This window comes from Plectropomus leopardus, chromosome 17 (genome assembly GCF_008729295.1).
Source record: "Plectropomus leopardus isolate mb chromosome 17, YSFRI_Pleo_2.0, whole genome shotgun sequence".
NCBI classification, from domain to species: Eukaryota; Metazoa; Chordata; class Actinopteri; order Perciformes; family Serranidae; genus Plectropomus; species Plectropomus leopardus.
This window is the reverse complement of record NC_056479.1, coordinates 8,106,169-8,228,064: the sequence shown is the minus strand read 5'-3', so window position 1 is coordinate 8,228,064 and position 121,896 is coordinate 8,106,169. Positions and strand designations below refer to the sequence as shown.

Here is a 121,896-nt window from a genome sequence, read left to right as displayed (position 1 = left end):
ATATCATACATACTTTATTTTAGAATGATTGTCATTATCATGACAGTTTATTATGACTTCGTGATCGATTTTTAGATCAGATCATCCAGTTTGCATGTATCTGCCATGTCAATAAGGAAGAGGCTGTGTGGGTTTCATACCAAGGAGTGTTTGCATATTGATGTCATGTAGTGGAATGTAAGGGGAATAAAAACCTTTACTCTTAGGAAGAGCAACTGAGGAGGAATTCCTCTACCTGGATGGCCAGACATTCAATAGATGTTTACACAGAAGAGACCAACGGTATAGACAATCGGGATGACGACATATATGAAGAATGTGGATCAGGGAGGAAGTCGAGCGGCTTCCAGGTGTCACCAAACAGATAAGACCTGGACCACGCAACCTTTTTTCCACCATGGAGACTAACACACAAACACACAAGAGACAAAGCTGAAGCAAACCGTTCACATGGTTAGCAGAAATGAAATACAAAAAAAGAGAGAGAAGAGGAGAGGCTGAATTTCCTGGTGGATGAAGATCGTGATCCAAACATCTGGAATGAGGCACAGATGAAGCTCATCACGGTATTCTCATTAACAGGATGAACATGGACCGTAAGAATGAGGCCAGAGAGATTCAGTGGGACTGAACAGGTACGCGGGCTGAAGAAATGAAAAAATAAGCAACTAACTGAGGTGAAAAGATGAGTTTTAAGTTTGGATTTTAAGACTTCACGGAGTCAGACTGTCAGATGTCTGCATAGTCACGTCATTTTACAACACTGTATTTGACAGCTGAGAGGCTGCACCCATAAATCAATCCTGGTCCGCTCATAAAGTCCCAGTCCTAGGCCCACATTCCCCTGCAGCAGCACCATGTGTCTCCGGTATGACAAACCTGAAACTCCTCGACTTCTACCATGGTTTATTTCGGATTCTGTGTATTGATAAAGTGTCATGGTTCATGGAAAAGAGCTTGAACCTTGTATGTACAGTATGTAGCAGCTCCACCCACGGGCCTCCGTGCACTTTGAGGCCTCACTGAGTGACACTGATATCTGTCAAAGGATCCCTCGGAGGGAGGCTACTGTGTAGAGATCTCCTCTCAGTGCAGAGTCATAGCGCCCTCCTGTGGAAGGGAGGGTAATCCTGACCCCTCCATCACCACCATCATCGTATCTGCTAGCAGGTTGGATTTCCCAAACTCCCTCCCTGTTGAGAGGATAGTCTCTGCAAACAAATGCAAAATAATGTGAGACTAGTTTTCTTATTTGTCTCCTGTCACTGCCAACAAACAGTTTAAATGAGGCAATCCTGTGATGGAAAGGAAGTGAGTGAATGTGGGAGAGAGAAGGGAGGGAGGGGACAGGAGGAGAGCGAGGGTGAGATGGGGTTGGGGGGGCTCTGAGCACCAAGCTGTTGTATTAATCTGCAAATTTTCTCAGATGACGCAGACTGTGACTTCACCTCCCGTCCCCTCTCCCTCTTCATCTCCACATCCCTCCTCTCTTCCGAGCCTCTCCCGATGCCTCGCTCTTGTCGGATGGGAGACAGCGACACACAGCAGGTAAGCTCGGTCCCCTCCTGGATGTCAGCACGCTCCCATTCATTCACAGCTGACTCGTGGCGTGTTGACAGCATGGCTTTGATTTGTTTGGTGTCGGTTTGGTTGTTTGGGGATCAGTCATTTGTGATTATTGCCTTGGAGACATGTTTGTTTGCAGCCGTTTTGAATGAGTGTTTAGTTAGTGTTGCTGATTTTGTCAAGTTGTTTTTTAGTTTTTAAATCTGCTGTTTGAGCATGTGGGGACCTGTGTTATCTTATCAGTTATCAGCATTGTTTCGGCACGCTGTCTACTTTAAGGAGTTTCCAAAGCGTCTGTTGGCCAAATGAGAGGATGGATTTGCAGTGCGGAGGGAGTTAGCTGTGTGAAATTCAGTCCTGCTGGAGAGAGAGAGGCACGATGGGAGAAATTGCGCTGGCAGATCAAAAAGGAAAGAAGCGGAGAAAAGAAAGGGAGGCAAGAGAAAGAGAAAATGTATAAATAGCAGAGCTTTGCCAGGGTGAAGAGAGCAGATGTGATAGACAGTCTGTGCTTAAGGAGTTCAAACAACAGATTAATACACTCAGATTATCGTCCAAGAGAGAGAGAGAGACAAGAGAGGATGGAGGGAGGAGGGCGTGTGCCTGACATGTGGACACACACAGATGCAGAGTAAATCACACACATACAAGCTCAAGTGTTTTCTCTCACTCACACTCTGTCGTGTCCACCCAATCTCAAATACTGATAATCACACACACACACACACACACACACACACACACACACACACACACTCCCAAATGTTTTCCCTGACTGTTTCTGGCTGTGTCTTCCTCTCTATTTCTTGCCAGACATCTTTTAGTGCTTAAACATTTTAGTCAGTTTATCGATTAGTTCATTTATGAAGTAAAAGTGCCCGAAATTTGACTTATAGCTTGTCACATGTGATGATTTTTTTTTACTTTTACCTCTTTCATATCGTTGTAAATTGAATATCTTTGGGTTTTGGACTTTAGGGCTCAACCACTGACACAAATCTTTCCCGCAAAGGTCTCTGGCTGCATCTTCCTCTCCATTTCTATTCAGATATTTAGTGCTAAATTGAAAGTTGATTAATTAATTTGAATCCCTTCCTGGCACAACACAATAATGCAACCTATTATTTCCCATGGCTTTTACTGCGCCATGACAGCTCTTTGCTGCATCGAGCACACAGCTTGGATTCAACTAGCTTGAACTTGGGCATGAAGTTCATCTGTTGGAAGAAAATGTGGGCATTATAAATGGCAAAGATTCTCATTCATCTAGGTCGTGGTGCTATATATCGTAGGTAACTGGACTTGCTTGAGTTTCTTGAAGACGTTTCACCTCTCATTCGGGAAGCTTCCTCAGTACAGAACTGAGTCTCTCGGATGAGAGGTGAAACGTCCTCAAGAAACCCAAGCAAGTCCAGTTGCTTATGATATATAGCACTTAGAGTTGGCATTGTACATTTCTGCAAACTAATATTTGTCTGTGACTTAATATATGAGCTGACTTTGTCATCAGGAGGTGGAGAGGATGGTGTCCTAGCCTGTCATCTTAGCAAGACAGCTGCCAAGCTGCAGACCGCTGTATGAAACCAACAAACAACAATACTAGTTGTGTTTTAGCGAGTCTTTTCTGTTTCCATCAGCTTTTAAGGCTCCAGTCGTGGGTATTTTGTAGCGATTGCCTGTGTTTTCCCATCAGCTTTTTAGGTGCCAATTGTGGGTGTTTTGCAGCGACCTGTTTGTTGGGTAGTGGCACGAAAAGTAATTGTTTTTCACCAAGACATTGCTGCTTCTCCAGTGCCCTCAATATGGGTGTTTTTTTTTAAGCCAAAACATGGTCTTTTCCTATAACCAAGTGGTTTCTGTTCCCTAAACCTTACCACACGTCCACCACAGGGTTGTTGAAATGTAGTGTCCATGTATCTGCTTCATAATAACATGCAAATGTAACATATCTTTGGTTTGCAGAAACGCTCAATGCCAACATTTTTTTCTGGTAATTGGCCAATAGAAACGAGGCAGCGAGCCAGGCACAGAACTCAAAGTGGAGGAAAAAATAATATTGTGTGTCTGAATTAACTGAACTGAACAACACAAGTTTTCTCTTGTATTCATACCTCGGGAGGGGAGCCCTGTCTTGGAAACATGTTTCCAGCTAAGCGGGCATATTAGGTGTGTTTTAACAGGGAACTTGTAGGTAGGCAGAGTTTGTTGCCAACATGATAAACACAGCATAGGTTTGTTATATGGTTGACAAAGTGCTCCTTGTTGATAGCTCTAAAGTTTCCTCTCTGACATGAGGAGGTATCATTTTCTCAAAATATTATTTGCTGACAACAACAAAATGGCGTAGATAGAAGTTTTGAAAAGTCTGCCTATTTTGCACTGTGCTCTGCGACTTTCTTGAGCATCTAGTCAGATTTGAGCTGAACTCAGCAGCAAGTGCAGCTCAAAATGTGTTGTGTCTCAAAGTGCCCATAGTTAAACAACATAAAATTAACCAAAAAGGTCCTGATAATTAATTGTTTAAGTCATTGATCTGCTTCTCAAATGTCAGGGTTTTCTTTTTGACATTATTATATCATTTTAAAATGAATCTCTTTGGGTTTTGAACTGTTGATCAGACAAAATAGGATCTTGTATAGAATATGATAAATATCAAAAATAGTAAACGTTTTATTAATCATGAAAATAGGGCTCTGCAATATTTTGATATATCGACACCCAAGGACAGATGCCTCAGAAACATAAAACACTTGCTAGTCAAACTAATAAAATCAGTATTCCAAGAACAAACAGGAAACCATTATAGTTACACTACAAGTTATGTGATCTGTTTTTTACTGTTTTTAGTCAAAAGTCAGAAGGAAATACCTCATAAGGCATTAAAACATGCCAAGTGAGGACACATATTGACTCATGTTGTCGCGTCCAACCACTAATGGACTGAGTGGAGTCCTCATCTGATTGAGTCTGACCTTCACAGAGAGGGTTAATACGCATCACAGACCGTCCTGCTGCAGAGATCTGTTAAAGCCATGCATTAGACACGTGTTTGATGGAAGCTGTGCATATGTCGAAGGAATTAGGTGTGTGTGTGTGTGTGTGTGTGTGTGTGTGTGTATGTGTGTGTGTGAGAGAGAGAGAGAGAGAGAGAGAGAGAGAGAGAGCGTACCATTATTGATAATAATTACATAGAATATGTGTGTCTGTAAGAAGAGATTATTCATGTGTAATAGTGATATGAAGGGTTGGAATCCAACCAATTCAACTTGTATCAGTATTAGTACTGTTAGCTGTTTGCATGCTGTATACTCTAGCCAAACCCACAACCAATCAAAGTAGCACCTTCCTGCAACACAAGGTTTGGCATTTGACAGCATTTAGATAGAATCTGAAATTCCAATTATTAAATCTGAATCTTTCAAATGCCTTATCAAACAGTGCTTTAGCTGTTATCACTTTTTAAGAACTTTGTAGAAGAATTTACTTAAAATGCAATATTTAAACAACTATGCCAATTTTGCTGAACAACTATTAAAGATATAGTGGAGTATTGGCTTTCTGAGCAGAGAATGAAGTCATGCTCCCTCTTTGTGTGTTGAAGTCTGAGCTTCTGTTTGTTGTTGTTCGCGTGTGCATGTTACAGCATGTGAGTCCTTTCACTTCCACTATGCGCCAACGCTCTGCACTGCGCTTTGTAGTTGTAGTCACCACTGATAATGCAATCCTGATCTGTGGTGGGTAGTCATTGTCATTGTGTCTTTACACACACACGCACACAGTCACCTCCATGTTGACAGCCATGCGCAGACAATCCTATCTCACACTCTGCATCATCGATATGCATGCAGTTTATAAAATAACTTCTGACACACTTAAAGTACCCAAACTCAGCTTCGGTTATAGGTTCCATGTTTCCTCTTTAGCTTAAGGATTACCTAATTGCTTGTTGCAAGAGAACAGATTTGCCAAAAGATTTTTTTGTCTCCAAGGAAGATTTTACCGACGTGGAACCTGATCTGTAAGGAACTTGTTAGAGGAACCCAACCCTATTCACACCACACAGTGAAGTGGAGACAGCAGCATGTTGGTAAATAATCATGGCAAAGGTTAAAAGTAAAAGACTATTTCATGCATGCTGAAATTGTAATAAGACACACTTCCAGAAGAGAAAATGTAAAACATTTTTTGTGAATTGTTCATTTCTAAAATAGAATTCGAATTTCCAAAGTTTGTGTCTATCAGTGCGTACCTCAGTTCATATTGGTGCAGAATGGGAAACTGCATTAATTTCACCATATTGCATTCTGATACGGTTTTTGTCAAGAGAACCACATACCTAAATTCTCATGGATTAACGCCTAAAGCTATATGTATGTTTGACATGTGGGTGTGCTGTAATGCAACGTTGTACTGCTGTAGTGACCGTCCTCATCTCCCTGTGCGGAACAAGGAGAGGAGGGAGGGGGGGGGGGGTGGGGGGATTATATCTCGATCCCTTTGCAAAGCTCACACCAAACAATCAACCATTGGAAATAATCCTCTGAGACACACAGACATCCATCCACACACAGTTACAAGCAAGTACACACACACACACACACACACACACACACACACACACACACACACACGGATACCTTTTAAACAATACATTTCAATCCACTGTGTTTACAGAATGCACATGTGTGCACGCACACACACACATCATATCATATATAGTAACCTCGATGAAATCAATAAAGTCAAGATTTGTATGCCATTTAGATGTTTAAGTTCTACTAATGCCATGCTCTCTAATAGTGGCTAAGCTGCATTTTTTAATGTGAAAAAACAATAATTTTCATCAATAAATCGCTTACTCTGTAAAATGAAAAAAGTGAAAAATGTTCAACAAAACTCCCACGAGCCCAATGACTTCTTTGAAATGTCTTGTTTTGTTCAACCAAACATCCAAAACCCAACGATATTCAGTTTACGATGATATATACGACAAAGACGAGCAGTTAATCATCTGACATGAAAAGCTGGAAACAGAGGATGTTTGGCATGCTTTCCCTTTTTTTCCTTCAAAATGACTGAAACTGTCATTAAAAATAATTGCATGCCGTTGTTTAAAAGTAGATATATTATCCTGATGCATGACATAAGTAAGGACTAGATCAAACACTGAAGGAAACAACAGACCAAATATATATATATTAATTGTTGTAGCTATATATAGACAAAGCAACAGAGTACATACAGTCATTCAAACCTCATTCATGTTCTTATGTTGATTTCCAGCATTCCTGCTTTTGAAACTTGCTGTAATGTCTACGTTGAGATCAGAGGCAGGCAGACAGATTTAGAGGGAGGGGAGGAGGTATAACTTTATGTATAGCCAACGTGCATCTGTTTGATCCCTTGACTCAACATCAGCGATTGGCTGGTGACCCTGCTGGATCATTAATGTGGATTTAAGTAGACTGGAGTTAACACTGACAAGCCGGAGACAGCCGGACTGAAGCGAGTGCTGAGGTAGTTACCGTGTGCTGCTCTGATGGTATGTGCACCTTCGTCTTCAACAGCCTGGGCTCATTTTCAGTAATCAAAGCCTGCCCCTTCGGGAGATTTATTCATTCTGTCATTGGAGGCCCGTTGTACTGGAAACCATGACGATTAAGAAGATGTGTCGTAAGTACATGACTGTATGTGGAGACTGATTGTGATGGTTATCACGCACTGCATAGGTCACCATCTCACATCTGATGGATCATGAGAGTATTTACATTGAAGACCCTGATGTTTATCCAGTCTGCTTCACTTAGACAGTCACTGTGAGAGACTCTCTGTCTGTATCTGGCCCATGAGGGCATGTAAACAGCCATCACCACCAAACCAGCAGGAGTTACTTCCTCGTGTCTTTGCTCTTAGCTCGACTCACTTTGAAGTCTCTTCATCGCTCATCACCAACAGCTGTCTCTTAAAGACTAGGCTTCCCTTCAAAGGGGAATGCCTCCTGGTCTACAGCCTACCTGGCAGAGTTGTAATACCTGTGTCATGTTGCTACGAAATCCAGGATTTACTGTAAACTGCCTGACCAAAGAGACTGAACCCGCTGACTTGAATTGCTGTGTTTTATTAGGGATGCTAAGCTGTAATGTGATGTAACAGGCGTGTCTACGGCCAGTCATTTCTCTCCTGGCTGTTGCCTTGATACTCTGATCAGCGTCTGTTTCCTGTGTTCCTATAAAATGTACTTTGTTAAGTATTTTTCAGGACAAGACATTAAAAACTTAGGAGTCAAATTCAACTCTACAAGGCTGTAAATAGTTTCTGTTTTCTCAGTCAAACAGAACCACCAGGACAGCCCAGTAAGAGCTGGTTCCTAGAAGCCAGCTCAGTTTCATCTCGAGGTTGCTCTGACATTTCCTGGAGCAGGAAAATAATCTGTCTGTTGGGGAAGGAAGACAGATTTGCAGAGCAGCTTCAGGTCCTTGAGTATGTCCTTGCAGCTTATACTCAGCGCCGCCCTCCTTGCAAGACACATGCTGTTGCTTCATTACTTCAGGGCCTCCATTTGACCTGCTCAGGAAGCGAAGCTTTAATATCCAGCTTTCACTGCCACAGAGGATGACAATCATCCTTATTCTTACTTTCTTTTTGTATTCAAGGGAAAAACTAAAAGGTTTGTCCAAAACAAAGCAAACCAGCCTTTGTCACAGTTTGACGACCTCTTAATTTTTGTTGAGTCAGGACGTCATTTACCCAACAAGGTTATAGAACCTTATAAACCTATAGAAAAAAGGTCTAATCCCTTCAGTGATTTAAAAAAAACAACAAACCTGGAAATCTGATGATTAAGGCAAACTCTTGCGACCTTGCCCATGAGTTCATTGTTCAATAAAAAGGCTGGGAGGATGAGTTCCCCACCCCACCCCACCCCCTATTAGGCAGCTATAAAACTGAAGCGTATGTGATTGACCAAACAATGTTCATACTAAGAATGACATAAGGATTGAAAAGAGGATTTGTGAAGACTACAACAGTGGAACAAGTGGAACACCCTCCCCCCTCCTCTCCTCCGTACTCTGTTGACCGAGGATTATATCTTTGCAATTGAAACTTAGCAGGACATTCTCCGCCCCCAAAATATACAATTTCAGATCACACTGGCAATCCGACTTTATGCCTGGACTGGCGACTCTTGCAGGGACTAGAAAAGGGGCAGAGATATGGCCAGAGAGTGGAGGTGAAAGCGTGAGAGCAAACCAACTAGTAGGTAACATTTTTTTGTGCTCCCTCTTGTTAACTGTACTTCAGTCTGCAACTGTATCCCTACTGCTGCGGAAAAATGCCATAGGCTTAGCTGATGGATTATAATCATGTCTGATTGCAATTGTCTCACTGAGTCAGACTGTTTGTAAATGTGACATTCATACTTCTGACAAGGATTTGGCATGGGTGTGCTGCTCTCAAGATGTGTTTATATAGGATTAATGTTGAGAGATGGTGGTCTCTGTTGAGTAGAAATGTGTAGTGTTATTGGACAGTAGACTCATTCTTTCTGGTTGAGTCTTTCTTTGGTGTTGGAGGTGATGACTCTGCCCTGGAGGAAAATTTGATAGCTTCATAATAATCCTGTGTTGACTCACAGGAGCTAAAATAGACTTTGACGGATCATAATTAACAGTTGTCAGGTATTCATTTGAAAGCTGTGAAGTTTCTTTAGGGGGACTGTTTGAAATAATAGATGTGAACTTCCATAAGTACAATAGTGTTGATGTTACATATGTTTTTTTCTTCATGCAGCTGCATTCTTTCTGATTACTCATACTGCTGAAATACATATGGACGGACATCATACTTGAATTTTATCATTGCTTGATTATCCTTTTAAGGAATGCTAGTGCTGTAGCTTTAAGCATGGCAGTGCTAGTTGGTCGGTCCACCACTTTGGTCCAGACCAAAATGTCTCACCTTTTACTGGATGTATTGTCGTGACCTTTTTTTCAAAACATTTATGATCCCCAGAGGAGAAATCTTAATGACTCTGGTGATCCTCTGACTTTTCATCCAGCACAACGCAATCCCATCCCAACTCTTTATATTTTGACGCTTTGGAAGACATCCCCAGCGTCACTATAATTACACCCTGGGAAGCCTTTTGCATAGCATCTTGACGCAGAAGGGTTTTTTGATTAGATTTAGGCATCAAGATGGATTTGTTTGATTAGGAAAAGACTGTGCTTGACGTTTGTCATGTGACGTCAGTTGTTCTGACCATCTAATGACATAGATGGGTTTACCTTGGAGTTGGTTGAAAGTCCAGTTTGTCTCATGCAGATGCTAAAGGGTGTATTGTGCAGCCGTATCAGACAAAGAGGGCCACTGACCAGGCTGGCGTTTTTTGATGGCTTGGGAATGAGACCAGGCTGTCTTGTGCTATGATGTTGGTATTTGGGGTTTTTAGTGAAATGTCTCAACAACTATTGGATTGGATTGCTGTGAAATTGGAACAGTTATTCATGTTGCCCAGAGGATGTCCTAAGGTCAAATTTTTCGCATATTTAGTGAAATATCTCAACATCTACAAATTAGGTGTGTAAAATATACAGATTTTTCCCACACGATGAATTCTCATTTGTAGTTCTGGCTGAAATGCCGGAGCAACTAATGGATGAATGAAAATTTGGTGCATGGCCTTAATATATAGTACAAACCCCTCAGCATGAATTGTAATAACTTTGGTTATCCTCTGACTTTTCTGTAGCGCCACTTTGAGTTTATGAGTAGTTTATAAAGCAAACGTTATATTACACGATTTTTATTGGTCAATTATGGCTAATGTAGTTTGTTTTTGGAGAAAGCTCTGATCATATATGCTCAGCAGAAGCAATAAAATCATTTTTAAATTAATATTTTATGTCAAATTATGGATTTATTTTTTTAAGTGGCAGTGTAATAAGTGGGATAATGTACAGTGGGTAGGTCATTATTGCGAAATACCCTCCCCCCCAACAATCTGCTCGCTGTACGTTATCGTCAAAACTAAGAACACATTAGACATACCTTAGCATTTAATTTAAGGCACTTGCTGGCTCCAAGCACACCGTTCCCACAGCTTCTAGCAAGGCTGTAGACTATTGTTCTTTCCTGAACTCTTCCATTATGGACTACCTCAATAAGTAACTTCCACTCAGACCTGTCAGTCACAGATGGTTAGACAACCAGGGGCCACATCTCACGGCTCCTGACTGACTCATTCTTTACCGCACTCATCAGCTTTATCTCTTCTTTTATCTGCAACTGTGTCGTATTTAGATTCTGGCAGTTTCCATTTACAGGATGATTACAGATTACATCTCTTGAGTTGTTTCTTCATGTCCTGTTTAGCCATTGCCTGCTGTGTTTGGGTTGCCTGCACTCATTACTTCCCTTAGGGACCCAAACCAAATACTCAGAAGACATTCCTGTTGTGAGAGTAAATGAGTAGCAGGTAGCCCTGGTTATTCTTAACTTCCCTCTAAGAACAAGAATCAGCCAGCCGGGAGGGCCTCAATTTGAATCCTCATGAGCCATTGGAGAAGAATGATCTGTTAAGATAGTCTATAAACAGTACACAGTTTTCACATCTGATGAATCAGTTAAAGAGCCAAGGGTGCATCATTAACCAACACTGAGCACTGTGCAGGCCAGCGTGTGCTGAATGATGCTGTATTTTCCCAGCAGTAAACCCATGTCTCCCACTGTCTCCACAGGCAGGATGACAAACCAGTCAACAGCAAACCAGTCCAACACAAACAAGAAGGAGAAAGAAGAAAGCCAGCGAGATGACAACACAGAAGTTGGGTATAAAGATGCAGGCCACTGCAGCCGCAACACCCACAACCTGCTGCTTGGACTCACTGTTATGGGTATGCATGGGCCAAGAAAACTGTAAATAAATACATATTTTTATAGTTTCCTTGGTGGCATGGAAACTGTCTATCTTTTATTATATTATTCTGTGTTAAACCCTTTAAAAAGCCATCAGTTTTCTTGCACAGTGTTCAGATGCCCTTCACAAGTATTTATACCTTTAAAATGGGATTTCTTTAAAAAACTTAAAAAAAGAAAAACAAAAACAGAAATCGGCCAAAAAAACCCAAAATTATTAAAAGGTGACAAGAAAATGACCTAAAAGTTATCTTAAAAAATACAAAATTATCAAATGACTAGAGAAAAATAGCAAGTAAAACTGTATTCATAATTATTATAATTATATATTTGAAATTAGATTAGTGAAAAAATATCATTATTATCTAGATGTATTATTTTTATTTTATTTTAGCACTTTTTTGAGGTCATTTTATGTTTTTCTTTTCTTTTCTTTTCTTTTCTTTTATTTTATTTTCTTTCCCTTTGCTTTTGCACTAATCCTTTTGTACCTTTTTACAATATTCTTGCTCATTGCCTGTTTTTGAAAGAAATCAAGCCAATAGAGTTAAACTCCAAAGCATCTCCATCAGCTTGTGAAAGCTGAAATGCAGTTGTTAAAAACGTAATAAAAGTTAGGAAACATTTGAAAAAAAAAACAAGCCTAATTTCAGCTTTTGGTTCACATGATTTAACGTTCCAAATGTAATTAAATTTTAGGTCAGTTTTATTGTTCCAAACAGCCATTTGTGCAACAGCAAATGACACATGCACAAGATATACAGACTCAACATTTTCCCATGAGACAACTTTGGCTTGGTGTTGTCTACAGTCCGCCTCTGTAAATACTTTGGTATGTTTCTACATAGTTGTGTTCTTTGTCCAAAAAAAGCTCCTGCAATGTCGAGATGTGTTTTTTTAGTCGGTCATTTGTCACCCAGAATTAAACCCCAATTTCAACCCGTTTACATTTCAGTAGACGGTTCTCATTAGTCAGCGGTCTCAAAAATGTGAGAGCCCTTTTTGAGGGAAAAAGAAGTAGGCCAGTGAGTCCAAATAAAAACCTAGAAAGACCAAGAGGGTCTATCAACATGTGGTTTCTGAAGGCCAGTGCAAGGTCAGAGTTTCAGATATTTCTCACATTTGGATGATAATTTGGATCCATTTTCCAGTTAACCAAGTACACACTGTTGGAATTGTTTTAATTTTAAAACAACTATTTGATCATTTTAATTATTGAGTTATTTTTGTCCAAATACATCAATTTCAACTAATTATGTGACAGAATTATTATGGTATTTGTTATATTATACTTATGCACTTTTCCCAGGTCATTTCCTTAAGGTTTTTTTTTCTTTTTCCGATATTTGTCTTTCTTTTTCCATGTTTTTTAAACATATTTTTACTGATTTTTAGGTAATTTTCTTGTACTTTTTTTTTACACATTTTTTGCTAATTTCTTATTTTGTTGTTCATTGCCTTCTCCCCCGTGTATGCACTTTACCCAGGTAATTTCTGTGTTTTTCTTTTTTTTCACAGATTTTTAGGTAATTTTCTTGTAATTTTTTTTTATTTACTCATTTCGTGCTAATTTGGGGGGTCAGTTCTTTTGTTGCTCGTTGCCCTCTTCCCATGTTTTTGAGGGAAATCACGCAAATTTGCTCAGGTTTCAAAGGTTCAAACTTTAAATTAACAGTATTTGCCTTCTCTCCTCTCCTCTCCTCTCCTCAGGTGTTGTCATGGGAGCGGTGTTTGGGATGCTGCTGCGGTACATGATGGTGAAGGATAACGCCGCTCTCACTATGGTTTCCTTCCCTGGAGAAATCCTCATGAGGATGCTAAAGATGCTCATCCTGCCTCTCATCATCTCCAGCCTCATCACAGGTGTGCCACTAAACACACATCCAAACACAGACACTCGCTGGTTGGACTTTTTCTTTTAGAGTGTAAATATGTTTACAAATATTAGACATTCATGGTCCCCAGAGGATGAATCCTGATGACCTTTCATAGCACCAATAACCAGTCAAGTGTTCCATCTTTTTATGAAGAAATACCTTTAAAACGTTTAACTTTCAGCCTGTTCTTTAAGAATAATGCCACAATTGCATGTGAAGTGCTAACATACTGTAAATATGTTTTACTATCTTTCTTAACATTTGCGTTTTACCACACTAACTGTACATGAGATCAAACTGAGACACTAAATGTCAGCATGTTAGCATGTTAGAAGTTAGTACATTCAAAAATTATCAGTTTATTTAGAACATTGCTTCTTCATTTAGACAGTAATTTAGTGTTTTTCCCACAGTTGTGGTTAAAAGATACCTCTAAAATGAAATGTTTCTGTCAGTTTCAGATGTGCTTTGAGGAAATGCTAACATGCTGTAATGACATTCCGCTAACCTGCTAAACATTACAAATGTTGCAGATATCAGCAGGTTAACTGTTCGCTAGTTAAAAGTTCTGTATGTGACATTCAGAGCATTAATGTAGCAGAACAACACTATTTGCCATCTAAAGATATAGTGCAATAATGGTGTGAATGACCGAGATCATGCTCCTGTTGTGTGTGTTGTAATCCGAGCTTCTCTGTTCTTTGTCTTGGTAGACGTTGTGGCCACATGTGCATGTTAGTGCACATGAGTCCCTGTGTAACCCACTGGCTAGCTAATCGGCGCCGCTCTGCACTATGCCCATGTGGTGGTTATCTATGATAACATAAGCTTATCACCCCTACTTCGGTTCCCCCCACATTAACACTGTTAGCTCTGTCAGCACTGTTGTTGTTGTTAGCACTGTTAGCTGCTAGCCACCAGCTCAGCTGCCTCCATGTTGAGAGCCATGTGCAGACAATCCCAGCTCAATCACTGAATCATAGATATGCTCTAAATGTCACAAACTGCTCCTTTAACATGCTGAAGAGAGCTAATCAAGAACATTTTGTGACACCATTAACATTTTTTTTAGATACATGGTTCTCACAGGACAGCCATGTTACAATATGATGATTATGGAATATGATTCATTGCTGTACATTAAACTACCCAACAAAATATAAAGGAGTGCAATAAGCAAACTTAAACATCTACAGCAGTAAAATGCAGCAGTAATATTTGATCCAAAAGCACCATTTAAATTAGAAAAACACTGATAGGAACATTTTACTGCACTATAACCTTTACTTTTGATAATCCTTACACATTACTACTTAAGTAGGGTTTCAATGCAGGTATTACTCTTACAGAGTATTCTAACAGAGTTTACTTAAGTTAGTTATCTGAATACTTCTACAGCCACTGGTTTGGCGAACACGGTGAGCCCAAACACTGATGCTCATCTGTCTCTTTCAGGGCTGGCTGGTCTAGACGCTCGCTCCAGTGGCAGGATGGGAAGTAGGGCCATGGTATACTACATGTCCACCACTGTTATCGCTGCCATCCTCGGGGTCATCCTGGTATTGGGGATCCATCCGGGCAACCCCAAACTGAGGGGAGGTTCGGGCACGAGCTCAGCCCCGAAGAACCAGGAAGTCAGCAGTCTGGACGCCTTCCTCGACCTGCTCAGAAACCTCTTCCCTGAGAACCTGGTGCAGGCCTGCTTCCAACAGGTAGGCTCTGCCTCTGAAATGTGTCTGTTGTGCATGAAATGTTACAGATGTGGGTCAAAGGTCAGAAAGGACAAGTTTTGTTGCCAACGCTGGTCTTAGAATTAAGTTAGTTATCTGTCAGTCATTGCTTTCTACTTCCAGCAACGTTAGTTCTTGGTGTACCAGGTTATAAATACTGTGATAAAATATGCATCATTCAGTCTTAAAGTAATGCTAATTAAATACACTGAAAAATGTCTTATTAGACAGGCATTCAACTTTTATTTTAAGTTTCCAGTAATGCTAAATCCATAACATGACACAATAAGTATCATCCATTATTTTTAGTCAAAATACAACGCTCAGAATTTGAGTGCATGCTGCCAACTGATGGAGTCTATCTGGATGTTGAAATAGCTCTTTGTGAGCCCTCCTACCCTTGATGGTGTTGCAGTCAGATATGTCCCAACGGCTTTGCTGACCCGTGTCCTGAAATATGCCAGAAGAAGGCAAGAAGATGCAGAGCAGCAGGATGAATGTTATATTCTATTTGCTTTTGTAGGATATATACAGATTAAGCTCCTTTGTAATCACTAACAAATTCATTTGTAACTGTAATTTAATTACAGATTTTTTTCTCACTAACTATAATGGATAACATTTATTTTGTATTTATTTATGTAACACAATAACATCCAAGTAGTTACTCCCCAACACTCTGATAGGAAATGAAGAAATCTAAATACTGCTACATGGACTTTTTTTTCTGCAATCTTTGCTGTTTTCTTGTGAAATATCATAGACTGTTTTATTTCCTCAGCTGTCAACACAGTCATGAAAAGAAACACTCTGTTTAGAGAAAATCCCTCTTCTATCCAACTGTTCACATCTCAAAGGTATTCAACTTGTGATGGAGAGTTGCAAGTGGTAATTCACATGCAGATGAGTTGGAAACCACTGATCTAAAGCCCCATAACAGCTGCTAAATGTACCTCGAGGTGAGGTTGGCTTTATTAATCAAATTTTAATATTTTAAAGTTGCAGTAAATATTGGAAAAACCTCTTTGTGTGTTGTGACCTCGCTCACCAGGTATTACTGCGTTATCATTAAAGGCATAAAAGCCTAAAAACTAAATTTAAAAAAGACCCCTTTTTGTTGTGAACCCGAAAAGGTCAAAGTGTACCAGATATTAACTGTGGGGTCTGACAGAATACAAAGAGCTGTTAATGGCTGGTTATTCTCTGGGGAATCTGGTTGTCCTTCAAACTCCGTCCACAATGTTTTCTACACGTGTGAGTGAAAGCCTGATTTGACTCAAAGGGTTTGAAGTACAAAAAGACCAAAAGGTTAAGGCTGCCCTCTGGCCATGTACTGTCCCAGAAGTATAACGTTTGAAGTGTAACTATTTATGGTTAAAGAATGATGGTTACAGTTTGTAAACAGCATCTTTTGTTGCTGTGTCCGTAATTTTGGTAGCCTCCTCTTGGATGCGTGCTGCTTACGGTCTAGCACCTGGTTGCTGTCTTTTTATAAAGCCCCAAACTCAGCTGCACGTTGTTCTGAACATCCCAAACACAGCAAAATAAGAAGAAAATGCAGTCAGAGGGCAGAGTCTCTGCAGAAATATACACTACCGCTCACTTCTGAAGGATCGTAAGCGATGACTGAGAGGGACTACTTACGTTTGAGTCTATACATTGTTTTTTTGTTGGGATTTTTTGGTTATTTTATTAAAAAAAGATAACATTTTACTTAAGTTTTAATTTTACTTAAAAAACACAAGAGAATATTTTCCATTTAACAACATTGCAATTTCATTGTTTTTTTTTAAACTTGTTTAGACAAAAGAAACCAAATTAAATAAAATATCACTTTTTGGCTCAGTTAGGAACTTTTTTGGGCCATTTTATATGGACAAACTTCTAACCAATTCATTAAATAATTTCTAGATTATTGAATAACTAAGTTAATCAGTGCTTGAAGTCTGTGTTGAGTGAAACGGATATTTGAAAAAAAGGGACATAAAAGTGAGATATCAGAAATGGTCCACTTTGTTTTGAATCCCAACTGAAAAAATAAGATCATAATTTCCCTCTGAAAACTGAAGTTACAGTAATGGCCAGTTGGCTGATGTTGGACAGGATTTGTCATTTGTGATAAGGGGCTATATAAATAAAACTATCTTGACACAACTGTTTATCCAAACAGATCATTTTTAAATGATGATCCAGGTCTCAATCCTGATGCAACTTCTGTTCAAATCCTGTTTTTTCCCCTCTTCTCTGCGCTCTGCGTGTGTGTCTGAATGATTAGAAGTAGTTGTCTGTGTTGCACTGGGTGAGGGTCAGCCCTTCTGCTACTGCTAATCTCTTTACATCTGTAATGCTACATCCTTATTTACCACAGTAAGGCATCTGCTGGTGAGCAGGGAGCACTGCTGAGCACCAGCTTATAGACTCTTTCTTATTTTCCCTGCGGTATTCTCTGTTTTTTCCCTCTTTTTCTTTATCCTCCAAATCTCTCTCTTTTCTGTCTTCATCTCTGTTTTACTGCTTCTTTTGTTTGTACTCATCGGGGATTCATTGAAGTCATAAAAGACATAATTGCTTTTGCAGGAAGGAGTTGTCCTTCCCCTTTCAATCTTCTTGTCTCTTTTCTTCCCCTTTGTTGTCTTTATGTGAGAATCTCTTGTTCCCTGTTTTTCCTTTTCTTTAAACAAAAACCCGAGTGTGTTGTGCTGCAGCTGCCAAGCTTTTGTTTGCTCACACACAACATGAGTTACAAAATCAGGGCTTTGCTGTGTGAATAGGGTTCAAGTCAGTTCGATTACAGCCTGAACCCCTGATTAATGTGAATGTGGTTCTTCCCCTACCTCCAGGTTCAGACGGTGCTGAAAAAGGTGCCGGTTGCAGCAACAAACCAGACTGAGCCCGTCTTAGTGAACAGGAAGAAACTGGAGTACAAATGGGGCATGAATGTCCTCGGTGAGTCGGTGACAGAGCTGATATTATTTTCCTCTTTGAAAGGTTTGGGGCTCATTGCATTTAAAAGGTAGCTGTGGTGATTTTCAATGTGGGGCCTTGTTTTCTTGTGTTTTTGTGTCTAAGTGACTAATGGGAACCACAAGTTCTAATATTGGTCCAGTGTTGAGTGAGAGCGCTGCAGCCGATAATTGAAAAACAGGCTGCAATGTAACCACTTGAGGCTTGTTCACATCTTCACTGTTCATCCATTGAAACTGCCTGTTTGTGCCACTGACGAGCTTAGATGGGTATTCTAAGTACTTTTTAAAGAGGGGGATCCTGTTGTACACAGTAATTCAAAGTCAACAGAAACAAAGAAAAACTCACAAAAACCATCTTGGTTTGTCTTTCGAACCATCACTCTGGTTTGGTTGAATTAAACCCTAATTCATCCACTTAGATGTGAAAGTATGCTTTCTCTGTACATGCTAAAAAATTAATCTTTGTTTTAAATGGAGTCTGGTGGGTTTGGCAACGGCAACATTTGAGTTGTTGCTAGTTAAACATAAAAGGATAATCATTTTTTTTTAACACATTTTAATTGAATTTTCTCACAATGGAAAAAATGCCATTATGTGAACAGATGTTAGCTAGAGTCAAAGACACAGGCAAAAACTTTAAGAGGTCATGGGACTTTTTTGCTCACAGTGTTGCTGGGACACTGATGATCCCATGGTTTGGCTATAATTGTTAAATATTTATTTCAGATGTTATTAATATGTACGTTTGCCACAGGCCTTTGGATTTTGTTTAACTGAAGGTGATAAAACTGTTTTTCATTTATTCAAATAAATAAAAACCTTACCCGCAAAAAAGGAGAAAACACAGAATTCTTATTTTCCAACATTCAATAAAATACAGTAATAATTCCACAAGAACAGTCTCTCATATATTTCCCATGTAACTCCTGAAAGCAGACCAGCAGTTATCAAACAGATGGTTTTCCTTTAAGATTGAACATAATCTTTCTCTGATGCCATGCACCACAAGATTTCTTAAAGCCACATAGAGACAAGGGGAGGATCGGCACTTTTCCACAATAAAACAATGCATTTATGACCAGCAATCGTGGTCAGTTTGATGAGTCGCACCTTGTTTCTTTTATCAGGAGGGATGTCAGCTGTGTCGCCTAGTAAGGCTAGCTAAGGTGAACAAGGGATCTCAAAACCAATAATCCCTTTACAATGTCAAATATTTCTTTCCGGAACATGTTGTCTGTAAGGTTTCCTCTCTCTGTTTCACCTCGAGGACAAACATATTACATTTATTCATTTATCTTTCTTGAGTAAAATAGTTGTGGATAATGTTAAACTGCCCAAATTTTATGGCAGCTGTTATATGAGAAGGATCTTACTCTTTAACAGAGAGGTCCATCAGTGCAGATGTTCATTTCATAATGTTTTCAGAAACTCAAAATAACAATCTGAGATGGTAGGTGGCAAAAACAAGCACTTTTAGTGGATGTAAAGTGATGATACAAACATGCCCTCAGTGTTTGCATTGCAGCAGCTGCCAGATGCAGCAGTCTCACTAATACTGGACCAGTTTCCAAAAATGTTGTTTCCTGTGATCGAAAGGGCAAAAAAAAAACATAGAAAAATAGAGTAAAGGTTGAAAAATACCAAATGTACCCTTTATTTTAATTAGAAAAACGCTGCTAGGAACATTTCACTGGACTTTAACCTTTACTTTTGATAATCCTTACACATTTTTACTTACAGTAAGTAGGGTTTTAATGCAGGTATTGTTCTTGCAGAGTATTCAAACAGAGTTTACTTAAGTTAGTTATCTGAATACTTCTACAGCCACTGGTTTGGCGAACACAGTGAGCCCAAACACTGATGCTTGCTGCTTTGCATTTTGATCTGTGGTCCTTTCCTCCAGTTTGCGCTGACATGCAGCTTTGTGTCTTCCTCCAGGCTTGATCGGCTTCTTCATCACCTTTGGGATATGCATGGGCCGGATGGGCGAGCGAGGGAAGATCATGTGCGAGTTCTTCAACATCCTCAACGAGATTATAATGACGATGGTGTCCATGATCATGTGGTTAGTGTCTTGTTTTCCCTCCTGTGTTTGTTTTTGTGTGTGCCCATCTGCAGTCATGCACAACATGTGTCTCTGGTTTTGTTCGGCCTGCACTGCTTTGACATTCTGGAAAAACCACACACGAGGTCAGTGACAGTGATGGATAAGGCGAAGATTGCGTACATGAGGCGTATTGTGGGAAAGGGTAACAGTGCTGGACATCCAAGACTGAGGAGGAGAGAAAGGAAAAAGGTTGTCAGTGAAGGACACAGACAGATGGAAAGAGAGAGGGTTTCCCTGGCACATGCTGGAGTCCGTGGTATGCTGGGGAGTAGCAGGAGCCGGGGCCCGGAACAATGTTGTGGGCTCCCAGGGGAGCCGGGTGGAAGATCTCCAAAATGTAATGGATCCACCGACGGCAGAGGAGCCACTTGGCAGCAGAGCAGAAAGCAGATGCGGGTGGGAGGGACAGCAGGACGTAGAAAGATGCATGTGAGAGCATGTCTTTGGAGAGCAGTGCACGCCTTGAGGCTTCGCAGGACCCCGGCTAGTCGCACAGAGAAAGAGTGTAGTGGCACTCAGAGTGGGGACGGGGAGGGGGGGGCAGGGGAGGCGGTTGGAAGAGAAACAGCAGGATGCTTGTGCTGCAGCTCTCCTAGGCCATCTACATGCGCAGCTGGACACCAAAGGAATCATGTCCTTGTTCGTATCACTCACACAGTATAAACAGATTACTCACGGGCCGATGGAGCTCGCCAAACACAGAGTCCAGTGTATACAAAAACACGTATCATACAAGGAACAAATCCATCAAATCATATACACGGCATACTCCACCAAACAACTGTCACTGAATGCCAGGCTCGGGGTTCAGCACGCAGCTGACCTGGGAGAGAGCGGGCCGCTGTCGTGATGGGACCTGCTTTGACTCGGACCAGGAAAGGCGCTTAAAGGGGAACACCGCTTTAATTCATCCGCCCCACAGCGGCCTGTATTCACGAAGAGGAACAACTGCGCTCCAAAGCTGGAAACCAGAGATCCAAGAATGTGTCATGTCCTCCCGAAGTGAAAAGTGCTCCTTTGACAGTGAATGAAGATGGATGAGGTGATAAATGCATCCATGTGCCGGGTCATTTGCTTTCAAGAGCTGGAATTAACGATTATTGGCATCATCGTTTAATGTTGTTGTTCTACAAAAAGCCATAAAATGGTGAAAACATGCTCTGTTTCCTGAGGTGACATCTTCAAATATCTTAAAAATATTGGGCTTTTTTCTCGCCCCAAAAAATGAAGTAAAATAAAATAACTCAAGGTTTTCATAAGAGTTGCTGATTAATTTTCTGGAAGATGAAAAAAATCACATTATCTATTAAAAGTTTCAACTCTAATCCTTTCATCTCTAAACTCAGCTTTAATACAAATATAAATAATAATGTTGCCTTTAAGCATTAAAGATGAAAATTATGAGATGCGACCTTAACTTTTATTTTCAGGTTTGAGCATGAAAGTCAACCATTTAGGACTGAAGGTTTGATTTATTTACATAATATATGTTAGAGCTTCAACAATTTGTCAATTAATTGATCATCGATCTATTTTAATAATCGATTCATTTAAAAAATATATATCTAATGGTTCCAGTTTCTTTATTGTGAACATTTGCGGCTTTTTATCATCTTATATTATAAAATACTGACTATATTTTAAAGTGAATATTGGTTTGATGTTCTTTTTTTAAATGTTTTTTAGACCAAACAATCAGTTTGTGAATCAAGAGGAAAAAAGTGTACATTAATTGATTATGAAAGTAAGCACTTTTTTTTGCATCCTGAAAATACCTTTTTTCCTTAACAAATATTTTTTTTGGAAATAAATAAGGTTATTTATATACCACATAAATAGGCTACATCACATCAGCAGCATCAAAGTTTTTTGCATACAAGAAATCTTTACAAATCACAGAAAACACAAACAAACTGAGCAGTAAGCGATTTAAAGGAATAGTTTGCCTCAAAAGCAAAAATAGATAAATTTTGGTCTTACCTGTAGTGCTATTTATTGATCTACACTGTTTTGGTGTGAGTTGCAGAGTGTTGGAGATATTGGCCATAGAGATGTCTTCCTTCTCTCCAGTAAAATGGAACTAGATAAAGCGACAAAAAATACTTCATGACACGGTTACTTAGTCAGTGTGAGCAGTTTCATGTAGGAACTATTTTCCTACTATCAAACTACACCCACCAACAGCATCACTGCTTAAAAGGAAGCATGCATTTGGTTCCATTATTTTGGAGAGAAGGCAGACTTCTCTATGGCTGATATCACTCAGCAAATCACACCACAACAATCTTGATTGATAAATAGCACTACAAACTGTCCGTTTTAAGTATAAAACCATAAGTAAAATGTAAAGTTGTCATTAGTAATAATTCCAGCTTTGACGTGTCTTCTTAACTCTGTGCTCAGGTACTCTCCTGTTGGCATCGCCTCCCTGATCGCGGGGAAGATAGCGGCCATTGGGGACTTGGAGGTGGTAGCCAGGCAGCTTGGCATGTACATGGTGACCGTCATGGTGGGCCTGGTGATCCATGGCGGCTTGATTCTACCTGCTATATTCTTCGCTATCACCAGAAAAAGCCCTTTCACTTTCTACTCTGGGATCTTCCAGGCTTGGATCACAGCTCTGGGCACTGCTAGCAGGTAGGACCGCCTGCAGTAAATGTCTGTGTGTGTGTGTGTGTGTGCGTGTGTGTGTGTGTGTGTGTGTGTGTGTGTATATGTGTGTGTGTGTGTGTGTGTGTGTGTGTGTAAATTCTGTTTGGGCATGTGTTAACACATGTGGGTCACATGTTTCTTTTTACAACATCTATTCCTCGAGCAGCTGCTGTAGTTACTATGATTGATCGGCATGGCCTGCTGCTTGCTTTCAGTTATTTGGGTTAAATCTGAGCGGCTAAAGGCAAAAATTTTGTATTTCCGCGGACAAATTAGGACAGCAGAGCCAAATGTGTGTAAGCGCAGGCTATCATAGTCGAGTCCATGTCAGACAGATTCTGTGTTGTAAATGTCTAAGCCTCGGGATTAGTCGTCACTGGCCCCGATGTATCCTGCCCGGCTCGGCTTGGCTCGGCCCGCCCGGGAGTCTGCATTGCGCTGAAACCAACTGTCATTTTGGCACATTACTGAGGCTTTAGTGAATATGGGTAATCCTATCAACATTTTCTCTAATTATATTATGACCCGAGCTTAGCAGGGCCAGGAATCAAATTCCTTTAATTCACATGTTGGAGGATTGCAACAGTGGCCTGCGCCAGCTGTTACGAGGAGGCTGTCGGCCGACTCAAATTTCCACTTTTTTTTGTCTCTACGCTGACTTCACCCCCTCACCTCCCTCCTCACCTCTTCACTTCTGTCTTTCACCACCTGTCTACCTATTTTATGTCCTTCAGCAGACACTTTGCTCCTCTTCTTTGTACATTGTGCACCTTTTTTCTAACTCAACACCTTGTGTGGCCTCTTTCTCTCAGCGCAGGGACATTACCCGTCACCTTTCGCTGCCTGGAGGAAAATCTGAAGATTGATAAGCGCGTGACTCGCTTCGTGCTGCCTATAGGAGCCACCATAAACATGGACGGCACTGCACTGTATGAGGCCGTGGCAGCCATCTTTATTGCCCAGATGAATGACATCAGTCTGGACAGCGGACAGATCATCACTGTCAGGTAAGAGACATGGAGGATGTTTCACTGTTTGCGTCTTTTTTTCGACTGAGAAACATTTTTGGTGACATTTTGTACTGCATAGTTTCATTAAAAAAAAACAGTGGTTCCCAACCTCTGGGCTGCAGTTTCTCCCTCCCTTGAAAAATCCACAATCTATGAGTAATGCAATTGGAACTAAATTTTCCTACTTCACTGAAAAGTCTGCTCCCAACTACAGATTTTTGAACAAAAGAGGACTTCAAAGGCTAATTTCAGTGTTTTTTAACCTGCACCTTCTACTCCACATTTTTGCGTCTGAGTTAAACACCAATGTTTCAAACTGGTCCAGTTTTCAGCAACAGGGCTGCAGACAGCAGCATTGAAACAGGCTACAATTCAAAGTTAATAGACGACTGTTTGCACTGACAATTTATGTCTACATAAAGTGTTTGTTTTTGGTACTGAGAGGCACAGATTATTATTTCAAGTGTGTGACAACATTATGGAAAGGACCCTACAGAGATGGACATTTTGTTAAAGAGTAAGATCTTCTTTGTTTAACTAGTCACAATCCCAAAACTGCTATTGCCAAACCCACAAGATGAATAAACATTGATTTAAGTGTGTATGGAGCCGACATATTTTACCTCATTAACTGGGCAAATAGGGGTTTATTTTGTTGGAATTTGTTGGAACTGAAAAGATGAACCAAGACAGCTTTTGTGACTTTTATTTTGTTTCTCTCAACTTCGAATGAAGTGTGTTTTATGTTGATAAATCTCCACTGTTTATTTAAATGAACGCTGGTGGGTTTGGCGATAGTAATTTTGGAGATGTCTCGTTAAACAAAAGAGTCTTACTCCTTAACAAGAAGATCTTTCTCTGAAGGGATCCTTAATATGTTTTCAGAATAATCTGAGTCTGTCAGCAGCAAAAACAAACATTTTTAACTGATGTAAATTGATGGAGCGCCATTGCACATTAACCTTTAATTGCATCTTGTTTTGCTGCTGCCTGCTGCAGCCATCTCACTCAATACTGCACAACTTCAAAGATTCTTGCTCCTGTTAGAGACTTTAACACAAAATAATGCAGACATATGGTCCAGGTTGAAAAATACAACGGTTACCGTTTAAGTTGTTCAGATAGTTTGACCATTATTTTTTATGACACAGAAATCTAATTTGCCTCCCATTGAGTCAGTAACGGTAACGGCTCTGTTAACTTTTTTTTTTTTAATTTCCCACATGTAATAAATGACCATTTACATATAATTTTACACATTATATGTTTTTAAAATTACACTTGAAATTTGTATAAATAATTGTCAGGGAGGTTCTTTTCTTAGGTCCATGCCACATCACAAACTGTTTGTCGTCCATCAGCTGATTGTGATAGATGAAAGGAGGTTTCAGTTGTACCCAAATGACATTATCTCAGCATATATTTAAATTTCAACAATTCATATACTTTTAACTTAATGCAACTAAGTTAGATAAAGTTAAAATTTCTTTAAGGGCCACACACACTGTGTACATCCAAATTGCATGAAAACATCTGTGCATCCGTGTAAACAAACCTCAAAAAACATTTAATGATGTGCAGAGATGAACGACAGTTTTAAACTCTGCATGGATGCAGCAAGGAAGTAAAATCTCCCATTTCTGAGGTTTCAGCGAAACATTCATGTATGATTGGAGCCAGTCTACTTGGATCAGACTCAGCTTGTTGCGGCTGCGGGTAACAAATGACGCTCCACACTTTGAAGTTGTTTATTGTATGTCTTTCATCAATTACCACCAAACTCCAAAATCTAATTTTCTAAAAGCACCGTACGACTATTGCATCATCTGGGGTGGAATTGTTCTGGAATCAGATCCATATGTGGCGTGTAAATCTTCTGAATGTCACAGTCACAGTTGGGCGATAATTAGCGCTGCAGTTCGTCAGTGAGGATTGAGATGTAACAGAACTCTGGGATCAAATGATCAGCATCTTTAGATTTAGTGTCCAAACTGGCCTGCAGTCACATCTGAGACCAACATGAATTGATAATTCCTTGAACTGCAAACATGTCACGACGAGCAGCGCCTTTTGAGCACTGAGGATCTTAGTCTGAAAAAAAAGAGAGGTCAGGAAACACAAAGACATTTGGGTTTGTTTGCCAATAAACCTCTTTCTTCCTCGGAAAAAAATATTAATGCTAATGGTTCATGTGTGATGTGGTGCAATTAACCCTTGTAAACACTGTATGAACAGGTTCTGCAACTGTAAACCACACGATTATACTAGGCCTTTAACAAATCACAAATCTCTGCTAAACATGGTGTCAGCTTTCAAATATGCATCTGACATTTATGCAGTCTTTATCTTATTTTGTTATTAAATCACATCATGGAGATGTCATGGCACAAATCACATTGTGCAGTTATCCACATGTGTCTTTCATCGAGAGAGTTGAAATATCGACTACAGTGTTCGAGTAACCCTGTGCTAAATCTGTGATAAACCTCCAATAATCCATCAGACAAGCGCGGGATTAATCTCTTACCGGGTTAAACCTGTTCAATAACACCGTAATGTATCAAAGGATTATACTTTGCAACTTCTTTTCAAAAAATACAAGTGGGATATCCTGTAGAACCTGTTACATGTTGAATATGTGGTCATTGCTTTGAAAAGTAATGGTTAAAATCTGAAACCCTTTGTTTTCATTTAGTCCAGTTTCCCCTGCAAATAATCTGAACCACATTTACTGGGCTGTGCTGTCATCAGCCAAAGCATATTCCACAAAATGTGATACATGAAATTAATTTCACTTCATCTCATTTCCCATCCCATAAATCCTCCTGTTTGCATTCAGAGCACATGTCAACAACAGACCGTCCAGGGACTAAAGGCTGGTGTCTGCAGACAGTGTGCCAGCTGGACCGGCCGCTCGCTGCATAAAGCTTCCTGAGCAGAATTCTACTTTTAAAATTTCATGTGGTTCAGAATTTTTTTAAATTATATATTGCAATGCAAGAAATCATGGATTACAAGTTTGTTTATTCACAACATATGGCAACCTCTGAAGCTGAAAAATAAAGCCCATGCAAAAGTGCCAAAAATGATAGGCTGTTTGGCGAAAGTGTTCTCTGCTTCTCAGTCAGATCCCACCCTCGCTCCTCCACAGCTCCAACCTCTCGCCCAAATATGGTCACTTTGGGTCACTTTAAAAAAAACAAGATGGCGACAGCCAAAATGCTGAACGTGAGGCTTCAAAATAGAAGTCCACAAACCTATTAGTGATATCATGCTACATCCATTATTTTTACAGTCTATGATTTATAATGATTTATAATGATTAATTATGATTACGTGATTGCTCTCTGCTTTCTTTGTGGCATGTTCAAGTGCAGCTTCTAACAACAGATAAAAGGCAATTTTAGGATCTTAATACATCTTTGTTAGTTGTCTAAAGTGGAGTCAGTGTGTCAGGGAACCCTTATAAGGCTCATTCTAAAAATGGCGGTGGTTCTGTCTTTTTCCTCCCCAAGTATGACGGCCACACTGGCCAGTGTCGGAGCTGCCAGTATTCCCAGTGCTGGACTGGTAACCATGCTGCTGATCCTGACAGCTGTGGGTCTACCAACTCAGGACATCAGTCTGCTCATCGCTGTCGACTGGCTGCTGTGAGTCAGGTGTCTGAAAGGTGGAGAGTGTGTGAGTGTGTGTGTGAATAACAGATGAGTGTTTGCTGTGACGCTTCACAGCTTTTCACTTTAAACAGAAACATTCGAGTGGTGTTGGGTGGCTTTCTCTCATTTCACCCACTGACACTGATACTGTTTGTACACCCAGTGACAGAATGCGTACTTCCATCAATGTGGTGGGCGACTCTTTCGGCGCCGGGATAGTGGATCACTTGTCGAAGGCGGAGCTCGCCGAAATAGACGCAGCAGAAATGCAAATGCTCCCGACGGAGGAGGAGCTCGATTTCATCCCCCCGCCCCCGATCCTAACAGAAATTGACCTGGTGGACCCCCTCAAACCCCCCGCGCTGCCCCCCCGCTCCCCCCGCCCACCCAAACAAAACCACCACGGTCACGTTCTCTCCCAATCCCAGTCCATCACTTACTCACCGTCTCGTTCTGTCCGATCTCCATCACCTCGCTCCATCCGCTCTCCCTCTCCGCGCTCCGTCTGCTCCCACTCCCCTCGGCCTTTCCGTACTCATTCGCCACGCCTCCTCCGCAGGACGGAGCCGGGCTACTGCGCCCTGCCCAGCCACGATAACCAGGTAACTAAACACCTCTGCTTCTTCTTGTTATCATGTCACACAATACGTTCTGATCGAAAGGTACTTTAAATTTACGTAGAACAGATATTTTCGAGATTGGCCTGATGGTCAGAACATACAATAGACTCCCAAATCATGCACAGTCTCAGGGCATTTACCGCAGTACTGCATGCTACTGCTTTAAGATACAGTATGTTGAGTGTCAGGACCATGTACTTTGTCTGCAAATATAGAAGCATAGTGGGACTCTCCTCCAATGGCTCCTCTCCTCCTGTGGTTAACCTGTTAACCTTTAACCCTTTAAAGCATGGGTCTTTAACAGGGTGACCCTAGGGGGTCCTCAAAGTTAATGCAGTTGTTTTTTTTCCAAAAATTAAAATATGTCTGAAAAAACCCCCCAATATGAATCCATATAACTAATTGTTAAGATGAACTGGCCTATTCATAAAAATAAAAAATAGAATAAAATCTATTAACAGCTCACAACACTGATGATACGCTAGTTATTACCCATAAATCCTTTTCAAATGAATCCATGATGTATTAATATATTAATTTTTCAATACATATATATTTTTTATGTATTAATTGTGCATCACATTAAGTTATCTTTATGCATTGCACTTTAAGCTGCCATACACGTTCAGTTTAATATGCACCCCGATTTTATAGTAGCGGGGTCCCTCTTTTAGTTAAGGGGTCCTTGGCCTGAGAAATGTTGAAGACCCTTTCTTTAAAGTACACATTTATTAGACATCCTTCCAAGGAGGTTGCCTATTGTGATAGTCCAAAGAAAACCATCTATCGCCAAATTTGGTGATTTAAAATGTTTTAGATAATCTGAAGAAAGAAAGTTTTTTTAATAGTTAACAATAACATTGAACAAAAATGAATCATCAAAACAAAAAAATAATAAAAAATTAGACCACCCAAAGACCCTTTCTTATTTATGAACTAAACTAACTGAACGAAAACATATTTTGGAGATAGTTTTTAGAGCTGCAGTGATGAGGTGATTAATAGTTTAGTTGGTTGTCAGAAAAATAATCTGCAACTATTTGGATAACAATTATTTAAACAATGTTTTAGCATTAATTAAAAAAAGGACATTTGATGACATTATGCAGGACATTTTTGACCTAACTATTAATCAAGAAAATGGTCTCCTGATTCACAGATAATGAAATTAATCGTAAATAGTTGAGATCCTGCATATGTTATTAACGGTTTGCAATGCAGAAGATAGAAGACAGGTAGCATAAAGTTGTGATATTAACAAGATAATAGTAGGTAGTGTTTTCAGATATATGGTTGCTTTAGTTCTCTCTGTCCTTGCATGTTTGCTAAAACGATCAAATCATTGTGTATTCCTTCAACATTTAACACATGTACATGAGTAAAATTCACATTTTTTAGTCACTAAGTATAAACATGTTCTCATTTTGTCTCTTTGTTGTCTCAGGTTCCCACAATGCCTCGCTCCTACAGAGAGAGAGACAGGGAAAGGGACAGGGAACGGGAACGGGAGCGTCTGAGGCGAGAGAGTGAAACTGAAGAGGAGGAGGAGAGAGAAAGGGTTCTAGGTGAAGTGAGCGACGGCGAGGAGAGTGATGACACTGCTTATGACAGGAGACATGCAATGCCGCCGAGCGACCTGCCCTGATCGGATTTAGCACCAAAAAGCTTCCCCATCAGTTAGTTCCAGTTTTACGACAGGTTACGAGATCCACTGTGGATTTCCGGCTGGTTTCATTGCTACTTCTTAGATGTATTTTGAGTTTGCTGCTCTTGATCAACAGAACTGTTGGATAAGTGATAAATAAGCTCACTTTGAGCTTTATATGAAAAGATATTAAAACATCAAAATGTTAAAACTTTAAAACCTGAGACTTTTGTTCTTTGGTTTCTCTCATAAAGAGAGCTTAAATGGAGAGCTGCTTCCCTAGTTTACTGTCTCCATCACTGTCTTCATTTCATAAACAAACTAAAAATGCTCCTGTAAGTCTGAAGTTCCTTAAATTTGCCTGATAGGAGAGAAATTGAGTCTGCTCTCCATGAGAAAAGCATCTCAGTGTTACCAGCCTTTTAACGCACAACCATGAGTTATTATTTGATCCTTTACCTTTGCTCAACTCCCTCCCTCTCTTCTACTTTTATTTTCTTGGCAGGAAGTTAAAATGAATATACCTAAAGGAATAGTTTCACATTTTGATACATTTATTTATTTGCTTTCTTACTCTCTGCTTTCTTGCAGAGAGTAAGATGAGAAAATTAATATTACAGTCATGTCTGAAACGAAATCCTCTAACCAGCACTTCTAAAGCTCACTAATTGACTTTGGTATATTTAGTTTGTTTAATCCATACAAAAGTATGTTATATACCCCAATAATCCTTGGTTGGGAGCAGTAAATTCTTTGAGTCCCAGTTAAAGAATAGTCCAACACATAAAAGTCCGTAAAGCCACGTCTTCTTGGTTAGAAATTTTGTTTTTGGTGTGGATTTAACAAAGTTAATACACCATATTAACTAGTAGGGATGGGCATGAGTTATCAAGTAGTCACTTTGGACGGCAGTATTTATTCTTACAGAGTAAACATTTCCCAACCTTTCACATGTGAAAATGACTTTTATTTTTTTTTCCTATTTAAAATGGGTAAAATCTGCATAGCAGAGCTGCGTACATTGTTTTGATCTTTACCTCCTTGCCTTGCTGTCACTCTGTTATGAGACTACTGCTGCAGGAGTGTGAGCTCTGACAGCTGGTGTGAGTCCACCTGCACACACACACAGTGACAGGGCTAACTGTTACCATCTCATGGCTAATGTTACCTAATGGTTGGTAACAGGTTTAACTACAGGGTTGGGCCGTTTTAGTGACTCACTGAGTTTTTTCGGGCCATTTAATGGCTTGGTGTCAGATATTGGTCACAGCTGCTGTGGCAGGCAGATGTTGACTTGACTTGAGGAAAGCGACTCTGAACAAAGTTTGCTGATTTTCTTGACTTTAAATTTATCGTAAAATTGGCTTATTGAAGCCTGGTTGTTTGATAAATGATTTTCAGATCACACTTGTTTTTTGTTGTTGGCATGTTGATGTTCCTACTCTTGCGTAAGAATTTTTTATTTTTGTTTTGAGAACTCGAGTAGCTACCATATAATAATTTAATGCATGTGCTTGAATATGAAAGTTACTTTAAAATGCCTATCCCTATCAACCAGTGAGCTTTAGAGTTGTGCAGATTTTTTTTTACCTTTAGATAAAGCCTGGCTAGCTGTTTTTCCCTGTTTTATGCTTTTATGATAAGCTATGCTAAGCTAATCGGCTGCTGGCTGTAGCTTCATATTTACCGTACAGACATGAGAGTGGTGTTGTTATTCTCATTTAACTCCCAAAATGTCAAACTCTTCCTTTAAATAACCTCAAGAATACCAACAGGATCACTTAAATGACAGAAGTGTACAACCAGCAGAAAATATTTTTATAATTCTCCACCTTCTTTCATCTCTTTACATTTTCACCCTCGGTGCTCTTCTTGCACATCACCTGCCACCTTGATGTTAATATTGTCTATATCATGTATGGTTTGTATTTTCTTGTTGTGGTGTCTGAAACAATGAGTAATAGGCAATATGCTGTTTTAATTTTGTTGTATGTTTAAATTTGACTAGTTTTACTTTCATGTATCATTCTTCATTGCTGTAAAATAACACCATCAGTCTCTTACTCCCCACTGAAAATGCCTTTCATTTTAAATTTAATTTCATCACCTGCCTCCCAACACTCTCCCTCCTCAAGTCTTAACTCAGAGTCACAGGTCCAGGTCATGTGTATATTGTATGTAATAAAATCTTAGAAGTTTATTTAAAATAACTGCAATTCTTGTGTGTGTCCTCTGCCGCTTAAGTAACTTTGGACAATCTGTGGAGGGATTTGCAGTCGAAAGGGGACACGCGTCAGTGTTTGGTGACTAAAGATGCAGGAAAAATCCCGCAGACAAAGATATTACTGGATGTAAAAGTTGCAACAGACACACATGGACATGTTGCACGCACACGCATTGATGAGACAAAGACACACAGAGATACCAACACACTTAATCCTCTCAAAGAAGAGCTAGAGATGGGCGAGGCAGGAGAGAGTGAGGGATGGGAGAGGAATCGGAGGACGGCAGATGGCCAGAAAGACGTCAATCCTTTTCATTCTTCCCAGACAGCATAAGGGCACTGTGGGTAATTGCAAGCAGGACTGACGTTAGCTTCGGGCGCCTGCACGTCAGAGAGGAGATCCGAGTTCGGTGAAGGGAAAGGGTGAAATGGTACAGGTCATCAGAGATCTGAAAATCTGGCAGTGTCTGGAAATATGTGAAACTCAGATTTGTGATGATGCTCCTAGTTGATGGTGTCTGTGAAACGAAGCACTAATCTATTCTGTAGCATGAGAGCGAGCTCCGACACATGACATGAGGATATCACACCATCTGAGGCGACAGGGGGGTCAGGAATTTAATCACTGCAGCCATCATCATGGAGAAGAGAGTGTGCGTGTGGGCTGGGGGTTATGAGGAGGATCATCTGCTCCAAACCCGGTCTATTTTCTTTACTTCAGCTCAACTCAAACTAATTCTTGAGTCTTTAGTTATCATCTCTGCCAAATAATGAAAGTTTGATCAGTTCATTAACTTGCTTTTAGACATTTCGATTCCTGAAGTTTAATGGAACTAACTGAGGATGAGTTTACTGGACCTCAAACTAAATAATTCACAAATAAAGACAAAATAGAGAGTGTCATTTCTGATCCAAGTCACAGAAAAACTGGACATTTGGGGGTAAAAACTGCATTTAAAAAATATGTCGATGATGGCTATTAACTGTTTCTTTGATAAACTTCGAAAAACAAAAGGTATATTCAGTTAGATCTATTGAAAGGTAGAACCAGATTAACATAAATTCTGAGCCTCTCAACAATTTAGTAATACAACTGATTCAGGGCTGCCACTGCCATTGCTTTTCTGATTAATCTGAAAATTATTTTTCTTGATTTTTCATTATATTGATTAAGCATTTGAAAATGATTGAAATATATTCTATTTAAAAGTATAAATTAGCAAAAAGCAGCAACTCCAAAGATTTTAAAAAGCTGAATTCATCAAATACTTAAAGTTTCTGCTTGAAAACAACAATGTAAATGGTTAATCAAGTATCAAAGTAGTTGCCAGTTCATTTTCTCCTCATTAAAGTTGTAATTGTTAACTTTTATTTAAAAAAAAAAACAACTTTTCATAGACAGCCTTAGCAAATATAGCAAAAAGTTGTTTTTTTTTTTAATAAAAGTAAATAATTTTACCTGTAACTAATGGATTAATATACTAATTGTTTCAGCTGTAGATTAATTATGCTATTGATTTATTGCTAAGTAACACGCTTTAGAGCTGGATGGATCAGATTGTATTATCAAGGAATTACTTGTTTTTTTAGTCTAAAGTTAGAATTAAATTTACTAAATAACACTGTATTGAATAGCAATAGTAATTTTTAACATTTGTATACTGGCTTGAGATCAAATACTTGATGCAATCACATGACTTTTAGTTTTATCAATTTGGTTTGGTAAGTCTATCATAATTCATTGTCTTTTTGTGGATTGCGTGGAATGAAAACAGCATAATACAAGTCATCTGGATCATATGGCATCGATGAACATGATCATTTCAAGAGGAAAAATGTTTCATATGGTTACTCTGGAGTCTTTCATGTCATATTACTGTAAATTAAATCCAGTGGCAGCACGAGTGAAACAGATGTCCTGTTTTTTAAAACGCAGTCTGACATCTAGAGGCAGGATCACTCATCACATGCAGCACAGTGGAACATGTGCACAATCTGTACTGCACTGTAGCTTTTCTGAACACAATACAGAGATGTGCAGCCCCCAGTGTGCATCACTGTCTAATGATACTGTATAAATGCCTCATGATGCTTTTAAAACGTTGTTTACATCTGAGCACACATCGTCACATTCTCTCCAAGTCACTGCACAGGGAGTCATGTGGAAGGAATTCAGAAATCCATGACATGAGTGACTAAATATGATCTTTATTAAATAATACTATATACATATACACAGCCACATCTGCCCTCAGAATTTGTAGGTCACACTACATCCACACAGTTTAAACCACTTATAAAAGTATTTCTTTTCTTTTGAGGTAAAACTCTATACAAACAAATAAACATTCACCCACTTTAGGCTAAAAGATGTTTTTTAATGGCTGCACCAGCTTGAGCTCATGAGAATTACAATGAAATTTAGAAATTATATAACAAATTCTCCCTAAATCACTCCCAAGTACTCTACTGCATATCCATATCCTTAGTATCTTCCAAATAGTCATACTTTTGACAAAAGATGATCTATGTAATTAATTTGCCAAAAAAAGAGACAAAATGTATACTAAACGGAATTAAAGATGACAGAATTATTATTGTCATAATTAAAAAATAAAATAAAATCTATAGATATTGTGATAACATCGTTGTTTTGAACTTGTTTAGCCAAGATAATCGTCTTGTGAAAATCTGATATCGCGCCAGCCCGAGAGCATGAGAGAGGATTACTTCACAGAACTGATCTGTGAGGTATACATGCACAATTTGATAAATTCTGCCATGAAGTCTTGTCACAGCTTGAATTTATTGTAAGTAACATTTCATGTTACATGTCAAATATTTGACAAATCGAAAAAAGGTTCGATTTTGCAATAAATTGGCCCTGCTCTTTCAGGGGAAAAAAGCAGAGCAGCAACAAGGACTCTGATGGAAGAACTAATCCCCTCCCAATAAAAACATACTTGAACATTAATTCTTAATGTAATCAGAAATATATAAACTTAACAGATAAAGTGGTGGGGGCGATGGTGGGAGTTGGCAGAAGCATATTTAAATAAATGAGAGGTGTCAGAAGTGTTTTAAAGGCTGAGCTGTACATCCACATGAATGTGATTTGGTGTTAATAGTCAGCTGGTAGCCAAACAGCTGATGAATGAGCCACAGAGTGTAAATCACCTAAAGTAAACCGCAAACGTTTCACCGCCACATTTCAAACATACAGAGGATGAATGTGTCATAAAACATATACCCTGCTGCATGGTGTAAGTTCTTGTTGATTAGAGGGCAAGACTGTTTTAGTACCACCATCATCATTTCATCAGAGTACAGTGTTGCTCCAGTCACTGTGGCTAGAAGAAATGTCAGCAGACTTTGAGCTATACCATCTCTGAACTAAATCAGCTTCCTCCACACACCTCTCCAGCCTGTATCTATTACACTGCGGTGTATAACATGCAAACTGGCTTTGAACCAACTACATGAACTCTGTCTGCACCGCTGCCAGCCGATGAGCGATCTCTTTGTTGTCAACTTCAGCACGAGATCACAGCGCTGCATTTCTGCCATAACTCTGACAAGTACAGGGCATCAACACCTGCAACACTCACTGTACATTTAGCTCCAATACACAGCGTGTGAACAGCAGCAGTTACTGGCACTACAGTTCACTTAACACCATCAGAATAATGTGCAGTGAACTCATTTTTTGCGTGCAGTACTTTAGTCATAAAACAGTGACAATATTAAACTGTCATTACAAGGATTACACAAATGTATCTGTTTGTAGTTTATATTGAATATTGGTGATGTAACTTTATTTTTACTTTTTGCAGTGGTGATTACATTCATGAGAGACAAGGACCTCGCAGATTATTTAACAACACTTGTCTGTTTTAAAGACATTTCCAGATTCCTCAAATACTTATCCATTTAGCTGGGATGAAATGTATTCCATCTGCAGCACAATCAAGGTTTTGAACTTGCTTTCCAAACTGGGACTCTTTTATTTAGCCAAACAAATGTGATGACTGGAAGTTTCACTAACTTGCTTTATTTTACGGGACTGTAATTTCTGGATACTTTCTCATTAATTCTCTAGGTTTCTTTGCAAGGACTATATAGTAGATCAGTACTAATAGTGTTTCAGTCAGTGCACAGCAGTTAAAGTGAACATGAAGAAATGTTAAAATTGTGAATATTTACTTGGGTTTAAATCAAGATTATTTTTTTTCAGTGAAATGCCAGTTTACATCGCTCTTTACAGGGAAGTTCCTAGGAAATTTTTTGGTTAATAATGGACCCATGAATTACTCATTACCTGAAACTTTTATTACCAGGTTAATTTCTCTATAGTAATCTCATTTTCCTTTCCTAAAAGAATGAACAGAATGCCACTTGTGGTTGCTGTAGTTTATATTACTGCTCATTTTTAAAGCTAGCTGGAGGGAATGTGAGGCATCCACTGGTATCAACCATGTCAGCATAGCTTGTTGGGAAGGGGGCTAAATAATGCTCCAAATTTAGGCTAAATTTTGGCAAGGGAACAGCTGGGATGGCCATTTTCAAGGGGTCCGCTGAATTCTCACCTCAAGATATCTATGAAAATTAAATGTTAATTAAACGTGTGAGGGCTTGTTGCCATTACATTTTCCTTACAGTGACTGACTGAATTTCATTAAAGCCGTCTATTTTCTCTTTAAGAGAAAGGACAACCAACCTGCTTGGAGTGCTAATATATTGCATAATACATTAAAACACGATTTTTGTGGAACTCAAAGTTTACTACACCGGTACTAGTCCATGTGCATCAGATAATTAGTGATATTTACTGTGAAATAACAAACCAAAGTGTGTGATTCCTTAACTTTCTATATTCACAATTTTGATTTTTTAAAAATGTGGGCACCACTGGTAGCTCGTGGATTTTTTTTTTTGAGCTGGATAAAGGATTCTTTGAAGACTCTGGACATGTCAGTTAAAAAAACACAGCAGTAAGTTTTGTCAGATGACCTGTAGGGTCTTTGTTTATTAACTAAGAAAAAAGATGCTGAGTCAAAGATAATCATGCAAAAGCCTCAAATGTAACAAATTATAGCTTATATCAGTGTAAGTCTTTGTGTACATGTAATGAATTTTCTCCTGTATCACTCTACCAGTGTCATTCCATCATGGAAGTCTCCTTTTCTTGATGTCCGCCTTGAACTCTCTCAAACCTGAGTGACCAGAGGTTCTTTGAGGTAGAAGTTTATCCCTCTCTGATGACCAGCTTCCTGTCCGGCACAAAGCCCTGCCAGGATCGTCCCATTGAGCGGAGGACAGATACCCCTGCTGTCCTGCCCATACAAGGGTGCATAATCTCCCAAGTGTTCATGCCCCTCATCCTCCCCTTCCTCATCTTCCCCATCTTCATCGTCCTCTCTGTCCCAGAGTGATGTGGAGACATGGTTGTACACCGTTGTGTCCTCGCACTCCATCTCGCGATGGTAGAAATAGCTGAAGTTTGACACAATGACGGGCACTGGCAAAGAGATGGTGAGCACGCCGGCGATAGCGCACATGGAGCCCACCAGCTTCCCTCCGACTGTCTCCGGGTACATGTCCCCATAGCCAACTGTCGTCATGGATACCACAGCCCACCAGAATGCCTCAGGGATGCTGGTGAACGCTGTGTCAGGACTGTCCACCTCTGCAAAGTAGACGGCACTTGAAAAGAGTATGACTCCGATGAAGAGGAAGAAAATGAGCAGAGCGAGTTCCCTGAGGCTGGCCTTCAGTGTCTGGCCCAGGATCTGGAGACCCTTGGAGTGACGAGAGAGCTTGAAGATCCTGAAGACCCTCACCAGCCTGATGACCCTGATGAGTGCCAGGGACACGGACGGCTGCGCGTCTTTGTCCTTGGTCAGCTCTGTGCCCAGGGTGACGAAATAGGGAATGATGGCGAAGAAGTCAATGGTGTTCATGACGTCTTTGAAGAAGTGCACTTTGCTCGGAGCGCAGGTGAAGCGCACAATGAGCTCAAAGGAGAACCAGATTATGCAGACTGTCTCCACAATGAAGAAGGGGTCCTGGAAGGTAGCGAAGCCAGGTGAGACCGAGATGGTTTCGTTGGGGATGGTGGGGTGAGGTATGGTGGTGAATTGCTGTAAAACAAAGAAAAGGAAAAGTGGTCATAGCTGCACTCAAAGACTGTTACAAATCAAAGCAGATACCAGGTATGTTCCATCATCTATGGTTTCAAACATGAGCTGGAAGGAGAAATATGAGAATGAAGGGGAAAGGTAAGGCTATAATGAATATCTCCATGGAGAGTAAATAGAGAGAGAAGAAACAAGGACATAAGAGGAGAAGTGAGAAGAAGCGATTATTCTGAAAGATTGTCCTCAGCACATTCGGAGCATGACGCCTGTCATCAGGATCTGATCGAGCCTGTGAGATCTGTGATACGGTGCTAACTTTTCTCTCCTCTCCATTTTCACTCCACCGGCTTTATTTTCCTCACAGACTTTTATATAAATCAGTTTCTCTATATTTAAACGCACACAAAAAACATTAAGTTCATGTGACGCTGGGTAGCGTTACACCCCAGACATCAGCACGGCCGGGGCATCTGACACTTCATTTAACCCGGCTGCTTGTTTTTTTCTGGGAAGTAGGTGCAGGCTTGAAATGGCTGGGCATTAGTGTCTTTTAGCAAGTTAGATAGAGTTACTCTGAGCTTCTGGTGACCTCGCAGCACATATTGTCCTCGGCGCTATAAGTATTCATTTAGATGTTTACATGTTTCTTCTATCCTCTAACCACATGTCTTCATGTATCTTTACACCAACCAAACTATTTGCAACATATATAAAGTGAAGACTTGTCGTTCTGCCTTTTGGTTGGTCTACCACTTTGGTCTAGACTGAAATATCTCAGGAACTATTGGATGGATTGCCATGATATGTTGTGCAGAGGATGAATGACTTTGGTGATTCTCTGACTTTTCCTTTAACCCTGCATGACAGTTTTGTTTCTTTGGAAAAATATTAGCTTTAAGGAGCTTAACAACAACAATAACCATTTGAAACCTGAGCAAATTGGCTTGATTTCTTTCAAAAACATGGCAGGGCAACAAGCAACATAACAAGACTAAAAATACCTGAAAATAATAATGATAAAAATTAGGTAAAAAGCAAAACAAGAAAATAACCAGAAGAAGGTGCTCTGTAACATAATTAAAAAGAATAATTAAGAGAATTATACATATAGTTTATGGACATTTCCCTTGTTTTTTGGTAACATCTCATATTCTCCCTCAGGCAATTTTAAGATTATTTCTTTTCTCCTTTCACAAATGATTGCTGTTAGCGGGACATTTCTTGCCAAGTTGTTTAACATGTTTTTTTATAGCAATCAAACCAATTTTTTAGTGGAAGATGTCTGAATGCAGCACATGAAAACTGATGTCAATCCAGGTGTTTAAGGTTTAATATAGCAGCAAGCAATTATTTGCAGTGTAAAGATATTGTGGAGTAATGGCATCATGAGCAGAGACTGGTGACACTCCCTCTGTGGGTGTTTGAATTTTAGCTTTTCTGGTCTTTGTTTTGGTAACCAGTCCAGCCACACGTGCATGTAACCGCATGTGAGTCCCTGTATGAGCATCCCACTGGCTAGCGATCGATAAATATTGTCATTCTGCATTTTGCTCATATGGTGGTTACCACCACCATGGGTTAAGGTGGCGGCAGCTTGTGGAAGCATAACACCCTCCGTAAGCTCTGTCAGCACTGTTGCTGTGAGCACTTTTTGCACTGTAAGCTGTTTGCTGCCAGCTCAATCCCTGAATCATAGCTGCGCTCAAAATATCAACAATAACAAAAATTCCACTCAGCCTCATTTGTACTTTGTGATTAGTGCTAATTAACAAATATTAGCACGTTAACACTTCACCACTGTAAGGTGGTGAACATTTTCTAAACATTAAACCTGATAAACATCAGACTTTTAGCATGCTTAAGTTAGCATTCAGCTTAAAGCACCAAAGTGCCCTGTTACAGGCTCACAGAGCAGCTAGTATGGCTGTAAAAGCTTAACGTTGTTTTTTAAAATACTTTGAAGACAAACACATCTCATTCACCTCCACTGTTTTTGGTTAATGGTAGATATCGAATAGTCAGTATGCCACAATCTGGGCCAATACATTTTTGTAACAGCCATATAAAAGTCATATGATTTGTCAAACAGAACCACCAACATGCATCAGAATCTAGCTAAACTAATTTGGTTGACTAGTTGTTTTTTTTTTTACCACTGTCTGGTGCATGAGTGATAGCGTGGGGACGGCTGTGCATTCAGGTTTTGTTTTGTTTGTGTAGCGTTCCAAAAGCGTCAAATGCTCTGATCACATGAGTGTATCTTTTTATGTACGGATGGTGTTGGTGGTGATGGGGGGACGTAAATCCAGCGAGCTGCTGCTGCGGTGTCGTTTCTGCTGCCCGGACATCTAGAATCCGCCTCTCGTCTCCAGGCTACAGCAGCGTGTGCGAGGCTAATTTGATTTTAGCGGCGGTCATCAGAAAAGTTGATCTGTGAGCCTCTTTTCCATGCTGTTTTCAATATGTAGCCTATGAGTCATAGCGTTTATTAATACAGACGTTCGTTTATGTGTTGATGTGCTCTTAGGGTTGTCCTTCCTCTATATATAGCCCTTTAGATCTCCAGGGGGTAACGTGAGACAAGCTCATCTTCTTTCCTTCCCTTCACACTTGCCTCTGTACCTCTTAACTCCTTTCACTCTCTCTCTCTCCTAAGTACTTTCGAAGTCTCCACTCCACCTGAGTGTGTTTCTTAGTTCTGGCAGGCGTCCGCAATTGGCCGACGTATCATCTCCACAATGTAAACTTTAATCCAACCTGCTCTGTCTGCTCTCGTCTTTCCTTACTCTGGTTTTTCCACCAGCAGTTTAACTGCACTCTTCATCGCCTCCATTCCATCCCCTCAATCTGAGTGGATCGGATTTAACGACAAGTCCAAAATAATCTCAGGAAAACCTCGCCCTTCTCTCCTCCTCTATCTGCTGCCTTTGCTTTTCCTTCCCTTAATCTTGGTCCCTTACTTTAATGTTTCTGATTAACCTGCAGTTTTCCTTTTTCCCCTCGGTGTTGAAAGACAAATACGTGTTCAACTCGTGCTACATGGCTGGTGTATGTTTGGCAAAGTGACACCTGTCAGCACATGTTGTCCTTCTATGTTCACCTCATCACTCCCTCGCAGTAATAACCTCTGTTCTCCTTGCACCCTGTCAGCTATCTTCATTTATCTGGTTGTCTGCATGCATAACCTCCATCTGCACCATGTAAGCCATCCTCACCTCCCTCAGCTCCTTCTCCAGCCTGAACTCAGGCAGAGTCTCCAGGCAGAAGATGAGAATGGAGATCACGATGACCATGACGCTGATGATGGCGATGATTCGAGCTCCGCTGGAAGACTCTGGATACTCAAACAGCATCCAGAGGTAACGTTGCAAGTCATTGGTGGGTAAGGGCCTCTCTTCCTCCTTTGGGAAGCCTTCATCCGCCTTGTAGCGGTCGATGATCTCCTCTCCCAGCTCGTAGAAGCGTAGCTCCTCCAGGAACATGTCCAGAGGGACGTTGGCGGGCCTACGCAGCCTCCCGCCTGACTGGTAGAAGTACAAGATGGCGTCAAAGCAGGCACGACTCCTGTCCAGGAAGAGCTCATTCCGCATTGGGTCGAAGTAACGAATGCGACGCTGGGGGTCTCCCAGCAGGGAGTCTGGGAACTGGGCGAGGGTGCGGAGCTGGGTCTCGTAACGCATCCCCGACACGTTGATGGCAAGACGTTCGGTCACAGCCCAGCCGTTCCTCCAGTGACCACGACGGTTGTGTTTCTTGGCCTCTCCGTTGCCCTCCTTCTCCATTTTGTTTTGCTTTTCTTTAGTCCTCTTTTCTTCGTCACCAACCTCCTCAGCTTTCTGTTTTTCTTTTGACTGCCCTCCTCCTCCTTCTCCTGTACCTCCTCCTTTGTCTTGGTTATCCATCTCTCAGTCTTCTTTCTTGTCTTACTTGTCTTGTCCCTTCACTCTGGACAAAACAAATTAAAGTTAACATGGCAATGCGGAAACATGAGTACAGGGAAACATGACAGATAGCGCTGTGATCTGAATTCCTTTCTTTTCTGTGATGTTTAAGTTGTTGTTGTTTTATCATCATTAATAAATTTAGATGGACAAATCAATTTATTCAGATTGCTTAGATTCAGTTTGTCTTTTTCAGATCTTAAAAACATCCAGTCGAGGCAAGACGTCAGTTGTTCAAATTCTGCAACCAAAATTCAGACTGAAAACTTTAGAACTTGAATGTATAATAGATGCAGCCTGAATGGAATTCATAAAACTTCCGTTTCATCAGGTTAAGTCGTTTCAGTCACTTGATCCAAGTCAGAGAAGTCCAGTTTAGTGACCTGAAACCTCCAAAACAGTTTTTTTTTAATTTAAATTTGCTAAGTCCTTTAAATTGCAAACTTGAAATGAGCCTACAGTTTGAAAGAGGGGAATTCAAACCTCATGCATTCAGATAATGAGACTGACAGACGCACAGAGTTATTTATTAATCCCAGTGGGAAATGTTACTGTTACAGCAGCTTACAGTATCAAAGGCAAACATAAAAAAGCAAATATATAAACAATATCTAATAATAATCTATCTAATAATGAGCACAAACTACAATGCTTATCAACACTGTATTACATTTGTGAAATAGGCTATTAATATGAAATAAATTGCCCCTTTTACATTTAATTAAATCATAAAATCCAACACGTAGTAACAAAACCTCATCAATAATACGTTATAATTTCCCAGAAATATTTTTGAACTTATTGATATAATATGAAAATCTCACCTCACTTTTCTGTGTAAATCCAGCCGAACAACTTTCTGTAGACAGAAAAAAAAATCATGTTAGTGTCATTTAGATCACATCACAATGCTTTGTATAGAAATGAACATAAACTTTGTGAAAGTAAGAGTGAACGCTGCACTGAAAATAATGATCCACAGCATTAACAACAATGCAGAATTTGTCTTAAAATGTCCCCAGTATTTACATTTATCAGTAGATTTATGCAATTTATTTGAAACTTTCTCCATCATATTCCGTAAATCCCATCATGCAGACCCTCCGTGCAAAAACCTCCATACATGCAGCTTCATGCTCATCACTAGTTTATCACTATGTCCAGTTCACCCAGTAGAAACCTCCTCTCACCCGTCTGCCCGCCACAGCTCCTGATTCAAACTAACCACCCCTCCACAGAGTGACCATGACTCATACGGTACCTCCACAACTTAGGGTGCCTTTTGGGCTGACCCTTCACTCCTTGTGAGACAGTTTGTGTATCAGTTCCTTCATCATGATGTGCAGACAACCCTCCAGACAACCCCTCCTCCTCCTCCTCCTCCTCTATGTCGTCCCACCTTCATATGTCACGTTTGGGAGGGGAGGTGGCGTGGCTCCTTCAGGGGCTGCTGCTGTGGTGTTAATCTGCTGCGCGGGTGATGTTAAGATAGTTAAGCTTGTTTGTAGGTCACTCGCAGTCTTCACTTGCGCTCTCTCTCTCACGCTCAGTGCACCCCTGGGGAATGCTGTCAGGCCGAAATTCAATCTTTGACCCTCTCCACCTCCAAGAGCGCCGCTGCCTCCTCTCCCCACCTTTTCTCTGCCCCCAGCAACCCTTCCTGCCCGAAAAGGTCAACCTCTTAACCCTTCACTCTCTCTTAAACATACTGTAGGAGCCTACATGTTTGCACATGTGTGCACATGAACTTGTACTAGAGGCCAAAACCATTGAGTTAAAAAAGGAACATTCATGGCCATGATTTATGCTCTGAATGAGACCACAAATGTGTGTATTTTTTGGCTTCTGTTGCCTTTAACGTCTTTATACTTTCATCATCTATTGTAAATTAGGTTTACTTTCGGCTATTTGACTTTGGCTTGAGCAGAGTTGTCCACAAATGTAAAACAGGCCAAATGAAACTCAACCTGCTGGTCTGGTCTCCATTTTAAATTAAATATAAATCTGGATGTCTGTGGGTTATTTTGGAATCATCATGAAGTCTACACTCAAACATCTCTGTGAGGCTAAGCGTCTGTGTGCAGCAAAACTACAACTCCCACAACAGGAAGCACTTTACAGATGCTGCCTTCAAATGCTCTGAGTAAATACCAGACTCATAAACTGTTAAAAACTGGTAAATTAAATAAATAAGAGACTGAACACTATCAAAGTCACATTTTTGAAAGCTAGGGTAAAGGAGGTGATGAGTGTATGCTGAAATAATAAGTGTAATTTGAAACACATTTGTGAATATGAAAGCTTTTTATTTTGTTTCATTTTTATGCTTTTAAATTTTGTACAGATATGTGTGGTCACAAGATGATGAGTCCTATTGACTTTGGTGATTGCCCAAAATTTCCTTGGGCAGATCAAAGTTTTCACGTATTCTGTGAAATATCCCAACATATTGGATGGATTGGCACAAACATTAATACCAGATGTTTAGGAAGAGAAGGAATCATTATAACTTCCCTTATCTTCAGACTTTGTAATCATCATATATAAAAATCAAAATGCATTTGTGTGGATGCAGATGTAGTGTTATCACTGGATAAGTTCAATTGTAGTGGAAAAACATCTGTGTAAAATTAACAACTAGCATTATTTTTAGAGTTATTGTTAGCAATAGAAGTATAAGTACAGATATCTTACCAAATACAAAAAATCAATAGAAGTTAAAGACACCTGTTAGAATGTAACTTGAGTAAAACCATTAAAGTAAGATATTTAGTGTACTAAAGTATCAAAAGTAATTATATTATAGTCTACTAAATGTATTTAAGTTTGACAGAATAGTAGAAGTACATTTAAAGGTTGGTTTATTTTTCCTAGAATGTACACTACCTTAATGGATAATGGATGAATAGTCACCTGCATGTAGCATCTACTCTGACAAGACTTGACTGCATATTGAAACTTATTTTAAGAGTGAAAATCTTCATTTTATCTTGTAGTAGTAAAATGACTAAAATGCCAAAAGAAAAGTATTGGAGTGACAGTATAGCCTACATGTTATTTGACCCTTTAACACCTGGATTGTCATCAGTTTTGTTGCTGCATTCAGATGCCTTTCACAGATGTCTAAAGCTCTGAAACCTCAGAGAATTGGTTTGATTTATTTTGAAAAATTTGGGTGAAAAGGGCAATAAGGAGCTTGGACAGAAATGTCCCCAAACCTGCAAAAAAAAGTATAAAATAATCATTTAAAAAAAGGCTTGGGGGGATGGGGGGTATTATAAATCTTTAGAAATCTAATCATCCTATATTTAAAGCTTTTTTGGCTTTCATTGCCTTAAAGGGACAGGAAAGTTTAAGCATGAAAGGGGGATAGAGGGGGTGAGCAACATGCAGCAAAGGGTTGAGGCTGGAATCGAACCCGCAGCTGTTGCTGTATATGGGGCACCAGTCTATCCACTGAGCCAACAGGCATCCTTAATCATTCTATATTTAGAGTTATTCTACAAAATAAAACATTTTTTGATATATTTTGTCTTTTTTTAGCACTTTGTTAAGGTCATTTTTGTGTTTTTGTTTTTACTTTTCTTTTTTTGTTGCTTATTTACATGTCATTTTCTTGTGAGTTTTGTAAATTTCTTGTTAATTTTTTGTTAAGTTGCGCATTGCCTTCTTCTCATGCCTTTGACAGAGCTGGAGTATTATATTAGAAGTATTATTACTTCGTTACACTACACCTCTTTATTGACTGCCTTTTAATGGATTTTGTGATTTCCAACAGCACCTGAATGCAGCAAAGCAAACCCCATGATTTGGTGGAACTTTGAACCTCACACACAAACTGCGCTGATTGTGTGACAGTGTGTGAACTGGAGAGACAGCTGACGTGCTGAGAAAAAATAGAGCAAAGAGAGAATAAAAATAATCAATACTCCCACTTGTGCGGTGTTACAAGAAGCGCTGTGTGACAGCAGCGCAGCTTTGCGGCGTTTTACGACTTACCATCATCATCCTCATCACAGCCGAGATGTCCCTCCGATACCACCACAAAGTTGTCATTGTGACCGGAGGATCCAAAGGGATTGGCAAGGGCATTGTCAAAGTGTTTGGTAACGTTTATTTTCTAATGTGGATTTGATTTTGTTCAGACAGGGAGTGGCGCACTGACTATCCTGCGTCTTTTTCTTTTTTAGTGGAGAATGGAGCCAAAGTTGTGTTTTGTGCAAGAGGAGGTCAGTAAAGTCGTTTTTATTCTGCTTTTTCTTTTAAATTCTGCATTCAATGGGAAAATGCATCACCACATTTCTTCACCAACTATGTAAGTGTATTTGACTGATGCGACTTAAATGTACACAACAGGTGCACAATCATTGGTAGAGGACAGATTTTTAACTTTAGAAAAAGAACAAAATTATCAGTAAAGTGAACTTAAATTACAAAAAGTAAACGTGTTTATTGTGCAGAAACACAGCTTCCCTTCAAAGGTGGTATTATCAAGAATAATACATTCATAATATATTATATTATGGGATATTATTACTAAATGTTATCATTTGTCATGTGTAGCAAATACTAGGCACTTTATACATCAGTGGTTACTTCAATAGTGTCATGCATTAGATAAATGTAATGGAGTAAAAAGTACTTTTTTTCCAAAATGGAGTGGAGCAGAAGTATAAAGTCTCATAAAATGAAAATTACTATGTAAAAGTATTTCAAAATCATACTCAAGTGCAGTATTTGAGTAAATGTACTTAGTTACTTCCCTGGTTATAACTTAAGTATAGGAGTTTCACTGAAATTTAAACCTTGAATTTAAAATGTGAATATTTTACGACGCTCACCCATATATCACAGGTGCAGCAGGTGAGGCTGTGGAGACGGAGTTGAACAAAGCAGGGCCGGGCTCATGCAAATTTGTCTCATGTGACGTCTCTAAAGAAGATGACATAAAGGTGATGTGCAACTTTAGTGTTATTGTTCTGGTTATGCTGCACAGAGATTTACAGTTCGCCTATGAAACCAACAGATGATCACATGACGTGTGTGTAGGTGTGTTGTTTATCAGCTGATTCAGCTCAAGACCAAACGATTCAAAGATACAGATGTCCAGTTAAAACTAAAGACTTAATCTCAAAAGGAAGTCAAGCTTTTTTCCCCATTGCCTCATTCTTGTTCTTGGAAAACTTCTCACTTCTCATTCTCTTTTGTCTCAGCTCCAACCAGTTCAGTGTTTACTCAAGCTTCTGGTTTGCTGAACTGGTTGAAGCGCAGTGTTTTGTTCGAAAACTGGTTTCTTGTCTGCATGCAAATGGTGTGACTGTCTCTCCCACAGAGACTAGTTGCAGTCACAGTGGAGCATTATGGACACATTGACTGCCTGGTCAACAACGCAGGGTGGCGTGAGTCTCACACTTCCTTCTTGTCCTCCAACAGATGGGATGATAAAGTCGTGAGGATGCTTTCATACTTAATTTATCTTTTTTTTTCTGTCTTCAGACCCGCCTCATAAACCCACTGATGACACCACAGCAGAGGAGTTCAGGGATCTGCTGAATCTGAACCTCGTCAGCTACTTCCTGGCTTCTAAAGTAATGTGTCCAACGTGTGTAAAATGACAGATCATAGAATAACTCTCCCTCATAAACGCTGACTTCTATAAAAGCAAAGAAAGGGTGTAAAGACTTAACCCTTATAAGAAACTTCACACTTAATTGTGAAATTGAATCACTACTGAATACTTACAATGGAGCCTGCATTGAATTAAAAATCTCTTGTCCTATATAGTCCCATCAGTCACATTATCCATGTGAGAGAAGTCCTGTTTAGTGACTATGTTTACATGCACAAAACACTTAATTTTTGCCTTTATTCCAAAAAAGACAATACAAGCTGTTTACATGGCAAATGAAAATGAATATTCATCTAATATTCCCATTTACATGCATACTGTGATTAACGTTTCCAAACAGGCCTTTTACACATCTAAATGTGGGAAAGTGTGACAGCTGGAGACACTGACATTTTTCCTTTGTTGCATCAAAATAGGGTTTTTTTAAAAAAAAAAAAAATCCACCACTGGCAGACTTGTTCAGTTGTGCAAACGCAACCTCACTCTTTTGTTCTTTTAACCACCCTCTTGATGAAGTCAGTGCTGCAATTTTTCACATATATATATATAAAAAAATCAGTTGCTATCCAAGTCTTGCATAATGTTTAAGAGTAGGTGTGTTTCTTCTTCTGACTAGAAATGTGGGATTTTCTGGGGATCATGTATTTCTAGTCCAGACTTGCAAACTGTGGACAAGTTGGTTTGTGTGCAATGCATCCATGACAACGTACAGAGCTGACAGTAAACATGGACGAGGCCAAGTGTCGCAGATAACAGTAAAAACTCCAACTGAGACCAATATTCTGAATGAGCAATATACATGTCCAAAGAATGCTCCTAAAACCCAAATTATACCGGCAAATCCCACGTGTCATATTCAGAAAAAGCTCAATTTGTAAAAAGGCAGAATTTGAAATATCCGAACAAAATATGCTGCTTACATGACCAGCATCAAATTCATAATATTGTTGTATTTGGAATAATAGTGAAATATTATTGTGCATGAGGAATATTTAAATTGATTCAGATCAGTGACATTTTTAGTAGAACATTAAGTGCTTTAAATTTAGCTCCAACATGAAGTATTCAGTAGTGATTTAATTGTAAATTATTATGCATTTTAGATTAATTTATCAGTTTGTGATGGATGGATGGATGGATAGATAGACTGACTGATAAACAATGACTCAGAAGTCTCCCTCTCTCTTCAGTATGCGTTGCCGTACCTACGACAGCGTCAGGGAAACATCATTAACATTTCCAGTCTGGTGGGAACCATCGGTCAGAAAGATGCTGCACCGTATGTTGCCACCAAGGTGAGTTCATCCTCCAGTTAACAAGTATTCCTTAAATCTCAGCCGAAGAGAAAGAAGAGTCCTGTAATGTGATGTTTTCTCCACAAGGGGGCGATAATCTCCATGACAAAGGCGATGGCCGTGGATGAGAGTCGCTACAATGTGAGAGTGAACTGGTGAGCGAAACTGCACTGCCACATTATTAGATTTTTAATACTGATGCATCAATGTGTACTTGTGTCGCTGCAAGAGAGGGGTCTAGTTTTTACTAGTTTACATACAGTTAGGTTAGTCCAGTGGTTTCTAACCTAGGGGTCGGGCCCCTCCAAAGGGTAGGCAAATAACTCTTAGGGATTGTGAGATTAATTTCTGAGAGAGAGAGAGAGAGAGAAGAGAAAAGAAAAAATACCAAGATCTGAAATAAAAGTTTGTTTTTATTTTTGGATATTTCTCACATGTTTGTGTTTTTTATAAAGTATTTAATAAGTTTACCTTTTTGGGACTCAAACAGTTATTTTAATGAACCCTGTACGAGATATGGAAGTTAACTGTTGTCAAACTGAGTTCTTGTTTTTGTTTTTTTACACTGGGTCACAAGCTTTAAGGTTTAAGGTGGAACAACTGGTTTATTTATGCAGTGAACTGTATTTTATAAACTTACCACAGGTAAGTCAATTGGTAGGAAGTTAATAAAAATATAATATAAAATAATAATCTGAAATGTAACTATATCAGTCACTAGAGTAAGAGGTACAATATTTCTCTCTGAAATAGCATAGAATAAATATACTCAAGTGAGGTACAAGTACCTCAGATTTGTTCTTAGATACAGCAGTGGTGTAAGTGTACTTAGTTGTTTTCACCACTGCTTATTAGTGTCAAAAATATCACACGACAATGCATTAAGATGTTGTAACCACCATATTTCTGACAACTATGCTTGAGCTGAGTAATGATTGTGTACTCTTTTACAGTACAGTATTAAAATCTACAAATCTAACAGTATCCTCTCTTATCTCATGTATTATAATGTGATGTAATAATGCTGTCTGCCGTTTATTGCAGCCTCTCTCCGGGTAATGTGCTGACACCTCTGTGGAAAGAATTAGCAGGACAGACACCGGATGCTGCAGCAGCCATTAAAATGGGAGAACAATCTCAGGCAAGTTCTCACGGTGGAACCAAGGGTTCCTACATAGGACTAGAAAGATGTGGAACATGTTTACAGTGGAAGTGATCTAAATGTGTTTGGGGAGGTTAGGGAATGGCACAAATACTTTGGAAACTGAAAAAGAAAGACATAGTTATGTGGCTGTCCAAGAATAAAAATATTAACATTTTTTTCTTTTCAGAACTGATAACACACACACACAGACACACACACACACACACACACACACACACACACACACACACACACACACACGCACGCACACACACACAAACGCACTAAACCACTTCTTTTCACTTGCAGATAAGCGGTTGGTTTCTTCTGAGCTTTTGCAGTAGCTGAACTGCTACTGATAAGATTTTTGCAAAAAGTCAGTTAATCCTCCATGTTCCACTGTAAAAACCTAAAGGCAGCCTACAGTTCAGGCAACATTGTTGTGTAAATGATCCAAACTGCCACGCACAGCGACTGCTCTATTGGGTTGTAAATTTTAACCCCCTCAATCCTGGATCTAAATAGAGAGCGTTTCTACAACAGGCTGTTTTTGTTGTTGTTGGTGTGCAAATTACAGTTTTCCTTTCATTCCAGTCAGAGAGAAGGTATTTGAAGCAGACGGGCTGAAACAATGAAGAGAAGGCACCACCATGTGATACTAAAGAGTGTCAGCTTGCGCTTCATTACTTATAGTGGTGGAATGAAAGCAAATAATTTCATTTTATAGATTTAAATGTGATTCATTGCTTGGTTGTTGAAATGCTGGTCTTCTTTTCTATTTCAAGGAATTAGCTGCAGGGTTAATAGCGAAGAAGGGTTATTTTATAAACTTTTTTTCAGGTGTTCAGGTAATGATGATAAAGGGAGTTTTTCTCAGCTTTGGGTTGACAGAGTTTAAGTCTGTGAATCTGTAGTTTTTAGCCTAGAGCCTTGTGTATATAACTTTAAGGATCTTGTCAATTCCTGGAAGCGACGAAACATAAGAGGACCCTTCCAGAAAAAATTTTATATGCATCTTTTTTTCCCTAAGGCCAATAGTTTAGTGGCCAATAAGCTGCTTTTTACTATGCAATAACACAGTGCAGCAGCAACAGCTACAGAAGCCTAAAGAACAAGGAAAAACAGAAGGGAATGACGTGAAGCAAATACAAACACATGCTTTTGGAAAGTAAACAGAAATTGGATGTGACACATTGTCTTTGTCCAACAGCTGCTGGGTCGTATGGGGACAGAAGAAGAGTGTGGTCTGGCTGCTTTGTTTCTCGCTGCTGATGCTACTTTTTGCACTGGGATTGACCTGCTGTGTAGCGGAGGAGCCGAACTCAACTATGGCATCAAAAGTCAGATTCCATCCTAACTGTCCTGATCACCACAGCGTCCTTGTTGTCCTGGAACAGCTGATTAAACAGATTAAATTGATAAATGCTGAAAAAGTGCACTGGTAATAATACTAAAATAAATCAGAATCAGGGTTATTTCCAGGTAGATTTTGCTCACAAGAATATGCATTTGTGTCTTGAGCACATATTCAAAATATTAAGAGGAAATAAAAACAAAGGCAAATTCTTAAAGGTCCCATATTACAAAAAAAAAAAAAAAAAAAAAAAATCAGATTTCCATGACTTATTTAATATAAAGCAGGTATTGATGCTGTGTGAATACTAAGGAAGTATCAAAATGCTCAATACCCACAGAAATGCACACAGACCTTATTCAGAAACTGGGTTGTTAAAGAGCCTTCAGGATTTCCACGAATTTGTGATGTCACAACTATAAGCTACTTAATTAAAAGTACTTTAAAACTTAAACTATATAAATGAGTCCCTTTGTGTTTCCTGTTAGGATGTTTTGGAGTGTATATGAAAAACTGAGCATTTCAGAAAGAGGGCTGCATAAAGATATATTCAGATAGTCAATTTGATAAAAACAGTGCTTTTTTTTAATTTATTTTTTTTTACATTTAACCATTTAAACATGTTCTATTAGAAATCCACAATATAAGCATGACCCTGAGAATGAGCATAATATGGGACCTTTAATGGTTGTAAAAGTGACATTGCATTGATTTAGTTTAGTAAGTTAGCTTTCTGAGATCAGTCAGCTTTAAATTTTGGCATCCTGACCAACTGTGTAAGGAGACCTGCACCACTCCCCACCATCCGACCAATCAGCGGCAACCTCTCTGACCTCAAATAACCTCACTTTTCTGATGGTGCCCACCAATCAGACATTACGCTTTTGTCACGCCTTTAAAGACTTCCTGGATGAAATATTATTACTAGACTATTATAAAATTGATTTTTGTGGTTTCCCTCCTCTGATGTATTTGTGTCTTCTCATCGAGCAGTCCGATAGATTTTCAAGTATTGACCCAAAACAAGTAGATAAAAGAAAATCGCAAATCGCTTGTAACGTTATATGAAATAGACGTGCCAAGTGTTTCCGATAAAGATAAAATATCACGAAGGGCATTTTATGTTGGGGAGGTTTCAGGCTTCACCTCAGCCGAAGAGCGTCTCGTATTTCAAAGCGGAACTCAAGTTGACTTTGAGCGTTTGTTTCCACACGGGCAGATAATCCCGTTTATCGTCGTTACGTAGCGGAGATGGCAGCCCTCCGGACGGTGAGTTCATTGACCGATGTCTGTTTGATGTTTATTGTGTGTTTATGTTGACTGTCTGGTAAATGATTCATCTAAAGTAGCAATAAATCTGCGGATAATGACCGAGAAAGATAACAAAGTTCCCGAAATAGTCTATTCTGTGTGTCCCGCCAGTACCGAGGGTGACAAAACAAAGCAGCGTGGAAAGGTCATTAGACCAAACTCCATGCTGAAATGTGGTTATTAAAACTCTCCTGTTTTCGAGAAAAAAATTAATCCCCGTCAAAAACAAGACCAGTCTTTTCCTTAATTGTTCATGGTGCGATAACGAATTCAGCAGACATACAGTCAACAAGTAAGACCTTAATTTATGGAATAATGAAGTTACCAAACGTTACATAGTTTACCATCTTCCGCGTTTTGCTGGACGGTGTTAGGCAAGTTAGTTAGATGACTGCTAGATGATAAATATGCCGAATTGAATAACATATGCTTCTGACGCGAGAGTAGTCGTGAGTTTGTTTCTATGTAATTTGTAAGCGACGCCGTAAGTAAGTTTTCGTTGAATTGTCAAATTTGTGAACAGAGTTTGGTCTGCGGCGAGAAGGTATCTTACATCTTGGGGTAGTTCTGATGCTTATCCACAGGAAATGGCAAGGGTAAAGTGTATATGTATATTATTAACTCATCATGCTTATACTTCGCGTTTGACATATGAAAATAAATTAGTTTACTGCTGGTTTATAATTAATTTTAAGGCTAACCACAAACGCTAGCCAGCATTTGCTAATTTTACTCTCACTCCAGACTGTGGGGCCAAACTAACATAAGGAGGATCAAATTTCATGACTCACGTGCATTTTACCAACGTCACTGCAAAAATATGGATAACTTATGTAACAAACTCATTGATGTAATGAAGACAGAACTTGCATCATCAGTTGAACAGAAGTGCACACAGAGGCTTCTGCACCAGAGTCCCTGCTAAACTTTACTAAAGCATCAGTTATGCTGTTCCTTAGGCCACTGCATGAGAATGTGACCACATGGCATGATAGGCATGTTAGTAAAGTCAGCCACCACAATGAGGATATTTAACTACTGGGAAAAACTACCAGCAATTAAGATTAATTATGGAATAAACAAAAGCACAGCATGTTTCACAAGCCTGTAACTGCCAGAGCAATTCAACCATAGAGAAATTAAACAACAATGAATATAATATCCTTCACAGCCTAACCTCATAGTACCAGGAAAGGAACAGAATTTACATGCAAACTAAAAAGCTATCAAAGCATGTGGCACAAACAAACTTTTCTTGCTTTCTCTCTTCGTCAGTACACCAGGGGCGTCTCCAAGTAGAATTTTCCAACAGCAAGCCATTATTGTTGGTGGCATCTTTTTGGTTATTGGTGCAGATATCTTTTTCCATTTCACCTTTTTTTTCACCCTCATAAGATCATCGAGTTTCTTTCCTTGCATTCCTCTTTTTGCAGAGTAGCCTACACATGTGCTGATTCTTTTTACAGCTCTCGGCACCAGCTGTCTCTAATCGGCAGGTGTTACAAGCTGCATACATGCAAAATGATTGGTGCTGAGACACACACCTACAAAAACACAATGTCAGACATGGCGTCCCTGTATATTTGCAAGGCCGGGTGAATTATTGACTGGAAAAACAATGGATCTTATGAATTATTACTGCATGGTGTTAGTAAAACATTTACATGTATTATTATTAGAACTATGGCAAAGATTTTGGTTGCGTTTCATTTGCAGGCACTTCATGGACGACTTGTTCAGGCCCTCCCCTTTTCTTTTGGCTCACTGCGGTTCGCCAGCTCCTTTAAGGTAATGAGCAAAACGTAAACATTTTATTTGTTACCAGGTGAGGCCTGACTGCATGTTTGTCTGTACATGTCAGAGCAGTGTATTTTGTGAAGAAAGAAGTGACAACCTTCAAAAGAGGAGTTTGTCTCTTCAACTTGCCTAACTTTTCTTTTTCTCTTTCCCTCACTGTCTGCCTGTTGTAATCATTTAATTCAGTTTAATTGAACTTCATTAATTGCACTTAATTCACCAGTTAAGTCAGCTTATCGACTCTTCATAAAGCTCAACTAATTGTCCTTTTAAAGCATGCTCTGTTAATAATGATGATTTAAAAACAATCGCTGTATTCGTCGGCTGCTCTGCTCTTGTCCCGTCTTGCTTCTTTTTCTCTCCACCCGTCTTCGGCTCGCTCGGTCCTCTCCATCTCAGGCGGCAGATCTCGTCATAGAACGCAACTCAGAATGCAAGTCGAAGCCGGACCCCTCCACCTTGGTGTTTGGGAAACAGTTCTCCGACCACATGTTGACCATCAATTGGTCAGAGAAGGGCGGCTGGGATGCTCCAAAGATCAAACCTTTCCAGAACCTGTCACTGCACCCTGCCAGCTCTGCACTGCACTACTCCATAGAGGTGAGAGGAGTTCCCTTATTTCTGATGTTTTCGTTGGGTGCAGCAAGACCAATACTTTTATTAAAAAGTGGTAACAAACTGATATTTCATGCACAATTTGGCCTGGAAATGCCAAAAATTGTCAACTGAATGAATAAAATAGGGAAAGAAACTTTCTGTGCAGGTTTGCCCCATGAGATCAGTAAGAGTTTAACAGTCTGTTACATTGAAATCATAACTAAAGTTTTTCTTCGGTCCTCTCTCCAGCTATTTGAAGGCATGAAGGCGTTCCGTGGAGTCGACAACCACATCCGCCTCTTCAGACCGATGCTGAACATGGAGAGGATGCATCGGAGCGCAGACAGAAGCTGCCTTCCTGTGAGTTTGTGCTCGATCATGTCCTCAGAAACCCTCAGTGAGGATTTCTGCTTGTGTCAGGTCTTTCATGTTGGGCGGTGGTGTGTACCTGGGATGAAGCCAATTTTTGGTGTTATATGCTTGACTGGTCGTTTAAGCAGTTGTTCACCCAGAGTGTAAAAACCTTTGAAACAGCATTGAGTACATCATGAGACACATAAAGTCACGTTCAGATCAACGTGCAGGACTATGGTGTCTGATTAAGTTTTTCATTCATTAATGTTTTACTCAAACTGGACTTTCTGGATCTTATTTTATTACCTCACTGGCACCTGAAGCAGAACATTCCCACCAATGTAGAGTTGGTTTCGATCTGAGCTCTCACTAAAACTGGGAAAGCCAGCCTGACACCAAAATTACGGTGTCTTGTTTTAGCGCAGTGCAAAGTGATCGCACAAAGTGCACAGTAACCGGCCGGTTGAGTGCGTGCAGGCACATATCAAGGTCTCGTACTACAGTGTTAATTTACTGCTGCTGTGATGAACTTCTCAATGTTGTACAATCATGTGAGGCGTGTTAAACCAAGCCTTCAAACTGGACTTCATCCTCCAAACTCCACAGGTTAATGCCCAAACCAACACAGCCCCTCTGCATCATGCCACAGTTTGACTGAATGTTGAATGATTCTTTTGGGATTCTTGGGATCTACTAAAATGGTCCATACTGCAAGGTCTAAAGTACACGGTGCAAGTGCCTTTGTTGCGTATCCACTTTTCCTTTTGCTAGTTAAACAGTGCATGATCCAGGCACAAACTAAGGTGCAAGGGGCAAGGTTGTATTTAGTCCATTAATTCATCTATAGGTGTGTTTTTAGTGTGATATGAAATCAACCAATCATATTGACATCGTCCAAAAGCCAGATGCGTCTGCAGCTGGTGCGCTGATATGCGGATTTGGCAAATTAGAGGTAATGTCACTGTAGCAAATACATTTAAACAGCAAAACTTAAAACTGTAGTTATTAATGTGACAGAAGAAACAGAACTAATATTTTAGCTTCTGAAATAACTAATGAAGTTAGGCTGCTCCTTGTGCGTAAATGTGCTCAGCATTTCTCTTAATGGAGAGTAGCTCTGCTCTGATCTCTGCTATGTTCACATTTTAAAACCTACACGCCCATGAGTGCACAGATGGGCACAAGTGAGTGCTGACTGTGAAAATGACAACTGTGTTCTGTCTGAAACTAGCTATGACAGTTGTGTGTTGCTAAGCGCCGGGTTTGCAGGGCGAGGCAGGTTACATTACAGGCTGACAATCTGAAACTATTAATCTTTTACAGTGTTGTGCAACTGCTTGGCATCATGCCCAGTTTAGGCTTACCACCCAGAGCAACACCACCCTGCTGCAAGAGTTAATGCTTCATTGGGTGTCCAGGACACCGTGGAGGTAGAGGTACATCATGTATGTCACACATGATGTACCTCTGTCACATGGTCTGAAGCCAGTCTTTGTTGTGTTTTGCTGTTACAGTCTTGGACGAGTATGAAAAGGAGTCTAAGGTGGCTAATGTTCGACAGTGTTATTGCAAACTTTAGGTAGATATCATATCGTATATGATGTTACTAAACGAGTTCGCTGACTTTATTAGCTCTACTTTGCTTGTGCTACTGTTGCACCACATTTTACACAAATGAACATCTCAAAAAATGACTTAAAGTTTAATTTTTGTGTTAAAGACATTGAAATATTAGTCTGTAAAATGCTACATGTAACAGTGAGGTGCAGAGCAACATGAGCTTTAATGCGAAATTAAATCAAGTTGCACAGCTCTTCTCTAGTACACCTACACCAAAATTAATTCACCAAAAGGCTCTCCTGCTGTCATCAAAGAGGTGGAGCCTGAAGCTGTTTGTCATGTACTGCTAAAACACATAGAAGCACAAGTAAAGAAAGATTATAAAGTCAACAAAGTGTCTCACTAATGTCAGTTACAATAGTTACAAAGTTATAATATTTGCCACTTGGCCATACCAGAACAGGTAAGACTTGTTATTATCAAATTGATGTAATTTCTTCCCTTAAAAGTTGAACAGCCTCATTTTAAGGTACAAATCTGGTAATAATCCCCTTGAAGGTCATTTGATTAGTATTGATTATTTCAGATCAAAGTCTTTGGTGTGCATGGGTAGTACACATATGTCCCTTGTTTTTTTTTATCGTAAATGTCTATACTAAGTAAAAGCAAGGAGATTTTATTTTATTTTTTGCATTTTTTATTTACTTGGGGCAATAATATCATCATAATCTTAGAATTGATGAAAAATTATACTGATTTTTAAAAAAATCAAATATATAATGGAATAACATTAAATATATATGGTATTAACAACAGTAAATACTCATCCTTTTTTATTTTATAAAAAAAGTTATGAATATTTTAGCATCACTATCTTTACCATAAAATTAGAATTACATTGTTGGTTGAGTGCGGCTTTAGACAGTAAAAAAAACCCAATCATACTTAGTGGAATTATTTTAGCGTATATAAAATATGTATCATTCAGTGAATAATTTAACAACAACTATCCCAATTTTTTTAAATTTAAAAATGATTTAACTCTTTTTAGACTTTTATTTTTTGTATAAGGTTACATTAGTTTGTTCATTAAGCTCCTCTGACACTAAAGTATAAATAGTTAATATAGCATAAAAATAGATTTGAAAATCCCATCTCACAGAGCCTTGTCTGGTGTGACTTTTTCAGTTACTAATGAAAACTAAGACTATTTAAAGACAAAGCGATTTTTTTTTTTTTTTTTTTTGCGTAACATGTCTCAACCGAACAGTAGAGATGGTTCAGTTGGCTTGACTTCAAAAACAATATAACATAATTGATATCATTATTCGGTGCAGAAAAGTTTTTAGTTTAAGGTTAATGTCCTGTTTCTTTTTCTCTGTAGCTGTTTGATAAAGGTGAACTGCTGGAGTGCATCAGGAAGCTGGTGGAGGTGGACCAGGACTGGGTTCCCTTCTCCCAGGACGCCAGCCTCTACATCAGACCCACCTTCATAGGAACTGAGGTGAGCTTTGGCTCAGAAAGGGATTATGTATTCCTGCTGCAGTGACACGTTTGACGGTTTTTGGTCACCTCAGCAGGTACCTGTCTCATCAGGAGAGATTAAATGAGCTGTAGTTAACTGTGGCTGGAATACAGTGCTGCATACTCTCATTACTGTCACACAGAGTGACTTCCTGCTCCTGATTACCTGTCTGCTCCTCTTCCTCACCCTCCTTCCCCCCTCCTCCAGCCGTCCCTCGGCGTGTCTCGGGCAGGACAGGCTATGATCTTTGTCATCATCGGCCCAGTGGGACCTTACTTCGCCACAGGGTCCTTTAACCCTGTTTCTCTGTTGGCGGACCCTTCGTTTGTCAGGGCCTGGCAAGGAGGCGTCGGGGCCTATAAGATGGGAGGGTGAGTTTGAACTATCCCCTCAATCTTATATTATTATGTAATAATTATTAAAAGCACTCCATCCACAGACTTGGCAAGTCACATCCTTCCACCAGTCACCTCCATGTCAGTCGATGAATATCACTTTTTGTCAGTACAGTATTCATTCACAAGTTGTGATCATTAGCAGAGATTCACTTAAATTGCTATATGATGGTTTCTGTTTCCACTATCGACATATGACAAGCTCTCCTCAATCACCGGAGTGTCCCTATTCAGATTTAATCTGTTTGTACGAGTGCTTCAAGCACAACACCCAATGTCATAAAAATGTAAGAGGGGTCGTTCATGTGTAGCTCTTAAATTTAAGTAAAAACAAGCTGGTTGCCCGTGAATCGGTTTAAGAATTTGTGCTGAACCATGGGTTATGAGATGTTTTGAAATTTGAGAAGAGTAAGAAAACAGACAAAACTTTATATATACATCTGCACAAGTAGTCTATCTGCTGTCTACTACTGTCATGGCTGGGTGAAGTTTCTGGCGTGCTTTACACCCTGGCTGTGTTTTTATTCAGCTGTGGGTCTGGACAGAGTACAAGTATTTGGATTTTCCGCTTTGCTCATGAAGCGCAGAGAAGCCAGCCACAGAGCCGGCTCCTGTTGGGCCACACTGTGCCAAGAAAAGAGAGAGAGAAGGTGGAACAAAAGATCTACTCAATTATCATAATAATCAACTTTATCTTTATAGCTAATTTCACACAAGAAATGCAGCCCAACGTGCTTTACAAGAAAGCAGTTACACACACCAAGTGCTTCACATCAAAAGACATACAAGACAAAGACACACTAAAACCTGCATGTAAAAATAAAATACGAAAAAAACTAGTAAAAGAAAGATAAAATAAGAATAAAAAATGAATACATAAAATGCATAATGTAAGATGAAGGAGAAAATAATAAAATTAAACCCATTGATTTTATTAATAAAAAATCAGTCAAATCTGTGTATGACAAGTGAAAATGTCTGAGTGGTCTGACCAGTTTGACTCGTCAAACACAAGTGGTTCAGTGGAACAGAGCCCTCTTTAAACTTGTCGCTTCTCCTGCTATGAAATTACAGACTGTCAAAGGTCTGTTGAGCAAAATGTAACCAATTTTTATTTTAAAAGAATGACGTTAGAAAAGTGCAACAAAAAAACAAGCCTAAAAAATCTACGAACATTACAGATGGCAACACTGTAACTATTTCACAGCGGGAGAGTCTTTCTCAGTGTGCTGTTAAAGGGTCCAGTATAAACTCTCCAGATACCATCACTGTAATCTGGACTCATTCCACACAGCCTCTAATCACAGGCCTGCCCTGCTCCACTGTGATTACATAACGCCAGCGAGCAGCCACTCGACTCACTAAACCAACAAAATCTGCTCTCACTTCAGCTATCAGGACAGATTTAGCAGCAGCAGCAGCAGTCACAGGACCGCAGGATGGATATTTCAGGGTCATAGCTCGGAATATGATCATGTCTATTGGATATGTGTTTGTGGAAAGCTCACACAGTTTGATGCAATAGCCGGGGATTGTATTGTATTGTATTGGGGATTGAATGGATTGCAGATGATTACAATAAAATGCATGCATTTCAGGTTACATTCAGGGGCCACTGGTCCGCTGACCACACTGTAACATAGTCTTTTTATTCCCTTTTTTAAAAAAAAAATACTACTGTATTATGACCTTTTTATTAAGACATACCAACTACACTATGACTTTAAAATATTCTTTGACATCTTACACTATTCATTTCTCTTTTCATAATGTAACATTGTGATTTTTGTTTTTGTTTTTTAATTTTTTTTATATATATAAAAAAATGTATTTTATTCTATATATATATATTTTCATATTTTTTATATATATTTATATATTTTATATATTTGCCTTATGACATATTTTTTTTACTAATTATGACATTTTTTATGACACTTTTTAAAATATTGGGCTTTTTTTTTAAAAAAAAAAAAAAAAAAACTCTTCTCTTTTGCTGACATGTTAGCTAGAACATCTACTGACACATGGAAAAAGACAACAGATTTCCACACTAGGGCTGATCACCTGAGACCTTAACTGTTAGTGTCATTGTTTATGTAAATCTTTGCTGTCAGAAGGATATCTTGTTTCCAGAGATCATGCAGCTTGTTTCACAGGATGTTCTTTAATTTCAGCGACAGGATGATGAAATAGGTGACTCCTTGTTTATTTATTTAAGGAGGTTTAATGCAGTCTGGTTTGTTTGCTTTTATCTCTTAACCAACCAAAATGTTTCTTCTGAGTCCTCTGTTGTTCACATTGGTGGTATCTGTAACCACCATGATTCCCTCTCAACATAAACACCTGTCTGTTGGTGTTGGTTCAATGTCATAAGGCAGGAAAAAACACCTCTGTCTTCGTTTATTACCTTGAAACACTAATGCCACTTTGAACCATCCAAAGTGCTTCTCGTTGTATCATAGCCTTAGATATTTTACACATAGTACAAATATAGGAAAAAAGTGCACCAACAAGGAAACTGTTGGAAAATGATTAAAGCAAACACTAAAATGATCTCTGGAAGCTGGCATCTATAGTATTTGTCCTTTGTCCCTGTCCTGACAGTCATGTCTTTGGTTTATTTTTACTCACTCCAGTAACTACGGCCCTACGATAGCAGTGCAGAACGAGGCGGTGAAGCGTGGCTGTCAGCAGGTCCTGTGGCTGTATGGGGAGCAGGAGGAGATCACTGAGGTCGGCACCATGAACCTCTTCATCTACTGGACCAATGACAAAGGAGGTGTGACTCTTTTCTGTCTTGATCTTTGTTAATTGTTGCTGAAATCCATGAATTCATGTTGTTCCAGGTGTTTTGGGTGCACTACTATTGTCTTGTTGCCATCTTAATAAAGATAAAAGTGTTTGTGTGTCTGCAGAGATGGAGTTGTGTACCCCTCCTCTGGACGGCATCATTCTCCCAGGAGTCACCAGACAGTCTCTGCTGGACCTGGCCAGAGGCTGGGTAAGACCAAACACACAGACTATCAAAATTGCAAAAAAAAGTCATATGATACCATGTCTTTGCAAATGGTATAAAAGAGTCATTGTCATGTAATGTTGTCCAATATTGTCCTCCCTGTATGAACTATTTATCGTTTATAATATGGCTGATGATAATGGTGTTGTCTACATACGTCACAGTAGAGTTCTCCTGCTGTGTGGGAGTGCAGTCATGGGTGTACAGTGTGAACAGGAGGGGGCTGAGCACACAGCCCTGAGGGGCTCCGGTGTTGAGCATTAATGTAGAAGAAGTGTGACTGCCAATCCCTCAAAACTTCAAAGTTTACAAAAGCACAACCAGAGTGTGGCGGTCAGATTAGCAGCAGATAATTAAACTTAATGTTCACCATGTGCCTGTCAGGGTGAGTTCAAGGTAACGGAGCGCACAATGGGTATGAAGGAGCTGCTAGGGGCTCTTGATGCCGGGAGGGTCAAGGAGGTGTTCGGAGCGGGGACGGCCTGCGTTGTGTGTCCTGTGGGCAGCCTCCTCTACAGAGGAAAGGTAGGGGTTCACCCTGTGTTGTGTCCTTTTTATGTCTTCTTTGCAAATGCAAATGATGATGATGCTGTTCTGCATCTTCTTATAGAAAATTACCATCTTTTCTTGTTCTATTCAGTGCCTTCATATGCATTTTAAGAATAAGGTTGCTTAGAGAAACCAGGTAAACACTGGTTACCCTAAATCTGTGTATACATGCAGCAGATCAACAGTCAGATATCTCCTTTACTCCAGTCCTCATTGTACATGATGTGTAATACATCACTTTACTAATGAAAGATGACTGTAATCTTGTTATCTAAGTGCATGTTAACCCACTTATTGTATATCTGTAAGAACAATAACTGTAATATCAGTTTTGGCCTCTCTCTCTGTCTCTTAGACATATGAGATCCCCACTATGCAGAACGGTCCGGACCTGGCAAAGAGGTTCTACAAAGAGCTTACTGATATTCAGGTAAGTGCACTACACTGTTCAATATGCATCAGCGTCTTTGGGCTGCAGGCAGAGTTGCATGTCGTCGCCTCCCAGTGGCAGCAAAAGGGATTATATTAGTTACTTTACTTTCAGAAATTACCAGTTTTTTTAAAATTGGCTTGTAATTTTTATTAAGGAAAAACTGTCATGTGACAGTATAAAGTCCAACGTTCTCACTGCTGTTTAGGATTTATATTGCACTCTATTTCAAGAGTCCGTGACTGAATCAGGGCCGCACAAGTTATTTTAATTAATCTAATTTTTTTTGTTGGATTATTCATTTAGTATATGAAATGTCAAAAAGGGGAAAAACAATGTAACACTACAAAATAAAAACTTAAAACGTCTTATCAGGCATCTTTTACTTTTACATTTCTGTGTGTTCATTTTTTTCTTTTCGCTCTTGCTTTCTTGTTTCACTCAGTATGGACGCAAACCAAGCGAATGGGCACCACTGGTTGTCTAAACGGCCTTATTGCACATGCCAGTTGTATCAACAGTTAGTCCCATGATTCCAGTTTGGACGACCAGCAGCCCCCCCCACCCCCACCCCAAACTCTCAACCCACTAATGCACTCCTGCTTATTCCCCAACCGAGGAGACAAACGCCTCTCTCTGTCGGCCTTCTCAGGCAACTCTAACAGGTTTCTCTTGTCATGGACTCTCATAGGAAAACAGTTGGTGGTTTGAATGTCTCGCTTTGGAAAGCAATATTAACAACAATATGCAATGTTCTGACTTGACCCTTAACCTCGAGGTATGCAAAGCTGAAAAAAACAGCTGTCTTTGGAAGAAACAATTCAAGCAGCCAGATAAGGAAACATGGCTGCTGGTGACATGTTAACATGAGCACATTCAAATCTCTAATCTAAATGGGTTAACTTGCAAAAAGGATACATTCTATTCAAGTGTTTTCCCTTTTTTTCACTTGGATAAATGCCTCACGAGGACTTTGCTTATACCTAATAGCACAAACATTCATTTTCACTAACGCCTCATTCTGGCATTAACAAAAAAAGGCACAAACTGACGTGTTTCAGTAGTAGGAGGTGAAATATTTGCAATATTAAAGCGGTTACATATTTGATGTGTAGGACAGTTACTTGGGGCACGTAATCTATACTTGCTGTTTCTCATGAAATTATGTATTAACATATATTTCACAAAATGAAAAACTTGTAGTGACAATAAGCTGTACTTCTTGCAACAACCTGTGGCGTTTTCTCTGAATACCTTTTAACTGTTACATGTGATCAAGTGCATCATAGGATAATGTTTTGTTTCTGTCGTGTACATAATGATCTAAGAGAGTAATGCTGTTAGTTTTATGGGGCCACGTCACTTTGAACCCAGAGTTTGCACTGACCTTGTTTAATGTCAGGTTTGTATTTTGAGTGTGAGTCAACTATTTAAGAGAGGAAACAGAATTTTTTTGTTTTGTTGGTTTTGTTTGTTAAGAATGCACAAAAAACTTGAGATTAAGAAGGTCTAATGAGAGGACGACATGCTGTAGAAGAGGACTGTTACAGACTGGCAGTGACTCCTGCACTAGTTTGTGTGTAATCATTATGAAAACAATACAACAAATAGTGTTGTTATTTCAAAGGTTTTCAAATATATATTTTCCCCTCGTTTTGATGTGAAATTAGGCCGACTGTCTTCCAAAGTACTGTGCTGTATTCCTGGCTTCATGTCCTTCCCTCTGCGGTTTCCCTCACTTTTGAATGTATTTTTCATTTTTACACACACACGACACATACCTGCCCCTCTCTTCTGTCTAAGTGCCTGACCTCAGTCTGTTAGCTTGTTGTTCTGTGGATCTTAAGCTGCTGTTGATGTTTTGTTTTCTCGTTTGTGCACTAGGGGATGTAGCTGGATTCTTTGTCAGCCTTTAGTTGTTTTTAGTTTTTTAAATGTGCTGTAACTTTTACATGGCTTTAATGTTTTTACAATAAACCTGATCTAAGTTCAGCCATGTTTTGTACTTAAGTTGTTTTGCTTTCAAGGCGTCCATCACTGGTAATTTTTTCAGGTGCTAAGTTGCAAAAAAAGGCATCTTTTTTATTCATCGTTGAGTTATATTTATTTTCTCAAATCATTTTTTTTTGCAATGTCAAAATACTGTTGATTTAATGTGATCTCAAAATTATTCTTTTTTCCACATTTTTCATTTTGCAGTGAGAGATATATCTGCAGAGCTCCTACAGTCCCAAAAAGGTTAATTTTTTTTCTTTGTTTTTTGATCTTGTACGGATCACACATATCAGTTACATTAGTCCAATATAGAAAGCTTTAGAGGTACTGCAAGATGTGTTTAGTTACGCTTTGGACAGAACTAGCTGTTTCCAGTCTAATACTTTCTTCATGTATGAATATGGAACAAATAATATATTTCTCACAGTGACAGGGGTCAGATATTTCCTAGTAGAAGAAATGACTGACAGATTTCAAAAAAGCATAAAAATGTCATACTATAATATGTGTCGTACAAAATGACATATAAATGGCATATCATAGTATGTTGTCAAAAACTACATAAAAACATAATTCATTAGTATATTGTATATTGCTAGAGGAGAAACAACTTTGTTCCCACACTTAAAACAGGTATAGGATCATGCATGTTTAGTTTCCTCACACAGCCTTTTTATATCTGTACTTTATCTACCACTTGAAATTATATTGTATTTGTAATGACCTAAATTTCTTTTATTTTAGTTTTCTTCTTCTTTTTTCTCTGTATCTTAATTTGTAATTTCTAAAATCCTCTCACCGACAGGTGTTGCAAAATAGCATTTTGCTATAAACACTCAAAGCAGTGCATCTGGGACTTGAGCATGCCTCAATGTTACGGCACCAATGTTACTGTATGTCCATGTCAAATAAACAAATAAATAAATACATAAATAAATAGTATATTGTCCAAAATGGTATAAAAACATCAAAGTATAGTGTGTTGTCCAAAAAAGCATAAAAATGTCATACTATAGCATGTAGTCTAAAATGGCAGAAACTGTATGTCGTCCAAAATGGCATAAAAATGTCATACTAGAGGCTGCCTCTAGCTCACCTGCTAGAGTGTGTGCCCCATATGCCAAGACCTTTGCAGCAGCCCAGGTTCAATTCCAGCTTGTGGGCCTTTGCTGCATGTCATTCCCCCTCTGTCTCCTACATTTCCTGTCATTTTACAGCTGTCCTATCAATAAAGAGGAGTGTCAAATTTTACATGTTGAAAAAATGGCTGAAAACAAAACATTATAGCTTGTTGAGTCATAGTATACAATGTCAAATAAAGGCGAAAAATGTCATAATACAGCATGTTCAAAAAATGCCTGAAAGGACATATTATAGCTTGTAGAGACACATCATAGTATAGTATGTTCAAAGAAAGGCCCAAAACATCATAATTATAGCATGTCCAAAAAATTGCTGAAAACAATATCAAAAAATGTCTAATTCCGACATGTCAATAAAACGTCTGGAAATGACATATAATAGCTTGTCGAAATACGTCACAGCATACAATGTCGAAAAAAAGGCCAAAAATTTCATAATATAGCATGTCGAAAAAATGGCTGAAAACTACATAGTACAGTTTGTCGAAAATTGTCAAATTTTGACATGTTGAAAAAATGGCTGACAAGGACACTTTATAGCTTGTAGAGACACACCATACTATAGCATGTCGAAAAAAGGCCAAAAAAGTCAAATTTTGACATGTATAAAACATGGCTGAAAACAACATAATATAAAATGCCAAAAATTGTCAAATTTTGACATGTCGAAAAAATGACTGAAAATGACATATTATAGCTTGTAGAGACACGTCATACTATAGCATGTCAAAACAAAGCCAAAAATGTCATAATATAGCATGTCAAAAAATGGCTGAAAACAACAGTATAGTACGTTGAAAATTATCAAATTTTGACATGAAAAAAAAAAGGCTGAAAAAGACTTGAAAAGCTTGTAGAGACACGTAATAGAATACAATGTCGAAAAAAGGCCAAAAATATCAATTTTTGACGTATAAAAAACGGCTAAAAACAACATAGTATAGTTTGTCGGGAATTGTAAAATTTTTACATTTCGAAAAAATGGGTGAAAAAGACATAACTTGTAGAGACACGTCATAGTATAGAATCTTGAATAAAAGGCCCAAAATGTCATAATATAGAATGTTGAAAAATGGCTGAAAACGACTAAGTTTAGTATGTTGAAAAATATCCGCTTATCCGAGGCCAGGTCACGGGGGCAACAGGTTAAGCAGAGCACTCCAGACGTCCCTCTCCCCAGCAACGCTTTCCAGTTCCTCCTGGGGGACTCCAAGGTCTTCCCAGGCTAGAGGAGATATAATCCCTCCAGCGTGTTCTGGGGACGTGCCCGGGGCACCTCCTGTGGGAGGCGCCCAAGAGGCATCCTGATCAGATGCCCTAACCACCTCAACTGGCCCCTTTCGACGCAGAGGAGCAGCAGCTCTACTATGAGCTCCTCCCAGATATCCGAGCTCCTCACCATATATCTAAGGCTGAGCTCAGCCACCATCCGGAGGAAACTCATTTCGGTCGCTTGTATCTGCGATTCTTTCGATCACTACCCAGAGCTCATGACCATAGGTGAGGGTTGGAACGTAGATGGACAGGTAAATCGAGAACTTTGCCTTCCGGCTCAGCTCCTTCTTAACGGATGCCGCACCTAACTGCCTGTCCATCTCACGCTCCATTCTACCCTCACTTGTGAACAAAACCCAGAGGTACTTGAACTCCTTTGCTTGGGGCAGCAACTCACTCCCCACCCAGGGGGAACAGTCCACTGTTTTCTGGCAGAGAACCATGGCCTCACATTTGGAGGTACTGTCTCTCACCTCAACCGCTTCACACTCTGCTGCAAACCACCCCTGGGCATGCTGGAGGTCACAGTGTGATGAAGCCAACAGAACTACATCATCTGCAAAATGCAGAGATGCAATTCTGAGGTCCCCTAACTGGACCCCTTCCTCCCCCCGGCTCCTTGAGATCCTGTCAGTGAAAATCACAAACAGGATTGGAGACGAGGGACAACCCTGGCAAAGGCCCAACACCAACTGGGAACGTGTTTGACTTAAAGCCGAGTATGCGGACACAGCTCTCACTTATACAGGGACCAGAAGGCTCGCAGAAGCGACCTCGGCACCCCGTAATCCCGCAGCACCCCCCACAGGACTCCCCGAGGGACGCGATTTTAGGCATTCTCCAAGTCCACAAAGCACATGTAGACCGAATGAGGAAACTCCACGACCCTTCAGCAGCCTTGCTAGTGTAAAGAGCTGATCCACTGTTCCACAGCCTGGACGGAACCCACATTGTTCCTTCTGAATCAGACGTTCGACAATCGGTTGGAGCCTCCTTTCCAGCACCCTGGAGTAGACTTTCCCTGAGGGGCTGAGTAGTGTGATACCCTGATAATTGGAGCACACTATCTGGTCCCTTTTTTTGAAAATGGGAGTATAGTATGTCAAAAAAATGTCAGATTTGGACATGTGGAAAAAACGTCTGAAAATGTCATGTAATAGCTTGTGACATGTCATAGTATACACTGCCAAAAAAGAGGCCAACCATGTCATATTACAGCATGTTGAAAAAATGGGTGAAAACAACATAGTATAGTATGTTGAAAATTCTCAAATTTTGACATGTCGGAAAAATGGCTGAAAAGGACATATTTTAGCTTGTAGAGACACATCATAGTATGACATGTCCAAAAAAAGGCCAAAAACGTAAAATTTTGACAGGGATGAAAAATGGCTGAAAAGGACATAGTATAGTATGTCAAAAACTGTCAAATTTTGACGTGTCAAAAAATGGCTGAAAAAGACATCATTGATTGTTGAAAAAGGTCAGGGTGTGAAATAAAGTTCATTGTCAGACGGAATTGAAGTGCATGAAAAACAAGAAAACGGCTTGTACTGAACCATTAAACGAGAAAACAAAAGTTAAGAGCCATTTTGCCATTAAAATATGTTTGGTAAGAAGCCGAAATCGAGAAACAGTAATATGTACAGTAAGATGTGTGTGTCTTGCAAATCTCTGCACAGGAATCGAGCCGTTTTCCCATTTTTCATGCAGTTCAATCCCGTCTGACAACCAATTATACTTTCATACCCTGACCCAAAAAAAAGCCCAAAACGTCATAATATAGCATGTCGAAAAATGGCTGAAAATGACATAATACAGCTTGTAGAAACACATCATAATATAGCATATCAAAAAAGAGCATGTAAAAAAATAGCTGAAAAGGTTTTGACAATTTTGACATGTCAAAAAAATGGCTGAAATGGACATATACCTTGTAGAGACATGCCATATTATAATATATAATAATAATGCCATATATATTAAGATGTCGAAAAATGTCTGAAGACAAAAAAACAGCATGTCAAGTCACGTCATAGCAAAGAATGTTGACAAAACGTCCAGAAATATCATAATATAGCATTTTGAAAAAAATTACGAAAAATGTCAATTTATGACATTTCCATAAAAAATAGCATGCTGACACATGGCATAAATATGCTATAATATGACCTTTTTGGTACTTTTTGTCTTATTTTCAACATGCTATATGTTGACAAGTCTCGAAATGCTATTCTATGTTGTTTTAAGTCCTTTTTTTCCACACGTCATATATTGACTGTTTTCGCCATACTATACTACGTTGTTTACGGTTGTTTATTCAACATACTACAATATGATGTTTTTGGTCATTTTTGGCCTTATTTTCAACATATTATACTATTACGTTTCTCTACATGCTATTATATGTTCTTTTCAACCCCCTTTTTTTGATATATCATATTAAGACATTTTCGTCATACTATACTATGTCGACATGCTATAATATGAACTTTTTGGTAGTTTCGGTTTTATTTTTAACATGCTATACTTTGACATGTCTTGGAATGCCATTTTAAGTTGTTTTCAGCCCTTTTTTTGACATGTCATATTCTGACATTTTTCGCCATACTATACTATGTCATCTTCGGTCATTTTCTTGATATGCTATAACACGGCCTTTTTGGTAGTTTTCGGTCTTATTTTCAACATGCTATACTTTGACGTGTCTCAAAATCTTATTATATGTTGTTTTCAGCCCTTTTTTGACATGTCATATTCTGTCATTTTTTTAACATGCTAAAATAAGATGATATTGGGTGTTTTTACTTCTTTCTTCCACATGCTACACTATAACAGCTCTCAACATGCAATTCTATGTTGTTTTCAGCCCTTTTTTGACCCATCAAATTTTGACATTTTTGGCCATACTATAGCATGCGATATTTGGACATTTTTTTGACATGCTGAAATATGATGTTTTTTGTTGTTTTTGGTCATTTTTTCAACATGCTACACTATAATGTGTCTCCATATGACATTCTATGTTGTTTTCAGGCTTTTCTTGACATGTCATATTTTGACATTTTTTGCCAGTATTCGATTTTTGTCATTTTGCCAAAATTGTGATGTTTTTGGTTGTTTTTTTTTTTGTCCTTTCTTCAATATGCATTTCGCGCTTCTCGATATGTCATACTATGTTGTTTTCAGGCTTTTTTTAACACGTCATATTTTGACTTTTTTTTCCTTTCTGTTGTGAGCGATTTTTGGTCATTTTTCTGACATGCTGAAATATGATGCTTTTGGTAGGTTTTAGTCTTTTCTTAAACATACTACTCTATAACACATCTCCATATGACATTTGATGTTGTTTTCAGGCCTTTTTTTGACATGTCATATTTTGACAGTTTTTGCCGTATTATAGCATGCGATTTTGGTTAATTTCTTTGATATGCTAAAATATGATGTTTTGGGGTGTTTTAAATCCTTTCTTCAACATGCTACACTATAACGTGTCCCAGTATGCTATTCTATGTTGTATCAGCCCTTTTTTTAACATGTCATGTTTTGATATTTTTTCCATACTATAGCATGTGATTTTTGGGTCATTTTTTTGACATGCTAAATTATGATGTGGTTTTTTTGCTTTTTTTGTCCTTTCTTTAATATGCTACACTATAGCGTGTCTCGATATGTCATTCTTTTTTTGACATGTCATATTTTGACTTTTTTTTCCTTCCTATAGTATGCGATTTTTATTCATTTTTTGACATGCTAATATAAAATAATATGATGTTTTTGGGTGATTTTAGTCCTTTCTTCAACATGCTACAATACAACGTGTCTCAAAATGCCATTCTATGTTGTTTTCAGGCCTTTGTTTGACCTGTCATTTGTTGACATTTTTTGCCATACCATAGTATGTGATTTTTGTCATTTTTCTGATATGCTAAATTATGATGTTTTTGGTTGTTTTTGGTCATTTTTTTTCAACATGCTACGCCATAACGTGTCTCCATATGCCATTATATGTTGTTTTGAGCCCTTTGTTTGATGTATCATAATTTGACGTTTTTCGCCATACTATAAAGTGATTTTTGGTCATTTTTTGGACATGCTAAAATATGATGTTTTTAGTTGTTTTTAGTCTGTTATTCAATATGCAACACTATAACATGGCCATTTTTTGACATGTCATATATTGAAATTTTTCGCCATACATGTGATTTTTAGTTATTTTTTTGACATGCTAAAATATGATGTTTTTGGTTGTTTTTAGTCCTTTCTTCAATATACTACACTATAACGTGGTTCAGTATGCTTTTTTATGTTGTTTTCAGGCCTTTTTTTTTTGACATTTGTTGACATTTTTCGCGAGACTATAGCATGCAGTTTTTGGTCGTTTCTTGGACATGCTAATTTTTTTAGTCCTTTCTTCAACATGCTACACTATTATGTGTCTCAACATGCTATTCTATGCTGGTTTCAGGCCTTTTTTTTGACATGTCATATTTTGACATTTTTCGCATGTGATTTTGGTCATTTTTTTGGACATGCTAAAATATAATGTTTTTGGCTGTTTTTAGTCCTTTCTTCCACATGCTACACTATAACGTGCCTTAACATGCTATTCCATGTTGTTTTCAGGCCTTTATTTGACATTTCATATATTAACATTTTTAGCCACAGTATTGCATGTGATTTTTGGTCATTTTTTTGACATGCTAAAATATGATGTTTTTGGTTGTTTTTGGTCCTTTCTTCCACATGCTAAACTATAACATGTCTTAACGTGCTATTTTATGTTGTTTTCAGGCCATTTTTTGACATGTCAGATTTTAACATTTTCGCCATACTATAGCATGCGATTTTTGGTTGTTCTTTGAGCATGCTAAAACATGATGTTTTTGGTTGTTTTTAGTCCTTTCTTCAATATACTACACTATAACGTGGTTCAGTATGCTATTTTATGTTGTTTTCAGGCCTTTTTTTGACATGTTATGTTTTGACATTTTTCGCCATACCATAGCATGCGATTTTTGGTCGTTTTTGGGCATGCTAAAATATGATGTTATTGCTTGTTTTTAGTCCTTTCATCCACATGCTACATTATAACATGTCTTAACATGCTATTTTATGTTGTTTCGAGGCCTTTTTTTGACATGTCATATTTTGACATTTTCACCATACTATAGCATGCGATTTTTGGTCATTTTTTTGACATGCTAAAATATGATGTTTTTGGTTGTTTTTAGTCCTTTCTTCGACATGCTACACTATAACATGTCTTAACATGCTTTTTTATGTTGTTTTCAGGCCATTTTTTGACATGTCATATTTTGACATTTTCACCATACTATAGCATGCGATTATTGGTCATTTTTTTGACATGCTAAAACATGATGTTTTTGGTTGTTTTTAGTCCTTTCTTCCACATGCAACACTATAACGTGTTTTAATAAGCCATTCTATGTTATTTCGGGCCTTTTTTTGACATGTCATATTTTGACATTTTTCGCCATACTATAGCATGCGATTTTTGGTCATTTTTCAGACATGCTAAAACATGATGTTTTTAGTTGTTTTTAGTCCGTTCTTCCACATGCAACACAATAACATGTCTCAACATGCTATTTTATGTTGTTTTCAGGCCATTTTTTGTTATTTCATATATTGACATTTTTAGCCACAGTATTGCATGCGATTTTTGGTCATTTTTTTGACACGTTAAAACATGATGTTTTTGGTTGTTTTTGGTCCTTTCTTCCACATGCAACACTATAACATGTCTCAACATGCTATTTTATGTTGTTTTCGGGCCATTTTTTGACATGTCATATTTTGACATTTTTCGCCATACTATAGCATGCGATTTTTGGTCGTTTTTTGGGCATGCTAAAATATGATGTTATTAGTTGTTTTTAGTCCTTTCTTCAATATACTACACTATAACGTGGTTCAGTATGCTATTTTATGTTGTTTTCAGGCCTTTTTTTGACATGTTATGTTTTGACATTTTTCGCCATACTATAGCATGCGATTTTTGGTCGTTTTTTGGGCATGCTAAAATATGATGTTATTGCTTGTTTTTAGTCCTTTCTTCCACATGCTACACAATAACATGTCTTAACGTGCTATTTTATGTTGTTTCGAGACCTTTTTTTGACATGTCATATTTTGACATTTTTCGCCATACTATAGCATGCGATTTTTGGTCATTTTTTTGACATGCTAAAATATGATGTTTTTGGTTGTTTTTAGTCCTTTCTTCCACATGCTACACTATAACATGTCTGAACGTGCCATTTTATGTTGTTTCAAGGCCTTTTTTTGACATGTCATATTTTGACATTTTCACCATACTATAGCATGCGATTTTTGGTCATTTTTTTGACATGCTAAAACATGATGTTTTTGGTTGTTTTTAGTCCTTTCCTTTCTTCAATATACTACACTATAACGTGGTTCAGTATGCTATTTTATGTTGTTTTCAGCCTTTTTTTGACATGTCATATTTTGACATTTTTCGCCATACTATAGCATGCGATTTTTGGTCATTTTTTTGACATGCTAAAAATATGATGTTTTTGGTTGTTTTTAGTCCTTTCTTCAATATACTACACTATATCGTGGTTCAGTATGCTATTTTTATGTTTTTCAGCCTTTTTTTGACATGTCAGATTTTGACATTTTTCGCCATACTATAGCATGCGATTTTTGGTCATTTTTTTGACATGCTAAAACATGATGTTTTTGGTTGTTTTTAGTCCTTTCTTCCACATGCTACACTATAACATGTCTCAACGTGCTATTTTATGTTGTTTTCAGGCCTTTTTTTGACATGTCATATTTTGACATTTTTCGCCATACTATAGCATGCGATTTTTGGTCATTTTTTTGACATGCTAAAACATGATGTTTTTGGTTGTTTTTAGTCCTTTCTTCCACATGCTACACTATAACATGATTTAATAAGCCATTCTATGTTGTTTTCAGGCCTTTTTTTGACATGTCATATTTTGACATTTTTCGCCATACTATAGCATGCGATTTTTGGTCATTTTTTTTGGCATGCTAAAATATGATGTTTTTGGTTGTTTTTTAGTCCTTTCTTCAATATGCTACACTATATCGTGTTCAGTATGCTATTAATGTTGTGTTTTCAGCCTTTTTTGACATGTCATATTTTGACATTTTTCGCCATACTATAGCATGCGATTTTTGGTCATTTTTTTGACATGCTAAAACATGATGTTTTTGGTTGTTTTTAGTCCTTTCTTCGACATGCTACACTATAACATGGTCTCAACGTGCTATTTTATGTTGTTTTCAGACCTTTTTTTGACATGTCATATTTTGACATTTTTCGCCATACTATAGCATGCGATTTTTGGTCATTTTTTTTGACATGCTAAAACATGATGTTTTTGGTTGTTTTTTAGTCCTTTCTCCACATGCTACACTATAACGTGTGTTAAGTATGCTATTTTATTGTTTTCGGGCCTTTTTTTGACATGTCATATTTTGACATTTTTCGCCATACTATAGCATGCGATTTTTGGTCGTTTTTTGGGCATGCTAAAATATGATGTTTTTGGTTGTTTTTAGTCCTTTCTTCAATATGCTACACTATATATCGTGGTTCAGTATGCTATTTTTTATGTTGTTTTCAGACCTTTTTTTGACATGTCATATTTTGACATTTTTCGCCATACTATAGCATGCGATTTTTGGTCATTTTTTTGACATGCTAAAACATGATGTTTTTGGTTGTTTTTAGTCCTTTCTTCCACATGCTACACTATAACATGTCTTAACGTGCTATTTTATGTTGTTTTCAGGCCTTTTTTTGACATGTCATATTTTGACATTTTTCACCATACTATAGCATGCGATTTTTGGTCATTTTTTTTGACATGCTAAAATATGATGTTATTGGTTGTTTTTAGTCCTTTCTTCAATATACTACACTATACGTGGTTTAAAATATGCTTTTTTATGTTGTTTTCAGCCATTTTTTGACATGTCATATTTTGACATTTTTCGCCATACTATAGCATGCGATTTTTGGTCATTTTTTTTGACATGCTAAAACATGATGTTTTTGGTTGTTTTTAGTCCTTTCTCCACATGCTACACTATAACATGTCTTGACGTGCTATTTTATGTTGTTTTCAGGCCTTTTTTTGACATGTCATATTTTGACATTTTTCGCCATACTATAGCATGCGATTTTTTGGTCATTTTTTTGACATGCTAAAATATGATGTTTTGGTTGTTTTTAGTCCTTTCTTCACACATGCTACACTATAACGTGGTTCATATGCCATTTTATGTTGTTTTCAGGCCATTTTTTTGACATGTCATATTTTGACATTTTTCGCCATACTATAGCATGCGATTTTTGGTCATTTTTTTGACATGCTAAAATATGATGTTTTTGGTTGTTTTTAGTCCTTTCTTCCACATGCTACACTATAACATGTCTTAACGTGCTATTTTATGTTGTTTCGAGGCCTTTTTTTGACATGTCATATTTTGACATTTTTCGCCATACTATAGCATGCGATTTTTGGTCATTTTTTTGGGCATGCTAAAATATGATGTTATTAGTTGTTTTTAGTCCTTTCTTCAATATACTACACTATATCGTGGTTCAGTATGCTATTTTATGTTGTTTTCAGGCCTTTTTTTTGTCATATTTTGACATTTTTCGCCATACTATAGCATGCGATTTTTGGTCATTTTTTTGACATGCTAAAATATGATGTTTTTGGTTGTTTTTTAGTCCTTTCTTCACATGCTACACTATAACATGTCTTAACGTGCTATTTTATGTTGTTTCGAGGCCTTTTTTTGACATGTCATGTTTTGACATTTTTCGCCATACTATAGCATGCGATTTTTGGTCGTTTTTTTTGGCATGCTAAAATATGATGTTATTGGTTGTTTTTAGTCCTTTCTTCAATATACTACACTATAACGTGGTTCGGTATGCTATTTTATGTTGTTTTCAGGCCTTTTTTTTGACAAGTCATATTTTGACATTTTTCGCCATACTATAGCATGCGATTTTTGGTCATTTTTTTTGACATGCTAAAATATGATGTTTTTGGTTGTTTTTAGTCCTTTCTTCAATATACTACACTATAACGTGGTTCAGTATGCTATTTTATGTTGTTTTCAGACCTTTTTTTGACATTTCAGATTTTGACATTTTTCGCCATACTATAGCATGCGATTTTTGGTCATTTTTTTGACATGCTAAAATATGATGTTTTTGGTTGTTTTTAGTCCTTTCTTCCACATGCTACACTATACATGTCTCAACGTGCTATTTTATGTTGTTTTCAGGCCTTTTTTTGACATGTTCATATTTTGACATTTTTCGCCATACTATAGCATGCGATTTTTGGTCATTTTTTTGACATGCTAAAACATGATGTTTTTGGTTGTTTTTAGTCCTTTCTTCCACATGCTACACTATAACATGTCTTAATAAGCCATCTATGTTGTTTTCGGCCTTTTTTTGACATGTCATATTTTGACATTTTTCGCCATACTATAGCATGCGATTTTTGGTCATTTTTTTGGCATGCTAAAATATGATGTTTTTTTTTGGTTGTTTTTAGTCCTTTCTTCAATATACTACACTATATCGTGGTTCAGTATGCTTTTTATGTTGTTTTCAGCCTTTTTTTGACATTTCAGATTTTGACATTTTTCGCCATACTATAGCATGCGATTTTTGGTCATTTTTTTGACATGCTAAAACATGATGTTTTTGGTTGTTTTTAGTCCTTTCTTCCACATGCTACACTATAACGTGTCTCAACGTGCTATTTTATGTTGTTTCGAGGCCTTTTTTTGACATGTCATATTTTGACATTTTTCGCCATACTATAGCATGCGATTTTTGGTCGTTTTTTTTTTGGGCATGCTAAAATATGATGTTTTTGGTTGTTTTTAGTCCTTTCTTCAATATACTACACTATAACGTGGTTCGGTATGCTATTTTATGTTGTTTTCAGCCTTTTTTTGACAAGTCATATTTTGACATTTTTCGCCATACTATAGCATGCGATTTTTGGTCATTTTTTTGACATGCTAAAACATGATGTTTTTGGTTGTTTTTAGTCCTTTCTTCCACATGCAACACTATAACGTGATTTAATAAGCCATTCTATATTGTTTTCAGGCCATTTTTTGACATGTCATATTTTGACATTTTTCGCCATACTATAGCATGCGATTTTTGGTCGTTTTTTTGACATGCTAAAACATGATGTTTTTTGGTTGTTTTTAGTCCTTTCTTCAATATACTACACTATATCGTGGTTCAGTATGCTATTTTATGTTGTTTTCAGACCTTTTTTTGACATTTCAGATTTTGACATTTTTCGCCATACTATAGCATGCGATTTTTGGTCATTTTTTTGACATGCTAAAACATGATGTTTTTGGTTGTTTTTAGTCCTTTCTTCATATACTACACTATAACGTGGTTCAGTATGCTCTTTTATGTTGTTTTCAGGCCTTTTTTTGACATGTCATGTATTGACATTTTTCGCCATACTATAGCATGCGATTTTTGGTCGTTTTTTGGGCATGCTAAAATATGATGTTATTGGTTGTTTTTAGTCCTTTCTTCAATATACTACACTATAACGTGGTTCAGTATGCTATTTTATGTTGTTTTCAGACCTTTTTTTTTTTTTGACATTTTTCGCCATACTATAGCATGCGATTTTTGGTCGTTTTTTTTTGACATGCTAAAATATGATGTTTTTGGTTGTTTTTAGTCCTTTCTTCAATATACTACACTATAACGTGGTTCAGTATGCTATTTTATGTTGTTTTCAGTCCTTTTTTTGACATTTCAGATTTTGACATTTTTTTTCGCCATACTATAGCATGCGATTTTTTGGTCATTTTTTTGACATGCTAAAATATGATGTTTTTGGTTGTTTTTAGTCCTTTCTTCCACATGCTACACTATAACTTAACGTGCTATTTTATGTTGTTTCAAGGCCTTTTTTTGACATGTCATATTTTGACATTTTTTGCCATACTATAGCATGCGATTTTTGGTCATTTTTTTGACATGCTAAAATATGATGTTTTTGGTTGTTTTTAGTCCTTTCTTCTTCAATATACTACACTATAACGTGGTTCAGTATGCTATTTTATGTTGTTTTCAGGCCTTTTTTTGACATGTCATATTTTGACATTTTTCGCCATACTATAGCATGCGATTTTTGGTCATTTTTTTGACATGCTAAAATATGATGTTTTTGGTTGTTTTTAGTCCTTTCTTCCACATGCTACACTATAACATGTCTTAACGTGCTATTTTATGTTGTTTCGAGGCCTTTTTTTTGACATGTCATATTTTGACATTTTTGCCATACTATAGCATGCGATTTTTGGTCGTTTTTTGGGCATGCTAAAATATGATGTTTTTGGTTGTTTTTAGTCCTTTCTTCAATATACTACACTATATCGTGGTTCAGTATGCTATTTTATGTTGTTTTCAGACCTTTTTTTGACATTTCAGATTTTTTGACATTTTTCGCCATACTATAGCATGCGATTTTTGGTTATTTTTTTTGACATGCTAAAACATGATTTTTTTGGTTGTTTTTTAGTTCTTTCTTCCACATGCTACACTATAACATGTCTTAACGTGCTATTTTATGTTGTTTCGAGGCCTTTTTTTGACATGTCATATTTTGACATTTTTCACCATACTATAGCATGCGATTTTTTGGTCATTTTTTGGGCATGCTAAAATATGATGTTTTTGGTTGTTTTTAGTCCTTTCTTCAATACACTACACTATAACGTGGTTCAGTATGCTATTTTATGTTGTTTTCAGGCCTTTTTTTGACATTTCAGATTTTGACATTTTTCACCATACTATAGCATGCGATTTTTGGTCATTTTTTTTGACATGCTAAAACATGATGTTTTTGGTTGTTTTTAGTCCTTTCTTCCACATGCAACACTATAACGTGTTTTAATAACCCATTCTATATTGTTTTCAGGACATTTTTTTGACATGTCATATTTTGACATTTTCGCCATACTATAGCTTGCGATTTTTGGTCGTTTTTTTGGGCATGCTAAAATATGATGTTATTGGTTGTTTTTAGTCCTTTCTTCAATATACTACACTATAACGTGGTTCAGTATGCTATTTTATGTTGTTTTCAGACCTTTTTTTGACATTTTTCGCCATACTATAGCATGCGATTTTTGGTCATTTTTTTGACATGCTAAAATATGATGTTTTTGGTTGTTTTTAGTCCTTTCATTCCACATGCTACACTATAACATGTCTTAACGTGCTATTTTATGTTGTTTCGAGGACTTTTTTTGACATGTCATATTTTGACATTTTCGCCATACTATAGCATGCGATTTTTGGTCATTTTTTTGACATGCTAAAATATGATGTTTTTGTTGTTTTTAGTCCTTTCTTCCACATGCTACACTATAACATGTCTTAACGTGCTATTTTTATGTTGTTTCGAGGCCTTTTTTAGACATGTCATATTTTGACATTTTTCGCCATACTATAGCATGCGATTTTTGGTCGTTTTTTGGGCATGCTAAAATATGATGTTTTTGGTTGTTTTTAGTCCTTTTTCTTCAATATACTACACTATGAAGTGGTTCAGTATGCTATTTTATGTTGTTTTTCAGGCCTTTTTTTGACATTTCAGATTTTGACATTTTTTCGCATAGCATGCAATTTTTGGTCATTTTTTTTACATGCTAAAACATGATGTTTTTGGTTGTTTTTAGTCATTTCATCCACATGCAACACTATAACGTGTTTTAATAAGCCATTCTATATTGTTTTCGGGCCATTTTTTGACATGTCATATTTTGACATTTTTCGCCATACTATAGCATGCGATTTTTGGTCGTTTTTTTGCCATGCTAAAATACGATGTTATTCGTTGTTTTAAGTCCTTTCTTCAATATGCTACAGTATAACGTGGTTCAGTATGCTATTTTATGTTGTTTTCAGACCTTTTTTTGACATTTTTCGCCATACTATAGCATGCGATTTTTGGTCATTTTTTTGACATGCTAAAATATGATGTTTTTGGTTGTTTTTAGTCCTTTCTTCAACATACTACACTATTAGGTGGTTCATTGTGTTATTTTATTTTTTTTTCAGGCCGTTTTTTGACATGTCATATTTTGACTTTTTTCGCCATACTATAGCATGTGAGTTTTTGGTCATTTTTTTGACATGCTAAAACATGATGTTTTTGGTTGTTTTTAGTCCTTTCTTCAACATGCTACACTATAACGCAGTTCAATATGCTATTTTATGTTGTTTTCAGGCCTTTTTTTGACATGTCATATTTTGACATTTTTCACCATGGCAAAAATTTCAAAATATGACATGTCAAAAAAAAAAAGGCCTGAAAACAACATTAATTGTCTTATGATGACACACTATAGGTTAGCACATTGAAGAAAGGACGAAAAACAACAAAAAACATATTATAGCATGTCCAAAAATTGCATGCTATAGTATGGTGACAAATGTCAACATATACCACGTCAAAAAAGGCCTTAAAACAACAAAGAATGTCTTATGGAGACACATTATAGTGTAGCACATTGAAGAAAGGACTAAAAACAACCAAAAACATCATATTTTAGCATGTCCAAAAAATGACCAAAATCGCAGGCTATAGTATGGCCAAAAATGTCAAAAGATGAAATGTCAAAGAAAGGCCTGAAAACAACATGGAAGAGCATGTTAAGACACGTTATAGTGTTGCATTTGGAAGAAAGGACTAAAAACAGCAAAAAACATTGTATTTTAGCACGTCAAAAAATGACCAAAAACCGCATGCTATACTATGGCAAAAAATGTTGACATATGACAGTCAAAAAAAGGCCTGAAAACAACATAGAAGAGGATGTTTAGACACGTTATTGTGTAGCATGTTGAATGAAAGGACTAAAAAAAACCAAAAACATCATATTTTAGAATGTCAAAAAAGTGACCAAAAATCGCACGCTATAGTAGGGTTAAAAATGTCAAATTATGACATGTCAAAAAATGGCCTGAAAACAACATAAAATGTCATATGGAGACATTTTGTAGTGTTGTATGTTGAAGAAAAGACTAAAAACAACTAATAACATCATATTTTAGCATGCCCAAAAAACAACCAAAAATCGCATGCTATAGTATGGTGAAAAGTGTCAAAATATGACACATAAAAAAAAAAAGGCCCGAAAACAACATAGAATGGCTTATTAAAATGAGTTATAGTGTTGCATGTGGAAGAAAGGACTAAAAACAGCCAAAAACATCATATTTTTGGCTGTTGTTTGGCTTGCTGAGACATGTCATAGTATAAGGCTGTTAATAATGTTGGGAAAAAAAAGGCCAGAAACGTCATAATATAGCGAAAAATGGCATAAAACGTTATACTATAGTATGCTGTCAAAAACACCATATAAATGTCATACTACAGTATGTCATCAAAAACAGCAAAAAAGGTCATACTATAGTATGTCTTCCAAAATGGCACAAAAGCGTCATATTTTAGTATGTTATCCAAAAATGTATTAAAAAAAATTATATTATAATATGTCGTTATAAAAACTCCTCCTCCAGTCATCATTTTACATGATTTTTGGCTGTTTTTTGTCCTTTCTTCAACATGCAACACCATAATGTGTCTCCATAAGACATTCTGCGTTGTTTTCAGGCCTTTTTTTTTTTTTTGTTCATATTTCTACATTTTTCAGCTTTGTATAGAATGCCATTTTTTTTTTTTTTTGACATGTCTTTTGTTTTAAGTGCAACCCTATAACGTGTTTCAATAAGCCATTCCATGTTGTTTTCAGGCTTTTTTTGACATGTCATATTTGACATTTTTAAAAACTCTTCCTCCTCCAGTCATCATTTTACATGATTTTCAACATATCACTTTGCTAATGAAAGATGACTGTGATCTAGTTATCTAAGTGCATGTAAACCCACTGATTGTAAATCTGTAAGAACAATAACTGTAATATCAATTTTGGCCTCTCTCTGTCTCTTAGACATATGAGACCCTGACAGTGCAGTTCAGGTTCAGGTTTTGGTTCCAGTTTTATTAAATGAGGTTCAGGTTCCTTTAATAAGGAACCTGAACCTCCATTTGTCAGATGTGTTAGTAGCACTAGCAGCCAATAGAAATCATTGCTAACTGGCTGCTAGCTGATAAGCTCTACAAAAACTGAGCTATTATCAATATTATTTTTATATTTTTTCACTAGTCTAAAAAAAAAACCCAAAACAAGTTTATCTGTGTCATTTAACACCAATTTATTTGCACTTAAAATTCCTTCTTGATTGAGCTTACATCATCATCATCACCATTACATGGTATTTGTCACTTCCATTTGTTTATATTGTTAAATAACTAGGCAAAAAACAAACAAAAAATAATTTTCTTAATGTATGAATATTCAACAAATAATATATTTCTCAAAATTGAGAGAGATTATCAACAGTGAAAGGAATCAGATTTTTTACTCTAGAAAACGACCGGCAGTTCTGAGATGCCAAAAAACATCCAAAGATAAGAAGTTAAAGGAATACTTTACTCACAAAATGATCATTTGTGTATCAGTTACTTAACATGTGTTATCTTTATTTTGTAAGGAAATTTGTTTTTTTCTTGAATAAAAATGGTGTCAACGTTTAACAGCAAAATCATACCAAAGTTTCAATCAAAGTTTCATTTATCCGGTCGTAAGCTCAGTTCCTCACAAACACGCCGTGCCTGGGCGCTCGGCCTGAGCATTGCAAACGCACGTGCACTCGTCTTCGCGTACAACTGAACTGACAAGTTTTAAATCAGAATGTTTTTTGCAAAATACATGTGTTTGGGAAATACTGAGCAGATGATGAGAGAAATGACTCTCGGATCACATTGCAGAAGTTGTGTGAGAGTTTGTACACGGATGTTTTGATACAGTTTTGCTGTTAAATGTGAACCCCAATTATTTCAACTCATGAAAACGGTTTGCCTTTTCTTTTCTTATTCTTTGCTCACCGTGGTGGCAAGCGTGAAAAAAAAGTTGTTTTTTTTTTCATGATTCAGCGTAACGCATGGTGAGTAACAAAGGGTCATTTTGAGGGCGAAGTATTTCTTCAATTCAACCGACTCCCTTTACAAAAGATGTAAAACAGAATATGTGACAAACAAAAACAGGTTGGATACTGTCTTTAATCGGACTATCTCACCCTGAAACTGAGTGGTGATAACTGTTCATCTTACTCCTCCTCCGAGCCTGTGGAGACACTCTCGAACAGGGCCGAGGTGTGCTGACCCAGCGGGTTGTAGAGGAAGGCTTCGATCTCTCCACCGCCGTTGCTGCTTTTCTGGAAGTGGATTTCCAGCAGATCCTGCAGGGTCTCTCGCTCCATGATGGTGGGGATTCCCGTCAGCAGCACCGTCCGAGGACACACAGACATCTTAGTCTGGAGGGGGAAAAATACAGTTAAAATTCCAAGAAAGTGGCAACAACAGGTCATCAAGGAAAATCCGTAAGTTTTGTTTCTCCCCACAAATGCTCACCTTTAAGTTTGTGATCTTTCCGCTGAGAAAAGGAGTCACCCTCACTGTGTGCTTCTTCTTCTGTTGTAGCTCCACCTCATGATGCTCTGTATCCGTCAAACCTCGGGCAACTGGTGGTAGAAAATACAAATGTGAGGAACTTGTACTTAACTTGAGTATTTTTGTTTTCTTCAACTTTATAATCCATCACATTTTCTCTCTTTTTAAATAAAAATATTGTTACTGAAGTCAAAAAAACATACATACAAACATACATACCCTCATACAGTCACACACTCCCACAGACAAAGAAAATAAAATGACAACAGCAATAATAATTATAATAATAACAGATTACAAATCAACCGATATACATGAATTATTATTATAAATAATAAATACAGAAATAAAAATATGACATTGAAATAAAAATTAGATTAGAAAAACAAACATCAAAGTGATAAAATAAAATGAGATTTAAAAAAAAGGCAAAGTCCACAGTGTTCTGAAGAATGACCTCCAAAATTGACTCCTTCCTACTGAATTTCCCATGAAAAAATCAGCTGTAATTGCTTTCCATCATAATCTTAGTAATAAATATAAAGGACAGAGGCTCACTGTGTTTCTCCACAAACGTGAGGACCACAGTCCCAGAATCAGGCAGCATTTCACATCTGTCCACCTCTCCGCCTCCGTGTTTTCTCTTAGAGAAGTGGATCTCCAGCTTGTTCAGCAGCGTCTCGGTGTCCATCTTTGGCAGGTTGGATATTAAAATCTGCTGAGGACTCACCTCAGTGTCTATCTGCAGGACAGACGGGCACAGATCACTCACAGGACAATACTGATAATACTGATATTGATCGGAGCTCAGGGAGGAGTAACGGGAGCTCTGTGTTGTACCTCCACCAGCTGGGGCATCATGAGCTGAACTGGCCGGGCCTCCACGGTGATCCTGCACTCTGATCCCAGATCCACCTGAAGCTGCTTCATGTCCAGGATCTTTCTGGCCACTGATGGCAGAGAGAACGCAGGAGTTACATCAGCACTTCTCATGCTATCTTCAACGACATCTTACACTGTATTGTGACTTTTCTAATATTATTTTTGACTATGACACTTTTATGCTACAACATACTAAACTATGTTTCTTTCTAAATTCTATTTTGGGGATTATACTAAACTATGATTTCTATTTTTTTTTGCCAATGTGGACAACATACTATGCTACTATTTGTGTGTGTGTGTACAAAATTATCTGAAAAATAAGAAAAATAAAGAAAAGAAACAAGTGTAATTATATACAGTATATGCATACATATATGCATATATATATACACACACACAAACACACACAGACATAATAACACAGTTTTAAATATACAATTGCAAGAATTATCAACAGTTTTCTGGACATTTTTTCCTTTTTTTGGATAATATTTTCTTGTCACATTTTACTGTTTTTCTTTTGTTTTTGTTTTTTTTTGTTTTTTGTTTTTTGTTTTATTTTCTGGACTTTTCTTGCCAAGTTGCTTCTTGCCTCTTCTCCGTATCAAGAGAAGTCAAACCAATTTTTTCAGGTTCCAGAGGTATAAATGCTTGTAAAAGGCGTCTGAACGTGGCACTCCAAAACTGATGTTGAGACAGGTTTTAAAGTGTTAAAAGCTGCATTAAAGTACGCTGATGTCATTTTCTGAAAATATCAGACTATTCTAACTTTTCTGTTATTTAACTTTACCCACTTAGTCCTCTTTCTGATGACTGTATATCAAAACGTCATTGTGTACATATTTGGTGGCAGCTTGAAGCCAAACTCACCTATGTCTTCCTCAAATGTAATCAGCGCTGTCCCACCCTCCATGGGGTAAATTATCCGTGGCTTCATTTCAAACGTTTGTGCGTCAGTTGCTTCTCCTGTCAACCCCATGAAGACGACCTTCTTCTCTGGCACAGCAGTGAACACCTGGAATCAAATGCAACATGGTTATTGGAGGTGTAACAGACTGACGGCAGGCGACGGCGTGTTGAGTTAATAAATGTACGTCAGTCTGCTGCTTCAGGTGCTCCTTTATGGCCTCCTCCTCCTTCAGAGCTTCCTCCACTTCCTGGATCTCCCTCAGCAGTTGGATCTTCTCCTGCTTCATAAAGTTCAACTTAGCCTGCAGGGGGGGAGAACTTCAGGTAAATAAAGTAAAAGCACATATCTAAAGTGGCAATTCATTAAAGGGATACTTTGCAAGTTTTCAACCGGCTTTGAATCTTATCAATGTGGATAGCGTGTGTAAATGAACTGTGGTAAACTTCCCCACATCACCCTGCTCATCTCCGCTTTTTAAAAATAATTTCTCTTTTCACTTTTGATTGCGATGAAAGGGCCCATTCATTTCTGTGAAAGTGGGATAATGCACGCAGAGAGTTTGGACCCTGGACTGAGAGTTTTCACATGATGTACTACTTCCAGCGCCTAGTAGATCGCTCGGGAGGACACATCCACGTCTTAGTGTACATCATTTGTGAGACTGCTGTCCAAACAAGAGTTTGAAACAGAACTTTCAAAATCCTTCAGGAGGTTTGGATTGGTGGATTACATGGCTTGTTGGAGTATCTGGGGTAGTTAGATCAAGCATTAGTCACCCCACCATGATCCCCACCGGTTGCGTTTTGAGTGAGCTGGAGTGGCAAGAACGAGGAACTCCCGCTAATTACAGAATCACGCTGATTATATCAGTACAGAAGAAGAAGTAATTACTCCATTCATTCCATTGATGTATTATAGCAAAGTCCATTCACTCCCACAACTCCCAATAAATTGTTCCAGCCATTTCCTTTCCTTATAAAAGGAAGTGTGGTGTCTTAAATTATTTTGTGGTTTTCCACCTCCATTGTGATCTTCTCTTCGTCCATGTTGGCGGTAATGACCTCCGTAAACCTCTGACCTGATGAATCAGGCCTGGATCCGCGTATTGTGACGTTTTGTTGATGTAGTTAATGAGACGTAAACACGGAGTGTTTTATTCTGAAGATTCACCGGATGTTTTATTGTTGTATCGCTGTCTGATTTCCTGTCTGCTCTGTGCTCAATTCGGCTGAATTTTGCAATGCACTCCGGCATCCGGCAAAAATAAGATCCTTGTGTATCTGATCTGGACTGTCGGAGCTGAGACCGAGTCGATCCACAACGCAGCGGAGCCGAATCAGACATGGATACTGTGATCGTGAACTAAAATGTGGCTCAGGGGAAAAGATGGCCGGTTGTGGTCTCCTGAGTTGAAAGTTTGAGCCCCGTTAGCAGAGCGACTGTGCAGCAGTGAATATTAATAGATAACATTTTAACAGAATAAATCTAAAATTTGCGAAAACAAAACGTGCAAGATAAGGAGACGATTGTGTCACAAACAAACAAAATATACTTAAATACACTTAAATATTACAATATATCATTACTCTTTATTGGACAAAGTATGTTATTACATCTGTTTCTAAATTACCTCAGATTTTACTTTTACATTTCTTTACTTTATTTACTTTTACTTAAATTCACTATCAGCAATGACGTCTGTCAAAAACACAACTGATATATGAGTCAGGCCGATATTCCTTAATTTCGACTGACGCATCTGCCGATACTGGTTTTACCTGTTTCGGGACCATGTCACCTGATTTATAGGCCAAAACTTCACATGCTTTAAAACTTAAAACTTTTTAAAACTATAACTCAACTTTATGCGCCTTAATTTGTTCGGCAATATCACAATCAGTGTCTACAGTGTATGAATCTACAGCCAAATGATATTTTATGGCATTGATAAAATATCGGCTGATATATCTGTTTGCTCTGCATATGTAAGGGTCATATGGTTTTGAAAGGGAAAATTCAGTATCAGCAGTGACGTCTGTCGAAACTCGACTGATATATGAGTCAGGCCAATATTCCTTGATTTTGACTGACGCATCTGCCGATACTGGTTTTACCTGTTTACCGGGACCACTTCACCTGATTTATTTGCCAAAATGATATATCTCTCACTTTTACACACCTTAATTTGTTCTGCAATATCACAATAAATGTCTTAACTGTATGAATCTACAGCCAAATGATATTTTATGCCATAAAAATCAAATGTCACCTGCTCCAGGTCATACTTGAACCAGCAAACTCAGGAACAGTAACTACCTGCTCTACTCACTGAGCCAAACCTCCAGACCCTTCACATGATTTCGACATTCCCTTTAGTTCTGTGCTTTGGAAAGTGGCAGCTGTCGAAAATTCAACTGATATATGAGTCAGGTCGATAATCAACTAAGTTATTGGCAGGGAAAATTCAGTATTCAGTATATGAAAATTCAGGAGACAATTGTGTGTTTTTTAACTGTTTTAAGTGTTTGTAGTAAGGTACATCATTGATGACTTGTATAAGCAGAGGAGACAGATATATCAGCCGATATTTTTATTTTATTTATGCCATAAAAGTCAACTGTCACTTGTCCAAGGTAAGGCTTGAACCAGCAACCTCAAGCACACTAACCACCTGCCCTACCCACTGAGCCAAACCTCCAGACACTTTGCATGTTTTCCACGTTCCTTTTAGCTCTGTGCTTTAGAAAGTGACATGAAAACTCAACTGACATCTGAGTCACTGCAGTGCTCGGGCCCTAATAATGAATCTTCTCAAGTCAGTGTACTAACAGGATGCAGTCATTTTGATATGTTACAAAGTATATGATTTATAAATACAAGTGTCTATGAGAAGGTTTTGCTCAATTACTTTTTTTTGTCTTGGTCACACTGGAATCAGTGTCACATTCTATCTTAAAACGCTAACGAGAACACACCAAGGACAGGGCCAGGAGTAGTTTGCCTAAAAGATTCAGCTAACAAGTTTGATGCCCATTAAAAACTGCAAAACTGATACAAAATATCAGCCATCGCCTGATTTATTCTGTAATATATAAGTAGACGTTGTCAAATCCTGCAGATACATACCCTAAACTGATTCAGACCACCTTAAAGATGGTTCAAGACACTAGAAGAAAATCCAGAATCTGCAAATATGCAACTATTATTTTAATTTCAAAAGTTTTAACTTATAACACTAGATGTCTCTTAAGTCTCACTCTGAAGTCCAATCTAAGTCTGTGTGCACTCGAGGTTTATACATGACAAATGACCAATGACTATCCGAATAGTTGCCAATAAATTCCCAGTCAATCAGCTGATTAATGGACTGACTGTTTCAGCTGTAACTGTTTTTACTGTTGGCTACTTTAATCTATAATAACATTTGATTATGTTATAAGCTCTTCTTATGTCTGTGTACGAAAATCTGAAGTTATAAAGGAGCAAAAGCAGACGGATAAATGTAGTGGAGTAATAAGAACATTTCTCTCTGCGATGGAGTGGAGTAGAAAACAAAATTAAAATAAAGTACCACAAATGTGTATTGAAGTACTACAGTAAGTGTTTTGAAGTACTACAGTAAATGTATTTGCATTTCACAACTGCTGCACAGTGAATCTCAAATATTGGTGCAAATTAAAAAAGAAAAAAAGTTTAAATAAAGACACCTTCTCATCTTCAATGCACTTTTGGTATCTGCGCTTGTCCTCTTCCAGATCCCTGGTCAGTTTGACTGAGCGCTGCTTAAACTTCTGAGTCATTTCCCGCCGTTCATCTCTTGTAATAATCAGCTCCTTCTGCTCCTGGATCAGCTGTTCATGTACTTTCTGTAAAAATACAAGCTGTGTTCACTAACATCTCATTTTACTATGCTGTTCTCTAATCTATGTACAAGACATTTATTTAACATCAAAAAGTAAAGAAATGTGGACATTTAATACACAAACTCAAACTACACAAACTCTGAATTGTCCCTTTAAAATTTACCCTTAACCGACTAGGAAAGTTATGTTCTGGTTTATTTAAAGCACTCTGTTTTCAGTCTTTTGCTTATCTCATGTGCTGCTCCGTGCACGGAAAACTCGTTCAAACACAGGGTAAATTATACTCTATTTTACTTTTTAAAATAACATGAATACACTGCAGGCCACGTTTTAATACTATCTGATTAAAGATGAGTTTCAGTGCACCTTGTAGTTGTCGATTAAAGCTTTGATTCCCTCCAACGTCTCCTCAGATGGTTGTGGTTGCTCCACCTCCATAGAAAAATCCTGAAACATAAAACACACAGTAAAGGCACTCCGAGTATTTTTTTTTAATTATAATAATAGTAATATTCCACCACGACCCAGAGTGTATAATGCAGAGGAGCTTTGAGTTACATATTTTATGAGGATAATATAATAATCTTAGAAGTAAATGGAATATTATAATCAGTGGTGGAAAATAACTTTATATGCTGCTTTATACAATTTTGATGTACTTTCCTTGAGTGGTTCCATTTATTTTACTTTATACTTCTTCTTTCCACCAGACAAACATTGTACTTTTCATTCCACTACATTTATTTTAAAGTGTTACATACTTTGCAAATTCAGATGTACATTATCAATAAATTCTGGTTTATTATTATGGATACATATATTGCTTAGTTTACATATAGTAAAAATGCATTACTATTAATACCATTACGAGTATTTTTAACCAATACTTCATTTTTGAATTAAGGACTTTTACTTGCAAGAGAGTATTTCTACACTGTAGCATTTCAGCTTTTACTGAAGTAAAAGATCTGTGTACTTCTTCCACCACTGATCACAAATATGTGATAAAAATCAAAAATGTTTCAGTGATGTAAAGAACAGTAGTTCAGCCCACATAGTTAATGTAAATGACAGGAACATTATAGATACATTGTTAGGTTAAAAAAAACAACAACATGCAAATATGAGGAAGCAAAATGACGTCTCACCTCATCTGACGACATAGTGAAGAAGTCTGGAACAGTTCACAAAATATGAGTTTTTACACGCTGAGAGAAAAAGTCAGTGAAATGTACTAACACATGCTTAACAAAGACGGGGTGTCATTAAGGACAATCACTGTTAAACTACACTTTTAGATAGACTGTAGGCCCTGCTTTAGACAAACCTCCGCCCAAACATAACATACCTTAACATACCTTTAAATACCTGAATAACTTTAAAATCCACGAGACTTATGACATCTGAAACTGCCGCGATATCTGCATCTTGATGTAAACTAAACGGTGTTTTATTTGAAACGCAGCTGCCTTTGGGAACTTACCTCCAGTCGACGATCTGTGCTGAGTACTCATTTATTCTTTCAGTTTCTTTTTCCCAGCAGCAGAGAGAAGGAGAAAAGCCATGAACGCGCCTGCGGCCTGCAGCAGGGGGCGCTGCTGCATTCAGGTGCTCTCTGAAAGAAACGCTCATTTTCATGACAAGAAGCACAAGTCAAAAGTTCAAACGTATGCATCAAGATAAAGCACCAAAAATAAAATAATTCATTTTACAGAATAACCCGTAGCAGAATTATAGAATGTTGGCTTAAAAAATGTAGTAAAGTAGAAATATAACATGGCATTTAATGTAAATACTTAAAAGGTATAGGTACTATGCACAGGGTTCCTGCAGCTTCAGGCCGGTAGATTTAAGACTTTTCAAGACATTTTTAATGTCACTCAGAATCAAATTTAACACCAGTTTACCGATTTATAATTTTTTTTTTTTTTGTCCAGTGAAAAAGTTTTATTATCTACATCAAATGTTGAATTTTTTTTTAGAGCAGACATATGAAAGACAATGAACAAATATCATTTCAGTATGTATTTGGCACCTAAAAGAAGTGTCTGGCATTTCTGAACCGTTTTCTGGGTGATTTTGTGTTTCTCAAAAAGCATGTGAGATTCCACTGATTGGATTCCTATCATTACAAACTGAAGCAATGGGATTTATCAAACTTCATTACAATGAAAAACAAATTACAAATTGCATTCAAACTTTACAATACAATGTCAAAAAAATCATAAAATCCTACTTTCCATGTCTAAGCACTTTTAGACTTTTGAAAGACTGATTTAAGTCAGTTTAATAAAAAAAATAAGGCCTTATGTTTAGATTAATGCATTGAGTGCCCTTTAAGACATTTTAAGAATTTTTAAGAACATGTGAAAGCTGCAAAAAATCACACAAAATAGTGCCAGTCCACAGTCTATGGTGCCAGTATTTGGGTAATTGCACGCTAAATATTTTTTACTTTGAGTAGTTCAAAAAAATATTTTCACATAATTTTTTTTGTTTGTAGATTTATAACCTGCAAGTAAAAAGTCCCTTCGGTTGTCACCTAAAAGAAGAGTAAAGCTTAAGTAGCATAACATTTGAGCATTCCCATAAAGTACAATGACCTAAAAAAACATCTGCATGTCCACAGCTGTCAGCAGACGGTCAAAAACTGAACTTAATTCACCTGGTTACCTTAAATCACTGCTTATTTAGTGTGTTAACACCACAGCAGTACATGCAATCATTGTATGAAGTACCGCCTGCAGCACAGTACTTTATACAACACACAAGTCGGTTTAAAGGAATCGAACTCGAGACCAAGAACATTCTTATCCTTACTGAGCATACGAATGCTGGACAAATGAAAGTTTATAACAAAGACTTGTGTGGTTTCACCAAGCATATGCAGGGATTTTACCACATTTTTCTTTTTGTATTTTACATAAATACTGTAAAATTGACTTGCGGATCATATGTAGTTAGTGCTTCTTTAAGTCATCTATGTGCTGATAAGCTCATTCTATTTTTGCTCTGATCTACTTTCATGTTTTACAGTAACTGAGGTTTAGATTTGTAACCAGTTTTCATTTTACGGTGCATATAAAGTATTAAGTATTTGTTACATAATACAAATACATTAAAAGGTTAGGTTAAAGTCGTGTGCTGTCAGTGACCAGTTTGATTTTCATGTTGGCGTATTGGAGCACAGACAGCTTTAGGTTACGTGGTTAGCTGTTACACTTTTGACACATTTAGTGAATCAGTTTGAAAGGATTTTCTCAAGTATTGTAGGAACCAGACCAATAATCCATCACAACCTCCACTGTCACCAAACTGGAACTTGGCAGAGACAGTAAAAATATTTTAAGACAGACAAAGTCACTGAAGAGTCGACAGCCAAAATCCATTTTTTAAACATTTATTTGTGAAACTGAGTGAACTTAGAATCTGAGCTTCTGGAAGAACCACTTGTTCTTGCCCGTCTTGTACCTGAAAACAGAAAAAACACGTTTAGCACATCAGCTCTGATAACATCACAGAACGGAAGAATGAACCTGCCGACATGTGACCGACATTAACCGTTTCAAGCCTGGGTCACTAATCTAAACTACCGTGTCACGTCTGTAAAACACGCTGCAGCCACTAACAGGATTCTGACCGTCTTACTGATGTTTGCTCTCAGGATTATTACACTAAAAATAAAGTGAATTCACATTATTTTACGGATGACCCTTTCCTTACATTACAACTAAACATCATGCTGCCATTATTTGTGTGAGTGGCCTCTGAAGGTCCGATCAGAGCACTGAAGTGAAGAATCCAGCAGAACATGGACTCACCTCTCCTCAAACTTGACCTTGGCCTCCCGCCTGGCTTTACGTTTGAGAGCAGGATCCCTGAAGACGTCCTTGTTGACAACAGTTTTGTCCAGAGGAATATCCACAGAGTATCTGAAGAAAAACGGAGCGCAACCATGTAAAGTGTTGTTTAACCCTCTGTTTGCCAGAGGACGGTTTACTGTGCACCTGCACACGTAGACAGATCAGCAGTTTTACGACAGAGACACAAAACGCTTCACACAGGACGCCGAGAGGCACCGTAAGAAGGTGAGCATCGTTTTCACTGTTCAGGATGTCATCAGTGTCCAACATGACAAACTGGTAATCAGATTATAGACCTACGCATCACATCCAGAACATACAGCGGATAAAATCGCAACATTTTGGGCACAACACTCAGCTGTGTTCCACACGATGTTTACTGAGGAAATGTCACATTTAACATTGCTCCAAAACAACATCCAATCTGAGTAAATTCAGATTCATTTCCTAACAAAAGCATCAGTTTACTTCAGTAGGGCAGATTTGAGATTTTAAAGACTTTTTAAGTATCATTGGGAATTAAGATTAAGACCAATATTCTCATAACCAAAATTAAAGACTTTTTTTTGCCTGAATGTTTATTGCAACATAAAGCACGACATTTTTATCTGCTGAAAAAGTTTGAAAAGCTGTGTCAAATGTTGAAAAAAAAAAACCCCAACCCTTTTTAGAGTGGAACACTGTGAGAACAGTGAACATACATTATCATAAACATTTTTTACTGACAGAGGTGGGAAATTTTCTGGGCGATTTTGTGTTTCTAAATCTGCACGTGAGATTCCACTGCTTATATTCCTGTCATGAAAAGTGTAAGAAAAGGAACTTCTTTAATTATTTAACACACAAAAAAAGATGTTACCAAGTAAAATGAGATTTGACAATGCAACGTCAGAAAAAGAAACAAAATCCCATTTCCCATGTCTGAGCATTTTTAAGACTTTCTAAAGATTCGTTTCAGTCAATTTAATACCAATTAAGGTCTTTTTTTTTTTTTTAGGTTAGTGAAATTAATGCCCTTTAAGACTTTAAGAATCTGCGGGAACCCTGTTATAATTGCATTTATTTTTCTTTCATCCACACAACATACTAACATTTATCAAAATATGACAAAACTAAACTGACTCCTGCATCTGAGCTACAACAAAACTGGAGAGACGTCAGCACCAAGATTTCTGGGAGTCAACAGGTTTAAAGGGAAAATTCATATTTTTTGCGACACTAAAACATAGTCATCGATCCCCTGCAAAGACCTGATGTATGCAGCTAGTTTTTTTGTAGCGTGGACTGTAAGCGAGCAGACTGCACGTGCACCAATCTCTCGTTTCTCGTTTGAAGTGAGGGATGCTAACGTGAGGTTTGATGGGCACAATTATAGCCCACAGAAGCAACAGAAAGACCTAGTGAAGGAGGTTAAACACACGATGGCCGTAACATTATCTTCCAGTTTTTCATTTAAACTTTAAAATCAACATTAGTGTCTTCAAGTTGCTGGTTTCTCGTATATTTCTGCGACTGTAAAATTCTCATTTTCAAAGTTTTCTGCTTACATTCTCAATTTTCCTGAACATTATCAAATGTGTGTCCTGGTTAGGTCAGTGATTTAAAGGTGTATTATGGCCATCACTTTTAGGATTTAAAAACTTTTCTGCTCAGTTTTAAATGGCAATTAGCTCTAAATACGTCACTATGAGCCACCACAGTCCACCACTGCTGCTATGACGACGCAGCCCGGCAGGGTTTTATCGGTACCTAACAAACTCAAAATGATTCGTTGTTGCAGATGTGAACAAAACGTCATTTCATAGTTGCAGAGCTCAACAGTAATGATGCTTTAATCAGGTTTCTGCAGTGAAGTTTTGGCCCATGTATAGGACTAAAGCTCGTTACCCACCAAAGTGCACCTTGGGAGTTGTAGTCTACCTCTGGAAGTGTTTTTGTTCCTTTGACATAGCAATCAAAGCACCAAATACATTTTTAACTCAGCTGCTCGTCTCTTTCACCTGGGCATGAGCAGTGCGTGAAGGCTAGCTCGCCAAACAGCTGCGACCCGAACGCTTGCAGTGTTCACACAGGCAGCGTTGCTCCTGCGGCGCTGCTTCAGATCTGTCTGCTATTAAGTACTGTACTTCCACAATTAAAAGCTGGTACTCCTCTAATTTATGGGGCCCTACAGGCCACTGCATTATAAACAAAATAAGTGTTTCATAGTAAAAAAAAAAACCTTGTTAACAACTTCAGGGATTCTGTCAATAGAAATATTGTCAGATAGCTTTTATTATGAATTGATAACAGAAATGGTTGAGTTTAAGTTTAAATATTTATATCTTTTAATGTCAACAGACATGGAAACTACAGTGAAAGGTGGCATGAAGTCAGCATTACTATTTTTGCTGATAACCGCATGCATTATGTGGTTAAAATCGTCAAGGCCCAGAAACTCCAGATGTGCCACCGCTGAGCAGAGTTGGTCACAGTGGCAGTGTGGCAACTAACCTCTCATCACAGGGGCCCAAAAAACATTCCTCCACACACACACACACACACACACACACACACACACAGCTCACGCAGGTTGATTTAGCCCTTAGATGCATCACTCATTCCACAGGACATATTTTGCTTTTATCAACCTCCCATCTCATTTGTATATTTGGAGAATAAGCACTTTAGTTATGCTAGGGCAAATTATTTTAAAAAAGTAAAACTTAAATATCCTTTCTCAGCAAATTTGTATGACAGGACACTGACCTTGTGGGCATGAGGTGGTTGTAGTTGAACACCTTGACGAAGGCCTTGATCTTGGACCTCTTGGCGATCTTCTTCTTGCCCATGGTGGTGGTCACCTTGCGGGGATAGCGGTCGATGCCTGCGACCAGAGCGTGGCTGTAAGGACGGTCGGTTGTGCCATCATCAATGTTCTGCAAAAAAACAAAGGACTGTGATACAGAGCAGACACTGACTCTACACAGCAAACAGCAGAGACATTGTTCCTGCAATTTCAGAGCGGACATCTCCACATCTGTGTTTATTAAAGAGCAATTAGTTATTAGTCCGTCTGTAGATTCACCACACACACGGAGGGGGAAGCAATTCCACTTTTCATTTAGCCATCACTTAAAACATTACAGAAACAATACAAGCTACTGATTATTGACAAATCATGTGACAACTCAGAAATTAGTGTTTTAGACCAAAAATGTGAACACATACAAAAACCTTGCTTTAGGTTCAGTTTCTCCAGATGTACAAATACAGAACAAAACAAACATTTCCATACTATGTGTACAAGCAAATGCATAGAAAAGTACGTATTAATAATAAAATCTGTATATAATAATACAGTGGTGCAATAGGGAAGAGTGCTGGAACACATATTTAAAAGGTGGACTTAGACACATGAGGGACGTAGATCAGACATTTAAGTTTCACAGACAGTGTGTCCATTACAGAAGGACATGGGAGTCCTGCCAGTGAATGCTGTGTCCGCTATAAATTTGTACATGTTCAGAGAAATTGGCTGGTCTTTTGCAAACCGACTGAACAGCAGATATCATCCACCCGAGGACCCACGGCAATGCTTTACCTTGACGATGACAGCTTTGCGACCGGCGTAGCGTCCAGCTAGGACCATCACCACCTTCCCAGGCTTCATGAACTTGCCCATATCTGCCACAAAGAAAAAAATGTCAAACCCCCAAGTCTTCACAGTGAACACACACTTCACAGGCTACGTGAATGATGCGAACCTAACCAAACAACACACCGAAACTTAAGTTTCTGGCTCACTGTTAGTCTCCGACTAGCCGGCTAAGCTAACATTAGCATCCGGCTAGAGAACGGCTAACATACTCTTTCCGGAGCTACAAATATTAATTTTACTCTTACACACGCCGGAGATGCGGCGACAGCTGGTTAGATTATGCTCAAAATAACTGGTAAACTACGCGGCTCACTTCGCAGTCTGAACATGTAAAATTATCCACATTCAGAGACGGCTATGAGGGGAACTGCCATGTTGAAATGAGCGCTAGAGACGAAGCGCTGCAATAAAAGCTCGTTTTCTTCTCTTGTCGATCACAAATACACCGAAATAACAGACAGATATTAGCTAAGGGGGTGATTATCGTAGGTGTGGTATGATAAAAACTGTTAAATTGGCCGGATTTGGGGCGATGGTTGAAGATTGTTGAAGGTAAATTTCACTCACTGATGCTGTTCTACGGCCACCGCTAGCAGGAAAGGAAGTCGAGAAGGTTTTGGTGACCTTTGACACTCTAGATGGGCTACGTCACTTCCGGGTATATTTGGCTTGCTGTGAACCAGTTCACTATAATACATCTACACCCATAATACATCCATGCACCCATAATACATCCATGCACCCATTCCGTGAGCGCGCGGTGTCCAGGTTTTCTCTACACATACATGTCTGTGAAGTTAATAGTTTTAATATATATAGTTTTTGGTTTGATTTACAGAGAAACCTCTGAAAACATTAAAAAAGGGCTCAGACTGATTAAAAAAAAAAAGCTAATTACCCACCACTTCATTATCATTCTAGCAATGATTATGATTAATTATGTTTCTGTCTTTTCTGTGCATTTGATTTACATTTTTTGAAACTGAATTTATTTTTTTTAATTATTTTTATATTATGAAATATATTTCTTACAGTCTTTGTACTGAAATTCTGTGTTAAATTAAGTTGGAAAAAGTTTTCACACAGAACAGAAAAATGCAATATAAATATAAATGCAATATAATAAATGGCTGCTAAAGTGTTCTTGAAAGGATATAATTTAAAAAAAAAATGATCAAGACAATTAAACCTTAATTGTCACTTTACATATTTTAACTTACTGTTTTACTATGTTTACATGTCTGTATATACAAGCAGTGGCAGGAACTAAGTACATTTACTTAAGTACTTTACTTGTGAAAAACTGGGAATTCTTACATGTTTATTTCTTATTTGTACTGTCTTTGTCTGTGTTTTCCTGTGTTGTTTTTATGGATTTTGCAATTTCTTTTTTAAAATTGTACAGCACTTTGGTCAGCTGTTGTTTTTAAATGTGCTCTAGAAATAAAATGGATTAGATAAGAAAATATAATCAAATGACTAAAAGTAAAAGTATTCTTTGTGAAAAACGAACCTCTGTCTGTGTGATATAGTATTCATTTCTACAACAGATAATTTAATAAAAGATTAATGTTGTGTCTATAATGTGTAAGTTTTTTTCATGATTCCTTTAAACTGAAAAGACAAGGGGTCATAAGCAGCACTGCGGTTCATATGCTATGTTTAATTTATTTACAGCTGTGGGTATGCATTAAACATGATTTAAAAAAATGACACAATTCAGATCTCCCAATATATTATTTCTGATTAAAGCGATTAAATAAAAATAACACAAATAGCACAATTTAAATGATCCAGCGTGTCTATAGCTACTTCAACAGTGTTGTGATATGCTGCCTAATTCAGGGGTGAGCTAAAACATGCTATGCAATAAATAAATGTCTCTTTACATAATCACAACATAACAGCTGAACAAAACACAACCAAAACGGGGAAAATAGGAAGTTAAATACAGCTTTAAATTTACTACACATGGCCCAAACAGAACACAAAGTCTTCATTTACACAGTAACATAAAACAAATGCTAAAAATGTGTCTCCAGATGCACTCGAGAGACAACGTACACAAGTTTTATCTCAGGAAATACAAGAGGTTTTCTCAGAGGTTTGATACACATGTGGACCCGGGAACACAAGATTCAATCCTGTAAACAGCAGGGAAACATACAGCAGACATAAACTAAACCCCAGTTTAATAGCATCTATGGTTTGTACATTCAGTATTTAAGGATATGATTCGTGCAACTCAGTTGTCTTAGAAAGATAAAAACTAATTTCTCTGGAGAAACTGGAAACAAAACATTTTCTATATCCCACAATCATGTTAAATATGGTATGTAAGCCTTTACAGGGTTTCCCACACATTCATTCATTTGCGGACCGCCACAATTACATCTGCAGCTACAAACAGATATTCGATTTTTGGAGTTAGATTGTTCATTAGCAGCACTCTTGGGAGCACAGGTCGCACTCTGGGCAGAGATGGAGCAGTTGAATGTTAGGCGCACTGAAAGTGAAACTTAAACACTTATACTACTACATCTAAAAGTTTGCATTCACTCGCAGCAGCTGCTCCTCTCATATTGATCTGATCAGCTCTGACCAGATCGACAGATCAATTATCCACCCCTCAAGTCAAAAAAACTGCAGCTGAGGATAAAAAGAACTTATGTAGAGTTCCACCTGCGCTGCGTTCACGGACCCGCAAAAACCTCTGAATTTTCAGAGGGGACACAGAATGATACAAAGGAACACACACATTTAAAAGATCTGACACTTCTGACCAGCCCCATCCTGTCAGCTACAGCATACACTCGAATTCTGTGGGACACACTGCATTACATCATTCTTATACAATAGCACTGTCGTTTTAATATCAACTACACCTGGAATAGGAGAAAAGCAGCAGTTTATACAGGGTCTAACACACCTGAAACACAACGTGCAAGAAGTAGTAACAGCTTCAGAGGTTTCAAATGGAGTTGCTGGGAGCTGTGTATGTGTAGTAAAACATTAAGTTTGAGCAGTGTATCACGATGGAGACAATTTTCAGTTCAAGCTGACCTGAGTGCTTTAAGATCAACCACTCTGCTACACAGGATTTACCACTAAAATCAGAAATTTCGTAACAGAAGTCACTGTTCTTTTTCTTACAATACATCACAAGCTCTTGTTACTGTGTAAAAGCCACAGTATCGAGTTTCTGCTCATTATTTTTCTTTCTGGATTGTCTCTGTTGCAGCCACATTACAGTACTGAATACTGTACAAATCCTACCTCTCTCTTTGCTGCATAGGTTAGGACACTATCATGAACACACGGGGACGATACAGTGTATGAGCACAGGTTGCAAAGGTCAGGAAGGCTTCACTAAAGATGAGGTAATCTCAATCTTCTGTCTAAGGCATGTTTACAGTACGAGTAGCATTGTCGTCTTGACATTTTGGCATCTCAAACATATGCAGATTATGGTTGCTCATGGCAGAAGCTCGCACAACATAATCATCCATGCATGTACTGTAGACATCTCATACTTGCGCTTTACTTAAGATGGGTAGCTACTTAAATAACCTTCATAAGGTTACATACTTGAAGCACAGAGTCATGCTTTTGGTCCTGAATGCCAGTAAGAGCAGTGTAATTTAGCTGATGAAATACTTCCGAGACAGATGTTTAGTTATTTTTTAACCGACGTTTTGCTCCTCAAAAAGCATCTTTAATGTTCTTGAGCTGCCGGACAGCCAGGTCCACTGGAAGGTTGAATTTGAGGTGGCTGATGCGGCCCAGGATTCGCAGGGCTCCTTCAAAGCCGGTCTGGGCCATGTAACTCCAGGCCTGGTAGTGTGGGTGAATCAGAGTCCCAGACTTACACAGCAGGTTGAGCCACGACACCAGCCGCTGCTCGTTCAGGGCCATGCACACCAGAGCTTTAAACTCTGTGTCCGGTCCCCGTTTGTAGCGTCCGTGCTCCTTCAGCACAGTGTGTATGGCCCACAGCAGAGATTGTTTCGGGGTGATGGTCACGGGGCCGCCCCCTACAGGCAGGCTGAACGAATGTGACAGCTGGCGAGCTGGCGTCTCCACAAAAGCCTTCCCGTTTTTGGAGTGATAGAATTTCACAAAGAGTTCCCATGGGTGCATGGTCTGTGGAGCTGGTCTGTAAGGCAGCAGGCAGGAGATGGGTGCCAGCACCAGGCTCATGGTCTGGGAGGGAGAGAAGAGGCCATGAGCCAACAAGTCTTTCAGAGCAATCGCCAGCTCCTTCCTCACCAACGAAGTCAGCTCGTCTCGGGGTCCCAGTGCCGAGTTGCTGGTGTAGTTGACGACATGTTCGAAGGAGGGCTGTCTGCATGAGCCCAGCACTCGCACCTTGTCAACAGCAGCCTCCAGACGCTGCAGCAGGGGTCCGTAGTCCTGTCCCCCGGACTCCTGAGACCACATGTTCTGAGGAACGTGGCCAGGAGCGCAGCCGAACTGGCTGGCAGCGAAGATCTGCAGCACGGCGAGGGCCTTCTGGATCAGCTGCAGGCCGGTCTCTCGCATCTTCTGGGCCTGCTCTGGGTCCACTGCAGAGGGAGGTGGAGAACCACAGGAACACACTTGGTTTTGAACACCACCTCTGGTAAACATGTCTTTTATAAAGGGCATACAACAGCTGGGACAACGGGACGCCATTAGTTTGGAGCCCTGCTTTTTATGTGAAAATATTGGTCACTGCCATCGGAAAATGTCATCTGATTGGTCTGATGCCATTTAACAAGGCAAATATTGGCCGATATCGATGTAGAGCTGACAAGTAAGTGCATCACTAGTCGGAACATATATTAAGAAGTCCTTTATTCCCTGGGCCACACAGGAAGTGAACACAGACTGACTGCATCAGGGAACCCTTGTTATTTCATAAGTTGTACTCTCTTTTATCATTTATAAGGGCTGACCGATATTGGTTTTTCAGAGCCGATACCGATAATTAGTAGCTGATGCGATCGACAACCCATATTTGGAACCAATATTACTATAAAAACGAAAATCTATCTGTCAATATTTAGAATTTGGAATATAACAAATTCCAACCCTAAACTCTTTGGCAAATGTTTGATCAAAACTGAAACCTTCAACATCAAATACAGAAAGTTCCCAGCAACTTTTTTTTAGAAAGTCAAGTGAAAATTTAAATAAAAAATTAATAAATAACAGGAGCTCCCTGAGGTTTGACAAAGTAAAAGATCCTCCCATGCTGACACTTTCTTTGCACTTTTTAATCAATTCATTTTATCAGCAATCATTAAAATAAAATGCCGATACAGATAATCGGCAAAATGCCAAATATCGGCCCCAATAATCTACCAGGCCGATGATCCGTGGACCCAATCATTTATATGACTTAATGCTGCTACCTCCTCATTTGCACTATTGAATCTGGTATAATGTACGTCTGAATGTTTTTAATGGTGTACTGTGTTATGCTTGTTGCCGCCCCCACTAATCAGTCATCTGTTGGTTTTATTACTGCAAATATTAAATAACATCCTTTAGTTTGACTGACTGACCTTTCTTCTTCACTCCTGGACCTCGGGCATTAGTCCCGGCTGCTTGTGGCTGCTGGCTGTGTCCACCATCTGATAGGAGGGGGTTCCCCACTTCATCTGTTGGAAGGACAAGCAAAATTATTAAAAAATGGACATCTGTGAAGTGAAAACAAAGAGGCCCTGCAATTAACCAAGAAATGTCATCCATCTGAATGACACTTGGTGCTGTATCTGAGACGCTGTACCCTGGATGAAGTTGATGAACATCTCCAGGTCTCTGATCTGGGTTTTAAGTTGATCCACCAGCTGCTCTTTGACCCTGGCTGGGTTCACTATCTGAGCAATGGCAGCGTCCACTCTCTGTCTCAGCTCCTCGGGCGACAAGTTCCCAATGTCCTCGTTCAGGTTAACATCCAGCTTTTTGATCAACTCATCAATGATGACCTGAAAAATGTGAGACAGACTGACGGTTAAAGAAGTGACGCTGTCCCCCACAGGAGGAGACTCTGCAGTGGAAGATCTCGTGTGGTGTCTGTGTTTTTAATGTGTGAGTGGGAAGCTCCAGCTTGGCATTTACGCGCTAACTTTTTATAAAGAAATCTTTAGCCATGTTAGCAGCATGGCAATTTTCTGTATGAAGAACACTAAAGGCCTGCAGCATTTTCAGTGCAGACTGACCTGTTACGCCTGATCTGAAGCAGGTAAACACCACGTTATGTGCTCGACTTAACTGAAAGGCAGGAACGTCAGGATCATATGGATTTAAAACAGGACTGCAGATTATGTCTGTTCAGGCCATTTTCTCTAAGATAACACGCAATTCCTAATATAGGGAGTGAGGGCTGATCACGTAACCTGCTGCCGATATGCAGTGGTAGAATGTAACTTAGTACATTTACTCAAATACTGTGCTTAAGTACAGTTTTAAGCCCTTTTTTTGGTGCTTTTCACTTCTACTCCACTACAAGTTGGAAGCCAATACTACACTTTTTATTCCACTACATTTATTTGACTTTAGTTACTATTTACATTATAGATATATATTACCAAAATGAATTATAAATCAACTCTTAATTATGATGTATTTTCATAGATTAAACCACCCTGCAGTTCATAAAGTAGTTGAAATGAGCTCCAACTTTACCAGATGTAACAATAAAACTATGAGCACATCAATGCATCAATAATTACAATGCAGCAATCCTTTTACTTAAATGAAAGACATTGAATGCAGGACTTTTACTTGATAGTCTATGTTTAATTTACATTTACTCTACGCTTTAGTCTAGGTTTAGTTTATGTTTAGTCTATGTTTTTCTTGTTCTTAATCATTTCATCCCTCAGCTCCAAAGATGCAGCCAGATCAAGGACAAATGTAATTTCGTTTTTTAAACTTTGTTTAAAAAATGACTAATAAATCTGCCTTCTTACACTGTGATATTGCTATTTTCACTTGAGTAAAACCTCTGAGTTTCTCTTCCACCACTGCCTATACGACATATCAACATATGACAGGCTTGAGCCCACTACCAGTGGCGATTATTTCATCAGTACATTTCCACAATCGCACCTTCTGCCTCTCCATGACAACAGACTGCGGCAGCGAGTCATAGCTGCCCTCCTGATAGGCGAAGCGCTCCAGATCATCCAGCTGTGTCTTCAGCTGGAAAATGAGATCCTTCTGTTTTTCCCTCTGAGCCTCCAGACGTTCTCTCTTCTCCCTCTCACTCTGACAGCAGAAACACACACACACACACACAATGATGTGAACTTTCACAGACAGAGAGCTGAGTGACCTCGACAACACAGAACAGTGTGCACTAGATCTTCACCTGTGTGGGACGTTAGCTACCGATTCCAATTCCAGTATTTAAGGTTGTAAAGTTTGATATTATTATTATCGCTGGAGGTTTTTGTGGCAGTTCATCATATTAGTCTTACATGTGTCACAACATTTGCACAAAAATACACAAACCAAACTCTCAAAGAGACATCAGGTTTCATACTCACCAGATCACCCTGCAAGTGAAGCATGTAACAGGGGAGAAATGACATAAAAAGATCTTTAGTTTGAGGAATATAGGGAGCAATAATTCCAAATATTACAAGTATTACATAAGGCTCTTCACTTCAGTTAAGACTACATGCAGAGAGGCAGGGGGTAAACAATGGTAGGAACAAAGTGTGTTGCTTCAACACTGTTGTGTACATAGAAACCTTTATTAAACAGATAGTCATCTGCTGGAGGCATTTTCATTGAGCCTGCGGCGCTGTGAGTCAACACGAAAGCAACATTTTCCAACAGAGATAAGAGATCAATGGGGACACAGCAGAGGTGGGCGCAGCAGCCTCGAGTGTGACGCAACAAGTACGCTTTAATCTGTTTTAATCAGAGCTCAATCGCCTCAGTTAATGAGACCGGGCTGAGCAGCACAGAGCGTCACAGTGCATGTGTCCACATGCGTTTACATTAGCGAATACAGAGCATTTACCTATGTGTCCAACTGGACATCAGTGCGTATGAGTGTTAAATATCTCTGAGTCTCTATCATTCTCTACAATCATCCGTTACTTCTGGTTTTAATTCATTAAAAAAAAATACAAATACAATCTTCTAGATTGCAAAGTGACATTTTCAGAGTTGCCTGTTTTGTCCAAATAAAAGTATAAACCCCAAAATATGCAGTTATCCATCATATATGACAAAAAAAGACTCAATGAAGAGGTTGACAGTAGGGTGTGTTGCTTGAACAACAGATTATCAGAGGAGTTGTGCATTTTTCTGTCAGGTGCCTAATTACCTAATAGTAATAATTTCAGGTTACATGTTGACAAACACACTGGGGTTGTGCCATTTCGTACACTTCAAGATAATACAGCTATAATTTTTAACATGATAATAAAAAAAACAACATATTGTAATAATGGCAATATTTCAACTTGCTGACATAATGATGCCATACCGTTCTGCTCACCGCATACCATTTTAGGAATATTCTAAGGGATTTGACAACTGTTTCTATTCGGAATTGATTTTATTTTGTTGTTCTATCTATATTTTCTACAGAATCTGAGTTTTTTTGCTATTGTTTACAAGCTAAAGAAATTCTACCCCCCCCCCCCCTTTTACTGAATACTTGTAGGCAAACTTGCATTGATGTTGACATATTAAACTACAACACTAAGTTGGCTGTCATTGTTGTTTTTGAAATTAGTAGTAAAACATTTTCAGTATTTTGTAATATCGTCAAGAATACCCTGCACTGCAGACCTTAACACTGTGTCTTATTTCATGGCATATTTTGCAGCCTTTCATAGCACGGACTCAGAGTGTGTGAGGGAGTGTGTAACATCGTGATGTGAGCGGAAACCTCACCGAGTTCTCCAGCTGTTTGGCGTCCTGAGCTCGGCAGCCCACCACATGCGGGCAGCCCCTGAAAGCGAACTCCTCCAGCTCGGCCAGCATCCTCTCCTTCTCCTCGGTCTGGGCGTGAACTATCTGCTTCAGACGGAACTGAACCTGGGCAAAGTGAGAGGTGAGGGCGAGGAGGGAGGAGTTCAGCAGCTCCTGCTCCTCTTTTAGTTTCTCCAGCCTAGCGGACATGTCCTCCTCAGTGGCCGAGGACGAGCTTCTCTGCTTCGGCTGGCCAGCGCTCCCGCCCCTGCTCTCATCCTCGGGACTGGCCACAGCGCCGACCGGTGCCCATCGCTCCCCCGCGCCGGCGAGGACAGCCTCGCTGTCCGAGGCTGACAGCTCCTCGGTGGACATTTTGGACGACGGAGTTTACTCCAGCTGTTTAACTGCGTCTCCAGTTTATTAACAGTCTGTTCGCGATGCTTTATTTTCTGGTGTTACGCAGACAACAACAAGGATCACCGCCGGAGGAACAGGTGTATCGCCATCTTGGGAAGGATGATTCATACGTCAAGACGGAGATACGTCAAGCGTATCGGAAAATACCGGAAGTGTAGCACGTCTGCCTTCACAATAAAATATAAATATAAATATAAGTAAAAGTGACAAAAGTTCAACTTAAAAATTGAAACTCGGTGGTGGAGATATTTTCGAGATCCGCCAGTAAAAGTAGTAATAACACAATGTAAAATATGATTTATATATATATATTTTAGGATGTCCCAAAATGTGCACAATGTTGATGCTCAAGTGTGGTGATTGCCTTATAAGAAAGACGTCAGTTTTAAAAATGCAATTTGAATAAAATGTATATATGTATAATATATGATAAGAAACATTTCTTCTTCTTCTTCTTCTTCTTATTATTATTATTTTTATTATTATTATTATTATTATTATTATTTATTATTATTATTATTATTATTATTATCATTATCATTATTATTATTATTATTGAGAATGCAAATCAAAATGAGCAGTTCAAACTAAGTTTTTTCTAAAATTCAAATTCAGTTTTGACACATTCTTCTGCCCATAGTTATTCAACGTCCATTTCTTTGCATTTATGGCTCCCTCTAGTGGTCGATATGAATGAAATATTTCTAATTCGAGTCACGGCGGAAGACAGCAAATAATACTACCTCTAACACTACTACTAATAATAATGACAATATAAAAAGGCAAACACTCAGAAGGGTCCGTTCTGGCTTGATTGCTAGTAAAAAAAGATATATAGAAATAATAATAATAGTAATAATAAATAATAGTAATATATAACTAAGGCATATTACTGTACTTTAGGGAAATGTTTTGTTCCTTAATCTACTCCCAAGTTTAAGATTTTACTCAAAGAATGAATACATCGGAAAAACGTGTCCTCTAATTCAGCTACATCAAATTCCACTCACTGATTTACCATAAAGTGTATGTAAGTCCACAGTGTGAGTATAAATGTATATATTATAAATAAAATATATTTTTATCTATAATGTATGTATCAGTTATACTTAGATCCATGTTACCTATATTTATATTATGTATAGCACAAAAATTATGTTGCACTTTGGACTTTGCACCATACCGATAGTGAAGCAGAACACAGAATGAGATGACTCACAGTGGAAAAAAATTATATTGCCTGCAAGGTGTTTTTTAATGGAAAACTAAAATCAGATCAAAATAAATTTAAAATGAGTTATTCAAAATGCTATACCCTGATTTAGCTGCACACACTTGTTGCTGCATCTCCAAGATCACAGAACATCATAATCCCAAGTGCAATTTAATATCACAGTGCTCCCTTCACCATTTTATTGAGAACAATGAATTTCACAATTATCATAAAATCCCTTTGACATTATTTTCCATTAGTGCAGTGCGTGCAGAAACACATGGCAGCAGGGGAGATGTTTTTCACAAAAGTAGGGCTCTCTTTTTGTTGCCAAGAATCATGCGCCAGTCCTTCTAGTGGAGCCTGCTGTCCTGAATGAATTCTCCAGTGTCGGTGCAGGTGTAGCCAGAGGGACAGCAGTGCATCATGTTGATGCAACACACCACCTGTGCAGAGGACAAAGGAAGGAGGGTATTGGCGGTTATGCCATCAACTTTAGTTAAATAAAAGTAGCAATACTCTGGGTTTCCCACACATTCATTTATTTGTGGCAGGTTGCCATAATTAAAATGTCTGTCGCCACAAACAGATTTTCTAGCACAGTTAAAATATATACCTTGCAGCTACACATGGCACCATACTCTGGCACAGAACTTTTTGTTGTCACAGATGGAGCTGTAGAACACTGGGTGCAGTAAAAGTGAAACAATTCATGGTGTTGGGTCTAAAAGTTTGCATTCACTTACTCTGCACTCTGCTGCACCTCTCATCCATCCATCTGATCAGCTCTGACAAGATCAACTGATCAATAATTTATGCCATGACACAAACTGTTGTTGAGATATAAAAATAACTCACGATGAGCCTTTTACCTGCGATGTGTTCATTGGCCCACAAAAATGTCTACATTTAGAGAGGTGGCACTGAAGATAAAACATTTTTAAATGGTTTGCTGTCACCATGTCACCATCCTATGGTGTTCCAGATCTTTTTCCTGACCCAGGTTGGGGCCAATTCACCACCACACTTTCATCTTATGTATGTACGCAATTAAAGGGACATTTTGTACCTTTGATAAGGGACAACATGCCCACATTGCTGCTGCGGTTTTACAGCAGGTGTCTCCACTTGGACACTGTGACTCTCCATCAGGGCACACAACACTGGACACAAACTCTGCCACAGCATCAGCCTTGATCCTGGTGGTGTCTGGAAGCTTAATGAACCAGAGGATCACCACTTCCCCTCTGACACAGGTCTGGCTCTCATGGCACATGTAGTCATGTGGACAGCCTGGGGAGAAGTGAGATAATGAAGCTATGAGAGCGGTGAGAGTGAAACAAAACAGTAAAACTGTGGGCTGAAAAACCAAAGCAATGAGCTGAAAGATGCTATAAATTTTCTGTAGAGCTCAGAGGAACAGAAAAATCCAGTGATAATTCTCTCTGGGTTCACTTGAGGTTAAATAAATCCTTAGTTTGGGTCATTTAAAATGATTTGTTGTTGTTTTATGACTTTTTATAGACTAGAAAGTTATTTGATTCACTGAAATAATAATAATAATAATAATAATATAATAATAATAATAATAAAATAATAACAATAATAATAATAATAATAATAATAATAATCATTATTATTATTATTATTATTATTATACTAATAAATAAATAAAAAATAATCAAGGTAACACTTTAACCCTCCCCTTTCAGCATTTATGGGCATTATATAATAATTGAGTACCTGGTTTACACCATATACAGACCCACTATATTTTAGTCATAAGCAGACAAAAGTGTTGGAGTAACATTAGCATTTCAAAGATGTCACCTTTTCATGTCTCTAATTAAAAGATCAGACATTTTGTACCTGTTGTAGGGGACAGCGCCCCCATGTTCCTCCTGAATTTTTACAGCAGGTGTTTCCATTTGGACACTGACTCTCCGTCGGGGCATACAGTATTGGATACGAGCTCTGCCACAACATAACAGTAGCCAGTCAGTCAGTCAGTCATTTTCTGTAACCACTTGTCCTCGTAAGGGTCACGGGGGGGACTGCAGCCAATCCCAGCTGTCACCGGGCGGAAGGCGGGGTACACCCTGGACAGTTCGCCAGACTATCACAGGGCTGACACATATAGACAGACAACCATACACGCTCACAGTCACACCTCAGGGCAATTTAGAGTCACCAATCAACCTGCTATGCATGTCTTTTGGACAGTAGCATCAAATTTAAAAATGTGATATGTGTAGGGGATAAAAGTGAAAAAGTGAACCCCTTATGAGAATTAGGCAAGTTTATCCGTACGTCATATTTCAATAACAACTTTCAAACAAACTTTCTTTCCATTTTTTAATGGAAAGGAATTTAGGCATATCAAATCACAGTCAAACAGAAGAGGCCCAACACTGCAGCCCTGGGGAACTCCATGTGTGATTTTTGTTACATGATTGTATAACTACCCACTAAAACAAAATGGCCTCTGTCCTGCAGACAGGAACAATGTAGGGCTGTGCCAGAAAGTCGTTTTCCAGACTGTTTGGTGTGTCAACATATTGTTGTGGCAGCACTGCAATGATGCTTCTGGGATATCCTGCTTCTGCTTTGTTTTTTTGTCAAAATACTTTGTAGACTAAAATAAAGTTATTACAATTATGAGGAGTTTTAGCTTTTTTGATGCAGGAGTGGCTGTCTGAGCTGCACTGGTAGTCCTCAGGACAACTGTGTTTCCCATCAGAGCAAGGGACTCCCTGTCAGAGTAAGAAATACCACAATAAAAATTCCAATCACTTGGCTCATGGACTCCTTCTTGTAGTTATTCTATTCTACAATTATCAACAAGACCTCAATCTTATTTGAACAACTCCTAATAGGCATAATGGTTAGACGTTTAAAGGTACAGTCAGCCTTACTGGTCTGTGCACTGTGTTCTAAATTGTTGTTTTAGAGCAGTCAAGCAGATAACTTTACAGAAAAACACATTCAACTGCACTCAAGTCAGAGCTGCAGCTTCTACTGTATCATTTCCTACTTTAGCAGATATCCCTTTCTGTTGCCTTGACTAAAGTAAAAAAAGGAAGTAATTTGACTTGGGGAAAACAAATTTTGCATGTCATAGTCATGTGTAATAGCACCAGTACTGTATGAGTGGTTTACCAATAGACTCTGCCATAGACTTCATTACTTTGGTCATTATTTACCTTTTCTTTTATTTGAGATTGATTTTTTGTCACTTAAAAAATACACTTCATCAGTGCAATAGGTTTGGTTATTACCTCCTTTTTCTGAGAATTGCTTTCTTAATTGAATAAGGTTTGATTACCTGAGCTAGGGGACAGCTGCCAAACCTTGTCAAGGCCTACAGACAGGAAAACTCATTTGGACATCTTGACTGATTGGGAAAGATGTTGTCATCTTCCTCCCCCTTGTATGTCTTGATCATCCTGAAGGACTGCAGGGCACAGTGGAAAAGAGGACCCCTGCTTTAAGTACATTAAAGTCTTAATGTTTTCTCATGAATGCAACAAATAAGCATTACTTTAGAGAGTCTCGGCTGATCAGCAGAGACCCACCCAGGGGATGGACCCAGTAGAGTTCATACAGCTGGACGTGGCTGTATCGCAGACTGTTACTGCAGGACAGCAATGCATGTAATCCCCACAGCACTCAGCCTGCAAGGACAGCAACAGCAGAAACACTTTGACTACCAAACTTTTAAAACTGCTATCTCCTTAGCTGAATGAGTCCTGAGCTTTTTCTGAACCATAAAGTAGTAAAACACTGCTAAGCATGAATAGTACCACTGTAGCTTTTATTGTTTTTGTTCTAGAGTACAAGAGAATGGTTATATAATATTTACATTTAACTATGTGCTGGACAAAAGGGCCAGAGTATTCAACTAGTACTATTGGCCTGGTTGTTGCAGCAGGTTTGATTGTCTTTATATCTCCCCCCTCTATCTGGACACTCGTCAGCACCAACCAGAGCCAGGAGAGCCCAACAGATCACAACCCAACTTCACATCTGCACACAGAGGAAGATTCACACACACAGGTCATCAGTAAAAGTGAAAAGTGTGCATGTGGAATCCCCTTCTCCTCTCAGAAATAAGACGTCTCACATGGGGGATTATTATTTACAACCAGTATGCGATTTGGCGGGATGAGGGGAAATGCCATCCCCCTTGTTAGCAAAATGAGCAAAATGCATTTCCCCTGTTAACTTTCAAAAATTAACTTGTACTGGCCGCACCATGCTCAGCTACTACAGTTACAAAATTTGAGGGAAAGTTGAACCATCTAAATTATGGTGCATTTTGATGTTTTGACAGGTACAAATATCTACTGGGCTACTAGAATGGTCTACGTCCTGAAAAAAATGTAGTTAGAGGTGGGGCAAACAGTCTGTCATGTCTAAATATCTATCAGAATGGACTTCTTCCTGTATAAATGTTGTTTAATGGAGAGCAGACACCTCTGTCAGATGAAGTCGGTCATTCTGACAGGTAGGGTGGGGGGGTGGGGGGGGGGGCTCTGCCCTTTGCTAACACAGGGATCACAGGCCTCTTGCCCATTGCTGAGGGTGAAGTCAGATGACCTTTGACACATTTTACCACTTACCTACTCTAGCTTCAAACTTAATCCTACTCCAAAAACACGTTCATGGGTTATCCTCAATAAAGAATCTGACATTAGAGCTAATGTCAGAAATGTCTGAAACTTTCTAGCACATCCCTTGACTAGTCCTATTGGCAGACACCACTTTGTGTAAGTGGGTAATTATATCTATGTGAACAGAACATATATTTTTATTTTACACAGTATACAAATGAATTGTAACTTTCCTAAAAAACAAATAAATAAAACAATAAACTTACACTTTGCCATGATGATTTTTTTTAACTCACTTATTGATGAGGCTCTCAGGGACCCCATGGTAGTCCTTGTATATTAACATATATTGTATACTTACATTAATATAAATATATATTAATCTCACAAAAAATGAAGGCACCTAATATGTCTTTTTGTGTGTATGTGTGTGTGTGTGTGTGTGGTGGTGGGGGGGGGGGGTTATTAGCTTTTTATTAGCTTTTTATTTTTTTTTTTTTAGCTTTTTTTATTAGCTTGGGTCAACATGAGGAAATTCATTCACAGAGAGACATGATGTACTTTCCTCTACCTACTGCAATACTGTGCAATGAAGGGGTGAAGCTGACAGAAAGATCCAATACATCCTCTTAAGTTACGGCACATTTGCTCTTTGGTGGAAAAAGTATTTACTTCCTTTACTTTAGCAAAACTACTTGTACCACACAAAGCCCTGCCTTCACAACCTTAGGAAAATGCATCTAAAGTGTATGAAAAGTAAAAGTACTTATTATGCAATAAAGGTTTCCCACAAAGTGTTTAACTTTAAATGTGATGTTTTTGGATTGATATCCCGGATGCATTAATGTATATGTTACATTTTACTGTTGTAGATGTTTAAAGCTGTAACAATTTCAACTCCTTTATATACTATTTGTTAGTTAAATCTATAGTAATGCATCATATTCAAAAAGACCATCATTTAGGGATGCCCAGTAGCTCATTCAATAGAGTGGATGCCCCATGTACGGAGGCTATGTCCTTACTGCAGGAACCTGTGGGTTCAATTCCAGCCCTGGCATGTTGCTGCATGTCATCTCCTGTCTCACCCTCTTCCATGCTCAAGTTGTCTGATTAAATAAAGCCAAAAAGCTCAAATCTAATCCAAATTAAATAAAAAAGTATAATTAACAAACATAAAGTGATGATACTTACAGTTTAGTAACTCAGTGTTTCACTTACTTAAGTTTTAAAAAAGTAGATGTTGTCAGCAAAATGCACTCAAAAGTACAAAAAGTAAAAATGCAAAAAGTAAAAAATGCTCATTATGCAGTAAAATGCACCCTGTCAGTGTTTTATATATAATTTATTTGGATTTATATAGCTACTTCATTATGTTGCATTTTAATGCTACAGATGTTTAAGGTTGTTCTCATTTTAACCCCTTTACATATTGTTGGGTAGCGTGTGTTTGTAGCATGGCTGTCCTATGAGAGCCACATAACTCTAAAAAGTCAGCTGTTTATGGTGTCAGAAAAACGGCCCTGTTTTCAGTCTTGTGATGATGAATTTTCCATTGGAACCAAGAGGGTTTTTAAAATGTTTATTTGGGTTAGGGTTTTAAGTAGCTTGGAGGTAGGCTATGTGCCTTGAACAAAGATCTATTGGACCTAAAAAGGAGTGATTAAAAACTTAAAGCCCTGATTAAGTTACATGTAGTTGTTTCATCTCCAAGATCAAAACATAACATAACACCAAGTGCAATTCAATTTCATAGTGCCCCCTTCACCAGTTACTAACAACAAATCATCTTACAATTATCACAGAATCTCTTTGACATTATTTCCCATTAGTGCATTCTTTTCATGCAGAAACAAATGAAAGTGCAGAGATGTTTTCACACAATTAGAGCTCTCTTTTCATTGCCAAAGAACACATGCCAGTCCTGCCAGTGAAGCCTGCTGTTCTGGATGCAGCCTCCAGTACTGGTGCAGGTGTAGCCAGCGGGGCAGCAGTGCATCATGTCGCTGCAGCACACCGCCTGTGGAGAGGACAAAGGAAGACAGTTTAACTAACACCATCAACTTTAGTTAAGTAAAAGCAGCAATACTACAGTATAAAATATTCTTACACAAGTACATAATAGCTACATGTACAAATGTAAAGAAATATTGGCAAATCTGAATAAGAATCAAAAGTACTAATTATGTTTTCAGTGCGTTGTATCATCATAAAATATATAAGCAGCATTTTGATGTTGTAGCTCTGTGAGCAGCTTCCCCTTGTTTTCAGATTTGTGCTAAGCTAAGCTAACTAGCTGCCTGCAATAGTGCAAAAATGCAAATAAATATATTTCCCCAAATGTTAAACTATTCCTTTAATGAGAAATAATTAGGAGCCCCCGCTTTTGGCTTGAATGCCTCCTCCTTGGAATGTGAAAAAAAGTCTCAGTTAGAAAATTAATTGGCAGCTATTTCTTTTATCGTGTAAATAATTTTTTATGCAAAAAAACATTTCATGTTTCCAGCTTCTCATATAAACCGTATGTAGGAGGACTTTCTATTCTAATGATTTTGATTTATAAAATGTATTTAAACCTCTGTGCATGTGTACTTTTACCTTAATATTTCAATATATTTCTCTGAAATCACATTTACTTGAAGTTATATTTTACAGTACGCCTACATCAGTTTCACTCCTGCTGAATTCTTCCTCTTTTTTTTTTACTGGTGTCATGTCCCCAGTCTTGTCCATGTGCCAGAGTCTTTGCACATGGCACAAAACCAGCCCTTATTTAATGTAAAGGGGGCGTTACCCATGCTAACAGGTGACTTATGATCAAATGGGATTCATCATCAAGCACACCTGGGTAAGAGCAAATTTAGGTGGTAAAGAATGTTGAGGGAATCTGAGGTTGATTTCACTTATTTTTTCTCTTACCATGAAATCAAGAGAAAATGTAAGATAAATTTAAGAGAATTTTGCTGCATAAGGTCCAAAGTACAGAAATTTAATAAGCTGCACTGTGGTGTAAAGAGCTGGACCTCACTCAACTAACACCATACCTATATATATTGTCTTTCAACTGAAAAAAAGTGGTTTGTGGGTTTAGTTACTCCTAAAGGTTGAAGTTATGATTGTATATCCTACATTAGGAGCTGGACAGCAGCCCCATGAAGTAGCGGACGTCCTGCAGCAGGTGTTTCCATCCGGGCAGCTGGTCTGTTCATCACACTGAACGTCTCTGTGATTTGTGGGATTGAGCGGGGGTTGATGCTCGAGCTGGTACACTGGTGTTAGAGGGACGGTTTCCACCTCCAGCATGATGAGCCTCTGGCAAGCGTTAGAGGCGACGCTGCAGGTGTAATCCTGTGGGCAGCAGTGCTCCTTATCTGGCAGCACACACAGCCTGCAGACATAGCATGCACAAAGTTATTGAAAATGACATCCCTTCATTTATAGAAGCAAACTTTGAAAAAGCTCATATACTGATTGTCTCTATAATCCCTTCAGTGCTCACATTTGGCAGCGGGCAGCAGCCCCACTTGCCCGTCTTCAGCTGGCAGCAGGTGGTGTGTTCGGGACACTGACTCATCTTGTCGCACTGCACAGACCTTTGCTCGCCTTGATGTTGGTGGTGGCTGGAAGCTTAGTGTACCAGGGGATCACCACTTCCCCTTTGGTGCAGGTCTTGCTCTCGTCACACTTGTAGCCATTAGGACAGCAGTGGTCTCCGTCAGCACAGCACACCGCCTGGGGAGAAGTGAGAGTGGGAGTGCTACTTTCACATCATTCTTTTGTTCTCCAGTTCTTCTTTCAAAGAAATAAAATTAGAATCTTGAAAAAAAATTCATCATCGTCTTTTTTGAAAAAATTGTGATACTCAAGCAAACATGCATTTATGAATCTGAAACTTTTATAACTTCACAGCCTGAAAGAAATGCACTGGTGATTGTGGCCTGCAGCTGAGAGAACAGAGTTTACAGTTAACATAAAGGAGAGCAGGGATGTCACTGAAGGGGAAGGGGAAGTATATCACAGTGCAGAGTTACACTGACAGTATGCAACTGTCATTTGTCTCGTGGGGTTTGAGATGAAGTGATACCACTTAATTGTTGAAAGTTCCGTCTGAGACAGTGAGAAGGTTCGCAGTTTGGTTGGGGAGTTTTTTAGCCATAAAAATAGTGAAAGTCATATATATATATGCTGCCTGCCGAGCAGTTAGTGTTGATCAATGGATTCAGCTGCCTACTTCTGCTGATAATAAAGCTATGAGAGCTGGGAGATTGAACCAAACATTTAGCTTGTGTGCAGAAAAACTGAAGCAATGAGCTGAAAGATGCTATAAATTTCTTTACAGCTGAGGGGAAATGCAAAGTCCGGTGATAATTCCCTTTGGGTTCACCAGTAGCGACCCATGCCACATTACATATCTGTACCAGATACTTGTTTTATTTTTGGCTCAACCCTTTAAGTGAGTTATGGAAGAATTATATTTGTAATACTGTAAATATTTTATTATATATATTATTATATATTGTATATTAAATACAATATTGTAAAAAAAAAAATGTAAGATGACTCCTTAAATTATTTGTTATTTTATGACATTTCATAGACTCAACAATTCTTTTATTAATTGGAAAAAACGTAAAACTTTAACCTTTTTTTAGTTAGCATTCATGAGCAGTATATAATAAATTAATCTTTTGTAGCTCAATAAGTTTAACTCCTGTGGACACCTATTTGTGGGTGTATAACCATATATTGATGAACATACTGTATAATGAAACACAGGTGTCATATTATAAAACCTGTCTGTTGTTGATGTCACATTAAGAAATGCTTAAAACTTTTTTAAGCTGCATTATAGTGTGCTGTAAACCATTGATATTGAATGTCAGATTTAGTGCATATAAATGGGTTTAAGTAAAGTGATACCATAATCAATAATAAAAATAGTTTTTATCTGATAGTCATTTTATGCCATGATGTGACAGAATCCTTGTTATTGCAGCTTTACACTTCAGGATGGGTGTTAGTGACGGTCAGTGCTTACCTTTGGCAGCGGGCAACAGCCCCACTTTTGAGTCGAGGACATGAAGCAGCAGGTGGTGGACTGAGGGCAGCTGGTGTGGGCATCACACTGAATACTCTCCACTTCTTTACTCTCCTCCTCCTCCTCCTCCGCCTCATCATCATCATTATCGTCGTCATCACCATCATTTTCATCCTCTGTTGTCATCCCCTCTCCCTCAGGCTCCTTCGTCTCCTCCTCTTCTTGTTTTGAGCTTGGTACCTGACCTTGGGTCGGAGTGTCCACTGTAGTGGGTGCCACCGTAGCAAACGCAGGTATCTTCTTCATCATGGGCGTTGAGCCTGAGGCGCCGTCACAGCTCAACTCCGCCAGGTTACAGGTGGTGCCAGTAGGGCAGCAGTGTTCATGGTCGTCACAACAGACAGCCTTTTGGTTGAAGTGACAAGAACACTTTCACTTACAAACATTGTTGGATGTATGAACTGTCAGTAATGGTGAAGACTGTTCAAGTGCAGATGGAATCAGCGCTAAAGAGTGTGAGAGGTGGTCTGATACACAACATAACTTTTAAAAGCTTATTTGTTTCCTTGTTGATAGTAATGCTGTGTTCACTCTTCTTTTCAGTGGAATCTGGTGACATGGAGCTAAACTGACGCTTGTCACTGTGGATGGACGTGATGTGCTACAAACGATAGTTGAGTTGGTGTTAACTTTTTTCAGCGCTCAGATGACGCGGAGAGCATCAACTAATCATATGGTTTATTTCCAGCTGTGGTGCTCTGTGCTTTAGCTTACATAACTGAAGCTATGTTAGCTTTATGTAAATTGCCATGCACAGGGATGTAAAGGTGCGCCAATATGTGATGTTAAAATGGCTCTCAGACATTGATGAAAAGCATAGATAATTTTTTTTGAGCAGCATTTCAAGGATGACTCTGCCATAATGTAGCTGGTCATGTTGCTGTGTCGTGCGTAGTGTGAATACAGCATTAGATAATTGAAACTACTTCTCGGTCTGTACTTTATAAAGCTTTGCTTAGCACAAAGACTGAAACGGGGAAAGCTAGCCTGACTCTGTCCAAAAGTAACAAAATCCACATACCTGCATCTCTTAAGCTTACTAATTAACACATATCTTCTTTCTTTCTACTAATCTGCACAACAACCTTTTTCAAATCTCATGTGGTATTCACGGCCTCGTAAGTGGAGATGTTCTCAAAGCTCAGAGTTCATAAGTTGTGACATGTCTGCAAACAATTTCATTACTAGGTTAATGTAGGCCTATTAAAGTTTTAGTCATACAGAGTTTTTCTTTGTAATTTTATATCTGTCGAAAATTCCCAACATCTTTTTCCTCACTATGTCATTAACTTTACTGCACTGCGCTACCTGCTTGCTAGTTGGCTAAATTGTTAGTCTTGGTGGCTCTTTTGGTGTCCGTGTAGCTTCTGCCTATGAGCGTTTTTTAATGTAACTTAACCACTTGAGTGTCTATGAGCATACTGTGTCTATGACTTTCAATGTCGTAACCACGAGCTCACAAGTTCCACTTGAAGGCAGCATTCGTGCTAAACTAAGCTAGCTCTTTATGCTAACCTTAGTCAATTGACAACTGGTGGTAGCTTTATGTTTACTGTACAAACATGATAGTCATATTTAACTTCTTGTCCAACTATCGACAAGAAAGCATGTATCCTTAAATGTTAAAAAGAAAAGAAATATAATATGTGAAACTTTCAGATGAATACATTCATATTTGACAGCACTGTATTACCCATTAATTCAACATAAAAGTGCTTCATCTTCTTTAAACTATTTGCATATACACTCTAAATACTAAGCATCATAAAGGTCAGTCCACTAGAAAATCCTCAGGAAGGTGGTTGATTAAAAACGTTTTTAAATGTGTGTGTGCATGTTGCTCTGTGTTTACCTGAGGTAGAGGACAGCAGGCCCACTCTCCTGTTGAGGTCTTGCAGCAGGTGTTTTCATCAGGACAACTGGCGGTGGAGTCACATGTAACATTCCCCACCTGTGCGCCCTGTCTGGGGATGGCAGGGACCTTCTGGACCAGTGGCACAGAGCATGTGTCGTCGTCGCAGGTCTGGGCAACCAGGTTACATTTCTTACCTTTTGGGCAGCAGTGAATGAAGTCTTCACAACAAACAGCCTGACACGATCAGAGAGACGAAAAAGCATTAATGCAGCGGCACAGCCCTTAGCACAAAAGCTGGGATGATGTAAAAATAAACGCCAGTCAAAGTCGTACCTCTGGCAGAGGACAGCAAGCCCAGCCTCCCTCTTCAGTTTTACAGCATGTGTTGCCATCATCACAGGATACTGTATCATCACAGGGAACATTATTACCTGGAAGAAAAATAGTGATATATCAATTCTGGTAATACATATCATAAAAGTCAATTGAACACCTCAGATGACAAAAACACTTATTGGTCGGGGCAGCAGAGGTTTATTATGGTGGCCAATTTTGACAATTCATTTTCCAACCCCACTACTGCACCTTGAAAAGTACATTCATATTTTCCAATAATGTACCTTTAAAATATGGAAATGATAACTGTAGTGATAAAGAGTGCAGCACATTAGGCAATTTGTCTCCTAATTGTTGTTCCCTGTGCACTGTTGTCCCGACCATAGCTGTGTCCCATTTTAGCCTGGAGACATCTTTTGGAAACATGCCCTCTTATAATTTTTTGACTTGATAAATCAAAATGTATGCCATTTGAAGAAGGGCTGTTGTGTCCACAACAAACCAAAGCAATTTTACAATTACAATTAAATGTCACATTTATAGTATTTTTGATCACTAGTAGTGCTATGGAGCAAGATTTTTTAAGCGCGTCAGTTCACATCCTGCCTTTTGGTTTTACACTTTCATGCTAATGGACTGGTGTTAACGCAGTGAGAAACAAAGCAATGCACCAAGTACAAGAGACACTGCAAAAAGCAAACATGGATGAAAACCAGGCAGGATTTAAAACATATTAAAACATTTTATGAAAACATAAATATACTTCATGCATTTGTTAGACACAGAACATCTGTAGGTGTAAAACATAGAATGTAAACATAACTTTTGTTCGTTTAAAAGCGACTTATTTTTTGCAATTTTACATTAAATGTTAAAACTGATGATAAGATTGCAACATTTTGACACAGGAAGAGATGCAAAATTTTAAAAGTTGCTGTTCTTTTTCCCAACTAAAAGACACCAGCCATACTGATACTTTCAAGATGTTTTTTTTTTTAAACTTCCTGCCAGTTTACCAAAATATATTACATTACTGATATCATAACCGATGTCAAATTGTCATTGTTAAAAGAAACCTATACAACCATACCTATTACTGCAGGAAGAATGCTGTACTTTTTTTTAGCCACAGCAAAGAATTTGTCTTGTCACATGCAACTTTTTTTTAGCACTGCCAGTAAGTCGTGCACTCAAACACACCTACATTTAATGGAATAAAGACAATATAAATGTTATTAAATCTAACCATCTGCTACGATCAGTGTTTACTGTTAAAATATACATAAAGTACCAAAGGTAAAAGTACTTGTGCAGAATTTCAGAATCTCTTATACTTCATTATTGGATTATAATTACTGATGCATTAATATGTGTTCATTTCTTTAATGTCCCAGATGGTAAAGGTGGAGCTATTTTATATACTGCTGGATAATTTAATCTTTAATAATACAGCATCATGTATTAGTTTATGTATATTGTTTTTTAATTAAAAATCAAATTTGGTGAAGTAACTAAAGCTGTAATTTATGTTTCAGTCTCTACTGTATCGCTAAATTTAAGTTGCATAAAATGGAAAAACTCAAGAAAAGTACAAATGAATCAAAATTGTACCTAAGTACCGTACTTACATATAACATTTCAACACTGTCTATAACAAAGGCCTGTTTTTTACTTTGTACCTTTAATTATCAGAAACTGGTTGGTGGACTAAAACTTGTCTCATTCAGGAGCTTTTGACACACCTATGATGGTCCACTTTATTTTTAGGTGTGTTTTTGTTCTACATACTTTGATTCACAATAAACATCTCACCTGGAGCTGCCTTAGTGACAGATGACACAGATACTTCCTTCTCTGAAGGAGGAACTGTATTCACTGTGGTGATCTCAGGGGCTTTTTCTACTGTCTCTGCAGTGACTTGTTCACTCTCTGAAAGTGGAAACACAAACAGACCAGGCTCACACACACACACACACACTCAGATTTAGACAATCATTGATAAGAATGAGGAAAAACTTTTCACAGCAAGACAGAAACTAATCTGACCTTTCTGGTTCTCCCAGTCTGCTCTTATCCTGGCTGGGAACTTGGCCCACATTGGCGTCTGTTTTTTGGTAGATGAGGAGATACATTTGGACTGTTTCACATCACATGTGTTGCCTTCAGGACAGCAGTGTGTCTTATCCTCGCAGCACACAGCCTGTTTAGAGAATAAAGGCATATCACCTTA

At 38.4% G+C, this 121,896-nt stretch overlaps 8 protein-coding genes across 15 annotated transcripts in view; 3 read left to right on the top strand and 5 right to left on the bottom strand.

Annotated features, from left to right (window-relative positions):
• Positions 1-1,482: 1,482 nt before the first annotated feature.
• LOC121956467 (excitatory amino acid transporter 2-like) lies at positions 1,483-31,954 on the top strand. Of its 4 annotated transcripts, none has more exons than XM_042504702.1 (11): positions 1,483-1,548; positions 11,307-11,462; positions 13,195-13,347; positions 14,817-15,073; positions 17,932-18,037; positions 19,996-20,122; positions 22,568-22,801; positions 23,629-23,823; positions 27,342-27,476; positions 27,646-28,084; positions 29,547-31,954. In XM_042504702.1, the coding sequence occupies exons 2-11, from the start codon at positions 11,312-11,314 to the stop codon at positions 29,745-29,747; spliced, it is 1,998 nt and encodes a 665-aa protein (XP_042360636.1). In that variant the 5' UTR covers positions 1,483-1,548; positions 11,307-11,311; the 3' UTR covers positions 29,748-31,954. The 4 variants fall into 4 exon arrangements, with proteins under 4 accessions (XP_042360636.1, XP_042360634.1, XP_042360637.1 ...); XM_042504700.1 differs by lacking the exon at positions 1,483-1,548 and adding an exon at positions 8,557-8,827; XM_042504701.1 differs by lacking the exon at positions 1,483-1,548 and adding an exon at positions 8,745-8,823.
• A 2,138-nt stretch (positions 31,955-34,092) lies between these two features.
• On the bottom strand, positions 34,093-43,730 carry LOC121956468 (potassium voltage-gated channel subfamily A member 1). Of its 2 annotated transcripts, none has more exons than XM_042504704.1 (4): positions 43,240-43,730; positions 42,874-42,908; positions 41,324-42,053; positions 34,093-38,111 (listed from the first exon to the last, which is right to left on the bottom strand). In XM_042504704.1, the coding sequence occupies exons 3-4, from the start codon at positions 42,008-42,010 to the stop codon at positions 37,179-37,181; spliced, it is 1,620 nt and encodes a 539-aa protein (XP_042360638.1). In that variant the 5' UTR covers positions 42,011-42,053; positions 42,874-42,908; positions 43,240-43,730; the 3' UTR covers positions 34,093-37,178. The 2 variants fall into 2 exon arrangements, with proteins under 2 accessions (XP_042360638.1, XP_042360639.1); XM_042504705.1 differs by having other exon boundaries at positions 43,311-43,730.
• A 1,982-nt stretch (positions 43,731-45,712) lies between these two features.
• On the top strand, positions 45,713-51,908 carry hsd17b14 (hydroxysteroid (17-beta) dehydrogenase 14). The gene is made up of 9 exons (XM_042504707.1): positions 45,713-46,155; positions 46,240-46,278; positions 46,904-47,001; positions 47,382-47,448; positions 47,546-47,637; positions 48,869-48,973; positions 49,061-49,128; positions 50,018-50,114; positions 51,328-51,908. The coding sequence occupies exons 1-9, from the start codon at positions 46,074-46,076 to the stop codon at positions 51,472-51,474; spliced, it is 795 nt and encodes a 264-aa protein (XP_042360641.1). The 5' UTR covers positions 45,713-46,073; the 3' UTR covers positions 51,475-51,908.
• Positions 51,909-52,630: 722 nt separating this feature from the next.
• Positions 52,631-65,000, top strand: bcat2 (branched chain amino-acid transaminase 2, mitochondrial). Its single transcript, XM_042504706.1, has 11 exons — positions 52,631-52,740; positions 54,499-54,570; positions 54,979-55,179; positions 55,426-55,536; positions 58,475-58,594; positions 58,823-58,986; positions 61,650-61,792; positions 61,929-62,014; positions 62,414-62,554; positions 62,934-63,008; positions 63,454-65,000. The coding sequence occupies exons 1-11, from the start codon at positions 52,723-52,725 to the stop codon at positions 63,493-63,495; spliced, it is 1,173 nt and encodes a 390-aa protein (XP_042360640.1). The 5' UTR covers positions 52,631-52,722; the 3' UTR covers positions 63,496-65,000.
• Positions 65,001-82,734: 17,734 nt separating this feature from the next.
• ifi35 (interferon-induced protein 35) lies at positions 82,735-91,238 on the bottom strand. Of its 3 annotated transcripts, none has more exons than XM_042505834.1 (10): positions 91,190-91,238; positions 90,855-90,880; positions 90,073-90,153; positions 89,551-89,709; positions 86,028-86,144; positions 85,804-85,948; positions 84,889-84,998; positions 84,607-84,790; positions 84,010-84,119; positions 82,735-83,912 (listed from the first exon to the last, which is right to left on the bottom strand). In XM_042505834.1, the coding sequence occupies exons 1-10, from the start codon at positions 91,218-91,220 to the stop codon at positions 83,706-83,708; spliced, it is 1,170 nt and encodes a 389-aa protein (XP_042361768.1). In that variant the 5' UTR covers positions 91,221-91,238; the 3' UTR covers positions 82,735-83,705. The 3 variants fall into 3 exon arrangements, with proteins under 3 accessions (XP_042361768.1, XP_042361769.1, XP_042361770.1); XM_042505835.1 differs by lacking the exon at positions 91,190-91,238 and adding an exon at positions 91,065-91,183; XM_042505836.1 differs by lacking the exons at positions 90,855-90,880; positions 91,190-91,238 and adding an exon at positions 91,065-91,183.
• Positions 91,239-93,090: 1,852 nt separating this feature from the next.
• On the bottom strand, positions 93,091-97,852 carry rpl27 (ribosomal protein L27). Its single transcript, XM_042505738.1, has 5 exons — positions 97,777-97,852; positions 97,153-97,235; positions 96,318-96,487; positions 93,528-93,638; positions 93,091-93,177 (listed from the first exon to the last, which is right to left on the bottom strand). Exons 2-5 carry the CDS (start codon positions 97,231-97,233, stop codon positions 93,129-93,131), a joined length of 411 nt encoding a protein of 136 aa, XP_042361672.1. The 5' UTR covers positions 97,234-97,235; positions 97,777-97,852; the 3' UTR covers positions 93,091-93,128.
• Positions 97,853-99,789: 1,937 nt separating this feature from the next.
• On the bottom strand, positions 99,790-106,632 carry rundc1 (RUN domain containing 1). 2 transcript variants are annotated; one of them, XM_042505610.1, is made up of 6 exons: positions 106,114-106,632; positions 104,748-104,756; positions 104,308-104,466; positions 102,983-103,181; positions 102,759-102,854; positions 99,790-101,774 (listed from the first exon to the last, which is right to left on the bottom strand). In XM_042505610.1, exons 1-6 carry the CDS (start codon positions 106,504-106,506, stop codon positions 100,912-100,914), a joined length of 1,719 nt encoding a protein of 572 aa, XP_042361544.1. In that variant the 5' UTR covers positions 106,507-106,632; the 3' UTR covers positions 99,790-100,911. The 2 variants fall into 2 exon arrangements, with proteins under 2 accessions (XP_042361544.1, XP_042361545.1); XM_042505611.1 differs by lacking the exon at positions 104,748-104,756.
• A 7,312-nt stretch (positions 106,633-113,944) lies between these two features.
• The window catches only part of grna (granulin a), an 11,751-nt gene continuing 3,799 nt past the window's right edge, over positions 113,945-121,896 (bottom strand). Inside the window, 10 exon segments of the mRNA XM_042504902.1 lie at positions 113,945-114,397; positions 115,507-115,749; positions 115,751-115,765; positions 115,877-115,977; positions 115,980-116,109; positions 117,416-117,820; positions 119,328-119,564; positions 119,664-119,761; positions 121,479-121,595; positions 121,713-121,866. Coding sequence (XP_042360836.1) covers positions 114,254-114,397; positions 115,507-115,749; positions 115,751-115,765; positions 115,877-115,977; positions 115,980-116,109; positions 117,416-117,820; positions 119,328-119,564; positions 119,664-119,761; positions 121,479-121,595; positions 121,713-121,866 — 1,644 coding nt within the window. The 3' untranslated portion in view covers positions 113,945-114,253.

Excerpts from the sequence above, each read along its gene's own strand:
- hsd17b14 (XM_042504707.1), top strand. The coding sequence starts at position 46,074 with ATGTCCCTCCGATACCACCACAAAGTTGTCATTGTGACCGGAGGATCC. Across the intron at positions 47,002-47,381 it reads CTAAAGAAGATGACATAAAG|AGACTAGTTGCAGTCACAGT; the intron begins GTGATGTGCAAC and ends TCTCTCCCACAG. Across the intron at positions 47,638-48,868 it reads GCTACTTCCTGGCTTCTAAA|TATGCGTTGCCGTACCTACG; the intron begins GTAATGTGTCCA and ends CTCTCTCTTCAG.
- ifi35 (XM_042505834.1), bottom strand. The coding sequence starts at position 91,220 with ATGAGTACTCAGCACAGATCGTCGACTGGAG. Across the intron at positions 89,710-90,072 it reads CTTTAATCGACAACTACAAG|AAAGTACATGAACAGCTGAT; the intron begins GTGCACTGAAAC and ends GTATTTTTACAG. Across the intron at positions 83,913-84,009 it reads GAAAGATCACAAACTTAAAG|ACTAAGATGTCTGTGTGTCC; the intron begins GTGAGCATTTGT and ends TTCCCCCTCCAG.
- bcat2 (XM_042504706.1), top strand. Across the intron at positions 55,180-55,425 it reads CACTGCACTACTCCATAGAG|CTATTTGAAGGCATGAAGGC; the intron begins GTGAGAGGAGTT and ends TCCTCTCTCCAG. Across the intron at positions 55,537-58,474 it reads CAGACAGAAGCTGCCTTCCT|CTGTTTGATAAAGGTGAACT; the intron begins GTGAGTTTGTGC and ends TTTTCTCTGTAG.
- LOC121956467 (XM_042504700.1), top strand. The coding sequence starts at position 8,734 with ATGCCTGGACTGGCGACTCTTGCAGGGACTAGAAAAGGGGCAGAGATA. Across the intron at positions 11,463-13,194 it reads GCTTGGACTCACTGTTATGG|GTGTTGTCATGGGAGCGGTG; the intron begins GTATGCATGGGC and ends TCCTCTCCTCAG. Across the intron at positions 22,802-23,628 it reads GCTCTGGGCACTGCTAGCAG|CGCAGGGACATTACCCGTCA; the intron begins GTAGGACCGCCT and ends TCTTTCTCTCAG.
- rundc1 (XM_042505610.1), bottom strand. The coding sequence starts at position 106,506 with ATGTCCACCGAGGAGCTGTCAGCCTCGGACAGCGAGGCTGTCCTCGCC. Across the intron at positions 103,182-104,307 it reads TTGTCATGGAGAGGCAGAAG|GTCATCATTGATGAGTTGAT; the intron begins GTGCGATTGTGG and ends CACATTTTTCAG. Across the intron at positions 102,855-102,982 it reads GTTCATCAACTTCATCCAGG|ATGAAGTGGGGAACCCCCTC; the intron begins GTACAGCGTCTC and ends TCCTTCCAACAG.
- rpl27 (XM_042505738.1), bottom strand. The coding sequence starts at position 97,233 with ATGGGCAAGTTCATGAAGCCTGGGAAGGTGGTGATGGTCCTAGCTGGA. Across the intron at positions 96,488-97,152 it reads GCAAAGCTGTCATCGTCAAG|AACATTGATGATGGCACAAC; the intron begins GTAAAGCATTGC and ends GTTTTTTTGCAG. Across the intron at positions 93,178-93,527 it reads AAGGTCAAGTTTGAGGAGAG|GTACAAGACGGGCAAGAACA; the intron begins GTGAGTCCATGT and ends TTCTGTTTTCAG.
- LOC121956468 (XM_042504704.1), bottom strand. The coding sequence starts at position 42,010 with ATGGATAACCAAGACAAAGGAGGAGGTACAGGAGAAGGAGGAGGAGGG. Across the intron at positions 38,112-41,323 it reads TGGAGAAGGAGCTGAGGGAG|CAATTCACCACCATACCTCA; the intron begins GTGAGGATGGCT and ends TTTGTTTTACAG.